At 39.6% G+C, this 121,896-nt stretch overlaps 1 protein-coding gene across 1 annotated transcript; it reads left to right on the top strand.

Moving 5' to 3' along the window:
- The first annotated feature begins 2,523 nt into the window (after nt 1-2,523).
- On the top strand, nt 2,524-98,137 carry LOC136857343 (transferrin). Its single transcript, XM_067135951.2, has 15 exons — nt 2,524-2,647; nt 23,179-23,272; nt 25,955-26,094; nt 53,526-53,659; nt 56,311-56,455; nt 61,890-62,047; nt 63,871-64,040; nt 66,456-66,616; nt 68,819-69,062; nt 74,830-74,984; nt 78,993-79,184; nt 86,192-86,332; nt 87,062-87,192; nt 94,335-94,478; nt 96,908-98,137. Exons 1-15 carry the CDS (start codon nt 2,563-2,565, stop codon nt 97,004-97,006), a joined length of 2,193 nt encoding a protein of 730 aa, XP_066992052.2. The 5' UTR covers nt 2,524-2,562; the 3' UTR covers nt 97,007-98,137.
- The last annotated feature ends 23,759 nt before the right edge of the window (nt 98,138-121,896 follow it).

Raw genomic sequence — 121,896 nt, 5'->3', positions numbered from 1 at the left:
GGGTATGGTGAAACGACGGGTGCTGCGCTCTGACCCAATACCAACCACCAAATGAACTGTGGAACCAGGTGAATAATAATAATAATAATTTCGTATGGCTATTTCTAGCCGAGTGCAGCCCTTGTAAGGCAGACCCTCCGATGAGGGTGGGCGGCATCTGCCATGTGTAGGTAACTGCGTGTTATTGTGGTAGAGGATAGTGTTATATGTGGTGTGTGAGTTGCAGGGATGTTGGGGACAGCACAAACACCCAGACCCCGGGCCACTGGAATTAACCAATGAAGGTTAAAATCCCCGACCCGGCCGGGAATCGAACCCGGGAACCTCTGAACCGAAGGCCAGTACGCTGACCATTCAGCCAACGAGTCGGACCAGGTGAATGCAGCATGGATAACTATATCCCAGGACGCCATTCGTGCTTTATACGCGTCGATACCATCACGCATGGAACAAGTTATAAGTGCCCATGGAGGACCCAGTGCCTACTAGGCAACAGGACACATGCTGAAGCTAGGTGACTGAGATGCTAATCGTTTCTGCAGAACATACTAATGAACATGTCCTGTGAATATGATCTTTCTATCTCTAGTCTTTCAAGGTGTTCTGTTTTATATAAACATCAGGGTAATGAAATGAAATGGCGTATGGCTTTTAGTTCCAGGTGTGTCCGAGGACATGTTCGGCTCGCCAGGTGAAGCTCTTTTGATTTGACCCCCATAGGCGACCTGCGCGTCATGATGAGGATGAAATGATGATGAAGACGACACATATAGGCTACCCAGCCTCTGTGCCAGCGAAATTAACCAATGATGGTTAAAATTTCCGACCCTGCCGGGAATCGAACCCGGGAACCCTGTGACCAAAGGCCAGCACGCTAACCATTTAGCAATGGAGCCGGACACGAGGGTAATAATAATAATAATAATAATAATAATAATAATAATAATAATAATAATAATAATAATAATAATAATAATAATAATAATAATAATAATAATAATAATGGTTTTTCTCTTGACAACTACTTTTCAGGTTCTCAGAGACGTCGAACTGCAGGAATTGTGCCCCACAAGAGTTCATTTACGTGCCGGTAGAGGCCTATCTAATGACACGAGGCTCTCATATTTGAGCACCTTCAGTACCAGCTAATTAAGTCAGGATCGAACCCGCCAGCTCGAAATAAGAAATACAACGCTTTTACCGTCTGAGTCATTCTGTCTAGCGGAAAGTCTAGACTTGTGTAACTCTTTCCTGAGTGGTGAATGTTCGTTGATGTCCTCTAGGGTAATATGGAATTTTTCATCTACATAATAATAATAATAATAATAATAATAATAATAATAATAATAATAATATTGACTGAAATTCTATGGTCGCATCAAGAGAATGCGGGACAGCCGACTGAATAAACAGATCTTGGAATACACCGAAATCATAAAGAACATGAAATGGATCGCGGAAGTTAGAGAAGACTTGAAAGATGCTGGTATCACAGACTCGGATATACACGACAGACGGATATTCAGACAAAAAGTACATAAGTGGAAAGTGAGCCGGAGGTCAAAAAATTGAAGACTGGAACAACTTGATCTGAAGAAAGGAAGAAAGCCACAGTGAGAAGATGAAAGAAGTGTGGCGCCTTAGGAAATCTCACATCAAGTAACCGCTTTACGTGGTCCATTAGTGGCCTATACGAATAAATGAATAATAATAATAATAATAATAATAATAATAATAATAATAATCGTATGACCTCAACTGCCGCGTGAAGACATTTTAATTTGACGCTGTCTCTGGCTGCTTGGTCGTCAAGTTCAACATTCCGTTTTACTCTAGGTCTAGTAAATGACAGAGTAAACCGAATCTCTCTTGGGCGTCTATGGTGGAATATTAATTACTTTTGTCGGATAAACACCAGAGATATTTTGCCAGCCAACATCTTATGACATAGAGCGTCGAATAAACTTTATTCCGCCCTTCAAAAATCCGACTACCTCTGTCGGGTCTGAACCAGCTATCTTGGGATCCAGAGGCCGACACGAGCTACTATTATTATTATTATTATTATTATTATTATTATTATGGTTATCGTAGACGCCGGGATGCCGGGATTTTGTCCCGCAGGTGTTCTTTTACGTGCCAGTAAATGTATCGTCACGAAGTTGACCTATTTGAGTGCCTTCAAATGCCACCGGACTGAGCCGGGATCGAACCTGTCAAGTTATGCTCAGAAGGCCAGCGGTCTACTGTCCGAGCTACTCGGCTATTATTATTATTATTATTATTATTATTATTATTATTATTATTATTATTATTATTATTATTATTATTATTAAGACACAGCTGCGGTCCGATCGTTATCAAAGTAGTTAGTACTCTCGAATACGCGCTCCCTGCATCTTGTTGTTATTTTGATTCTCCTTCCTGGTGTGAACGTCACCTCATCATCGTCTTGTTCATGGAAGTGGTTGAGCTTCGGGGCGCCCCCGGTTGATAATAAGGTGCAGCAGGCTGCCTATATAAGACGGCGTGAGCGCGGCTCAAGCTCAGTTGAGGTGAGCCATGAACATGCTTCTTAGTATATCGACTGCAGCACTGCTGCTGCTGGGAGTTGTCCACAGCGGGCCTACTGCCCCTACCAACAAATGTAAGTACTTTATCTCGCTCTTATCTCACAGGTCTATATAGGGTCTAATATTTTCACACTCTGCATGGCCCTTTCTTTTCTCCATGTCTTCATTTGATATTTGTATTAGTTGTTTAACGTCGCACTAACATATCCTTGAAGATTTTCGGGGGAAGCAAGGATGGCAAGGTAGCGTCCGTAGCCTTAATTCAAGTACAGCCCCAGCATTTTCTTGATGTGAAAATAGGAAACCACGGAAAACCATGTTACAATCCTCTTTACGTCGCACCGACACATGTATGTCTTATGGCGACGATGGGATAGGAAAATGCTAAAAGTGCGAAGGAAGCGACCGTGGCCTTAATTCAAGTACAACCCAGCATTTTTCTTGTGTGAATATGGGAAACCACGGAAAGCCACCTTCAAGGTTGCCGACAGTAGGGTTCGAACTCACTATCTCCCGATTTCAAGCTTACAGCTGCGCCACCCTAACCGCATAGACAAACTGCTCGGTAAGATTAATTTAAGCAAATTTGTGATTAAAACCATGTGTGGAAACTACGACATGACGGGGAATGAACGACAATCATGAGGGAGTGTAGACGTAGCAGGGGGACGTTTAAAAATGCCTTTGCTGGTGAGACCTAGTATTTACAGTGCACTATGTCTTCTGATATGGGCTAGAATAAATTTATTAATTTCATTGATCTGTCTCAGTCTTATTCTTAGCTTTGACCATATGAAAGTGACTGAGGTATGAGTGATGATATTAATGCCATTCCTTATGTAGCCTGTCCCTGGTATGAATGGCGTGAAAATCATGGAAACTATCTCCAGGGTTGCCGACAGTAGGGTTTCGAACCGACTATCTCCCGAATGCAAGCCCACACCTACGCACACGGCCAACTCCTCAGCTTTTCATTCTTCAAGTGGGTCGGAAACTTTTCTTTTCCTCTAAGGATTAGGGTAAACAGGGAGTGATTGTCTCGTTATTTTTCTCCTTAAAACAGATATCATCACTTTCTTGTACTGGATTAATTATTGAAGACGTATTGTAGATTATGTAAATCAGACTGCAGAACTAAACGCTTGCATCTTCATGGGATTTCGAGCAGAAATGTGCACTATTATTAGTCAACAAATGGCATGTTCTAGTATCAATCAAAAGTTCCGAATTACAGTAAACCAAATTTTACAGGAGAGACCCATAAAAATGCTCATGTTTTGAAATGGTCTATAATTTCATCAATTGATGAATTCATAGTGTGTAAAGGTACTTTATTTATCAATACCACAAACCAAACTAAAAATATCGGCTTTATGTATTGCTCCATACTGAATTAAGTCTTTGGACTTCCAGGATGTACACAAAATAACAACAGTAAATATATTTGGGATAGGCTCTATAAAGAATTAAAACAGTAAAATTGCCTGATTTCATGCGAAATAAACTATATTAAAGTGTGCGAGTTATTTTGCATTTTTCTGTTCTGTCTTGAATGGCAAAGGAGAGTTGTGCTTCTGTTCACTGCAGAATGGTGGAGATGTATTAGATTTCCGGATGTCAGATTAGTTCCATACTGTGCTCTTCGTAGCTTTGCTTATGTGAATTTCGATTTTGTGGTATAATAATAATAATAATAATAATAATAATAATAATAATAATAATAATAATAATACTCCTACGCGGGTGGGTAGAACCTGCCTCATATAGGAAACTGCGTGTAACTGTGGTGGAGGATAGTGTTGTATGTGGTGTGTGATTTGTAGGGATGTTGGGGCAACAAAACTTCCCAGTCCCCGAGCCTAGGGAATTAACCGTTTACGGTTGAAATCTCCCACCCAGATGGCAATCGAAGCCGGAGCCTTCTAGTCAGCTGATCATTCAGCCAAGGAGTCCGGCTGTGGTGTACTAAATATCATATCATTTTCCTTTTTGACATGAGGAAGTTTTCCTTACTTCTTGGATTTCTCATGAATATTTTGGAGAAATGCAATGGGATTCTCATTCATCATAGTCGGTTTGACTTCCATAGTTCATACTCTGCCAAATGTTCTACAATGTCAAGCCACTGGCTTGACGTTTCCACATTTTCTTCTTTTTATTATCAATTTAGCCGAAGTCACTGTAATTCGGTACAAAACAGTGTATCTTCTTGGAATAATGTTGCTCTATAAATTCAGTTAAATTGAATTAGCTGTTTGGGAAAAATTGATGCCAATTATGGAAAGCAAAAATTATTTTCTTTCATTGAGTAAGTTGGACTGACTTACAGCTCCATCCAACTCGTAACTACATTTGGTCAAAAATTAGAGTCAGTGGGTTTTTGATCTCCCTATCTTATTTTTTTCTTTATAGAATATATTTTCCTTTTCAGTGTGGTGAACAGAAATCGTTAATCATCGCTACTACTTCAAAATGTGTGCATGTAGAGTATTCCGCCCGAAGGCTCCGCAAGCAGCTGTCATAGATAGCCTAGGCATCACTGAAGAGGCATACTAGGGAAATGAGTGAGGTCATTTCCCATTGCTTTCCTCATCGAGCCAGAAGTTGCTATTACATATCAGTCTGCCAAGCATACTGGAATGCCTGCACCAGCCGACCCTATGAGCGATATTTTCACGCCAATCATTGCAGGGACTGGCTGCATAAGGAATGCCATTACTAGTATCGCTCATACCTCAGTCACTTTCATATTGTCAAAGCTGAGGATAATACTGAGACAGATCAATAAAACTAACACATTTGTTCTAACCTATACCAGAAGACATAGTGCACTTTAAATACTAGGACTCGCCAGTAAAGGCATTGCTTCAAAATATGTTTGTAAACGTCTTCACTCCGTCATGATTGTCGTTCGTTCCACGTCACTTCATAATTTTCAAACATGGTTTTCATCACAGTCCAAAAGCTACTGAAGACCTTTGCATAGTAGTGTATTTTAATTACATAGATAACGTTCTATAGGCTCTAAGATTTTACGATGATTCGTCCCAAGCAAATGTTACTGGTAACTTCCGCCCCAGTTTGTTTGACTGGGATCATCCAAAAATTTGTATAACGAAATTATTATTAGCGTATGATGCATACAAGACAGTACAAATAAAAGATTATATACAGTATATACCATTTACAGCATTAGGACCAAAAGGAAAGTAGCTTTAAATATGGATTGGTAGATATTTAATCCATTCGATTGTTTCTGGACTGGCTGCATGAAGATCTTCCAAGGACCCAGGATACATATGTTGAGGGCACTCCTGTACGATATGCTTGATGGTTTGCACCACATATCCACAGTCACAACGAGGCGAGTCTCTCCAGCCCCACTGACCACATAGCCCGAGGTCGATGGAATACAGTTAGTTTTATGGTGGTGTCATGGATTTCGATCAGACCACGAGGTGGAGATTTAGACCACTCATCCTTCCGTATATTTAGCGGGTCAAACCGAGTTGAAGTTACTTGTATAGCCGTCCTGTAGGTTGCTTTTCGTGATTTCAACCTGGGTGTAGTGATTTGGTTGACGTCCTGGTGGATTGGGAGAACTCCGTTGTTCATTATTCTACACCACAGACGGACAAGAGCTGATTTGAGGGGGAACAATATTACTGACTAGAGGTAGCCACTGAGATGGAGTGCAGTGAAGAGTGCCAGAGATTGGCAATCAGTTGGCAATGGTAGCTGTTCGACCATATTCCTGCACAGTATTCAGCTGGAGAGTATACGACAGCCAAAGCAGTAGTCCTGAGAGTGTTGGCATCAGCACGCCATGATGTATCGGTAACCTACTGAGTAGGTTATTGCGGCTTTTTTTGTTTTGCAGCCGTATTTTTTTTTCATTATGATGGCTCCTAAGTACTTAGGACAGCTGTTGTATTTCAAATATTGGTTCCCGAACATCACCCTAGGTGATCTGCAAGTTGCTAAGGTGAAATGTGGTTACCTCAGATTTGGAAGGATTTGGTCAAAGAGGTCACTTCCTGAAATAAACATCCAGCTTCTGAAGGTCTTAATTCAAAACATTATCTGCTTCTTCAAAGGAGGTACTCTGGACTGTAAGATTCATATCGTCTGCATAGATGAGCTTATGGGATACCGTTTCTGGCGAAATGATGTAATAAAATGTGTGAGGTGATGTTACCTAGCAACAGTACCTTGAGAGTTGCACAGGCTGTGGATCTGTATAGAGAGAACTTTTTGTCATGGCCATCCATCAATACTTCACATCACAGCCGCACGGTTGCTAGCTATCATCGTGTCACATATTTTATTGAAATAAAAGCTTGTGATAAGTTGATTTTTCCAAAGGAAAATTTAATAATTTGTCGTGTTTATTTGTCCCACATATGCTTTGTCTCTTCTTCTTTGGGTCTCATTTGTAGTCCTAAACGCCTGTGCGTCCCGAAATTATTTTTTAATTATTCCTTTTACAATTTGTTTTACGTCGCACGCACGCAGATAGTTCTTACAGTGACGATGGGATAGGAAAGAGCTAGAAGTGGTAAGGAAGCGACCGTGGCCTCAATTAGTGTACAGACCACCATTTCCCCGCTGTGAATATGGGAAACCACGGAAAACCACCTTCATGGTTCGCCAGTAGGGTTTGAACCCACTATCTCCCGAATTCAAGCTCACAGCTACGCGACCCTAACCCCATGGCCAAATTGCTAGGTAAGATAAAATACGAACACATTGGATGTATGATTACCTCAGTGGCTTGGCTGCTTGTCTTCACACCCGGAGGGCTGAGGTTCGAATCTCAGTTGATCCTGGCTTGGGATTTTCATCTCAAAAATCACGTGGTGTCAGGAAGGGCATCCGGCCTTAAACCTTCGGCCAAAAAGCAAAAATACCGAGCGAGTTGGCCTTGCGGTTAGGGGCGCGCAGCTGTGAGCTCGCATCCGGGAGATAATGAGTTCGAACCCCACTGTCGGCAGCCCTGAAGATGGTTTTCCGTGGTTTCCAATTTTCATACCAGGCAAATACTGGGGATGTGCCTTAATTAAGGCCACGGCCGCTTCCTTCCCATTCCTAGGCCTTTCCTGTCCCATCGTCGCCCTAAAACCTATCTGTGTCGGTGCGACGTAAAGCAAATAGCAAAAAGAAACCAATATGAGCCAGCGTAGCTCCAGTGGCCTCAAAAATAGCTGTGATAAGCTGAACAAAAAAGACAAACAAATTAGAAATGATTTACAGGTGTAGGTCACTTATCCTCCTCCACTCCCCGTACAGGGGGCATTTGCCATTCTTAACTCACTACTCTGTGATTAACATTATAACCAGCGGAATCTATTCTTGTTCTATATTTAAATAATCACTTTCTTGTATGCTCATTCTATTTTCATTGCGTTGACAAAAATAATTATTTTAGTTAACGACTAGTGTATAATAACCGAAATAAATGTATTTTCTCAAAGGAATTAAAACAGGAAAAACACCATACCGTATGAAAATGTTGTTCTTAGTGTTGGTCGTACGTTGTTACGGCAAAGAAAGGAAAGGACATAAACAGACCGAACAAAAACAGATTCGGTAGTAGTATGCAACGCTGCATAACAGAAATGTTTGGTGGTTTGCCGATATAGCCGGGCGTCGATCATGCAGGGCTTCAGTAGTCTGGAACTGTTCCCCTTGAAATATGACCCCGGTGCCCACTATTATTAAGCTAGCCTAGTCTCCTCCATGTTCCCTCACTGTCTCAGTAGGTGTGTTACAGTCACACTGAAGCGATTCGATCTCCCTCCATTTAAATCACGGGTGCCGAACCCCGTTCGCTGTACGCGCGGTGCCCATGCACGCCGACGTAAGTCTCTTTTCCTCACTCGGCTTGTACTTCCCCACGTTGCTGACTCACGACTGTGCAAGCCTATCGATGACAGGCTCCAGTAACCTATTTTGATCTACAAGTAGTGGTTGAAACATACAGCTGCGTAGACTATGGCATAAGGATTGACATAATAATTTGTTAGTGTGTGTTTGTGTACTTTTGTATCAACAAGGTAGCTTGAGGAGATGCTGTTTTAATCGAAGCCTATTTTTCTTTGTATACATTATTAAAAATATGACGTTTTCTTACAGAAGCGATATAGAAGCGGCATTGTATTCGGCATGATACTGATTCATAATTGTTCACAAGAGAGTTGAGTATGTTAAGGCCCTTTTGTATTTTGTACTTCATAGGTCCACCTATTCAACACGTTTTATATAATAAATTTAGTAAATGCATTATTTGTACAAAATACATATTTCGTCTCCTATTGGAGACATCTTCACTTCCTTGAAGTACTTTTATCTTAATTTTAATAGTACATGGTGATTACAAAGCATGCTGTTCCGCACATTTTATGCAAACGCCGTGCTGAACACACTTAAGTATATCATTATATGAAAAAGAATGTATGCGGTGAGTACCGTATTGTAATATACACCTCTCCAGACTTGCACTATCTGAATAACGTCCTGGCCTTAGCGCTCGTAACAGCTGTTTCTCGAGCACAGAGAGCTGACAGTCAGCTCATGACCTTGACAATCCTGATTTAAATCAAGAGAGAACACAACTCCAAAGCCACATCGGATCTTGTTGAGCGTAGTACACGTTCTTCTCTAGATCGAATCTGTAGTTTGAAGGAGCAATGGTCAAATTTACGTCCAGCCACCTTTTCAATGGGTAAACAGGATGTGAAGAATGTCTGTTCATTCTTGTCCAAGTGTCAAGTGAAAACTCAACACGGTTTATAGAATAAATTTAATAAATGCATTATTTGTATAGAATACATGTTTCGTCTCCTATTGGAGACATCTTCACTTCCTCGAAAAGGTGAACTTAAAATCCCGCGTTGGAATTCGCCGATTGTTCCAGAGTGTAGAGTATAGAAATACGAGGAAAAATAGTTATGCATTTTGTGTAAATAAAGGTGAGTTATCTTACGGATACGACGTGAACCGAGTATATGAGCGTTAGAGCGTTGGTCATACTGATGAGCAATTTGAAAAATTTACGTCGATACCCCACACCGTTGTCATTTTATAAGCCGTTGAAGTTAGCCAGTCAGATCGCTTCCCGGGCGACTTCAGAGGGGCTTTGCGAGGCGATGTTGCTAAACCTACACGTGGCTTACGTCCTGCCTGAGAGTGCCAATAGAAGAAATAAACTTCTCCAGGGGAGGAACTTGAACAAGGTGATAGGCTCGGCCCACAGCAAGCACGCTACAGTGGCAATGACTGATACCCACGGTGTGTTAGTGTGTGATGCTCATTTCTCGCCATGGCTCTCAAGCCCGACCAAGCCATGTGCAGATTTAGCAACACCGCCTCGTAAAGCTCATTTGAATCAGCCCACAAAGCGATATGACTGGCTACCTTCAACAGCTGATTAAAATGACAACGGCGCGAGATATCGACGAAACTTTTTCAAATTACATATCAGTAATATGTAGCGCTCATATACTCGGTTTACGTTATTTCCGACCACCAGATATGCCACTCACTTCCCTGCTGTTTGCTAAATCTAATAAATTTTCAAATACCGAGCTCGATAGCTGCAGTCGCTTAAGTGCGGCCAGTATCCAGTATTCGGGAGATAGTAGGTTCGAACCCCACTGTCGGCAGCCCTGAAAATGGTTTTCCGTGGTTTCCCATTTTCACACCAGGCAAATGCTGGGGCTGTACCTTAATTAAGGCCACGGCCGATTCCTTCCCACTCCTAGGCCTTTCCTGTCCCATCGTCGCCGTAAGACCTATCTGTGTCGGTGCGACGTAAAGCAACTAGCAAAAAAAAAAAAAAAACTTTTCAAATATGAATATTTTACATTATTAGGCCGATAGCGAGACGGCACCGAGGGCGCTTTGAGAGCAGGTGTTGGCGCCCTACGGCTCTGGAACCAAGTTCTGCATTCGAAAGACGAGTGGTTTCGAACCCTACCGTCCGCTATCTTGACTGTGGGTTTCTGTGGTTTCGCATTTTCACTTCCAGGCAAATGCTGGGACAGTTCCTATTCCTAAACCACAGCCAATTCCTTCCACTTCCTAACCGAGTTTCATTCGCCCTCATTCATATCATCCTCATTAGTTCCTGAACTGAGGTTGGCGTCAAGAAGGGCATCAGGCCGTAAAAACATCTCATGTAATCTCATCTCACCTCATCCCCGACCCCGTATCAGGAAACGGGACTAAGGGGTAGCCATACTATAATAATAATATTGTTTTACCTTTCACCAACTAGTCCGACTCCTTTGTTGAATGGTCAGCGTTGAGGCCTTCGGTTCAGAAGGTCCCGGGTTGGATTCCCGGCCAGGTAGGCGATTTTAATCGCCTTTGATTAACTCTTCTAGCTTGGGGACTGGGTGTTTGTGTTTGTCCCAACACTCTCCTCTTCACATTCACACAACACAACACACCAAACCACTAACCACCACAGAAACACGCTATAGTGATTACAGCCCTCCGCATAGGGTTAGTGTCAGGAAGGGCATCCTGCTGTAAAACTGGGCCAAGTCCACATGTGTGACACAGTTCGCACCCGCGACCGCACAAATGTAGGAAGAGCGGTAGAAAAAGGAGAATAAGACCTCCCACCGACTACTTTTACAGTTTTTGGAATCGCCAACGTCCCGGAATTTTGTCCCTCAAGAGTTCTTTTACGTGCTGATAAGCATACAGTCATGAGGCTGGCATATTCGTACTCCATCACATACCACCAGAGTGAGGTAGGATCAAGCCTCCTAACTTGGAATCAGAAGGCAAGCCCTCTACCGCACGAGTTACTCAGCCCGGAATATATACTTGTATTAATTATGTATTTAAAAAAATTCGGAGTGATGTTGCAGAGATCTTGAATAGTGAATGAAAATCCACAGCCTGTTTCCAGTTACTCGACCGGGTCAGGAATGGAATTAATGCAGCCCCCGTCTAGCGGCAAGGATAGGAATTGTGCCGGCTGCCGAAGCCTGTCGCACTCCTCTGGGGCAATGATTAATGAATGACAGATGAAATGAAATTATATTGGAGAATATTGCTGGAATGAATTATGACAGGGAAAACCGGAGTACCCGGAGAAAAACCTGTCCCGCCTCCGCTTTGTCCAGCACAAATCTCACATGGAGTGACCGGAATTTCAACCACGGAACCCAGTGGTGAGAGGCCGCCGTGCTGCCGCCTGAGCCACGGAGGCCCTTCAGAGATCTTTAATAGTATTCTTTGTTATTTTCAGTAACCTCAACAGTTTGAGGAAGAACTATTTCTTTAAGTTCGCGATGTTAGTTCCTTGAGGGTCGTATTTATGAGCGAGACTTTGACTTAGAAGGCGGTAAGTCGCCATTTCCATTTCATAATCGCTACTTGGAGGTAAGTAAACTTAGATGGCGACTTTACATCCAAGTCGCCGATGTTCCGTACTTAAGTAGATTCTAAGATCAGAAAAATAATAAAATGGCAGATATTGTTGGGGTAGTTAATTTTGTAGACGAAATTGAAGAGATCCAGGATATTATTCAGTACGTTGCGCCTAATCCTCGGCGTGTTATAAAGAGATGCACGGAACCCAGTTGAATATAATACAGATAATGAGTTCAGCAAACGAAATAGATTCGACAAACGTACAGTATTAGATGTACTAACGATGTTTGAAAACGAATTACAGAAATATAATAATCGAGAATCACCCATACCTCCAATAATACAGTTGATAATTACGTTAAGATGTTTTTTTTAAACTTTACGTCACACCGACACAGATAGGTCTTATGGCGACGATGGGATAGGAAAGACCAGTGAATGGGAAGGAAGCGGCCGTGGCCTTAATTAAGGTACAGCCCCCCCCCCCGCCCAGCATTTGCCTGGTGTGAAAATGGGAAACCACGGGAAACCCTCTTCAGAGCTACCGACAATGGGGTTCGAACCCACTATCTCCCGGATGCAAGCTCACAGCCGCGCGCCCCTAACCACACTGACAAATCGCCCGGTCGTTAAGATATTATGCTACAAGTAAGAGTAAAATTATTGTTACTATAGCGCAAAGTTTTTGCACTTTCTACTCGTCGTGTTATCTATTTAGGTTAAGGGATGATCAGTATAGATTAATGCATTCTTATGGTAAATACAATAGTCTTTCACACTTCCATGGTATTCAGGTAACTTCCAAATTGATTCCCCTGATTTACGAGGAGTAAGTCATCCCTGAGTATGTAGAATAATCAAAAGAATATCGAATATCGATCCTGACTGCCCGAAAGAGACCACAGTTAGTTTCGTTCCGAAATGAAGCTGAATGTCGAAATAATGCGCGACATGTGTATGAAAGATCCCGATTCCCTGGAGTGGTTGGAGCTATTGATTGCACCCATGTACCAATAATAAGTCCAGGTGGCAACCATGCTGAGGTTTTCCGTAATAGGAAAGGGATTTTTAGTTTCAATTATCAGGGCATAGTCAACCACGAAGCCTCCGTGGCTCAGACGGCAGCGCGTCGGCCCCTCACCGCTGGATACCGTGGTTCAAATCCCGATCACTTCATTTGAAATTTGTGCTGGACAAAGCGGAGGCGGGACAGGTTTTTCTCCGGGTAATCCGGTTTTCCCTGTCATCTTTCATTCCAGCAACACTCTCCATACTCATTTCATAGCATCTATCACTCATTAATATAAATCACTTTGGAAGTGGCGACCCCATCGTAATAACAGCCTATATCTGATTCATTTATTACATACATCCCTGGCCCAGTCAAAGACTGGAAAACAGGTTGTAGGTTTTCATTTCATTTCATTTCATTTCAGTCAACCACGAGACGAAGTTTATTGATTTCGTTTTCAGCTATATCTTTCTTCTCTTTCACTAGTTCTAGTAACACCTCCCTTTCATAGTTGTTGAAGGCAATTTTTTATCTCTATCCATCGTCGAGAAATAAAAATTAACTGTATTAACTGGATTGGATTGAGTTAAGAGTCCAATGCGATCTATAATGCAGGAAACAGCTGAATTTCTTCTTCTTCTACTGCTTTATTAAGAAAAAATAGTGAGTGACGGGAGATGCTACACTGCTCTTCCATTGTTTTCATTGCCAACTTCATATCTAATTCTTGACATAGACTACTTACGCCAGAGTCTGCTTTGTAAAAGTTGCGTCAATGAAACAGACTTCCACGAAACTCAACTAAGCGAACGTACGTAGGTCGAAGTCAAAGTCACGTTCCTTTAAAAGCCAAGAGTACAATAATCGCCACTACAACAATGAAAAATATGCAAACACTGCAAAGAGTATTAATGTCAACCGAGTAACGTCATAAAAGTCTGACATACCTTCGATGTTAGGCCCCTTAAAACAGCAAGCAACAAAAGCCTGACATCAGCAGGAACAATGGAATAGGGTCACAAGGTAAGGTCAACTCAAGGAAGTTATCATTACAAATGACTGTCATAAAGGCTATTCATGTACGCCTGAATGCGATACCTGACAAACTTGCCAACAAGTCAGCCGCAGTACTCCACTAAAGTACAGTTACAATCCCCTAAAGAGAGGGAAACAGTAGAAAGGGATAGAAAATGAAGATGAATAGTACAGCGTACAAATCGAAAATAACCGGGCGAGTTGACCGTGTGGTTAGTAGCACGCAGCTGTGAGCTTCTATCCGGGAGATAGTGGGTTCGATCCCCACTATCGGCAGCCCTGAAGATGTTCTTCCGTGGTTTCCCATTTTCACACCAGGCAAATGCTGGGGCTGTACCTTAATTAAGACCACGGTCGCTTCCTTCCCATTCCTAGGCCTTTCCTATCCCATCGTCGCCATAAGACCTATCTGTGTCGGTGCGACGTAAAGCCACTAGCAAAAAAAATATCGAAAATAAGACAGATTGATCGTTTAATTTTAATTTTTCCTTTGTTTCTAACTTGACAATAAATTTCCGTAACATCTAACAAAGCTTCTGGATCAAAATCAATTTTATGGTGATACAGTTGAATTTTCCCAACATGACTTTTGTAGGTTTGAAATGAATTTGGCAGTTAATGATACATGGAATTTAGCTCCTCGTTACGAATAGTGAAAACCTTTACCTTCTACCCCTCCAAGGACCTATATGTACTGTGTGAAGAGAGATGGATTTGATTTGGTAGGCTGGCGTAGCCTATATGAGTATCTTCAAATACGACCGAGCTGAGGCGCGATCGAATCCGCTAATTTGGGCTCAGAAGACCAAGATTTCAACCTTCTGAGTCACTCAACCAGCCCAAAGTATTACGAGGAAACAGACCGGGATAAATGTTTCAATTCTTTATCAATATTTTTCACATTCCGGATAACCCTTGTCAACTTCAGACTTCTAAACTTTGAAGGTCATATCGTACAACGCAAGCTGATGCCTCGAAGAGTAAGAGGAAATAGATTCTCGCCTTTGTTGTTCTTATATTGTACTGCACGTACAACCTTGGGAAACCTTACGACTTGTCTACAAGGTAGACAGGTGTCAGCTTCCAGAGCACCGTATTTCCTCTCATCACAATACAGCTCACACAAGGTTATGTCGTAGTGACGGTAGCAACAGAGTTCCTCTTCGAACTAATGGTGAAAAACTGTCTTAAGGCAGATCAGTACAAGAGGGTTTTCCCCGTTTTCGGCCCAAGGCTCAAAGGTATGAAATATGTATGCATTTATTACTGCGGCGTGCACTGAAGGACAGCAACCCCAGTGCTGAGGGATAAATAATTTTGCATTTACATTTTCGTATTATTCCTTAGAACGTTTCTTTATCAAGTATTAAAAAATGCAAGCATATAAGTCAAGGCTAGTACAGCTGTCTCGATAACCCGTTCGCTCTACCGCAGTCCAGCCCTAGGACCACGTAAAGAAATCACAACATGTCATCTAGAACCTATAATTGTGCCACGAGACCTCTATAATTTTCTTTTTGAGCTCTCACATCTAATAGGATATATGTCGCTTGATTTCATTCAGTTAGTCGAAATACTGTAGAAGTTACGAATTTTTAACTCTTGGAAGGACACGCCAAAAGATCAAAAATTTTGATAATATAATGTACTGTACACTCTAATTTGTTGCAAGTATCACCACCAAGATTTTTTTGTAGACTTAGCAATAGGTGGGCACCATTTTAGAATAAATATAAACATTCCGAAAATATGCGGCACCGGTTTTTTTTGCATGTTTTATTTTTTTTCGAACCAGGGCCAAATTGTTGATTTTTCTTTGCCTTTGTCATGTATAGCCCAAGGTCTCAGGACGAGCTATCGGCGTCATAGGTTCATTTGCACTCTGCGGAAGGCATCCTAGAACACATTCCTCACGACGATAGCTCACGCTGAGACCTTTGACAAGAACAAGGAAAAAATTAACCATTTTAGAGCTGATTTGAAACAAAAAAATAAACGCACAAAAGTTGGTGACGCATTTTTTCGGAATTTTTATATTTATACAAAAATAACCCCCAACTATCGCTAAGTCCATAGAAGAATCTTGGTGGTGATACTTGAAACCAATTAGAGTATATAGTTTATAATATTTCCAAAAATGTTGTCTTTCTGATGCAGTGGCGTCTCGTGCTGAATAATGTTGGTGGTTCTGCTCTGTGACGCCCAGTCCATTGCAGTAAATGTAATAGACAAATCTAAATACGTATTGTATACAGGAAGTGTCAGCTGAGCTCGTGTGAATACGTCCTCCAATCCCGCGGAAACGCTTTTCTGCATGTCCTATCAGTGTGAAGTTCTCGAAAATGTGCCGAATATAAATATAAATAACTGACTTGTACAAGAAACAACAATTAAAATTTACAAAAAAATAAAGCCCCCTTTCCGCTTACCGAAAAATAATTTGACTTATCGACACATTCATATTTACAAAGGTTCCGAGAGCTGCATACATCTTTGGCAGCCGGCTTTCTTAATGGAGGGGGAACATCATCTGATGGTACTAGCGTTTCTGTTTTCATTTTCATGACTACCTAACTCGGAAGAATTCACTACCATTACGGAGAAACATAGTCATGATTACTTGTAAACCTAAGAACTCGCTCATTCGCTTCGTACGAGAGAGAATGTTTTCGGTCGTTGGATAGAATTTTGCTGAAGTCCTGGTCATTTACACAAAAGATAGAAAAATATGCATACCCCAATCATAAGGTACGTTGTTTGAAGACTTAACATGGACAGTAAATTGATTTTGTGTTACTTAATCACAACCATCCTCTTTTATCACGCATTTATCCTGTATTTAAACATTTTGGGCTTTCTTTCTACTGAACAGAAGCATCACAACTCTGCTGTAGTATGTGAGAATGTTGACATGTAAGAATTTTAAACCATATCAATATCCACACAGTTTTAAAAGTTCAAAAGTTCACTATTTACACTGGTGAGTACAATGGAGGGAGCTTTTCCCAAACAGCTGAGATTTCAACAGGCTCACTCGCTGCAGCGATTCTCTTACGGATGGTGGCGCTGTCAAGTGTATTATTTACTAACTCTATGGTCACGGGAATAGGCCAGACGTACTGCAAGGCGTGCAGTTCATACAGAACCTTATGGGCGACTCTTAGCCACCTAACGGAAGAAAGCTGTAGTTAAGTGTGCTCTCCTAATACTCTGTCGTTCACAGATCTAAGCAGGGTTGCCAGATCACCAGCAGCTGTGTGGCTATCGATCTTTGGCTCGATATACACACTCAATATGAAGGATGGGATCGCTAATCGCTATATATTACATTACTGCATATCTTTCATTGTGGTGGTTCTGCAGCTCTGCAGATCGTATTATGGAGCCGCGCCTGTTCTGATGTGACCTTCCAACAGTTAAAAATATATAACTTATACAATACTTGGCGTAAATCACTGAAATCAGATGACGTACATCATATTAGATGCGAGAGCTCAGGAAAAAAACAACAGAGGTCCAGTAGCACAATTTTAGGTTCTAGACGGAACTTCGATTTTTTTAATGTGGTCCTAAACTTTTGACCGGTACTGTACCCCAGCGAAATTCAAGTCGCTTGGGTGACGCAGGAACTTCTAGCCCCCTCCTGTTGGGGTTGCGAGGTGATTGGCGATGACTTCGCCCGAGATTCCCAGCGTCTTAAGCCACTTGCAGATAGTTTTGCTAATAGAAATAGCCTGTAATCAAAGTATTTATTTTATTTTTGGATTTCAGCGTGTATGAAGTTTTTGTCAGCGATTCATTGATGGCACGCGTGGAGTATGTTTTTCGATGCACGCGGAAAATATTCAGGTTGGCCAGCATAAACACGGAGCCAAGCGCGAGGTAAAATAATTTTGTAATTGGTTGGTCTGTACGAGTGGGTTTGCCTGTAATGGTGGTATATTGTGAGTTTCTGTAGCGTTCCTCTTGGATTATAGGTGAAGTTTTCGTGAGTTCTGTGGCATTTTTCGCGAATATAACAGTGGTATACGTCGTGAGGAATATTTCCCCTCGTTTGTCGTTGCTGTACCTACGATCAGTAAGCGAGTGAAACTGTAAAACTTCGGGGACAGTAAAATACCTGCTAATTTCTTCTCATTCAGTTTAGGTTAGGCTTTTTAAATTAAAAACAAAATGTTAGTCCCCGTATATTTCTGTGAAAACCATGACTGTACTATTACAAAGTGTCAGTGGGTGAAACTGAAAAGTAAATTTTTAAAAATAATTTCTGTAGCTTAAATTATAATGGTGCCGTCACTGCCGTGAATACCAATTAGGAAATGTGTGCGACTATGTGGTTGAAAATATTCTTATTCAAGTGAGTTATAATAAATAAGTTCGTTAATATCTAAATTGTCTTATTTATTTATTTATTTATTTATTTATTTATTTATTTATTTATTTATTTATTTATTTATTTATTTATTTATTTATTTATTTATTTATTTATTTATTTATTTATTTATTTATTTATTGTCTGATCTGTTTGCCTGTTATATTTCCTCTTAGTTATCGACTGGATTTATAAAATATTAACGTTGGCTTTAGAGAGAGTGGTGGAGTTGCGATTGCTTTTCTTTTAACATTTTTGCAGGTGAGGCAACGAATGTGTTCACCGTACACCACTGTATTTATGACCTAAAAATATAAAAATATGACCTATAAAATTCAAAATATGACTTAATGAGTATAATATACATTAGATACAGGAACACTTTTATTACAATTACTAGAGGCTGCAATTAATGTAGAGTTAAAATAGTTTTAATTCTTCGAAATCTTTAACCTAAAAATCAACTGTAATGCTGAATTGTTCATGAACTCATTAAGGACACGGGGTAGAGTCGGGAATAGAACAACCACAACAATACATGTTTATATGATGCCACCTTATTTCTATCCTATTACACATAGAACACTCAGATTGTACACATGAACTACATAGTTCTTCTTTGATCCAAACCAAAACATACGGCATTTATGCATTCATTTTCAGAATTTTTTAAAAATAAGTGTAAAATATTAATTTTTAGTGTATTTTTCTCTAAAGGTACACTTTTCACAGAATTTGGAATAGAGAGAGCAATGCCGGGCTGAGTGGCTCAGACGGTTGAGCCGCTGGCTTTCTGACCCCAACTTAGCAGGTTCGATCCTGGCTCAGTCCGGTGATATTTGGAGGTGCTCAAACACGTCAGCCTCGCATCGGTAGATTTACTGGCACGTAATATAACTTCTCCGGGACTAAATTCCGGCACCTCGGCGTCTCCGAAAATCGTAAAAGTAGTTATTGGAACGTAAAGCAAATAAAATTATTATTATTATTATTATTATTATTATTATTATTATTATTATTATTATTATTATTATTATTATTATAGATACATTCGTTTACCCCGTAAGGAGCACGTGGAACCATTAAATAGCACTGGTATTCTTCATCTTCTTGTTCTTCTTATCTTCCCAAAACTTCCTCATCCTTTCACTATGGGCCTGCCGTCTTTCTTGTGTCCATGAGTTTTTGAGTTTCAAGGTTTTCTCAGGTGGATTCTTGGGTGCAAATTTATGGGTGTTATTATTATTATTATTATTATTATTATTATTATTATTATTATTATTATTATTATTATTATTATTATTATTATTATTATTATTATTAGCGAGAGAGCGTCTGTCTGGCTCCATGGCCAAATGGTTAGCGTGCTGGCCTTTGGTCACAGGGGTTCCGGGTTCGATTCCCGACTGGGTGTATGTGCCGTCATCATCATCATTTCATCCTCATCACGACGCGCAGGTCGCCTACGGGAATGTAATCAAAAGACCTGCGCCAGGCCTCTTTGGAGGTAACAGGCATTTCATTTAATTAGAGAGAGCAACTAAACTTCATACATATTATTTATAGACGTAGATTTACTAACTAGGTGAGATATTATATTAAATTTCCAAACAACTTGGTCATAGAACATATTAAACTTCAACCACCACAATTCGATTTTTTTACAGTATTTCATATTTTTTATGATCAAAATTTTACCTATTTTAATATATCTTTAACCTGTTACTATCCTTGTGGATACCCTCAACAAATATTACTTCAATTGCTTGAATGGTTTCAAAGAAACGTATACCTTTAGAGAATACCATCTGTCCTTAAGGTTACACTGCATACTCCTAGGCAAGGACGGGCTCTGTGGAAGACATAAACACTACAGTTAATTTCACTGTTCAATATTCAATCAATTTTTCGTTATACACAAAATAAGTGTTAACTTATGTTTCGTACCTGATCTAGTCTCCATTATCAGGATTGTTGTTGTTGTCGCTGAGTATCGTCTTGTAGCGAGAAAAACTTATTTCGACATGACATGATGTAAAGGGAACGTGCTTGAATAGAGTTAAGTCACTTGGAGGAAATTCCTGGAAATCTGCAGATGAAGAGTTTCCACAAAGAATGTCTCTTATTCCACGCAGATACAAAAGTACGCTATTGTATTTCAGTACATGTTCTACACACCCTACATGCTACTGTTCCTTTCGCATGCTCACGCAATTTACAGAATAATATCACTCAATCCGTACCGAATATGTTTTCACCGAACTCACGAACAAAACTTCGCAACTTCTCACTAAATGACACTTTCGTTTTAGGCATACTGAAAGCAACTGAATGACTGAGGGAATATTCTTCAATAACCAAGGTCATTCAGTGTGTTGAAGGAAGAAGAGGAAGAGGGAAGGGTGAATGAGAAAGATATGAACAATGCCAAATAACTGCAAAATTGCCTCTGCTTCCTTGTAAACAATAGCCCGGTGTCCAGGAATTGACCCAACCAGCCAAACACAGCTCTTACCTGCTAGAAACATTCCATTCACTACTTTTGAACGGTTCTTCAGTAAAAGTATATTCCGGTCTTTCCTGAAAAATAATTTCTACAGCTTACTCTGATGTTTATAGAACGAAATTCAAATGAAAATTACCAAAATATGACGTTATAATGAGATTTACTTCGAAATATGCAACAAAACTTTTTTTAAAGGCCTCAATATGCATTTATATGTCCAATAAAACCTGTTCTTTTATTATTATGCTTGTAAACGTGTTGAAAATCCAAGACTACATGATATAATGTTGTCATAGAAAGCCGTCCCGTAGTAATAAGTATATATTTACTAACTCTGTGCTGAACAGCAAAAAGAATCGTCTGCTATAAGCGTTATGTTTACGAGGAAATGGTTTGACTTCGCCTTCAAAAACAAAATCATTGGATACAAGAAAGCAAAGAACGATTACAAATGATTCTTTTACCGCTTTTCCCACACCTTCGTGCGTTCCCGAGTCAGGCGAATCAAAAACGACTCAACGCTGATCATTCAGCAACGGAGTCGGACGAAAAACCATTACAGATTACGTAAATTCAGTTGCATGTGTTGAGTTCATTTTATTGGTGTTATCGTCTTTAATAGTTTAGTGATAGAATCTATTTGTTTCCAAACTTTACTTTAGTGAGTAAATGTTTGAATTGATTGTGTTGTAAAGTAAAAACCATGAAATGTTGGACCTGAAATTAATGATTAATATTTCATATCATGGCGAACGTCCACCTCTGTGGCTTAGTGATTAGTAGGGCCCGGATGTTTATGCAGTAATAGGTTAGAATGCAAACTTCCTGAAGCGAGTAACAAGTACAGTCTACCTTCACAACGACTATGCTACGGGATTTGCATAAACAATAGGGGTACGGCCCATCAAAACCCCTATAATTTATGTTACTCTTGCTACATTATGGAAGAGCGGGTGGCCGACACTTCCTACTTACCAAATTAGTTTGCAATCTAAGCGGTTACTGCATAAAAATCCGGGCCCTAGTGATTAGTAAAGCCCGGATTTTCATGCGGTAATAGGTTAGATTGCAAACTAATTTGGTTAGTAGGCAATGTCGGCCACCCGTTCTTCCGTAATGTAGAAGGAGTAACATAAATTATAGGGGTTCTGATGGGCCGTACCCGTAATGTTTATGCAAACCCCATAGTATAATGGTTGTGAAGGTAGACTATACTTGCTTCTCGCTTCAGTAAGTTTGCATTCTAACCTATTAATGCATAAAATTCCGGGCTCTGCCGATTAGTGTGATTAGCTGCCAGCCCCGAAGGTCCGGGTTCAATTCCCGGCTGTGCCACGAAATTTAAAAAGTGGTGCGAAGGCTAGAAAGGGATCCACCAAGCCTCTGGAGCTCAAATAAGTAGAGGGTGTTCAATTTCCATCTCGGCCATCCTCGAAGTGGTTTTATGTGGTTTCCCACTTCTTCTCCAGGCAAACGCCGGGATGGTACTTGAGTTAAGGCCACAGCCGCTCCCTTCCCTATTCCTTGTCTAGCCCTTCCAATCTTCCCATTCCACATAAGGCCCCTGTTTAGTATACGGTAGCGGCTGAGGCCACCTGGACGAGGTACTGTTCAACCCCAATTGTATCCCCCGACCAAATGTCTCACGCACCTGGAGAAAAATCAACCATGGAGGTAAACGGAATAATAAATAAATAAATAAATAAATAAATAAATAAATAAATAAAATAATGGGGGAAAATCGCGTTCCTATATATGTACTCTACTTACAGTAGGCCTAATTACTTTTCTATACGTAGATACTGTAGATTACTGTAATTAAACGAATATAGTAGTTGCACCTTTTCAAAGTGTCTCACGCTCCGGGAGAAAAATCAACGATGGAAAATCACTCTTTGAAAATATTTCTGCTTAGAAATTTGGTCGGTAAGGTTCTGTCATATAAGGTTCAATATTGTGGGACGATACTCAAAGAATTCTCGCTGGGGGGTCAGTATTTCTCCAATACATAGCAGTCACATAGTGGCATTTTCAGGCGCAAAGACAATATATTTATTGTTTAAAACGTGATAAAATATCTTAAGATAAACTATAGCAAGACACCATTAATTGATAGACAGACTGCTTATTTTACGACTGTCAGTTTAGCCGGCCATTTAGTTATCTCACCAAGGGTCTGGTCGCGATCAGGCCCGCTAAGAGGGTGTCCACTGTACTTCGCCCTCAAAACAAATATCACCATCGCCAATATGAGATAAAAATACTGTAATGTCTTCTTCTTTTGTTACAGACAAGATCTGCGTTGCGGAAGTCAATCTCCCAGCATGCCAAGAACTAGCTAAACAACATGGCGTCCGTCTCACTTGCATCGCTGCCAGGGACAGGTGAGTTGACTTGCGTTTTTGTGTAATTAATTGGGTTTTTGACCAAATTACTGTACAGTCAGCTATATTCAAAATCAAACCAGACAAATTTTCTGTGACAATGAAAATCCACAGCCTGTTTCCAGTCATTTGACCGGGTAAGAAATGGAATGATGATGGTGCTGGTGATTATTGTCTTAAGAGGAAGTACAACTAGGCAACCATCCTCTATATAACACTAATGAGAGAGATGAAAGGGAAGGGATCCGACACTTTGAAAAGTAAAGATATCGGCCAAAGAAAGGCAAGGGCCACGAAGGGCGTTAAAATGAAAGACTCCCTAGCCCTCGCAAACCTAATAGCGTTGGGGTCGGAAAAGAACAAGAGTTGACCAAGTAAGGTCACAAGTAAGTGGAAGCAATGCCAGGACTGAACTAAGGGCCCCGAGGTCGCCAACCCACGCTCCGAAGTTCAGATCCCCTTGAGGCCCATTTTAGTCGCCCCTTACGACAGGCAGGGGATACCGTGGGTGTTATTCTAACGACCCCACCCACAGGGGAAATATGGAAAGAATGAAGCCCCCATCTAGCGGTCAGGATAGGAATTGTGCCGGCTACCGAAGCCTGTCACCCTCCTATGGGGCAATGATTAATGACTGACAGATGAAATTTACTGGAGAGTGTTGCTGGAATGAAAGATGAAAGGGAGAACGAGAGTACGCGGAGAAGAACCTGTCCCGCCTCCGCTTTCTCCAGCACAAATCTCACATGGAGTGACCGGGATTTGAACCACAGAAAACAGCGATAAGAGGCCGGCACGCTGCCGCCTAACCACGGAGGCTACACATTTGCTATACGGAATCAAAAAATATCAGTTCTGGAAGAAAATATGGCTCTGTTGCTTACTTTGCGTTTTTTCTATAAACTATGCAGTCGATGTGTATTACAGAAATAGATTCATACCACTGTCTTGCAAGAATTAAGTTAAAATGGTTGCGAAAAGCAATACAGATAGGCCTACACTTGTTAATAGTTGTGTTCCTTAGTCGATGATTATCATGTACATCACTTTCTCCCTGCACGATAAGTAACGCTGCAAATCGTACTATGTCCTCGAATGGATAAAATTGAGCTCGATGCGGTTTCATATATCTTTCCATGTGTTATACCATGCTGAAAAATTAAATTGTGTCGAACCTTGTGTTTTATTAGGGTGAATGAAGCCAGAAAAGTGACTGTCGTAAGAAAATCAAAATTTGTCCTGAAAAATGACGAGAGAAAACCGTGTTATATCCACGGACATATTGTGTTACATCTGTAAGTTACAGTGGAAGTTTATTGCATTGTTTTGCGGGTTATTCTGAAAATTAGGTGCCTTTCAGTTATTACAACAGTAGACAGACTGCCTCAGCCACAGAATGATGATGGGGCAATATTTCAGTGAAGGGAGCTCACAACATGAAAGACGCTTTTATCTATAATTATGTATTGTAAAATGTTGGTTTCCTTCAGTAACAATAAAGGTTTACACTTTAAGAAATCAATGTAAATGTGAAATATTAAGTTGGTGGACTGGCGCCTACAATGCAGGTAACACGGCGTACAATTGTGTACTACAGTCAATCACTTCTTGGAATACAATCGTGTACTACAGTCAATCACTTCTTGGAATGCGCCTACAGTGCAGGCAATACATTGTACACCTATGTATGTAGTACAGTCAATATGTTCGTGGACTGGCGATAACAGGATCACATAGTCTTTTAACTTGTCTTTTCGCGACTTTATTCAATTCTGAAACACATTCCTACAGTGCGATACGGCAAGGTTCATTTTCCTTTACACACCGGCACAGGAACGAGAATGTTATAGGAAACTGTATACACTAAACTAGGGTTAAGAATTCCCGGATCAGTAAAATCGCGATTATCCCGCAAAAAATTAAAAATAGAATAGGCGTACTGAAAGTATAGTTAAAATGATAATAAACGATACTACTGTAATGTGTTTTATTAACTTACCCAATACGTTGCAGTAAAAGTAGCACTTAGCACAATTAATAAATGGAAAAGTAAACAACACTTTTCATTGAAACTAATAAGGCAAAGAAAAATATTCAGACTACCTAACTTTACTGTTTCTGAACATAATCAGTCATGGTTTTCTGCTTTTGTACCGAGAAACACTTTTTTCTTTAATCTGCTTCTCAAGTTTCTTAAAGCAAGTTTTTCGGTGACGAGAGCATCATCCTAGGTCTCGATGTACTCCCGCAATGACACGACATTTGCCAAGGCAGCCCCATGCGTAACTGTTCGTTGTGCTTCTGCCGCGAACCACTGACGAATATTGTCTTCGTCAAATTCCTCTCCACCTGGAACAGTTTTTACAGCTTCAGTCACTGTACTAACTGTATCGGCTTCATCAAATCCGAGAAATCCAACGTCTTCAGAAATACCTGTATTTCTGTAACTCCTAAAACTCGTGAATGTTTAGTGTTTTGATATTACGGTTAAGCCGCAACGCGGTTGATCCGATTACGGTAAATCGAGAGTTGAGTGTATCCATATTTTGCGGCTGGGAGACGTGATCTGTCTTAAGGAACATAGTGGATAAGAAGAACGTTGTGACATACGAGGTTTTGTTTCTTTAACGACGATACTCGAAATACCAAATACTCAGACACGGAATGTTTACATGTCTACAGGGTGGACTGTATCGACAAGGTACAGCAACATCAGGCAGACTTTGTTCCTGCAGATCCCGAGGACATGTACATAGCGGCACACATCCCACAGCAACACTTCACTGTCTTCAAGGAAATCCGTACCAAGGAAGAGCCAACAGGTAAGATAAAAGCCGCATATTTTTTACATTTTCAGTATAGTCCGCGAAACTTTTAGTGATATTTCATTTTACGGGGTTGAGGAGTAAGGAGGGAGCTACCCTGCTTCCGGTAATACTGCCAACTGAATGAGAATTAAATATGAATTGAATCGATAGTATGATCCATCGTTATGAATTTTCTAAACCTTATTATATTAAGCCAACAACTGTGTCACATACACATTATATAACATTTCTCGATGCGAATCTTGTTCCTAGCATGCATTCTCAGAAATATTACCTTGGCTTTGCTGTGTAAACAACAACAGTACTAGTACGTAAAGTGTACACCAGATGTCTCACGGTGATGCATAATCCATTCATAGTTTGTGTGCCAAAGGTCACCAATACGAATCTCGAACATAAACGAGGTCTACCGATTCAGCACTAGGGAGCCGAAATATCACGAAAAGTTTCGCGTACTGTACTCTCCTAAAAACTCTATACTCTTAAAATGGATGCAGTCGCTTTATGTCTGAATCATGTGTATGTCTGTTCGTTGAATCATGGGATGGTTGAGTATCTCGTCCTAAATGTATATTCTCTTGGTAGCCTTAGTTTTAGAAAAGTCTTAGGTTATTTATAAGCAGTATTTAGTAATGTAGTACAATACTAATATGCCCATAAGCACCTATTTTGTCCTCACTGCCTTATTAATGACTAGGGATCGGAAGTTGACTAAAAGTCCTGTTTTTCTCGAGTGCCCGAGAACGAGGCACAACATAATATACGTTCATTCTGGGTCAATGTAGGCCAAAAAATGGTGGGTTTTATTTGCCCTTTTTTACCGTTTTCGGCTTATAGGTCCTTCCTTAGTCTTTTTAATGTCTTAACGGCTTTACTTTACAACTTCACCTTCTTTCGACTACATTTATACCGCTCATTCTTAATTGGAATCATCTCATCACCTCTTAAACATTTCTTTTTCTCTAGAAAGAGAGAAAATGCAATGAAAAAATGAAACTAATGCTTGAAAAAGCCAGGGGTATACTTGGTGACAAAACATGACGACCTCGCCTCACACCAATCTCTCCAGCGGCAGCCCGGCGTCTATTAGCGGCTTATACGATTTACTACGTCTCCTGTAGCCGGAGTTGCCAAATCGTCTACTGCACTCGACATGAAGACATGGCGTGGAATGACATTAGTAGACGAATAAGTTTGAGTGGCGTCTTTAAAAGTAGGAAAGATCACGATATGAAGGTAATGTTGGAATTCAAGAGGACAAATTGGGGCAAATATTCATTTATAGGAAGGGGAGTTAGGGGTTGGAATAACTTACCAATGGAGATGTTCAATACATTTCCCATTTCTTTGAAATCATTTAAGAAAAGGCTAGGAAAACAACAGACAGGGAATCTGCCACCTGGGCGACTGCCCTAAATGCAGATCAGTAGTGATTTGATTGATTTGATGAAGAAAGGGTAAAGATTGAAGAAAGTGGTTTGGCAACCTCTCCACAGCAAACAGCGATCACTTAGAACTCGTTCACTCAGCAGGGTGCAGGGTGTGATTCACTGCTGACTTCCAGCTCACTTCCAGGAACCGAGGCCATCATGTTTTGTTCCAAACTATATCAACTTATGTACAAGGTAAGTGAAATATTGAAAAAAGAACATTCTGATGTGATTGTTGTTTTGAAGAGGAAGGTCTCACTTGCTCTACATCTGAACCCTTAACATCCGTTGATAATGTGGAGAGAACGTTTCCCGAAGTTTTTCAACGTGCTGTCTGAAAACTGACGATTCTTTACACCTAAAAAGGTCGAGATGACTATTATGATAAACTGCAAAGCCAACAGAGATAAGGTTTTCGAATACCAGTTCTGTAACCCTATATGGTTTAGCTAAATATGATTCCAGTTATACTAATTTTAATTTCTTTCTCCAGGATGTCCATTGCAGGGTTCGCTGAATTAATTCTAAGCGGAAAAATACATATCATGCTAAATTTTGCAAGTATTTTTAACAAACATAGAATTGCTTTTTCAAAATTATGTTAATCTAGACATATAATGCCTGGAAGAAGAAGTATTTCACTCATATTTTTGCATTTTAGAACATTATATTCCTTCATTAAATATGCAATTATGGACGCATGTGGATCGCATTTTTGCGTCCTTTTTGCCAGTTTTAGGACTTTTTTTTGGATATTTTAGGTCTCTTTACAGATCTTTTTAAGGCAATTTATACGTCTTCAACTTCCGAGCCCTATTAGTGACCTACACTGAAAGTCCAAACATTTTCAGAAACCTGTTAAACACCGATCATCTTGTTTCACTTTTCATTGTTACAATAGTCTGGATACGTCGCAATAACGGTTCTACGAGTCCTTGACGGTGTACCTGAGGCACACTGTATCATACCGATAAGGTGGCACATTTCAATTTCCGCAGATTGGTGACTGGTGATTACTAACAAAGGAATAGTGTTACGAAAATGTTCGAAACTTGGGCTGGGAAGACTTGGGAGTAAGGAGACGAGATGATCGACTAAGTGGTATGTTCCGAGATGTCAGTGGATAGTTGGCGTGGAAAGATATTAGTAGAGGAATAAGCTTGAGCGGAGCTTTTAAAAGTTGGAAAGATCATAATTCATTTATAGGACGAGGAGTAAGGAATTGGAAAAATTTATTGAATGAAATGTTTGATATATGTTCAAGTTCTTTGATAATATTTAATAAAAAGTTAGCTAAACAATTGATAAGAAATATGCCACCTAGAAAACAGACCTGAATGCAGATCAGTAATTTATTGATGGAGGAAGTCGTTTCCAAACCGTTCATTCTATCTCATCCCATACTGTACTCAATTGGAATAAGATCAGGGGAACATAGAGGCCAATAAAGCAATGTCACTGGTAGTAAGTCTTTGGTGGTTTTGAACCCACATGTTGGCTTGGATGTATTCCTTAAATAAGAAGAACTCTTTACATTTCTGACAAACTAATCTTTCTGCCAACATATTGATAGTGATTTATTTCCAGAAGTCTATACAGAGTTTCCACCAATTAATAGACCCTATGATATGTGGAATATAAGCCTGTTTATAATATTCTATTGTGCAAGTGCCTGAATGGGTGCATATGATAAGTATACCCCCCCCCCCGCCCCAGACACCGATAACCACCAACCAGGGTGCAAGCCTCCTATCTCTCCCCGCCACGGATTTCCGGCAGCTGAGGAGAACACGTTAACACCTCATAACTACTATATAAGCTAAGAGCGCCCATTTCTACCAACATATTGATACTTGTCAGAGAAACAGACCTGTCGCCACGGTGCTGTTGGTGTTCGCCAGGGGTGCTTGGAATGGATATTGGCCTTGAGGAAACTGTTTCTGACCGTCGGAATCAACCTGGTTATCCCAGAGCTTGGTAAACGAGGAGGATAATACTGAGGGCTTAAGAATGAACACACCCTAGACGTCGTTAATCTAATTCCATCAGAGTCAGGAAGTAAGAAGAGTTAACCGAGAGAAACCTGACAGGAGAGTTAAAAGTGGAATACCGTAATTAGACGCCATGCCAGATTCAGATAGGAGCCTCGAAGTTAAGAGTCCCAAGAAGGGAGGAATATTCCTTACTCAGACAGCTATTACGGACGAAAATCCACGTATGATTAGACGGTCAAATGGCACAATGACGAATGTTAACTAACTGAGGATACACGGAACAGTATTATGTTGAATTGGAGAACACGGACACTGCACACCTCTGGAGTGTATTGAAACTGTGCGACGTAATACGATGTACCGAACGCCTGTTAGCGTTGTGGACAGATCTATTTCGATGGAATTAGGGACATACTGACACATATTGCAATTTTCTATCATAGGCCTACTTGTCAATAGCCGGACTGACTAGCTCAGACGGTAGAGCACTGGCCTTGAGAGCTCATGTTGGCGGATTCGATCCCGGCTCAGTCCGGTGGTATTTGAAGGTGCTCAAATACATCAGCCTCTGGTTAGAAGATGTACTGGCACGTAAGAGAACTCATGAGGGACAAAATTACGAGGATTGGGGGTCTCCGAAATCCATGAAAAATACAGTAGTTCATGCGACGTAAAACTAATAACATTTATTATTATTATTATTATTATTATTATTATTATTATTATTATTATTATTATTATTATTATTATTGTGAGGGAAAGGAATTTTACGCACTAACAAGGCGCAAGTATCATTTAGCCGCTCTACAGTTATATAGGCGGGTTGCATAAATTTTAGGGCTTCTGATAGTTCAGATCGCTAATTTGTATGCAAATCTCATTGCAGAACCGTTGTACGGGCAGAAGACACTTGCGCCTTGGTTAGATACGTTTGCAATCTAACCTATTTCTGCCTAAAAATCCTCTCTCTAATTATTATTATTAACAATAATATTATAGTTGTAATGTACACTGACTGACAGAGCAAATGCAACACCAAGGAGGAGTGGTTCGAAAGGGATGAAAGTTGGGGAAAAAACAGAGACGGCACGGACGAATAATTGATGTTTATTTCAAACCGATATGCAGGTTACACAATGCGCACGGCATCGACTCAGTAGGATGTAGGACCACCGCGAGCGGCGATGCACGCAGAAACACGTCGAGGTACAGAGTCAATAAGAGTGCAGATGGTGTCCTGAGGGATGGTTCTCCATTCTCTGTCAACCATTTGCCACAGTTGGTCGTCCGTACGAGGCTGGGGCAGAGTTTGCAAACGGCGTCCAATGAGATCCCACACGTGTTCGATTGGTGAGAGATCCGGAGAGTACGCTGGCCACGGAAGCATCTGTACACCTCGTAGAGCCTGTTGGGAGATGCGAGCAGTGTGTGGGCGGGCATTATCCTGCTGAAACAGAGCATTGGGCAGCCCCTGAAGGTACGGGAGTGCCACCGGCCGCAGCACATGCTGCACGTAGCGGTGGGCATTTAACGTGCCTTGAATACGCACTAGAGGTGACGTGGAATCATACGCAATAGCGCCCCAAACCATGATGCCGCGTTGTCTAGCGGTAGGGAGCTCCACAGTTACTGCCGGATTTGACCTTTCTCCACGCCGACGCCACACTCGTCTGCGGTGACTATCACTGACAGAACAGAAGCGTGACTCATCGGAGAACACGACGTTCCGCCATTCCCTCATCCAAGTCGCTCTAGCCCGGCACCATGCCAGGCGTGCACGTCTATGCTGTGGAGTCAATGGTAGTCTTCTGAGCGGACGCCGGGAGTGCAGGCCTCCTTCAACCAATCGACGGGAAATTGTTCTGGTCGATATTGGAACAGCCAGGGTGTCTTGCACATGCTGAAGAATGGCGGTTGACGTGGCGTGTGGGGCTGCCACCGCTTGGCGGCGGATGCGCCGATCCTCGCGTGCTGACGTCACTCGGGCTGCGCCTGGACCCCTCGCACGTGCCACATGTCCCTGCGCCAACCATCTTCGCCACAGGCGCTGCACCGTGGACACATCCCTATGGGTATCGGCTGCGATTTGACGAAGCGACCAACCTGCCCTTCTCAGCCCGATCACCATACCCCTCGTAAAGTCGTCTGTCTGCTGGAAATGCCTCCGTTGACGGCGGCCTGGCATTCTTAGCTATACACGTGTCCTGTGGCACACGATAACACGTTCTACAATGACTGTCGGCTGAGAAATCACGGTACGAAGTGGGCCATTCGCCAATGCCGTGTCCCATTTATCGTTCGCTACGTGCGCAGCACAGCGGCGCATTTCACATCATGAGCATACCTCAGTGACGTCAGTCTACCCTGCAATTGGCATAAAGTTCTGACCACTCCTTCTTGGTGTTGCATTTGCTCTGTCAGTCAGTGTATATTGTTTATAGTTATTCTCGCCCATTGGTAACTTCCTGTGGATGGCGTTTAAGGCGAGAGAGCAAGAAAAATCCCGAAAGAATGACCCGACCGAATTTATGTACTTAGTTAGTTAGTTAGTTAGTTAGTTAGCTAGCTAGTTATCAGGAATTTGAATGTAGGATCGTCAGGAGCGGCAACTTTCCAACCTAATAACGCTACCACAGCAGACTCTTGATTATCCGGGCTAATCACGGAAAAGTGAAATGAAATGGCGTATGGCTTTTAGTGCCGGGAGTGTCCGAAGACATGTTCGGCTCGCCAGGTGCAGGTCTTTCGAGTTGACTCCCGTAGGCGACCTGCGCGTCGTGATGAGGATGAAATGATGATGAAGACAACACATACACCCAGCCCCCGTGCCATTGGAATTAACCAATTAAGGTTAAAATCCCCGACCCGGCCGGGAATCGAACCCGGGACCCTCTGAACCCAAGGCCAGTACGCTGACCGTTCAGCCAACGAGTCGGACATCACGGAAATAATTCGCACGGATAACTGAAAACTCGGATAATACGATTCTGTGCATTTTAATGCACAGCGAAACTTTTAATAACACAGAACATACAATAGTGTATGAAAATGCAAAAAAGTCAGGCAATTAACACATTTCATAGCCACTTGTATCAATAAAGTAGGCTAGTATAAAAAAAGGCTTGCAACGTCTATTGTTTATAAAACACTTGAGGTACAGAAAGTATATACCAATTCCATAATCATTCGCTAATTTGTTTACTGCTTCTTCTTTCTAGAACTTTTCAATTAATTGAAGCTCTTCTTTAAAAGTTAAAAGCACTTTGTTTCGCTTCGTAGCGATGATTGCCATCACAGAACACCAACAAAGAACTGCTATACAGTATCTTGTTTAGTGTTTAGTTCTCGAACAAAGCACGCCACCAGAACACTTGCAGTCGAGAGTGCGCTCGAATTTCAAGCGCACACTTCACACGTATTCAAAATGCCGTGAAAAAAAATAAAATAAAATAAAAATACAATAAAACTTGGATTTCCACGGATAACCCGCAAATCGGATAAACCGCACCCGGATAATCGGGAATTTGCTCTATATCCTGAAAAGTGCATGAATCATCTAAAATCTCTTGAAACATGTACTTATGCTCTAAATGTAAAACAAATATGACAAGAACTTGGACTATTGTCTTAAATTTACTTAGAAGACCAGCACCTAGCATTCATATGGCCAGTAAAAACCGTGTCACCATATTCACGAAAGCTAGAAATGTGTGTAATATAACTTGAGCTTGTATATGTTTGGTGTCCTCATTATGCAATTGTCGATAATAGGATCGTTAAATTATGTCGTATAGGAACAAACGCTGTCAGAATTTTCCTCGATTATATATATCCTCCTGGCCGTCAAAGTGCAGAACCTTGTGCATAATAACTCTTAAAGGAGATAAGACTCCCGTAAATATATTATCAAGAAAATAAACTACACATAGAAATAAAGATATTACTATTTTTATGTCTTTAAGCAATAAACATTTCTTAGCTCAGCATGCGAAGGTAATTTAAATTATCTACAGTAATTTACTAAACTCGCTACAAATGCTCGTGTGAATTATCTACCCTAATATCCTAAGCTACTTTCCTCAAGACCTAATTAGGTATGCACTAGCACCAGAACAAGCGCCATACTGCTACAAAACATGTGACTTACCAATACGACAGTACTCGGCACGTAAGGTTACAGATTAAAAAGCAAATATCGCCGCCCAATTCTCTTTTCTTAATGGCTCGTCACTGCTGCCATCTTGACTAGTTACATATTGAAATCACGAGACATAACTACCAACACACTAACCTCAATGTAAGTATCAGTAATGGAGGTTCCGTTACCCAAGTAAATGATCAATCAAGCTATTCATAATTAAGTCGACTTTCGAGATCAGTGAGGAATTAAGAAAATAAACACTCTCTTGCCCTCACTCAGTTTAGTGTTATATACTTCTGCCTTTATTTTGATATACGCATTACTATAACCATATTCTTCGGTGTTTGCCTGGTGTAAATAATTCAGCTTCCTTCTTGAAATTTGCCTTTACTTGTCGGAATGAAGTGAAACCACGCTACATACAAACAAATATATTACACGTACTGTACGTATGACGTAAGTCAATAAGAATAACAAAGGCTAGGTCTGCAAACCGTACCGTAACTAAGTCGTGACAAGACAAGGTTAGGTTACGTTAGGTTGATAACGAAATTTCCTTCCATTTCAACTGAACTGATCTTTATAGAGGAGGTAACGTTGCTTCCTTTTCCGGAGGAGTTCTTGCAGATTTTTCTTGCTTCTCATACATCCTAGTTGAATTTTATACATACGAAATGGACAAAATAAGACCGAATTAATAAAAAGTTACGTTCGTCATTTAACACCAACTACGTTACTAAATGCATTATTCGAATATGCCACAATTTTACTTACCTAGTATTACACAAACAGAATTACAGTCCTAAAGAAAAAGAAAATATGCTTTACTTACTCCCGCAAATGTAACACTAGTAATTTTCACAATACGGCGTTGGCAGTACGTATCATCTCGCAAGTCACGAAAAAATAATGACTACATACAGTAGTGCCAACCTGCAAGATTAATAATGACTATAACACGTCGTGTCGGCAAGTAGGGTCCCTAAACTGTATGGTTAGCGACACTGAAACGAACGCAACAGTTAGAAAATAACTATAAATCACTACCTTCAGTATTAACAGGGGAGAAAGAGTCAGGTTGTATCCTTAGTGTGCCGGTCCCGTGGTGTAGGGGTAGCGTGCCTGCCTCTTACCCGGAGGCCCCGGGTTTGATTCCCGCCCAGGTCACGGATTTTTGCCTGGACTTGAGGGCTGGTTCGAGGTCCACTCAGCCTATGTGATTAGAATTGAGGAGCTATCTGACGGTGAGATAGCGGCCCCGGTCTAGAAAGCCAAGAATAACGGCCGAGAGGATTCGTCGTGCTGACCACACGACACCTCGTAATCTGCAGGCCTTCGGGCTGAGCAGCGGTCGGTTGGTAGGCCAAGGCCCTTCAAAGGCTGTAGTGCCATGAGGTTTGTATCCTTAGTGTATGCGCTTAGATGGCAGGAACTATAGGCCTAGATGAATCGAAAGATTACGTGCCTACGCGTCTTTCCCCGAAGCGTTTTCTTTCTCTATCGTGTGTACATTTTTCTGCGAGACTGTCGTCATTAACGAAAATCCGGAAAACCACTTCGAGGATGGCTGAGCCGGGAATCGAACCCGAGCATTCGTGGGGTGGCAGCTAATCACATTAACCACTCCAGCACAGAGGTGGATAATGTATTCTAACAAGGGAATGTTGACAGTTTCAAATGATGGACAAGACTAGACTTTTTTCATTACAATACACAGTTCTAGTTTATTTTAAGAACTCATATTGCACAGTTGTTAAAAGCAACAAATTTGACAGCCATTGGTAAAATTCGATATTTGACATATATGCACTTCTACTTGCGTATGCATAAAAATACGGTAGATTTGAAAAAAAAAAAAAAAAAAAGAATGAAGAATTAAAATGAAACCGTTCGGAAAATATTAAATGCCACTATGACTTTAAAAGTAAAGTGATCACGTGACTTTGACTTTCGTTTGTATTCAGTGGAAGGAACTCCACGAAGAACTCCCCAAATGTAATGTCCCATCATACTGTTAGATCGTTTGTTTTTCTCTCAAAAGTTACGATATAAAAATCTCCTTTTTGCTTCGCGATGGTTCTACCATGTATTTTCTATGGGTAGTCTAGGAGAACTCCTTCGGACAAACTAGACTGGAGGAAATCTTTATTGGTCATCCGGAGAAAATTTTGGATTTAAAAAATTGGAAAAATGCCTAAGAGCATAAAAATCAATGCCCTGACCGCCAAATCCGTTGCTAGGATTCTTTCGGAGGGGGGTAGGAAAAAAACTATAGTAAAAAGTATTAATACAGTCGGATCTCGATACGTCGAAGCTCCATTACTCGAATTTCCAGTATCTAAAAGTAATTTCAGTTCCGGGACGTTTGTCCTGTTCTTCACGTGTATTTGTTTCTCTATTACAAGAAATTCGGTTATACGAATTTCTCCATTTCTCGAAGCAAACATTTCCTCCCTTGAAGCAAAAAATAGTCTGTAACTCGAATTCTGGCATTCGTGGTTTGTGAGGAACAGTTAAGAACTAAAGAAAGGGATACAGTGATGCTGTGAGCTAATAAGACGGGAACCAAAAAACTAAAACTTCTAGCGATCGTAAAATCAGCTAAGCCTCGCTGTTTCTCGGGCGTGAATTCATTACCGGTCACGTACGAAAGCAGTCCCCGACGTCGCGGATGACAAGCTCCATTTACGAATCTCGGCTGCGTGGTATTGACGAGAAGTTTCAACGTGAAGGGAGGAAAAGTTAACAGTAACAAACGGAAGAGACTGACGGATTTTTTCCAAATGTGTTAACGGAAGTATGTTTCTTGTTTCACTACTGTATGTACTGTATCCTGTCTTCTAAAATTTTGCTATAATAAGGGTTATAATTAAAGTGGTGCCATAAAGTAGAGTTTGTTTGTGTATTTTTAAATACTGTTAAAAATAATGTATTCGGTATAAGCCCATAGATACATATGATTCGATTATGTGCTATACATGCTCAAAAAAGATATTCTCTATATCTCGAAATTTTAATAACTCGAAATAAAATTTAGCTCCCGAGGTGTTTCGAGATATCGAGGTTCCACTGTACGTTCAAATAGATTTTACGGAAAGAAATGTTTGAAGTAGTTTTAGAGCAGTGACTTTTACAACTCATGGGGTGAAGTAGAAAGGTACATTCATAGCGGTCTGGAGGGCACAGCACGCTTTAACACGTGCGTTCAATGCGACACAAAGATTTCTGTCATTTGTTTAAAAATGGAGGTAACAATATGTTTCACTGTAAGTATTAAAATATTTAGAAGTTTGATTCATTTTTAAATCTTCTAGCGGCTCGGTAACTTGAAAATATTTCTATATGTTTGATTTTTGGTGTTCGAATCCCACTGTCCGCAGCCCTGCGGATGGTTTTCAGTGGTTTCCCACTTTAACACCAGGCAAATGGTGAGACTCTACCTTGATTAAGGCCATAACCGCTTCCTTCCTACTCCTAGGCCTTTCCTATACCATCCTCGCCATAAGACCTATCTGTGTCGGTGTGACGTAAAACAAATTGTAAATGAAATAGATTTTTGTGGTGCAAAATGTATTAAGAACATAAAACACAAACAATCGGTGTATCTCACCAAAATTAACCTTTCCATTTATGTTTTCAGTCCTCTGTTGCATAGTGGTTAGCATGATTAGCTGCCAACCCCGGAGGCCCGGGTTCGATTCCCGGCTCTGCCACGCAATTTGAAAAGTGGCACGAGGGCTGGAATGGGGTCCACTCAGCCTCGGGAGGTCAACTGAGTAGAAAGGGTGGGTTGGATTCCCACCTCAGACATCCTCGAAGTGATTTTCCGTGGTTTCCCACTTCTCCTCCAGGCAAATGCCGGGATGGTACCTAACTTAAGGTCACGGCCACTTCCTTCCCTCTTCCTTGTCTATACGTCCCAATATTCCCATCCCCCCACAAGGCTCCTGTTCTGCATAGCAGGTGAAGCTGCTTGGGAGAAATTCTGGTCATCCTCCCCAGTTGTATCCCCAACCCAAAGTCTCATGCTCTAGGACACTGCCCTTGAGGCAGTAGAGCTGATATACCTCGCTGAGTTCGAGAGAAAAACCAACCCTGGACGGTATACAGATTAAGAAAGAAGAAGAAAGAAAAGATTTATGTTTTCAGTCAATTTGTTAACTGTATTCATAGAGAAACATTTAAAGGTGGCACAGATTTTATAGGTTAAATTCACTTGTTTACTTTACAAATGGTTGATTTTATAATATTTCTAATTTATTGTCGGCTGTTTCAAAACCCGTATATACTTTTTAAATTTGTAAAGTTCACTTATATTTTGGAGGGGGTTTGAATCCCCCTAACCTCCTCGCTGGGTACGGTCTTGCGTCATATCATCAATTTTCCTTCATTGTAGGATGAAAGGAACCAATCACACATAGGGAGAACCGAGACACAATCGTGTTGAACAGTATAATTTTATTCTTTTCTGAGTAGCCACTATCCCACAGATCACAATAATATTGACGGGTAGGTGTGTAAAGTGCGTTATGTCACAATTTACTAGTTTTAAGAAAAACAATTTTTAAACTTCAATTCGAAATCCAAAATCGAGTTGTGGAATATAAGTAATTTGAATTATATCTTCAGGAACCTAACACTGTTCCTGACAATGAGGTAAATCGTCATAATAAATTCCATGGAAATTCGCGTAATTAGGGAGCAAAACAACACAAATTGTCGAATAAATTTGCACACCTACATTTAGTAACATAATGCGATATGGATATGAATTACCTTTATTATTAACGAACAATACCACATCCGCCAATAATACAGGTATTATTTACATAATCTACTCATAATGTGTTCGTGAGTGACAGTTCACCTCACAATATGTGACATTTCGTTGACAAAAATATTATGTTCACACGATATTGTGTTGTTCATCGTCGCCATTATTGAGGGTGTTGGGGTGCAAGTCTCTTACTGTGCTTGCCGAGGGAGTCTCCTTGTAGAAGTTGTGGAAGGGGAACTGAACCACTGTAAGCTGCAGGTGCGTTTAGGACCTGTACAAATTCACTGGCATCAAGTTTTGTTTCATAATGGTTGGTACCCATGTCACTCTTGTCAAAATGCAACCATTTTACTTCCCTCCAGTTGAGACGACCTCCGTTTTTGTTTACTTTCCTGTGTTGCAGAAGACCTCGCAAAAGCCCAGAGAAATCCAAAAGTTCTTCCCGGTTCACTTCCTTTACGATAAAAGGCTTATTCTTGGTGGAGTACCTGATCAGTTGGACCCAGTCGTTAGGTTGATCAGTGTTTCCATTGAACCTCGTCTTTGCTTTTTCTATCATACTGTGATCACAATCATATTCCGTATGGGTATGGCCAGGGACTAGGAATTAATGGTCGATGGTCTGCGGCGTTTCAGGATCTTACAAAGTCATCATACACATCGCTGAGACGTAACTGCTTTTGTTTTGCCCACTGGCACTTTTCCACTTATGTTAACGGACAGATCCAGTTTCTTTCAAAATTACGGGAAGGTGCATGCACTGACATTTTAAATGTGTGGAATTTTTCAATTAATGCAATATCACTGACATTTCTCTCAGTACTAGCTTCACTCTCTGAAGGATTTAAAAAGGAACTACTCGCACCTTCCTTGTGTGACATCCTCTTCTTATTTTATTCTGGGATGTACCTTCAATAACATCAGAACATGGGCGCCCATATGACACTTTGTAGAGGGTGGGGGGGGGACTAGACCTGGGGGTAGAATTTTTAATATTTTGGAAGATGAATAGCGACTTTTATTACGCGGTAGAATAACACCCACGGTATCCTCTGCCTGTTGGTGGGGTCGGTACTACCTCTTCTACGTAATACCGCCCCCCCCCCCCTTGCCTCCGAGTATGGGCGCCCTTGCACCAGAACAGGATGAATCAGACGAAGTCAATGATACTGAAGTCTGGCTCCTCCTGGGAATCGTCGAAGTTCAAAATGTACTGAAGTTCTTCAGGAATAGAAGGTGCAGAACTTGAATCTATACATTAGAGAGAACTACATTATCATCAGTTTTACAGCACTCTGTAAAAATCACTGCATCTATTCCCCAATTATAATTTCGACAGTTTAAAATGTTAAAATATTGAAGTAAGCACATTCTTTGTGCTTGTCTTCAGTTCCAAAACAGAATTGATTCATTAGAACTATCATGAATCAGTAACCTAACTCACTGATAACAACACAACGTATAATAATTCTGGCTTAAGTAATGAGAATGACAATTGAAGCACTTTTACTTACCGGATTCTCCTCCATTGATTTTGGTAGATTGATCCTTGCCTTGCTTTAATGCTAGTAAATATTTTCCGTTCTGGTTGCCTACTTGTATTTCCTCTTAAAACAATAATCACCACCACCACCTCTGGAAGACATAATGCTTTTTAATTAAGCTCTCATAACATACATACACTGTGAAAATTGAGCTTCTGTGGGCAAAGCAATAGATACCGCAACAAGGCCTGTGACTAGCCAACAAGCAGAACAGCTGGGAAATGATGATTGACAGTGGACTACTCGGCCATCCAGTTAGCGGGAATTCAGTTCAGTACTCACTCAGGGGTGGTGCTCAGTGTAAGAAGTCATTCTATATTGTTGGCCAACTTCACGAACAGCGCGAATAAAATGCGCTTGGTCACTACCAAACTGACATAACGCACTTTGCACACCCACTCTCACTGTTAGTTCACTCCACCGAACAATGCTAGCACGCTCACGATTTCAAGCGGATATTATAATCAAGAGCCACGCCTGTCCTCTGATTCGGTCCCAGGGTCATGTTTACAACCGAGCAAGTCGCCTTCCATGAATAACACTGCGGCTGAAAAACTTCACAAACGTTATCAACAATAAAACGCACTTAACCTCAGTATACATGCAGGTAGTATCAGTGGCGTAACGTCAGGGCCTATACAAGGCCTGCAATGCTTTAAGGGCTTAAGGGGCCCGCAGACTTTCCCAGAAAAAAATGAACACATAATTTTACCCGAATACCATTCTGCACGTGAAAGAGTAATTGCCAGTAATTGCAGTAATCTGACTGCAATTATTGTTATTACTTTGATTACCTGCGCTAAATTGTTATAAGAAAACCCAGTAAAAATTGGTACCAATATATCATATTTTAGACCTAATTATTCCTGTTACTGTTTCTTCCGCAAAATGATAATTTTCAAAACTTTGGCATAAAGGTATGACCTAAGACAGATTCAACGAAATCGTAAATCTCAGAAAGCACACCACATTGTCCAGTTCCTTTAGACTCAAATGTGAGTACAGTAGGGTTTTAAAAAGTGTAAAATATAAAATAGAAACATATTTATTTGTGGTGTATTTCAATACCTTCAACAAATTTTATTTTAAAATTAAAACCTATTAATAACTTATTTAGTTTGTAATAATAAGTCCGTTGTACATATTAAACGGATATAGATCGCATTACAGTTATGCTCGTATCGACTCCTCCCTCCCCCCCCCCCTCGCCATGGCACTTCAGCCCTGAAGGGCCCTGGCCAACCAAGCGACTGCTGCTCAGCCCGGCGGCCTACAGATTACGAGATGTCTTGTGGTCAGCACGACGAATCATCTCGGCCGTTATTCTTGGCTTTCTAGACCGCCAACTCACCGTCCTCAATTCTATTCACTTAGGCTGAGTGGACTCTGGTGGATCTCGAACCAGCTCTCAGATCCAGGTAAAAATCCCTGACCTGGCCGGGAACCGAACCCGGGACCTCTAGGTAAGAGGCAGGCACGCTACCCCTACACCACGGGGCTATGCTCGTCTCTGCTGTAGGTTTTTTTTTTTTTTGTATGTTATCGATAGGTTTTATACAATTTATTTGAGGGGGCCCAACTTCGTTTCCTGCAGGCGGACCCGCGCCGTGTTCCTTACGCCTCTGGCTAGTGTCTATTTGGAAATGGTTCTCAAAGACAGCTTCTCATAAACTTAGAACACCTGTTCTTCTAACTCGAAAAGTGCCCGGCTCTATGGCGAAGTGGTCAGCGTTTTGGACTTCAGGTCCTGGATTCGATACCCGGTTGGGTCAAGGGATTTTGATCATAAAAGGTCAGTTCACTTCACTCGGGAAACAGGTGTTAGTGCTGTCCCTAACATTCCTGTAACTCACACAAACCACTATCCTTCACCATACTAACACGCATCATCTGCTGCTAAATACGTATGTGACATACAGAATGTAACAATAAAGCAAATACAGTAGAGACAATACGCGACACTTACGGGTTTAGCCTTGCTAAAATGGGAGACAATTCGACGGTGGCGCTCCCAGTGACTTGGCCTGAAAAAAATCACGCTAAATTTAAATATCAATGGAAATGTATATACGGAAATGGAAAAATAAATTACGTCTAGAAAGAAAGTGTTATTGAGATATATTAACTTCGAAGTTGCCAAAGCAATTCTGGATAAATGAATGAAGAATTATTTAAAAGGTTATTATTCAAAGACTGAAATTAGACATATAAACAAGGTGTGAAATGGATTGATCTTTCATTTATGCATTACTTTTTTAGCTTCAGCATTCCTGCCTGAACTCTTACGGTTGGATTTGTCTTTTTTCTCATTTAAAAACATTGTGTCATCACATTAAGACACTTGTCAATAAAAATATCGGCACATTCCTTACATGTATGGTGCAATGAATTAATATTTAATAGCTGGACAATTTTCCTCTTAACATGAAGCCTACTAACAGAAAGAAAACCTATAAAATTCCGGCTTTAATCTGAGAAGAGGGATGAAAGAAAGAAAAGTATGAAAATGTTGTCGATAGTGATGCTTTGAGGAATATTTACGTACAATTAGAGTAAAAATGTAACATACCCTTGGCTGTATAGTCGAGGATTTTTAAAGTCGCTGGCCTGGAAATGATCTGAACAGATCTTATAATTCTTATATAAGCGTAACGTCCCTTCTTTCTTGTACACCTTATCCAAATCACTTCTGTGACATTTCAAACCCCACAGATCACACCTACAACAACACATCGGTATTGAAGGTTAACTGCTGCACTATACAATAAAATATACGTATTACATTTTAAGCCAGTTAAAATATGGGTCGAGCAGGTCAGAAGATTATGAAGTAGTATAACAATCTCTGTCACTGGAAGAATATATATGCAAACACAATATTACTTACATTTTCTTGTCACGAGGGAACCTGAAGAACGACCGCGCATTCTTCTCTACTTCGTAATTACTGCAGCCAAACACAGCACACACCTTTCCCCTCATGTTGAGAGGAGATATCAAGGAATGACACACGCTACTATTTAATTATGTCAACTCTCTGAAAACGCATAAATAACACCAAAAACTTCACACACAAATACACGTGCTCTTATGACAAAATCAGTATTTTTCAGGTCTACTTGCTAGAGAGAGCTCCAATAGCTGTCCCTCGATACCTCGCTCATTGTCGCGTATTATCTCTACTGTATTTGAATAAAGTACAGTGGAACCTCGATATCTCGAATTACCTCGGGAGCTAAATTTTATTTCGAGTTATCGAAATTTCGAGATATAGAGAATATCGTTTCTGAGCATGTATAGCATATAATTGAATCATATGTATCTACTGGCTTATATTGAATACATTATTTTTAACAGTATTTAAACATATAACAACAAACTGTATTTTACAGCATCACTTTATAACCCTAATTATAGTAACTTTTTAGAAGACAGGATAAAGTAGTGAAACAAGAAACATACCTCCGTTAACCCGGGAACGCCGGAGTTTTCAATTTTCGTTTTTTTTAAATTTTTGTTTAATATTCCCAGCATTCACATATCAGAGAACATTTAAAAGTCATTTTTCTAAAAATTGAATCGTTGGTTTTTAAATGAGGGCCTGGTACCATACGGTACCGCACGGCGCTTGACATAGCTTTTGGTTGGAACATAAAAATTGTTACCTCTTTAGAATACCATGAAACTGAATGCTTAATATTGTTACAGAATACCACTTACAAATTACTGAGCAATAAACAAAAGAAGAAACGGTGTTTATAGGTTTATTTGTGATATCCCTTTGGAATTCCGAAATATAACATTAGCTCAGACGTGACATATCTTTAGGAAATACGAGTAATATTACTTCAGCTTTTCTTATTTAGTCACCTATTTCCACTCTTCACTAGTTTAGAATGGCAAAATGCTGTTTACACAAACGCCCACACTACACGTGACGCATTCTGTGCGGCCGCGGAATTCGCATTCGTTCGCCGCACAGCTCCTGCTTTGGTTTGTCGGAGCGATATAGTGATGTACGCCATTGAATCTCAAGGTGTAAACAACTGCATTTATTTACCTTAAAATACCACCCAAATATATATGTCGTATTAAATATTTTGCACCTACCCTTTTCTGATTGTGGTACTTACACATAGCCACTTAGAAGGAAAATGCCGATGAAATTTTCATTTCTTCGGGGTTATTTTTCGTTTGTAAAAAGCATATACTTCAGAGCACAAGAAATTCATAATTTCATCGTAAAGAAAAACCTCATATTTCGGTCGGCATCATATATCGAAAAGTGGAAAATTTCGCACTAGGGAATTGGAGTGAAATATGGCCATACGCCATCCAGGTACCTGGTGGATGAGGTGATGATTTCGCTCTCTTCCCGGGCCATGAATCATTATCGGACATGGATTATCTACTCCTGTGCGGAATTTGTTGCTTTAGCACTATTTCTGCTGGTACCCGTGATTGACCTCCTGTAAGATTATCTGCGAGACCCCCTTCATCTTCCTTGGATAATACCTTAGATTCCAGTGGTTCAGTATGTCATGCCGTTTAATTTTTAAAAGTAAAATATACAATTATAGAGTTTTATGACACACATACATCATTATTTGCAACTACAGTATGAATTGTTACCCTTAGAAATAAGGAGGAGAAAGTAAACAGAGAGGCATGGTAAGCGCCGTGCGGTACCATACGGTACCAACGGAATAATTTGTGTCATAACAGCTGACACAGGAATGCTGACCATTTGCTTGTTATTTCAATTCATGGACTTATATTTCAAGAAAATAAATCACATGATACAAAATCGTATTGTCAATATTTATAAACAAAGTAAAGCAACTTACTTTAGACAGGTAGTCATTTTTATTCCTCTCGACACGATCTCAAATTACAAGCAGTTGTTGCCGCAAACAAATACTCAAATAAAACCTTTTGTTGATTTTAGGCATTGTAGAGAGTATCTCCTTGACAATGTAAAGCGAAGTTGCCAGATTTATGGCGCAAGTAAGGATCAGTATGAGAAAATCAGAAGTAAGGCGCACTGGTACTATACGGTACCGCACGGCGTTGCCGGGTTTTAAGGGTATACGGAAAGCAATTTTGGGGGCAAATATCAAAAAAAGTTTTTAATTGTTATTAAACTTTGGAATTTCCTCTTTAAAATGACATACAAATCTTGAACAAATAATGTCTAGAAACATTTTAATTATTTTTTAATTTATTGTCTTACGCACGGCGAGTATTCTGCCATGGCGTGGCGGAGGCCTTGTTGTCAACATTTTGACGTTTCATTATTTTTGTGCATATCGCGCTGATCTAGGAATTAATTTTTTGTTTGAAAGAAATGTTGTCTTATATTATTGTCCGTTGGTCATATTGTAACAGCTTACATTATTGATAGTCCTTTGTTTGCTGTTTATCAATAAGTTGGCCCGCGTTTTTTCGCAACTTCTTTCTGTGAGTTTATGTGAAGTTTGTGGAAGTTATGCCTCGATTTTCGAACAAAGTGTGCAGAAAACCTGTGGTAAAATAAGAAATGTACTTCTTAAACTCTGCCAAAAAACCCTTGTTTAGAACCTTCACGGTGTGAAGCAGGGCCGAGTACACCTACCCTAAAAAACGTGAGTGAAAATATTCGTGAAGCCCCGTCTGATAAGAGAGCTGATGGGACTGAGAGCTCATCTAATAGAAAACTGAATGGTATCGAACAGAAATACGATAAATTTCGTACTGGACGTGAAGTGATAGATATATCAATTTTATCTGATATATTAAAACATAATGTATGTTGGAAAGAGTGTGGTACGTGTGGAATTTCCTTGAAAACAAACAGACATATTGGCCTTGCTGCTGAATTAGAACTTTTCTGTACATGTTGTTAATACAGTGTCAAGTTTTTCAGTTCCTCAGTTGTAAATAGTTCACAGCAAGACAAGAGCCTGTAAACTGTAAATATTAGATTAATATATGGCCTTCGGTCATTAGAGAAGAGCAGAGCAGCAGGTGGGCTCCCGAACAGTAAATGCTATGTATTCTATAGACATGGAGAGACTAAGATTATCTGAAAATGCTACCAAGTACATCATGAACTGTGGAAAAAACAGGAGAGCCACCAAGAAGAATCTTCTTGATGAATTGCAAGAGGATGCTGATAATCCCAGCTATGCAACAGGCATGCATTGATGTTGAAACTTTGGAGGTGATTTCCCACAAATTTACTTTTTTCCTGCAAAAGGAACATTATCTCAAAAACTATTACAGATATCACTATGACGTTTTCAGTACTCCTTTGTAAGAGTATGCCATACATTCTGAAGCAATAAAAACAAACATATTGCAAAATTTCTGAGGTGGGTTGGAAAAAATTCATGAGAATTTTAGCAAACAATTTTGCATTAATAATAAAAATATACTTTTTTCCAAAGAGTGACCTTTATTTTAAAGTAGCATCAGTACAAAGCTAATATACCTGTTTATAATATATAAAAAATTCAAGTGTCTGTGTCAAACAGTTACTGAGAAAATGTTCCTTAAAAGTGATGTATTTTAACATTGTGAAGATAGGGCTTTCCGTATACCCTCCGTTAACATCTTTGGAAATCCGGTAGTCTCTTCTGTTTGTTTCTATTAACCTTTCCTCCCTTCACGTTGAAACTTCTTATCAATACCACGCAGCTGAGATTCGTAAATGGAGCTTGTCGTCCGCGACTTGGGGCGTTCATTTCGTACGTGACCGGTAATGAATTGACACCCGAGGACCAGGGAGGCTTCGCCGATTTTCCGATCATTAGTTTTAGTTTTTCGGTTCCCGTCATATTAGCTCCCAGCATCACTGTAAACCTTTCTTTACTTGTTAACTGTTCCTCACAAACTACAAATGCCGTATTGCACGGTCAATGTTGCACAAAATTCGAGTTTCAGAGTATTTTTTGCTTCGAGGGAGGAAATGTTTGTTTCAAGAAATGGAGAAATTCGTGTAACCGAATTTCGAGTAATAGAGAAATAAATAGGGTAAAGGGGGCTAAGAGTACGCACTATACACAAAATCACTTATAAATTTTTAATGTTTGGAATAATAATCATGTACATTTGACTTAATATACATTGTCTATCAGCCTACATATATACAGTATCAAAGTGTTATTAACATGGCACAAAAATCGTAAAATCACAAAAATAATGAAATATGTATTTGCGTACTCTTGGCAGAACTGTCGGGTAAGAGTACGCGATGAATCCGTCTAAGAGTTCGCACTTAAGAAATCATCTAAGCGCAACGATCACACACGAAAGCATCGATCCCTTCATAACCAGAGCATTCCTCATGCCACCACTGATCACAAATACAACACTTGATCCATTCCTCGGCGAAATTTTCACCACAGCCAGCGCAATAAGTTTCTTCTTCCTCTCTCGATGTAATTCGCTTTTCATTACCCTCTGCCGTTCCTGATGTTGACTGTTGGGAACTTGCTTGTTTATCGGTGCTACTTTGCTTTGAATATTTCACAGTTCTTTTTGTTTTTATCCGACTCTTTTCCGTTGCTGCTGTTAATTTTGTCTCGAGCTGTTTCTTGTAGCGGGAATCAGAAAGAATTTCAGACCTTAGATCTAAATCTCTTCTTTTCTTTGTCGACTCGTCTGCTCGTTTGGGCAGGGGGTATAAAGGCCGCACACTGACCCGCTCTGTGAATTCTTCAGAGTTTTGGCGAGCAGGAACTGTAGGTGGTGTTGTCTGAGTTTGAACAGAAATCCTATCTAGTGAGCAACGTGGTGGAGAATTCGACTGATGAGGTGCAGTCCCGGGCTGTTTTGGCGTAACATTTTGTGACGAAGTCTTACTTTCTCCCGAGGTCACACACTGTGCTGGAATCACTGTCACTGTGGCTGGATGGTAATCAATGTCTGTAAAAATATCTGGGTTGTAGGGGAAAATTCCAGTGCAAGCAAAAGATTTCTCAGCCAGAGGAACTGTTGCAACTTTACTGTAGGCTCTTCTGAAGGGACTGGTTATGACAGTCTTGCGTATAGGTGTCCCAGGTTAGGCTACCATCGTCTACTTCATCTGCATAAGCAGATTTTAAGGGCCCAAAGAAACACCTGTCCAAAGGTTGAAGCTTATGAGTGGTGTGTGGAGGAATCGAAAGCTGTGTTATATTGTTCTTTCTACAGAATTCCACTGCTTGTAGTGAGCAATGAGAACTGTGGTTGTCGAGGATCAAAAGCATCGGGTCGTCATTTGACGCCTTAACATGTTGGAAATGTGGAAGCCAGTTATTAGCAAAGAGATCAGCAACCATATAGCCTGTATCTGACATTAGGGTGAGTGAAAGAGGTAGTGCTTCAATCGTTTCCTTCCCTAAACAAGGCGAGCGTCAAAGAGTACGCACGTCGAGCGTGTAAGAGTTCGCGCGTACTCTTGGGCTTCCAACCAGTGCGCACTCTTGGCCACTTTGCAACAGTTGTAAATAATCATCGCTAGATCACACCACTTGTCAGACAAGCAGACAGCATGCATACGATCAGCGAGGCTATAGAGTGCACTACTTCATGATGGACTGAAATTACCCCTGGTATATGTTAGAAATTAATGCTAGTTAAGTAAGGAACTAAGAAAAAAGTTTATTAGAATGCACTAATATGATATTTACCTGTAGAAATCAAACCACTCGAGCTAAAACCACAAACTTTTGGGATACAGTCACGATCGCTAATAACTTCACTGCACGACCGCCAAAACAGAACTGCAGTGTTCCCAACTACACGAAAACAACTATGCGTACTCTTAAACGCTGCGAACTCTTAGCCCCCTTTACCCTACACATGAAGGAGAAGACAAATGGCCGGGAAATTCAAGTTACTTCGAGGTACTGAAAATTCGAGTAATAGAGGTTCGAGATATCCAGGTTCGACTGTACGACGTCCGAAAACACTTTATTTCCTTGTTAGAACTCATTTTCTACAACTCTGCATAGTATATTAATTATGGGAAACACAGGGGTACAGAACGTACCAGCATATCTCAAGAAATTCTGTCTTACATGAAATGTTCAAACGCCCTCCATTAGCATTGATAAAAGCATCAAACCGCCGTCGCACTGAATTGACAAATTTCTCTTTCTTTCTTAATCTGTTTACCCTCCAGGGTTGGTTTTTCTCTCGGACTCAGCGACGGATCCCACCTCTACCGCCTCAAGGGCAGTGTCCTGGAGCGTGACACACTGGGTCGGGGGATACAACTGGAGAGAATGACCAGTACGCCGCTCAGGCGGCCTCACCTGCTATGCTGAACAGGAGCCTTTTGGGGGGATGGGGAGATTGGAAGGAAGAGGCCGTGGCTTTAAGTTAGGTACCATCTCGGCATTTGCCTGGAGGAGAAGTGGGAAACCACGGAAAACCACTTCCAGGATGGCTGAGTTGAGAATCGAATCCACCTCCACTCATTTCACCTCCCGAGGCTGAATGGACCCCGTTCCAGACCTCGTACCACTTTTCAAATTTCGTGGCAGAGCCGGGGGTGGCAGCTAATCGCACTAACCACTACACCACAGATGCGGACGCATGACATTTTAAATAGGCATATTCAAGGGATGCATTAAGGGTTCTTTTCTTATTTCCAGACGTCATGCCATGTGGCAGCCTGGGCCATAAAATTGGGTAACTTTATAATCATAACCTAAGAAAAATAGCCCTTGTTACTTCGTAACATAAAAGTAAATATTGTAAACAAAATTTGTACAATTAATTGAATTATAAGGGAGATATTTTTGGTAAAGAAATACCTTAAAGGACGTTATTCTGACGCCAGATTTTAAAGATTTCTCCGAATTCCACGCTCTCCACTTCTCCCAGACCGTCCGGAACTGAACATCCCTGCAAGTATGTAATTCTGCCGGCGTCCGTACGCTCCGGAGTACACAACGTTTTCCATTAGGTGTACAAGCGAACTAGACATTGTTTTGGGGATTTCAACAAACTTTCAACATTCTTTTCCCGGCCTTAAAGTGGGATAGGTTATTTTTTGTTCGTTATACTACTCAGCGTTGCCAACCCTATGCGAAAAAACTTCCCGCACCAACGAAGTTTTCTACCAATCGTATTCCTCCTTGCATTGTTTTAAAAAATTTGAAATAATTTGTATTGGTCAACACAGATTTCTTGTAAATCGTACTGAAGGCATTTAAGAACAAGTTTGTCATACAGATTCTCAATAAGACATTGATTTCGCCAAATTAGTCCTAATTTTGTAAAGTACAATGAATGCGTCAGTAAATTATATGTCGTATGGCTTTTAGTGCCGGGATATCCCAGGACGGGTTCGGCTCGCCAGGTGCAGGTCTTTCTATTTGACTCCCGTAGGCGACCTGCGCGTCGTGATGAGGATGAAATGATGATGAAGACAACACATACACCCAGCCCCCGTGCCATTGGAATTAACCAATTAAGGTTAAAATCCCCGACCCGGCCGGGAATCGAACCTGGGACCCTCTGAACCGAAGGCCAGTACGCTGACCGTTCAGCCAATGAGTCGGACAATGCGTCAGTGAAAACCTTGAACAAGCCAAAAACGATAGTGCATAAGCGATTCTACTACTTCGTCTTCTACTACCATTTTCCCCACACCTGTGGGGTCGTAAATGCGAATTGTGTCGAACTTTTAGTGCCGGGAGTGTTCGAGGACAAGTTCGGCTCACCAGATGCAGGTCTTTCGATTTGACTCCCGTAGGCAACCTGCGCGTCGTGATGAGGATGAAATGATGATGAGGACGACACATACACGCAGCCCCCATGCCAGAGGAATTAACCAATGATGGTTGAAATTTCCGACCCTGCCGGGAATCGAACCCGGAACCCCTGTGACCATAGGCCAGCACGCTAACCATTTAGCCATGGAGCTGGACGCCAACCCTATGTGGCGGGATCAATATTGCGTGTTTCTGTAGTGGTTAGTGGTAGTGTGTTTGAATATGAAGAGGAGAGTGTTGAGACAGACATAAATACCCGGTCCCCAAGCCAGAAGAATTAAAACAGATGCCATTAAAATCCCCGACCCGGTCGGGAATCGAACCCGGAACCATTTGAACCGTAGGCCTCAACATCAACAATTAGCCAAGGAGTTGGACGCATACGCGATTCACAAATCATATTAAATTATACACCTACGCAACACAAACAATACTTATACACATCTGGATTTCTAATGCCATTGTATTTAGAACACTTACAGAAATTAACATACGTATTGCTTGGAAATATTTGCAAGTGGCTATGGAGATAGTTTACGTTTAGGCCTATGATTACATTAGCACCCAGATTTTTTAATTTTGGGAGCACATTTTGTAAAAGTTCTTACTAATTTAGTGCTTGATGGTTCCAAAGAAAGGGAAGGGTCACGAACCGGGTGAAAATGAAAGACAACCTAAGCCTCGCAATTTTAATACCGTTGGGGTCGCAAAAGAACAAGAGTTGAGCAAGGGAGGTCAGAAAGGAAAAAAATGAAAGTGAGTTGCCTCGTACAATGAAGAGGATGCAATGTCACGACTCCCAATTAGAGATCTCCGGGCCCCCTTTTCTCTTACGACAGGCAGGGGATACCGTGGATGTATTCTACTACCCCCACCCACCAGTGGACTGAAAAGGCACGAGGACACAAATTTACTTATTGCAATCCACGTCTTCGACGCACCATGCTCCATTTAAAACTACACCAACAAATGACTATTTCAAGTATGTAAAAAACAATTTTACGGCAGAATGACTACCACCATTAAATTAAATTGATCATCCTACAAAGTTCCCAACCCAGACAATTCTCTTGTAATTAACATGGATATGATTTTGAGCTAGAGGTATATCTGAAATTTGCGTCATCAATTTTGTGCGGACAGAAAATCGACACCGTGGTAACCAGGCAACCAGTTTTCGTCATCTATTTGGGCTAAGGCTTTGTCATCGTCTTCCTCACGTTATTACCACGTGCCAGAACTCTACCTTCTATACCAATAGCGCCACGTCTTTGGCGTTTCGTCCAGGTCGCAGCAAAGCCCCTTATACACGATAATGTCACCGAAGACAGGAGAATTTTTCTCATAATACGTATCTTGCAAATATTTATAGCCATAAAATCGTGTGTTAAATCAGCAACCATTTTGTTGAATGTAGATCTGATAAGTGGAGCTATCTTGTGGCATGGCATGGGAATGTTGTGTGCTGCATCAGCTGCCATTTGGTTGGATGTAGATCTGATAGGTGAAGCTATCTTGTGGCATGGCATGGGAATGTTGTGTGCTGGATCAGCTGCCATTGGAGTGAAAGGATGCAGTATCTGTACCCCTTACATGTTGTAAGAGGCTACTAAGAGGGGAACAACCAAATAATCTGTACTCGTTCTCTCGTATTCTAAGCCCAAAAACATATCCGTGATTCTATTGTCGGAGTAATATAATTATTTCCCTAAGACTGGTCATGCCTCCCAGCCAAATATTGATATGCAGTCCTTCAGAACAATTTTCATTGAGTTCATTTTCCTATGCATATATGTAAAGGAAAATGAAACTTACTGTACCGTACTGTAGGAATGTATGTTTGTATGACATATTTACTCATTCCTAGAGTATGTCGTATTTAAGGGAAATAATGGATATGAAGAGCATTGTCACATTCGCAATTTTGGCACAGCAGCGACGATATATATATATATATATATTTCCTCTCTCTTGATTCCTGATTCTTTCGTAGTTCCCGATAAAGATGTTGTGAACTTTTACGATTGGTTCCCAGGGTTTTCCAGTGATTTCGGTTCCCACTGGTGTCCACTTGGTCAATTCTATTTAGTACTTAACTTCTCTTCAGCGTGTACCATATGCATTCAACATGACTCAAATAACCTGCAAGTTTATTCCAAGTAGACCTACAATGTTGTGAAGAAAATCAAATATTCATCTGGTCTATTGCTGAACAATTTGGACAAAATCCTTTCTATAAGTCACGGACATTCATGAAAATCATTAGAACTACTACTTGAAAAATTAATGGCCCCTTAATGTAAGTATTTGGTCGTTGGGGCCTATGTAGAAATGTATGTCCCGTTTCCTGATATGGGGTCGATGATAAGGTGAGATGAGATAAAATGGCATTTCTCTGCAGCCGGATGCCTTTCCATACGCTAACCTCAGTTGAGAATCTCAAGAGGATGAAACGAATGGTGAATGGAATTTTGTAAGCAAGTGGAAGGAATCGGCTGTGGCTTATGATTAGGAACTTCCCCGGCATTTGCCTGGAAGTGATGATGGGAAACCGTAGGAAACCATTCTCAGGACAGCCGATGGTGAGGTTCGAACCCACTTACCTCCCGAGTGCAGAGCTTGACGCCATAGCGCGTTAACATGCGCGGCCATTCCCCTCGGTCTTTGGGACCTATCAAATAAACAGTATTATAGAAATATTTGTTTAACATGCACTCTACGCGACGACAACATATTATTAATTTTTCTCTTTTCATTTCTATTTTATTTATATATTTTTCTTTTCTTTCAGAGGAGTTCCGTTATGAAGCAGTGGCCGTGATCCACAAGGACTTGGATATCAGCAGTGTCCAAGGACTGCGAGGTCTCAAGTCCTGTCACACAGGAGTGGGACGCAATGTAGGCTACAAGATCCCCATCACCAAGGTACGTTGACTTAAGGAATATGAAAATCCACTGCCTGCTTCCAGTCATTCAACCGGGACAGGAATAGAATAAATGAAACCCCCATCTAGCGGCGAGGATAGGAATTGTGCTGGCTGCCGAAGCTCCTCTGTGGCAATGATTATTGAATGACAGATGAAATGAAATGATATTGGAGATTGTTGCTGGAATGAAGTAGACTATGACAGGGAAAACCGGAGTACCCGGAGAAAAACCTGTCCCGCCTCCGCTTTGTCTAGCACAAATCTTACATGGAGTGACCGGGATTTGAACCACGGAACCCAGCGATGAGAGGCCGACGCACTACCGTCTGAGCCACGGACGCTCCACTTAAGGAATATCTTAATCATAAATGATCATATTGTAACTTGGGCTCAAATTCTTTAGAATTAAAATTTGCTCAGATATACCAGCAAATTTTTCCTAAAATAAACGACAAATTATGACTCAAAGAATAACCAAATTCGACACAAAACTAAGCATAGTTTTTACAAAATCAACATTGCAAGAATACTTAACATAATGTATGTTATGGTTCTAATTTACATTTTATGATTATACATTATCGGTGCATATTTTAATAGTCATTTAAAGTCCCTTTCCTTTGGTTCGGTCATGAAAGAGAGGTGCACCCTGTGCACGGTAGGCCTGCTTTAAAGTCACTCAGAGAAACAAATTGACAAAATGCCAAAGTAGAGAGAAGAATAGCTAGAACATGCATAAATTTAAAAAAATTAAAAAGTGGACAATGGTGGATAGTGCCAATGAAGTGGTGTACGGAGAACTGGAGCCTATCACAGATACTATACGGAAGAAGGGGATCCCCTTTTTGGTCACTTTATGAGGACACCAGAAACCAGATTACCAAGAAAAATTACAGAGAAACTCTGGATTCTGAAGGATTAAGGAAATTAGAGAGGATATGGAAGAACTGCAAATAAATCTGGACGATCTGCAAAACAAAACAGAACATTTAAAGGAACTGAAGAACATAAAATAAGATTTAAACCAAAAATAGACAAATGATATACAATGAAAAGGATATTTACAGATGAGGAACGACAGAGGATGTCAGAATGAATGAAAATCTACTGGGCAGTTCGGAAAGGAAACTTAGCAAAGAAGGTGACCAGAAAATGATTGACTGAAGTGGTCCGATGAGGCCATGAAAACATAATAATAATAATAATAATAATAATAATAATTATAATAATAATAATAATAATAATAATAATAATAATAATAATACGCAACTGAAACATCAGCACTTACCTTTAACATCAAGGACATTGAGAAAATTTACGACAGGTACTGAGGAAGATATTCGGGCCCAAGTTTCAAGAGGGTAAATGGATGCAAAAAAGCTTGGAAGAACTCTACTCATTAACTGAGTGATTCACTTCAGTCGCACGCAAACGGCGTATGAAATTTTATGGACATTTAGCACGAATTGATGACTCACGACTGACTAAGAAAATATTTCTTATTATCAATGGAAACCGACAATCCAAAGCTCGCTGGCTAGTGGATGCACAAAAGGACCTCGCAGAAGTCGACGTTGATCCAATGGCAACCACAAGGAATACATACAGACAAAAGATCAACAGCCATAAATTTGCACTCAAGAATCCATCTAAGAAAAGCTTGAAACTCAAAAACTCATGGACACAAGAAAGACGGCAGACCCATAGTGAAAGGATGAGGAAGTTTTGGGAAGATAAGAAGAACAAGAAGATGAGGAATACCAGTGCTATTTAATGGTTCCACGTGCTGCTTAAGGGGCTAAACGAATATATATATATATATATAAAATAATAATAATGTATGTTCCATTTCCTCATACGGGGCCAGGGGTGAGGTGAGATGAAATTATATAGCATATTTTTACGGCTGGATGCCCTTCCTGGCGCCAACCCCTGTTAGGGGGCTAATAAAGATAAAATGAGTGATGGTGAATGTTAATCCCAGTAATAATATTATTGGTTTTTATGTCCCACTAACTTTCGGAGACACCGAGGTGCCAGACTTTTGTCCTGCGGGAGTTCTTTCATATGCCAGCAAATATTCTGACATGGGGCTGATATATTTTAGCACCTTCAAATACTGCTGGACTGAACCAGGAACGAACCTGCTAAGTTGGGGTCAGAAGGTCAGCGCCTCAACCATATGAGCCACTCAGCCCGTTATGGTCAGACCATTTGGTGGGAAGTGAAAATAGAAAAGCACAGCAAACCATTCTCAGAACAGACGATGGTGAAGTTTGAAACCCCTTGCCTCCTGAGTTCATAGCTTTTTACCATAGCCATAGGACGTTAACATAAGCAGCAATCCCACTCACTAATAATCCCAGTTTTTATTGTTATTATTACCTTCATTATTACATATCTCATAAAGACAAGAAACTATGTTTAAAATACTATGCACTTTTAAGTTCATTTTTATTGTTATTATTACCTTCATTATTACATATCTCATAAAGACAAGAAACTACGTTTAAAATACTATGCACTTTTAAGTTCAAAGTTGCTTGTTGTGTGTAAACAGGATCCAATTTTTCCATTCAAATGTTATTTTCAGTCCCTTTTTAAGAGTATTTTATTTAGTAACTTAGTAACATTTATAATCTTTTACAGCTGACAAAGATGGGAGTCCTGTCACTCACCTCTGATCCAACTTTGAGTGCTCGAGAGAATGAACTGAAAGCCCTTTCTCAGCTCTTCAGCAAGGCCTGTCTTGTCGGTACATGGTCGGAAGACCCTGCCATCAACCAACGTCTGAGTAAGTAGATGTTTAATCCCATATTTAGTACTCAAGTTATCTTGATCTAGTTCCAAAAGTCTAGTGCACTCACAAATTAAATGTGCTGTACAGAAATCTAAAGATAGGCCCTAATAAGAAAATAATTTGCTTCAGTGAGACATGATAAGGTAATCATAGTGGTGTGATTATTAAGAGGAAGTGTAATTGGTCAGCCATCATCTCTTAACACTAATCAGAAGGGAAAACGAGGTCCAGATCTAGTAGTGGCAATTAAGGAGGATGAGGGGGAGAATTGCCCTCTACAGAGGATGAGGGGGAGAACTGCCCTCTACAGAGGATGTGGGGGAGAATTGCCCTCCAATTTTATGGAGAAGAAATTAAACTTTTATTTCATTTTAGCTGCCTGAAGCTAGGAAGTTTTTTTAAAGCAATTTATCCAAACCCTGTTGCCTTATCACATAATTCTTTCCTTTAATTTCTTCAACTATTAAAAATAGTGGAAACATGCATAAAATGTCATTTGCTGCTGCTAACTGATTCATATGGCGCCACTGCAATTAGTGGAGACCCGTGCAGCAATGAGTAACATGTCCTGTGGGGAAGGGTAGCAAGGGTATATATTTTTGCCAAAGTCATGGACATTGAGACATGATTCACCCACTTGCCATGCACATTCATCAGTCTGGTAGTCTCACTCAGACAGTTTACTCAGAGAACATAAACATTTTACTATTTTGTAGCTATTTCTCTCAATTTGATGCACACCCCCCACCACAATATCCACCAGACCTGGGTACATTTTGCTGCCTATACAATTTTATGCCACCCACTCTTAGTTCCCAATTGCTGCCCCTGTCTGAACTTTCAAAGAATGAGAATATCAAGATGAGCATACGAATCATCCAAAATCTACAGACAACTTCTAGCATTGAATATTGAATTTTCACAATCACATTGTAATCGAAATCGACTGATAGGTTGAAAGTCGATTTTGATAACTCCTAGCACTCTTACACATGAAGATATTAATATGTTAATTTCCTAGTGAAATATTATTAAGCTTTCTTTTTTGTTTTCCTGCAAGCACTTAAAATATATGAACAACCCACAAGTTTTCATCCTGCTGAAGAACATCCTGTCAAAGCCTCTCAGATTATTCATAATACACTGACTGACAGAGCAAATGCAACACCAAGAAGGAGTGGTTCGAAAGGGATGAAAGTTGGGGAAAAAACAGAGATGGCACGGACGAATAATTGATGTTTATTTCAAACCGATATGCAGGTTACACAATGAGCACGGCATCGACTCAGTAGGATGTAGGACCACCGCGAGCGGCGATGCACGCAGAAACACATCGAGGTACAGAGTCAATAAGAGTGCGGATGGTGTCCTGAGGGATGGTTCTCCATTCTCTGTCAACCATTTGCCACAGTTGGTCGTCCGTACGAGGCTGGGGCAGAGTTTGCAAACGGCGTCCAATGAGATCCCACACGTGTTCGATTGGTGAGAGATCCAGAGAGTACACTGGCCACGAAAGCATCTGTACACCTCGTAGAGCCTGTTGGGAGATGCGAGCAGTGTGTGGGCGGGCATTATCCTGCTGAAACAGAGCATTGGGCAGCCCCTGAAAGTACGGGAGTGCCACCGGCCGCAGCACATGCTGCACGTAGCGGTGGGCATTTAACGTGCCTTGAATACGCACTAGAGGTGACGTGGAATCATACGCAATAGCGCCCCAAACCATGATGCCGCGTTGTCTAGCGGTAGGGCGCTCCACAGTTACTGCCGGATTTGACCTTTCTCCACGCCAACGCCACACTCGTCTGCGGTGACTATCACTGATAGAACAGAAGCGTGACTCATCGGAGAACACGACGTTCCGCCATTCCCTCATCCAAGTCGCTCTAGTCCGGCACCATGCCAGGCATGCACGTCTATGCTGTGGAGTCAATGGTATTCTTCTGAGCGGATGCCGGGAGTGCAGGCCTCCTTCAACCAATCGACGGGAAATTGTTCTGGTCGATATTGGAACAGCCAGGGTGTCTTGCACATGCTGAAGAATGGCGGTTGACGTGGCGTGCGGGGCTGCCACCGCTTGGCGGCGGATGCGCCGATCCTCGCGTGCTGACGTCACTTGGGCTGCGCCTGGACCCCTCGCACGTGCCACATGTCCCTGCGCCAACCATCTTCGCCACAGGCGCTGCACCGTGGACACATCCCTATGGGTATCGGCTGCAATTTGACGAAGCGACCAACCTGCCCTTCTCAGCCCGATCACCATACCCCTCGTAAAGTCGTCTGTCTGCTGGAAATGCCTCCGTTGATGGCGGCCTGGCATTCTTAGCTATACACGTGTCCTGTGGCACACGACAACACGTTCTACAATGACTGTCGGCTGAGAAATCACGGTACGAAGTGGGCCATTCGCCAACGCCATGTCCCATTTATCGTTCGCTACGTGCGCAGCACAGCGGCGCATTTCACATCATGAGCATACCTCAGTGACGTCAGTCTACCCTGCAATTGGCATAAAGTTCTGACCACTCCTTCTTGGTGTTGCATTTGCTCTGTCAGTCAGTGTATTATTGGGTTGAATGCATTGAGATTAACACATTTTCTTTATTTCTTCTTTGGCTTACAGGCGTGCTTAGTAGAGTTAATTTCTATCAAAACTTTCTGGTTTATAAATAATGAATAGGAGTAAAAATAAAATGTGGTGATTAAATTAATTAATTTAGGTCTGTTAGTATAAATTATTTATGTAATCAAGATCCAACTGACTACAAAGTACTAGATTGGGAAAGCTTATCTACTATGAATGGCTAAACTTGAAATTAAGACTGTTTTATTTAGATTTTAAATGCTAAACCACAAATTTTTAATGTCACCTAATCATTTATGACACTTTGATGAGCAATAAGAAGTCTATCATATCGTTGTTGCACCTCAAAATACCATTATGTGACAAGGTAGAGGGAAGAAATACTGACCCACTCCACATGTATCACTTAGAATGAAAATTTGTTGATGTAGTTCAAGTAATACTGAGTCTTAGATGACAGAACCTTTCTGGTCATAGTTCTAAGCTGAAACATTATCACACTGCAGTTTTCCAAGATGCAGCAATGAGAAAATATGTATGAACAAATCTGCAATATATATATATTCCTTGTTGAAGCAAAGTCACGATCCCAGTAACGTACTGTGGATTTTTATCACAGACTTGACTGAAACAGTAAAGATGTCATACTGTAAACAGTTTGTTAGAAAAGGACTCAATGATACTATATTGTAGGTTGTTGAAGAAATCAGTGGCTGAACCTTCAGTGATATGGTACCACATTGTATGCTGTTAGAGAAGGCTATGATGAAACCTCTAATGATACCACATTGTAGACTCCATAGGATGCAATGACTGATTTGGTTTAAACTGTCAAGGATACTGGATATGGTAAGCCACTACATTGTAGGCACCATACAGGAGGTAGTGACTGAACCTTGAGTGATACTACATTGTATGCTCCATATAGGAGGCAGTAACTGAACCTTGAGTGATACTACATTATATGCTCCATATAGGAGGCAGTAACTGAACCTTGAGTGATACTACATTATATGCTCCATATAGGAGGAGGCAGTGACTGAACCTTGAGTGATACTACATTATATGCTCCATATAGGAGGCAGTGACTGAACCTTGAGTGATACTACATTGTATGCTCCATATAGGAGGTAGTGACTGAACCTTGAGTGATACTACATTATATGCTCCATATAGGAGGCAGTAACTGAACCTTGAGTGATACATTATATGCTCCATATAGGAGGCAGTGACTGAACCTTGAGTGATACTACATTATATGCTCCATATAGGAGGAGGCAGTGACTGAACCTTGAGTGATACTACATTGTATGCTCCATATAGGAGGTAGTGACTGAACCTTGAGTGATACTACATTGTATGCTCCATATAGGAGGTAGTGACTGAACCTTGAGTGATACTACATTGTATGCTCCATATAGGAGGTAGTAACTGAACCTTGAGTGATACTACATCGTATGCTCCATATAGGAGGCAGTAACTGAACCTTGAGTGATACTACATTATATGCTCCATATAGGAGGCAGTGACTGAACCTTGAGTGATACTACATTGTATGCTCCATATAGGAGGTAGTGACTGAACCTTGAGTGATACTACATTCTATGCTCCATATAGGAGGCAGTAACTGAACCTTGAGTGATACTACATTATATGCTCCATATAGGAGGTAGTGACTGAATCGTGAATGATGCTACATTGTATGCTCCATATAGGAGGCAGTGACTGAACCTTGAATGATGCTACATTGTATGCTTCATATAGGAGGCAGTGACTGAATCGTGAATGATGCTACATTGTATGCTCCATATAGGAGGTAGTGACTGAACCTTGAATGATGCTACATTGTATGCTCCATATAGGAGGTAGTGACTGAACCTTGAATGATGCTATATTGTATGCTCCATATAGGAGGCAGTGACTGAATCATAAAAGATGCTACATTGTATGCTCCATATAGGAGGCAGTGACTGAATCGTGAATGATGCTACATTGTATGTTCCATATAGGAAGCAGTGACTGAACCTTGAATGATGCTACATTGTATGCTCCATATAGGAGGCAGTGACTGAACCTTGAATGATGCTACATTGTATGCTCCATATAGGAAGCAGTGACTGAACCTTGAATGATGCTACAATGTATGCTCCATATAGGAGGCAGTGACTGAACCTTGAATGATGCTACATTATATGCTCCATATAGAAGGCAGTGACCAAACCTTGAATGATGCTACATTGTATGCTCCATATAGAAGGCAGTGACCAAACCTTGAATGATGCTACATTGTATGCTCCATATAGGAGGCAGTGACAGAACCTTGAATGATATTACATTGTATGCTCCATATAGGAGGCAGTGAGAGTGATACCAAATTATAGGCTCGATATAGGAGACAGTGACTGAATTTTGAATGATACCACCTTATAGACTGTTGGTTGTAGGAGTCTATGGCTGCACCTTCAATGAAACTACATTATAGACTATAACAGGCTGTGGCTCAGCAGGGGCCAGTCCAAATGGAGCTGGGAGGGGTGGAAGCAGATTTTTACAATGCTACTGAAAGCATGTGGGCTATAGGCCTTCTCTTACCAATGTATATTATCACAAAACCTCAGCCATTGTGTGTAGGTTCAATACTACCTGTTGTCTTTTAGACAAACTTGTAGCCTTACCAGTCTGATGGCTGACAGCCACAGTTATTGTGACTGCACCTTGAGTGATACCACATTGTAAATTCTAGGGGGGGAAGTTAAGAGATCATATCTAATTATATCTCGTCTACCACCCTCAGTTTTAAATTTACTACTTTCTTAGTGACTATGTACCATAATTGCTTTGTTACAGAGCATGACTACTCTAACCTGTGTCAGCTGTGTGAAGATCCTGCCAAATGTGACTACCCAGACAAATACTCTGGTTACGATGGTGCTCTTCGCTGTCTGTCTGACAATGGAGGTCAAATAGCATGGACAAAGACCTACTTTGTAAAGAAACACTTTGGAGTAAGTATTTGGCAGTTCCTACCTGTAGCATTTAATTTCCTCAAATCTCCATCAGCTTTAAAGAAAAGAAACATTATATTCTTTTCATCATATTGTATTATACATGCTCATTTTTAAATGTTCTGTTTGAGTGGTGTTAGTGAATTGGAGTAAATAAATTACCTTTGTTATCTCCTGAATTTAAAAATGACATTGGTCCAATATAGTTCAGGTCATAACATTTCCACAGAAGAAAACATGGTTCAGATAGACAGTATTTATTCCTAACTTGTAACCTATATAGACTTAGAGAAGGAGTTCTATAGAGTGAGGTGGGATAAACTCATGAAAATATTTAAAAAGCTCAGATCTGAATGGGAGAGATAAGACTGATTAAGGAATTGTATTACAAGTAAACAGCAAAACTGAAAATAGGAGAAGAATTAACAGAAGAAATAGGAATAGGGAGAAGAGTTAGATTAGGCTGCTGTTTATCAACTCTGTTTAACTTTTACTTGGAGGAAATCATTTGCAAAAGTCTGTATGGAAAGAGAGGAGTCAACACTACTACTAAAACATTTTCATTCCTCCCCTGAAGGGGGAGGCGAGCCTCTTAGAAGGTGATGCTATCTCTCAGGCCAGAAGATTTGTTACAGTGAAGGAGATGCTCAGAGAAGGTGAGGGGGTTGGTGACCGTGGCCTATACTAGAAACTGTCCCAGCATTCGCCTTAGTGCAGGAGAATGGAAAACCATGGAAAACCACTCTCAGGATAGCCGACGGTTGGGGCCAGCCATGAGGTCCAGCCCTGTCCAGTCTCCCAAATGCAGAGGTGCAGAGCCACAGTACAGCTGTGACCATCTCGCCTCTGCTCGATTGGCCGGTCGGAGTGCAGAGCTGTTGGAGCACGGACCAGCTGTGGCCACTTGTGGACTGAGACACACTCTGCATCCACTGACGGGAGTCAACATTTGAGGCAAGACAATTCAATGCATCTTGTTTGCAGATGATATGGTGGTAATAACTGAAAACGCTAAGGCCCTCCACAAAATGCTTTGAGAAATAAAGAAGTGCAAAGAGTATGGAATGAGTACCATATAAATAAAAAAAATAACCAAATTCACGATACTTGGAAGTGAAGGCATAAAAGCTATAATCAAGAAACTGTAAAGGGAAAAACTATTGAGCAGGTGGATAATTTTAAATACCTTAGAAGTATTATAACTGAAGACCTCCACTCTGTCATAGATATAAAACCCAAATTGCCATAGCTAAAAAGGAAAAGAAGAAAAGCTGTTTTGTGGCTGGCAATTATGACTGTCGATCTGATTGTCACTGACAAGATCACTACACAAACTTTTTTGGAGTGTTTTAAAGTGTTTTTATGTGTTTTTATGTGTGTTTATGTGTGGATTCAGGTGTTTAATTTTTTTATGTACCAATGATTGTGATGGCTGATGATGACCAAAAAGGTGGAAACTAGTACCAAAATTAATTTTAAAATGAGGATATAACTGATACTAAGATATAGTTGTATTCAGATGTGTTTGTATTGAATAGGTGGACCATTTAAACCAAACCATATGCAATTCTTGTCAATATGGATCAAAAATGAAACTTATATGATTCTCGCCATACTTGTGTCTTTGCTGCCGGGTTTTGTTTTCATGAATCTGTTCTTTAAGTCTTTTTTTTTTTCAAAATTTGGGCCTGGGCCCACCTCCTGAAACCACCAATGGTTTTCCTTTTTACAAGCTGTTATATTTTTGTTTATGTCTGATCCTATATCATATTAAAATATTTTTACTTTTATGCAATTTAAGAAAGACTATTTTTCATCCATAGATTCCTATTGGTTCTGAGCCACCTTACACTGTTACCAACAACACTGGTTATAATCTTTTCGACTATGCCTATCTGTGTCCTGATGGCAGCAAGAAACCTATCACAGAGAGGCCATGTCGCTGGGCTGCACGACCCTGGCAGGGATTCCTTGCCAATGCTGATCTATCCAGGTAAACGGTGCTGCATCTAAACTTGAATGTGGTTGTTTTTATTATAATAATTATTGTTATTATTTTATGAGGGAATATGGAAAATCTTCAATAAGATGCTTGTGAGGGTCTTCATTTTACAAGTATGTAGGACTCTTACCCACTAAAAATCAAACACCCTTCTCCCACAATGTGTGTCTCCAACCCAGAACCCCTCTTGCATTACTTCAGGATGGTGTTGTGCATGAAGCTTCTTCTTCTTTATCCTCCCTCTCCTCCCCCTCCTCCTCCTTCATTTCTCCTCTATTGTAGCTCATAGGCATCTAGATCTCTCTTCTTTTGATGAAATATACTTTCCACATACACTGCTACTTGATCCCAAGATTCCTGATTTTTCAGCATAACATGTACAATGTTATCTGGTGTCAGATCTCCCTGCTTAGCGTCCAACATCTTTGTTGTGATAACGAATTGTTACATACCAAAATGTATGGAATACATCATCAATGTCACCACAGTAAATACACATTTGGCTACTCACTTGCCCTATTCTTTGAAGGAAACTTCAAAAGTATCCATGTCTTGTCAAGAATTGTGTAAAGTAATAATTTACTTAGCCATGTTTTCTGTCGACCCATTCAAGCAAGGATGGTACCAGCTGTTTGATCCATTTCTCTTGTAAATCATCTTCCTATCTCTGTTACCACTGCTCCATTCTGTGACTAAGAGCTAGCTTATTTGCCCGTTTCTTTCCCGGCTCTCCTTGAGTACACCAAATCTGTTGTTCTAAAGCTAATAAATCAATAGGAGCTACTGCAGGTTTGGACACCATACGATATGCACATGCAGTTCATAAAGACATTCTCTGCTGCACTGCCACCATTCTTTTACAATACTTTTCAAACTTCAAAGATTCAGTCCAAATTTCAGAGCCATATAAAAGAACAGATTGGACACAGTCAACATAAGATTTTGGACATTTAATATTACATTTAATATTACATTTAATATTACTCATCCATCTACTCAGCGTAGTCATTAATTTCGCTGCCTTATCTGTTACCTAGTCCCAGAAAGTGAGCTTGGTATCAAGCGTTATACCTAAGTACTTTATAGTCCTAGATGTTTCAATTACTATCTGCCCAATTTGCATAGGCACTTCCTTGTTAGAAGAACTACTTTTGTTTTATGATCTCCTAATTCTAATTTGTGATTGTTTTATCCACTGCATCACCTGGTTCAGTTTAAGGTGAGTTATCTCCAAATTACGGGCTACTGTCAGAGCAACCACATCAGCATAGCCCACAAGTCTCGCATCATTTGGCATCTTCAGCCATAATAATCCATCGTACATAATGTTCCAAAGATTTGGACCAAGAATAGACCCTTGCGCTACACCAGCTATGAGTCGTTTTATTCTCTGACCATCATCCGTATCATATACTAAAGTGCGATCTTTGAAATAGTCTCTCAATATGTAGGTAAGATACTCTGGCAAGTTAAAAGTTTCTTGGAGTGCTTCCACCATATCACTCCATCTTGCCGATCTTTTACATCTAAGGTCACAAGAAGCGTTACTTTTCTAGAATAATGATTGCCTGATTGTGCTCTTTCTGCTATATTATTATGTTTTCTTTCAGTTCCTCCAATGTGTGAGGATTTGTTCAATACACTTTTTCTTGCAGTTTACCCCATAAATAAAAATCACACACTGTTAGATCTGGAGAACGAGGAGGAAATAGATCACCACTGATTACTTTGTCTGCAAACACTTCCGAGATTGTAAGATGATCGGCAGGGGCTGAATCTTGTTGAAACCACCCACGTCATTTTCCTTCTTCCGTTAACTGATGGAAGAACAGTGTCAAAATATCATCTTGGTACCTCTCTACATTTACTGTCGTCTTGAAAAAAAAAATCATTCGTCTTGCACTAACATAACACCAAACACCAATCTTCCTGTCATAATGAGGGACTTCATAAACACCATTCGAATTTTCTCCACACCAATAGGAAAAGTTATACTGTTCACATGACCATCAAGATGAAACCAGAACTTTTACATACGAAAATACGGTGTTGCAATGATAACTGTCTCACCATGTTAACAGCTGAGATTCAGACTGGCAACTGATGATTGTGTGGTTGAACACATGCAGGCTGCTTGCAAGGTCAAGAACTATGCGTGTGCCTCCCATACTGCAGCGCACATCTCGGAGAGTAAAAACACTGCTTCGTTTATATGCAACACTCTGTATTTATGACTTCGATTGACACGTGTTTGTTCCTTTCCAATACTTTGTCCTTGTCTCCTTTCCCATTGCCCTCTGGTTCAGCGTTAACATGTCATCGTGTTTATCTTAATCCTGTTCCTTTTTATGGCTCAGTTTTATATATGAGTACGTGTTTTCCTGAGTATTGCCATTTTTGTTGCAGTGACATTAATGAGTTGAATGATCTGCGCTCACAGATCACAGAAGTCTCTAAGCAAGGCGAAGACAAGTGGCTTGAGGATGTGCTTATGCAGCTGAAACAAAAGGAAACTCTAGTCGACTATCCTAATCCTCCCCTTGCACCACTTGATTATCTCAATAAGGGTGAGTACTGTACTTTAATCTTAGAAATGCGAGACAGTGATATATTGTTGTTTGGTGCTTTTACCTGCCAGCAATGACTTACCATAGTTTGAACAGTGCACCTTACTATCTGAATTTAGGATGATTATGAATGGCAGATGTCAATATCTTATGTTCTGTTTCCATAAAGTAAAGAACACAGTCTGTAATATTTCACTACACGGCTCATTTATTAATTTATTTAAGCACATTAGATTTCTGAATTTCATGTGTTTCTCTGGTCATGCAATGATTGGCAGTTATGTAACGGTAGTTACGTACTGAAGTACCAAACAGATACTTTTCAAATTTTCTGTCTTTATTTACTTGGATGGTTGCATTTCAGAGGGATTAGCACATTTTTATTTTTATTTCTTCTTCTTTATGATGACGTCTGCTAGGGATCATGTGTCAATTTCAATACATTCTTCCTTGTTTCCTCTCCCGTTCTTTCCAGTATTCCTTCAACATTCTACTATGCTTTATTCTTCTCTTCTCAGACCACTTTGGACTAGGTTTCCCTCTTCATTCTGCCTTGGAATCCTTCCATTCTTAAAACTTTCTTTTTAAAAATTTCTCTTCCTATAGTTTACTCTTCTCTTATTTTACTTCTTTCTAAATCTTTCTTGACTTCTTGTATCTAGCTTGTTGTTGACTTTTCTACCCAAAGGTACTTAAGAATATTTGTTTTGCCAATCTGTTATCATCCATTCTATAGATATGTCTAAAAAATAGTAATATCTTTTTTTAATTTTTCTGTTATATTTTCTTTCTTCTGGTATATTTCCTTTTTACTTCTTATTTTTCATTGTTCTGTTGTTTTCATTGGTCCCAATATTTTTTTCATGATTCTTCTTTCTAGTACTTTCAGTGTATCTAAACTATAGTTCAAAACAAGACATTTACTTGCGAAAAGAAAATCTGATTTTACCGCAGTATTGTAGTGCTTTATTTGAAGACTTTTAGATAAGCATTTCTTGATGTGAAAATTCTTACTGATGCCATGTGCTCTTTCCATCTTGTGTTATCTTTCTTCTTCAGCATATTTTTCTAAACCATTTTCTTGAATTATTTCTCTCAGGTAATTAAATTTCTTTACTTTTTCTACTCAACCAATAGTATTGTCAAAAATTTTGGAGCATTTCTTATGTTTGTAATAAGTTAGGTTTTTCTACGGAGATTCACAAACCTCTTTTGTTCAATGTTCAGAAAATACTTTTTAAATATATATTTTGAAACTTAAAGGTATTGTAATCATTGTTTGCAGTAAATACGTACTATCCTCAACATTCTCTGCAAGTTTAAAGTCAAAATATTCAGAACTGTGAATTATGTGGCGCTTTAAATAGGGACTTGCAAAATGCTACTTATAAGCCTGGTGTTCTTGGCACATTCACAGCATGAGAGTATGGCACTAAGAGGGTTAAGTATGTTTCCCTTAGAAACTTTAACTTCAAATACATCTTCCCGTTCAAATAACCAAAGGTATTAATTATATAGCCGGCCCCGCAGTATAGGGGTAGCCTCTTACCCACAGGCCCCAGGTTTGATTCCCGGCCAGGTCAGGGATTTTTCCCTGAATCTGAGGGCTGGTTTGAGGTCCGCTCAGCCTACATGATTACAATTGAGGAGGTATCTGACGGTGAGATGGCGGCCCCAGTCTCAAACGCCAAGAATAACAGCCGAGAGGATCCGTCGTGCTCAACACACAACAACTTGTAATCTCTAGGCCTTCGGGATGAGCAGCGGTCAGTTGGTAGGCCATGGCCATTCGGGGCTGTTGTGCCATGGGATTTGGTTTTTATTAATTACATAATCAGATCAATCTGAATCTAATATCCAAGAAGAAATGAACTAAGAAGCAAGCTTTAGGCCTTCGGGCCGAGCAGCGGTCGCTTGGTAGACCATGGCCCTTCAGGGCTGTTGCACCATGGGGTTTGTTTTTGTTAATTACATAATCAGATTAATGTGAATTTAATATCCAAGAAGAAATGAACTAAGAAGCAAGCTTTGAGGTGCAGGAGTAGTTTCACTATCTCTTAATGGAGATTTCAGTTTCAATTCTCACTCATCTGAATATTTTAATTATGGCCTCGGTTTACATCAAGGGCACCTAGGGCAAAGTAAATTTTGATATGCCCCAGTGCAGTGCTGTAAATAAGATATGTATTTTCTGTGCCTCAGCCAACTACACAGACGTGATTGAGCGTGGATCTGGACCTGGATACAAGAAGGTACGCATTTGTACAACGTCTAAGGAAGAGATGGATAAGTGTCGTAACTTACACCGTGCTGCCTTCTCAAGAGATATCAGGCCGGAGTTCGACTGTGTCCAGCAGTCAGACCTCCATGCTTGCTTGCGTGCTATAAAGGAGGATGGTGCAGACATCATCAGCCTAGATGCTGGAGAACTACACATTGCTCAAACGTGAGTAATGATAATTATTTATCAATTAGTTGTAAGCCTGTCTATGATAGGAAATGAATAAAGTTAAGTAATTTTATACCTTAGTTTGAAATGAAAACTTAAAAGTAGTATAAACATCTAGAACAGAGATGCTCATGCTAGGGATTTCGTCCTGTGGGCACACAGTATTGTAGGTGGGTGGGCGGATGATGAGCATATGTTATTCAGCACCAGTGATGTGGTTATATCACAGGCTGTGATGATCAGTGCCAGGCAAAGGCCAGCTAGTGAGACTCGATCTCTGTGGCAATACCCAAGTTCGAAATGGTGTCAGAAACGAACAAAAAAAGAAACAGGGACCTAACGTTAGGGCCTACATTGCAGGCGGGCCCGGGACTTTAAGGGGCCCCACAGACTCCGCGCAAAAAGTAAAGAAAATTAAAATATCCTAGTCTAACGAATGATAGAATAGAGAAAAGCCGATTAAGATGGTTTGGGCACATAAAGCTAATGAGTGATGAAAGAATGCCAAAAAAAGGTGATGGAAATGCAAATGCAAGGAAGGAGAGGCCGCTGATGATGATGATTGAGATGGAAGGACATAATCCAACACAGTATTAGAGAAAGAAATCTGGAATGGGGCACAGTGTTGGAGGAGGAGTGGTGGAAAGACCGAAGAAAGTAGAGAGGAACCATATTAGCCCCTATCCGGCTACAGCTGGACAATGATTATGATGATGATGATGATGATGATGATGATGATGATGATGATGATGATGAGTTAGACCTACTGTGATTATATTTATATTAAGTTACTGGAGGGTAGATTATTAAAATCAATCAAAGGCATTTATGTTGACAATTGGGCTGCAGTGAGAATTGATGGTAGAATGAGTTCTTGGTTCAGGGTACTTACAGGGGTTAGACAAGGCTATAATCTTTCACCTTTGTTGTTCGTAGTTTACATGGATCATCTGCTGAAAGGTATAAAGTGGCAGGGAGGGATTCAGTTAGGTGGAAATATAGTAAGCAGTCTGGTGTATGCTGATAACTTGGTCTTAATGGTAGATTGTGCCGAAAGCCTGCAGTCTAATATCTTGCAACTTGAAAATAAGTGCAATGAGGATGGTATGAAAATTAGCCTTTCGAAGACTAAATTGATGTCAGTACGTAAGAAACTCAACAGAATTGAATGTCAGATTAGTGATACAAAGCTGGAACAGGTGAATAATTTAAAGTACTGTATTTAGGATGTGTGTTCTCCTGAGATGGTAATATAGTAAGTGAGATTGAATCAAGTTGCAGTAAAGCTAATGCAGTGAGCTTGCAGTTGCGATCAACAGTATTCTGCAAGAAGGAAGTCAGCTCCCAAACAAAACTATCTTTACATCAGTCAGTTTCCAGACCAACTTTGCTTTACGGCAGCGACAGCTGGGTGGACTCAGGATATCTTATTCATAAGTTAGAAGTAACAGACATGAAAGTAGTGAGAATGATTGTTGGTACAAACACGTGGGAACAATGGCAGGAGGGTACTGAGAATGAGGAGATAAAGGCCAAGTTAGGAATTAACTCGATGGATGAAGCTGTACGCATAAACCGGCTTGGTTGGTCAGGTCATGTGATGCGAATGGAGGAGGATAGGTTACCTAGGAGAATAATGGACTCTGTTATGGAGGGTAAGAGAAGTAGAGGGAGACCAAGATGACAGTGGTTAGACTCGGTATCTAACAATTTAAAGATAAGATGTATGGAACTAAACGAGGCCACAGAACTAGAGAAATAGAGTATTGTAGCAGCGATTAGTAAATTCACAGAGGCTTGCAGACTGAACACTGAAAGGCATAACAGTCTATAATGAAGATGTATGTTATAATTTTTACGTCCCACTAACTACATTTTTAATGATTTTTGGAGATGCAGAGGTGCTGGAATTTTGTCCTGCAGGAGTTCTTTTATGTGCCAATAAATCTACCGACACGAGGCTGACGTGTTTGAGCACTGGACTGAGCCAGGATCGAACCGGCCAAGTTGGGGTATTGTATTGTCTGAGCCTGAAAATATATATATATTTTCTTTTTTTTGCTTTACGTCGCACTGACAGAGATAGGTCTTACGGTGATGATGGGACAAGAAAGGCCTAGGAATGGGAAGGAAGTGGCTGTGGCCTTAATTAAGGTACCTGGTGCCTTGTGTGAAAATGGTGTGAAAATGGTGTGAAAATGGGAAACCACGGAAAATCATCTTCAGGGCTGCCAACAGTGGGATTCAAACCCACTATCTCCCAGATGCGATCTCACAGCTCATTTTAATTGCTAAAAGTCATTTAACTAAAATAAAAATAATGGGAAAAAGATCATTTTGAAAATTGCAAGATATCATGTTCATTCTCACCTAGAGATGATTGCCACTTAATGCCTCTATACAAAAAAAAAACACACACAAAATGAAGTAATATATTCCTTTTCCTTGTAAACTTTTGTATTATTCAAAGACCAAGTGAAAAAAGTCAGTGATTTCTTTAAGACTAAAGTACAGCTGAATCTGCCCTAACAGACACCTTTATTCAGTGGACACCTCCTTCTACAGACATTTTTCCATGGAACTGATTGTATTTTACATAACATACATGTTCAAAAAGCCCATTTAAGCAGATCTCTTAATCTATTAACTTCATTTTCCGTATTGATGATTCCACTGATCACAAGTATAAAGAATGGAACTGTCCACCTTATCAATACTATTATTTATTATAAGGTACTTAAAATAGTTTTACATTGCAGTACTGGTTTTGACCCTATGTGTAGGTCATCTTCAGCTGCTGAAGAACCTTACTCATTGAAAATAACATATAATATTAAAACATTACTTATTCAAATTGTAAATGACTTATTCTAAATTACATTGATGCATTGTAGTATTAAAATATGCTTGGAAGAGAAGTTTTAAAAGTCTAAAATGTTCACCAGTTCGTCGTAATGTTGCTGATCTTGATGCTCATTCACTTATTCATTCATTTGATTAGAGTGTTATAATGTTGATACTCTTATTTTAAGTTTAAAACTTCTTAATACACAGTTAAAAGGTACTGTGTTTTGTAAAACTTGTATCAGTAGGAAGTTTAGTAATAAATTGGACTGTGTCAAATTATTTACTTGCTGTCTTGGCCTGTCATTTGTGTGACTGTTGGGAGTGCACCATGCATGGTCCAACAGATCGCAGTTATGAAGAAGGGAACATTCTCACTTTAGTTAATGGGACATCAAACCGAGACAACTTGACCCTGAGCAAACCACAAGAAGAATTTAAATTTATTTGCTCAAACCATGCGACTCACACCTGTCTCATTGTAGAAGCACATCAAGACATATGAAACTGGTACTGCAATGTAAAAATATTTTAAGTACCTTATAATAAATAATAGTATTGATTAGGTGGAATGTTCTATTCTTTTTACTTGTGATTATCGTCATTAATCTCGTCCACTTGTCTTAAGCAGACACTTTACGTGTCCCAGGACACTTTCTTTATACAAGGCTGTGTCATTCTTACTCTTAATATCATTTTGCAAACTTACAGGAATTCCTTTTGAATGTTTGTATTACTTTGAGTCCAAGGAAAAGAGAGATGAAACATACATAGGAATGCTGAAGTAGCCATGAAGTTAATTGTTCTCTACAGGGTTCTTTCCAAACCTTTCGTTAGGGTCACCTTGTGTTCTAATTACATAGTGTATATTTGGAGAATTCTAGTTGGCTGGGAATACTGCCACTGACTCTTTACTCCCAAGTTACCAAGAAATTTTCCAACCTGGAGATTCTCATGTGCTGACTGTTGAGGCAGAAATACCTTAGCATTTCAGTCATATAGTAAACATGTAAAAAAAAAAAGTGCTAACTTTGTACGCTCAGCTGAATGATTACTTCCCGAAGCCGTAATGAATGTAAAGGTTGTGAAATCACTTGCAATATCTCCCAGGCAAATATTCAGTTAGAAATTATTTAGAATAATAAAAATAAAGATGTATGCTTAAATTTAGTGTGGATGTTCTTTGCCGTTAAAATGTTTGATTAATTTTAACAACCTTATTTTAGCGGACACCTCGCGTAACGGACGTTTTTTTAAGGAACTGATGGTGTCCGCAGAAGAGAGGTTCAACTGTAACTGTAATTTTACTGATTTCTTTTTGTAAAAGTAATCTGTAATCGTAATTGAGTAAAATATTTATCAAGTAACTGCAGTCGAGCCCAATTATGTTTTCCTTGTACCCTTCTTATCACTGCAGAATTACACCTAAAAATGAAACAACTTAATTAAAAGCAGAATGCTATCTTTTGCTTCTGAACGAACATTATCAGATTCTATCAAATCACACTCAAAAATATTTAGAAATGTATAATTATACATTTGTTTGAATTCTGTCTATGCTAGACAGGAGAGAAGTGAGGACATCTTGAACCCTTAAGTGCTCGCATCACAGAGAAATACATAAACACGTGCATCGGGTCTTTTTGACCCGCAGTTGCAAATGGAAAAGTATTGGTGTAATATGAGGGAAATTATTAATTCTTATGCATAATATGAAGTCCCAATCCTTGGCTGAATGATTGCCGTGATGGCCTTCAGTTCAAAGGGCTCTGGGTTTGATTCTTGGCCAGACCAAGGACATTAACTTCATATGGTTGATTCTTCTCAGTCGGGGACTGAATATTTGTGTCGTTCTTCATACACACACTACACACCACTCTATGGACTAGTACAGAATGATATATATTATCATCTCGTATAGTCTCGGAGGAGCCTGCACAGGTATTTTGAGTTGACACCTATAGACGACCTGCCACTTGTGAGAGTGGGGCAATACAAGCAATAAAATCTAATGTTGAAGGGGGCACAAACGCCCAGTCTTGAGTTGGAGAAACTAACCAATGAAGGTCAAAATTTCCGACCCAAACAAGAATCGAACACAGGAACTCTTCTTGGACTAAAGATGAGCATGATAACCAGTTACTGTAAACCATGGAGCATCACCATAACATAACATTTACATATAAAATAAGAAATTTGTTTAGCCGCTTACTAATTTTCTAGTCATTTCTACATGTATCTTCTTCCAAAACGCACACACTCGCGTTGTGTCAAATCTCATAACCATAGCAGATGCACAAGAAATTATTGTCAGCAATGACCTATACTGTACTATGACAAATAACTAAACAGCAGATGAAAGTAGATAGTGCTAGCAATAATTTATATTACTATTGCATCCATCTCTTGGCACAGGCCAGAGTAAAGTGTAGCTTCCACCGAAGTCCCAGTCAAAATCCATGGCTGTGACAATATGGAAGCTGCTGGGGTATGAGTAATGACATTCAGAGCATGACTAGTGCATCTGAGTGTTATGAAAGGTGCTGCTTATAGGGTCAGTTGTGCTGCAATAGTACTTTCTGACCCAGTGAGGAAAGCAATGGCAAACTACCTCACTCCTCATCTTGCCTAGTATACCTCATTTTGGTGCTGCCATTGGTGTTTGGGGTTTCCTCATAACCGCATAACCTTTGGTGGTGCTATTTGAGGATCTAACCAGCCTCTGGGCTGATGACCTAACAGACACATATCAAAGAAAATTGATTAAAAAAAATTCACTCAGGTCTCTGTGACCTTACACGAGTAATTAAGTTCAAAATTTCAAGTATTTAAGGATCTAAACAGAATTTGAGGAACTAATGGCCCTCATCATCCACTGATATTGACTAGGCTTCTATGCACTCCTGTTTCTCTTCAACAGTGAATACAACTTGAAGCCAATTGTTACTGAGGTGTATGGCGATCACGATGCACTCTACTACTCTGTCGCTGTGGTAAAGAAGTCGTCTAGCTACAAGAGTCTGGCCGATCTCCGGGGAGCTAAGTCCTGCCATACTGGATATGGCCGCACTGCAGGTAGGTCTCAAGTACCCATGATAAAGCATCTATGACAACAAAGTAGAATTTGATTAATTAAAATATTTTTAATTCAAATATTTCTCAGTTTCTTGACATTCCTATACAGCAAAACGTTAAAAAGTCATATTTAATAGGTTTAATTGTTTCAAAGTAAAAATACCATGTTAGAACTTCCACATTTTCGAAAATAAAAGACATGGATAAGGACAATTGAATGCTGTCTTGGTGGAAGAGATTGGTAGTGTATAATTGTGCTGGTGCTGGAAATGGAACTGTAGTTGTTGGAAAGCTAAGAATAGGTACAAGCTCCTGGCCAACTGAGGATATGTTCCTTGAATAATCTTCTAGGTAGAGAACTTTGTGTTTCAGCAAACAGGCAAATCCCCCTCATTAGGATTAAACCCAGAATTCCATATACAGTGTATATCAGAACTATTCTGACAAAAAAATCAGGAATGTTCTTTGTGATAAAGATGTGGATTCCCATAGGGAACCTGAAATATTTGTTCCGAATGAGAAATTTATAATACCATTATAGTTGGTCCATTATTGGACATTATAAATTTTCCAGCTAACTCATTCCTGATTGCCAGTGTTTCGCCCCAGTGTGCCAAGTTGGGCTCATCAGTTGGTAAATAGCACACCTACCAAGGTGCATGGTCAGTGCATAGGCTACTTGGAGCCACTGGCAGTGCCAATGCACTATGAGAGACTTTGCCTTATTTTCAAAAATTGATGCCTGCCTGACCATCAGATGATATAGATGTCGATTCCCATAGGGAACCTGAAATATTGTTCTAAATTAGTAAATTTATAATACCAATATAGTTGGTCCATTATTGGACATTATAAATTTGATGGTTATGAATTTCATGTTTTTGGTCCGTATTGAACAATATATAAGTAATAATAATAATAACTTCAATGTTTCCACCTTTTCAATACAATATATTCACAAAATTACAAAATTATACGGTACTAGTTTCGACCCATCTAGGGGTCATCATCAGCCGTATTGGAGCAAAGATCATTTGTGGCGAAATCCTAAGACAATATTATTTTAAAGAATAACAAGTGAAATGAGATGTTATGGTAATAGTTAATAATACAAGGAATATACATAATAAGAGGTTTTTAACAAAGAATAAAGTATAAATGGGGTGTTGTAAAAATTATAATCATGGAAATCAGTAAGTTCTTGTATTGAAATGAAATATGGCTTAGGAAGAGGGCTTAAGGTGGGGCTGAAGGGTGCGGGAGAAAGTGTAATTGTCTTGGAAAAGTACCTTTGATTAAATTTAGGATTGAGTTTAGGTTGGCTGCATTATTGTTTCTGAGGAAAGTGATAAATAGATCGAAGAGTATGTTGGGTTTCTCTGAGATTTCATTGAGATTGTGACTGGTATTAAAGTATTGGTCTAGGTGTATGTAGTAATTTTCCATTATGTTCAGTAAAGGGCCCTTGTTTGCTAATACGAGGATGTCCATGTCTTGTTCAATATTGGTGAAATTATGGTTATAATCTTGCATGTGTTGGCCGATGGCTGAAAACTTGTTGTATTTTATTGCGTTAGTGTGCTCGTGGTATCTGATAATGAAGTTTCTCCCGGTTTGCCCGATGTAGGTTTTTTTACAGGTGGTACATTTGATCCTATAAACTCCTGATATTAAAAAACTGCTGGTCTTGTTGATGTGTGAAGTATTGTATAAAACATTCATGTTCTTATTGTTGGTTTTGAAGGCTATTTTAACGCCTTGTTTCTTAAAGATGTTGGTTAACTTGTAGATATCATTGTTGAACGTGAAGGTGGAAAATGTTAGAGGTTTGGTTATTTCTTTTTTGAGGGTAGTTTTTGGGCGATGTTTGTGTTTATTGATTATCCTTTCTATAACACAATCCGCGGAATCGCAAAATTCAACGGCTTCAGCAATCATTTTATAGAAAGGATAATCAATAAACACAAACATCGCCCAAAAACTACCCTCAAAAAAGAAATAACCAAACCTCTAACATTTTCCACCTTCACGTTCAACAATGATATCTACAAGTTAACCAACATCTTTAAGAAACAAGGCGTTAAAATAGCCTTCAAAACCAACAATAAGAACATGAATGTTTTATACAATACTTCACACATCAACAAGACCAGCAGTTTTTTAAAATCAGGAGTTTATAGGATCAAATGTACCACCTGTAAAAAACCTACATCGGGCAAACCGGGAGAAACTTCATTATCAGATACCACGAGCACACTAACGCAATAAAATACAACAAGTTTTCAGCCATCGGCCAACACATGCAAGATTATAACCATAATTTCACCAATATTGAACAAGACATGGACATCCTCGTATTAGCAAACAAGGGCCCTTTACTGAACATAATGGAAAATTACTACATACACCTAGACCAATACTTTAATGCCAGTCACAATCTCAATGAAATCTCAGAGAAACCCAACATACTCTTCGATCTATTTATCACTTTCCTCAGAAACAATAATGCAGCCAACCTAAACTCAATCCTAAATTTAATCAAAGGTACTTTTCCAAGACAATTACACTTTCTCCCGCACCCTTCAGCCCCACCTTAAGCCCTCTTCCTAAGCCATATTTCATTTCAATACAAGAACTTACTGATTTCCATGATTATAATTTTTACAACACCCCATTTATACTTTATTCTTTGTTAAAAACCTCTTATTATGTATATTCCTTGTATTATTAACTATTACCATAACATCTCATTTCACTTGTTATTCTTTAAAATAATATTGTCTTAGGATTTCGCCACAAATGATCTTTGCTCCAATACGGCTGATGATGACCCCTAGATGGGTCGAAACTAGTACCGTATAATTTTGTAATTTTGTGAATATATTGTATTGAAAAGGTGGAAACATTGAAGTTATTATTATTATTACTCATTATAAATTTTCCAGCTAACTCTTTCCCGGTTGCCAGCATTTCATCCCAGTGAGCCATGTTGGGCTCATCAGCTGGTAAATAGCACACCTACCAAGACGCATGGCTACTGCATACCGCGGAGGCCATGGCGTAGGCTACTTGGAGCCCAACTTGGCACACTGGGGCGAAACGCTGGCAATCAGGAATGAGTTAGCTGGAAAATTTATAATGCCCAATAACGGACCAAATATATTGGTATTATGTTCTTTGTGTTAAGAACAATGGTACAATTGGACTGGCCAAGAAAATGTTCCTTTTCTTTTTTTGAGTGTACTTTTTATTTTTCATAACATATCGTCCATTTATGTATCCTTTTTTTGTAATTTTTTAGAATATCTTTTGTCAATTTAACTATTAGACAGCTGATGATGATTCAAAACAACTGAAACATGTTCTAGTCATCTCCATCATCGATTTTCCACTCCAGCATGCCGGGTGTGGGTGTTTATGAGCCTCTTTCAGTTTGTCCTATCCATCCACAGCTAATGTCCTACCTTTTCCTGCCAATTTACATCATGTTTCACAAGGTCTTTGAAAATTGTTTTTCCCAACTAACACGAGGCCTCCCTCTGGGCCTCTTGCCAACATTCCTTTCATAGTATGCGGTCCTAATTGGAGCCATCCTTCTTATATGTCCATACCATTGTAATCTGCTTAATTCTAAGGTTTCCAACAGGCTCCTGTCCAATCCAGTTTGCTGCGGAATACTTTCATTCCTTATTTTGTCTCTCCTTGTCTTTTGGAGACATGACCGAAGGAACTTCATTTCAGTGGCCTGTAGGTGACTTTGTGCAGATCTAGTCAATGTTGCTGCTTCCAGTCCGATTGGTAGAATTGGTAGAAGATATGTTTTGTACAGCGTCTTTCCATTATGTATAAACAATGTAAAGTTGTTTACAAAAGTGTATTGAAAGGTGGAACAATATAATTTTTCTCTTATGAATATTTGTAATTCACTATGGTAAAATCATCACAAGTTTATTGTGTATAATAATTTAATAGGTCAGGGAGTCATATGATACATTTGAATGATTCCAGGATGGAACATACCTCTCTACACACTGCTGACCCAGAAACTTGTGCCCGATACTACTTGCCCTCATGCCAAGGCCATGTCTGAGTTCTTCTCTGGTGGTAGCTGTGTTCCTGGAATCCTTCAAACAGAGAACAATCCTAAAGGAGAGAACCCATCTAAACTGTGTGACCTCTGTGTTGGTGATGTTGATAGTGGTGAGTAGTTCTTTACTGAGTCTGAATCAGCATGTAGAGGAGTGCCATACTTAAAAAAAACTGTTTTCATGAAAGTAACATCCATAAAAAACCTTTTTAAAATAAAAATAGCCTAACAACTTGGATTAACAAACTAGAGTTAGCATATCAACAGACCAAGAACATTTATAACACGAAATGTGTTAAAAATTAAATAATTGAAAAAGAGGTTCAACCTATTCAATACATAAGAGAAAGAAATGTAGTGATTACATTCTTATTTAATAGTAATTAGAAATGGGACCGGTTTCGACCCTAGTCCAGGTCATCGTCAGCCGTTCAAAACATAAAAAACAATGCATATGAAAAAGATTAAATGAACTCTGGATCAGTATAAGATGAAATATAAATTGATGATGGGGGTAGAAAATTGTGAGTCACTTAAAAGAAAACAGTACGTAATATTATGAACTTTTACACTCTGTCAAGTACAAAGTCACAACACTATCGAACAACATATGAAGATCCATAAATATGTTGAAGTCGCAGACGAATAGATTTATAGAAGCAAACTGCCAGCTCCCGGTGATCAGTGCGGCATGTTCAAGGTCATGCGCTGTGGTCTCGAACGCCAAAGTAGAATGGAGAATATCCTGAAGATCCAGTATTTGCCTCGGTTGCGGGAAGTTAAGTACGTATATATAGAAATATACAACGCAATTCAGTATAATTGAATGAGTAATTGTGCTCCTGCTGAGTTCTTGGAAAACAGTTGACTTGAAAAAACAATTGTAAAGAGGAAAAAATATAGTAAAAAGCGCAATATCGGAAAACAAATGAAAGCATATATGCAGAGTCGTTATTTTTAAAATTGAAGAAATTTAGGTCATGATTGAAGTAGTCTAAGTTGGTGCAAGACAAGAGTTATAATTTGAACGAGGAGAACCGAAGTGAAGGTAGGTTTGTTTTTTTGTTTTTTTAATAGAAAAAGTAAAATAAATTAAAAGAGGAAGAGTGATAGTGAAATAAGAGAAGAATAAAATAAATTGAAGTTAAATGGTGCTGAGGAAGGATAAGATGGGGAACAATGAAATTTTTATCTTGAAATGTGTCTCTCGTAACACCAAATTGAGGCATTACCAGACAGTTATCCATCCAGATGCCCTATTCACCACAAAATACTTGATACTGAACAGCAAAGGACTGTTGAAGAAACTGGAGGTCCAGGAGAGGAAGATAAGACTGATCAAAGTAGATGGTGAGTATAAATGCTGACCAAACCAGGAGCTATACAGTTTACTGAAAAAAATTCGCAGGCGTAGTCAGGAAGAGGTGTCTGACTTTCTACGGACATGTCACTAGGATGGCGTACCGGCTTTTCAACTACTGGAAGAACAGGAAGATGGGACACCATGGCTACCAGAAGTGAAGAAAGATACCGTATTTACGCGAATAATCCCCGCATTTTTAAAAATATTTGAGGCACTAAATTGGGGTGCGGGTTTTATTTGAGTCAATGTTAGCATTTTATTCAAAATGAACCTTCCTAAAGTTAGGGTGCGGGGATCAGGTATTCGGTGGCGGAGATTATTCGCGTAAATACGGCGTATTTATGCGAATAATCCCCGCATCTTCTTTTAAATATTTGAGGCACTAAATTGGGGTGGCATTTTTTTTTCAAAATGAGCCTTCCTAAGATTACGGTGCGAGGATTATTTGCGTAAATACGGTGTACTTACGCGAATAATCCCCGCATCTATTTTTAAATATTTGAGGTACTAAATTGGGGTGGGTTTTTTATCTGAGTCAATGTTGGCATTTGTTTCAAAATGAGCCTTCCTAAAGTTAGGGTACGGGGATTATTCAGTGGCGGGAATTATGCGTGTAAATACGGCGTTCTTACGCGAATAATCCCCGCATCTTTTTCTTAAATATTTGAGGCACTAAATTGGGATGTGGGTTTTATTTGAGTCAATGTTGGCATTTTTTTTCAAAATGAGCCTTCCTAAAGTTAGGGTGCGGGGAATATTCGGTGGCAGGGATTATTCGCGTAAATACAGTATACAGGAAATGGGAGTAACTGAAAATGACACCTGAGCACCTCTCAGAAGTGTAATCAAACAAAAGAGGTTTCAGGACCTTCAAAGAAAACAGGCACCCATTGGACAAATGAAAGAAGGGAGATACACAGGTCATTATACCCAAAAATAAGTATGAATGATGGGTCACTGACCCCATTTAAAGCAATTTCATGCTGCATATAAATGCGTATTTCAGCCATTTTTATTGCTTTGGTCATATTTTATTCATTTTAGTGTTATAAGGTCATACTTGTCCACCTGGAGGTCATGATCATTAAGGCGTTGAAGTTTAACTGGTCTGACACTGTGGTTAGCTGGTTTGAGTCCCATTGATTGAAAAAGATTTCACCATCAGAATGTTGGCCAGCAGTAAAAAACCGCCTTTCAGTTGTATACCCCCAATAGAAGAAAAGATGGGATAACAAACAGCCAACACATATCTCAGCTTACAAAGACTAGCCCAAATGACCTGGGCCAAAAAACCAGTTAATAGCCCCAATCTTAAAACCCAAAAAGATCATTTGAGTCTTGCCAACGAATATATTAATAAGAGCAATCTGCAAATAAAACTAGACCCACTCTGTATGCCAGTCAACCCCATTGAATATATGCAAGTGACTGCAGACCTAACTTTGCTAGAAGAGGCCTGCAAAACGACTGTTCACTATACTATATTATCAAAAACAGCTGGCCCTCTGTGCAATAGAAAAAAAATTATCCATCTAATCAATGGCTAAAAATACAGATAACTCACAGGACAAGGAAAACAGAACTGGGGCAGGAATACATTCATCTCTCTTCTCACTCCACTTCCCAGTATGCCAAAACAAAACAAATTTTGATGCAGAGATAAAAGCAATTTCCCATGCACTACAACAGTTATTAGGCAGAAACAATGATTACCAAAAGTTTGTTATCCTTACAGATTCAAAAGCAGTCATCCAAGTCGTCTCATCAAATAATAAGTCTCAAAATAAAGAACTGAAAGAAATTCTATGTTATAAAAACCCTCCAAAGACTCCATAAACAGATCTCATTTCAGTGGATTCCTTCTCATGTTGGAATAACAGGTAATGAAGAGGCAAACAGATTAACCAAAAAAGGTACTATACTACAACAATCTGCCAGTCTGATTTTATGTCAGAAAAAAGGATTCTGAAAAATAGTATGAAGCATGAAGCATGAAGAAATGGCAAAGAAAACAGCAGAAACCAAATTATGGAAGGATGTTGATGCTAAATGGGATCAGTATAAAATAAAAGCAAGAAGAGAAGCTGTAGCCTTCTTCAGACTTAACGCTGGCCACGACTGTCTTTCTGCTCGTCTGAAATGAATCAACATCCTGAGATCCGAAAAATGCACATTTTGCCATGACTCTGGAAGCAAAATGGATAAGGAATACCTGCTACACTGTAACAAACTTGACGTGACAGCCAGAACTTCAGGTGATCTCACTCAAATATACTGGAACACAAGAAAGCACATTAATTGGAATCCGGGCTAGCCATAAGAAACAACAACAACAACATGTCGGCTGGCAGAGTAAGAGAGATGGTACTATACAATTTATAATCCCTAGATTGTGTGCCAAAAGCCTGGATTAAATTCCTTTTTTTTTTTCCTAGTAGCTTTACGTCACACCGACACAGATAGGTCTTATGGTGACGATGGGATAGGAAAAGCATAGGAGTTGGAAGAAAGCGGCCGTGGCCTTAATTAAGGTACAGCCCCAGCATTTTCCTGGTATGAAAATGGGAAACCATGGAAAACCATCTTCAGGGCTGCCAACAGTGGGATTCGAACCCACTATCTTCTGGATGTAAGCTCACAATCACGTGCCCCTAACTGCATGGATTAAATTCCAAACCTCTCTGGAGTGCTCGTATGGGGTAATGAAATGAAATGGCGTATGGCTTTTTTTTTTAGTGCTGGGAGTGTCTGAGGACATGTTCGGCTCGCCAGTTGCAGGTCTTTTTTATTTGACACCCGTAGGCGACCTGCGCATCGTGATGAGGATGAAATGAAGATGAAGACGACACATACACCCAGCCCCCGTACCAGCGAAATTAACCAATGATGGTTAAAATTCCCGACCCTGCCGGGAATCGAACCTGGGACCCCTGTGACCAAAGGCCAGCACGCTAACCACTAAGCCATGTAGCTGGAGTATGGAGTGAAGTCATATGATGCTGTTGATGGTGATTCGTCCATCGGATGGAGACGCTAAGTCTTCAACAGACCTCTTGGTGCTATTCAACAGGAGTAGGCTATGTGGTGACATTGGGTTTCACCCTCTCCCTTCCTCCTATCATATATCATGTCCGTCATTTCATCTCATTAACTCCTCTGATGAGGTTGACGTCAGGAAGGGCATCCGGTCATAAAAATCCGCCATGACAGATTCATCTCACCTCATACCCGACCCTGTAGAGAAACAGGGCAAGGGTTGGACAAACAAACAAGGTCATATTTGGTTATATTTTGAGCATTTTGTTTGAGTTGAAGTGTCATTTTTTTAACAAGACACACTTTATCTGCATCAAGTTTCAAACACAGGATTTTGAAGTAATGTAGGCCCTAGTAGATTTTTTTCTGAAAAAGACAGGTAGCAGGTTTAGAAGACATGATTCCTAGAAAGAGATGCTGTACGACAGATACCAAAAAGCATGCTAATACTTATGGTTCCCTTTCAGGAAGAGAGAGTGAGAACTAAATCTCAGGGTTATGATACTATCAGTGAATGAAATATAAAGTTTTAATTTACCTCCTGCAGGTCTGTCAGTCTGCATGATTAAATGTGTCTGCTGTATTATCACTTGTTAATTTTTGGCACGTTTCTTCTCTTTCTACCCCTTTTCCCACACCTGTGAGTCGTGGGTGAGAACTGTGTCGCACATGGGGATTTGGCCCTGTTTTACGGCCGGATGCCCTTCCTGACACCAATCCTGTATGGAGGGATGTTATTACTATTGCGTGTTTCTGTGGTGGTTAGTAGTGTAGTGTGTTGTCTGATTATGAAGAGGAAAGTGTTGGGACAAACACAAACACCCAGTCCCCAGGCCAGAAGAGTTAATCAGAGGCGATTAAAATCCCCAAGCCGGCTGGGAATCGAACCCGGGACCCGGTGAACCAAAGGCCTCAACGCTGACCATTCAGCCAATGAGTCGGAATTTCTGGCACATTTAATGTTAGTAATACTCTAATACTTGCAACCTATCCCTAAAATGTTTAAGTCATATTTTACCTTTTTTAGATCATATTTAGATATATTTTAGGGCATACTTGCTTGCATATTTTGTACTTCTTTAGGTCACAAACTTCCGAACCTTAGTTATTATATTATTACTCAAACTACAATACAAGAGAGCAATAAATGAAAGAAACACACACACACTACAGTCATCATCATCTTCTACAGAATTTTGAGTAAAGAATAATAATGTTATTGGCTTTAAGTCCCACTAACTACTTTTTTGAATTTTGGAGACGCCGAGGTGCCGGAATTTAGTCCCACAGGAGTCCTTTTACATGCCAGTAAATCTACTGACATGAGTTTGATGTATTTGAGCCCCTTCAAATACCACCAAACTGAGCCAGAATCCAACCTGCCAAGTTGGAGTCAAAAGGCCAGTGTCTCAACCATCTGAGTCACTCAGCCAAGCTATATTTTGAGTGCAGTACTGTAATAACTGCACTTGGATACAGGCAGAGTACTGGTGCTTTACACTGGTTTAAAAAATCATCAATTTTTCTTTGCTTCTTTGACTTTTCTACACAATTGTACACTAGTCGGTTATGTACACGTGCGCAGAGATAATGCATTCCATAAATACACGGAGCATCAGTGGGTACTGTCACCTCACCTTACACAATGTCGGTTGCAACACTTTTATCTGCAGGTGATGTCAAAAAGGTTATCTCAAAAGAGTCCGCTTATTGAATTCGATGGGATTAGATGTCAGTTTCTCCCACTGTCGGCAACCCTGAAAATGGTTTTCCGTGGTTTCCCATTTTCACACCAGGCAAATGCTGGGGCTGTACCTTAATTAAGGCCACGGTCGCTTCCTTCCCACTCCTAGCCCTTTCCTGTCCCATCGTCGCCGTAAGTCCTATCTGTGTCGGTGCGACGTAAAACAACTAGCAAAAAAGATGTCAGTTTTCTCCCTGCAACTCATATCCTCAGTACTACATAACGTATGAATGAGTAAGTAAATAAACATGTTTCATTCATGGGGACCAGGCAAAAGTGATGTATTAATGAGAAAATGTATATTTGGACTAAGTATTAATGGACAAAGTTTGGTGCCTAAAACAATTAACTTATAACTGCAAAACATGTACTGTAGAAGCAGATAATGTGTAAATAATGTTGAACTGTATACTATTATTACTATACTGAGAAGGAAGAATTAACTACAATCTGTATAAAAATCAGTCTGCAGTCCTTTAAAAAAGGAGCAGGAACCAGAAGGGAGTGAGGCAAAGCTGCAGTTTGTCTCCTATCCTTTTCAATGTGTATATAGAACAGGTGGTAAAGGAAATGAAAGAGGGATTCAGAAAAGAAATTGCAATTCAAGGAGAGGAAATAGAAACTCAGAAATTTGCCAATGATATTGTCATTTTATCTGGGTCTGCAGAAGATTTGGAGAAATTGCTGAATAGTATGGATAGAATCTTGCAGAAGGAGTACAAGATGAAAATGAATAAATCCAAACAAAATCAACAGAGTGCAGTCAAACAGTATCAGGTGATGCAGGAAATATTAGATTAGGAAATGAAGTCTTAAAGAAACTAGATTAATACTGTTACTATGTCTAGGAGGTTCACTGAACATAGAGAACGTGCTGCTCCTGGACTAGTTTTACCTCTGTTGAAAAAAAGAAAAGACCAAAGACATCATCAAAAGATTAATTATTTGCTTACATACCTAATGTTACTCATTTTCAGGTTCAAGTGACGCTCAGAAAACCAAATGTGAAGCGGGTGCAAAGGAAGCTTACTTTGGCTACACAGGTGCATTCCGCTGCCTGGCATCAGGGTCAGGAGATGTGGCCTTCGTGCAGCACACCACAGTCTTGGAGAACACAGGTGAGTAGCTTAGTTTCTATGCTAGATTGAGATGTTGTGATCACATGCAAAACACATTCACACTCTCCCAGAAAACATGAAGTGACAGGTAATAGAATATATATATGATATAAAGGTGGGTGCAAAGTAGATATGAATGAGTCAGTGCTCATACGCGATGTTTTCGTCTGGCAGGGAAACCCCTAGCAAGCAGATACACCTGCATTATACATATGAAATGAGGCTCCTGCATAGGCTACATCTAACAATGTCCACAGATTTTTGTGCAGTATCCGCCTTATCTCTAAACTTATTGGGTTGTATTTTTTTAAAATAGAAGATTCTGCATAAATGCTGAAAAACAGGAAAAAATAGACAGTTTCAAAGTGATTTGTCACTGAGTGATATGATAGTTAACTTTAATGCAAGTTGGTATCATAAATATGTTGCGGGCTGCTATAATAGTTCTTTATTTTTTTATGCTGCTTGATGGCAACTGAAGGAAATGAAAACTCGAAAATATGAGAAAATCATGGGCTCTCACTATGCTGTTCCTCAGGATATACTAAAAACCAAGGAAGATTTATTTTATTGTCATTTCTTATTTGCAAAAAGAAAACATAATCTTATAAACAAAAAAACTGTTGTCCAAAGAATAGGTAGTTTTGCTAGTGTTAATGTTATTTGAGGTGGCACAGGTTATACGCTGTATAACTCATCAGATCATTTGTCACTGTTGTTGTGTTTCAGATGGCAAGAATCCTGCTTCTTGGGCTGCTAACCTGAAGTCCAGTGACTATGAGTTACTATGCCTTGATGGAACCCGTAAACCTGTTGATCAGTATGTCTCCTGTCACTGGGCTCAAGTTCCTGCACATAAGGTATGACTACAGTTAGTATTATTAGGCCTCAGATCATCCAGAGAAGGAATATCAAATATTTCTGACTTTTTCTTAAAATAGCTCAAGCTCAAATCATCGTCAAAAGATCTGTCTGAGTTGGCGAGACATTCAACAACAACAACAACAACAACAACAACAACAAATAGCCTGACAGTAGATGAAGTGACATTAAACTAATTATTGTTGTTGATGATGATGATGATGATGATGATGATGATGCTATTGACTTGCTAATTATTATCTGCAATATGTCTTTTTAGGGAATTGAGAGCAATATTGGTTTTTAGTCTGGATTTTTTAAAAGCTAGAAATCATCAGCTTAATCTGAGTTTGTATCATCATCAGTGGCGGTGGGCTCTCAGGAGCACATGACCAAGTGAACTCCCAATTCTAAAGCATATTAACGCATTCATGGATAATTCAAAATTGTTTCCTTTGTTTCGACCTGATTTCATCATTGCATTTCATCATCAATCGATCACAAGCATTCGACTTATATCGAAGCTGCATTAGTTGTTCATTTCGACTGACAATGCAGGAAGCACACTGGAGGTTGTACTACAAGCCCGAAGACTATACACATGCGCATGCAGATGACGTCATGGTTTATGCACAGGATATCCCCATGAGCGAGGAGCACGGTAAGGTATGTGCCTTTCGTCTACAACCACCCTCAAACCAGAGATAGTATTACAGTTGATCACAAGGGTCTGCTACCTCCTCTGATGTTGCTGGCCACAGCTCCCAGAAGTTACTATTGCATTACATCACCGGAAAATTTCGCCAGTAGGTAATTCTGAACAGGTGTTTGTAATCAGGGGAAGAAGTTTGCTTTACATTGTCCATGGAGAATCGTTTCCAATGACATTAATATGAACCGGTAAATGTGATACCGGTACCTATTATTTTTATGGTTGTTTTCATACCTAGGTGAACTTCGTGTTATGTTTTTTTTTTTTTTTTTTTTGCTAGGGGCTTTACGTCGCGCCGACACAGATAGGTTTTATGGCGACGATGGGATAGGAAAGGCCTAGGAGTTGGAAGGAAGTGGCCGTGGCCTTATTTAAGGTACAGCCCCAGCATTTGCCTGGTGTGAAAATGGGAAACCACGGAAAACCATTTTCAGGGCTGCCGATAGTGGGATTCGAACCTACTATCTCCCGGATGCAAGCTCACAGCTGTGCGCCTCTACGCGCACGGCCAACTCGCCCGGTTTCGTGTTATGTAAAACGAAGAATAGTGCTCGCATCTTGTAATATTCGCTACAGTACAGTATTGTAGCAAAGTTCCTATGAATTTTACTTTTACCGAGATGAGTAGCTTTGGCTAATAATGGTCACAGCTTTACTGTGGCTTTTCAGATCTGCATTTGGGAGGTGGTGGGGTTGGTCTCCTGTCCGCTGTCCTGAGAATGGTTTTCCATGGTTTTCCATTCACCTCATTAAAGCAAATGATGAAATACAACAACAGTTCCTTTTATAGGCCACGGTCGCTCCTCTCTCCCGTTCTTTTCACCTCAAATCACCGCAGCACATCTCGTAGGAGACATCTCCTTCTAGGAGGCCCACTATCAGGGTACGGAATAAAAATACTTTAGTAGAAGTCGTAATTTTAATAATAATAATATTGATTTAAGTTCCACGAACAACTTTTACGGTTTTCAGAGACACCGAGGTGTTGGAATTTAGTCCCGCAGGAGTTCTCTTACTTGCCACTCAATCTTCCAAATGAGGCTGAAGTGTTTGAGGACCTTCAAATACCACCGAACTGAGCTAGTATCAAACCTATCAAATTGGGGTCAGAAGGCCAGCACTTCAACCATCTGAGCCTCTCAGCCTGTCAGTTGTAATTTTAGTTTTGTGGTACATTCACAGATTAATATTACATACTATCCACTTCATTTCGTATCGATATTGTAATCAAGATAACAATTAAGTAAAAGGTTCCACCTGATCGATACTTTTTTATTATTTAGGCTTCAGCTAAATTTATGTCATTAAAAACTTACAGAACATGTTTCAATTGCTTAGCAATCATCATCAACTGTTTCGCTTAAAGCTTAGGTGAAAAAGCATAAAACATTTCATAATTAAAATGTGTTAGTAAGGGACATTTAAGTGGTGAGGGAGGATGGATAGGATGGGGGGTTGTGTTTGTTAGTTAAGATTAAAATTATACAAATTAAAAACTATTCTAAACTAAAAACATCTTTGATTTCATTCGTTGTCACTTGCACTGGTTCATTATTAAGTTCAACAGTTTTCCGTTACTCTGCAGAGACAAATAAAAACACGTAAACATCAGAACAAGACCGAAGAGGACAGGGGTAGTACACCAAACTTCCCAACTTAATGATTCCAAATAAAATTCGTACAACGAATAATTGGATAGGGATCATACTCCTTACTATCCAACTAAAGGAAAACTGAACAATTCGACCAACAATCTACATAATCTTCTCCACCGGACAGTAAGAAAGGTCTAGAAAAAGAAGGAACACTATACCATCAAGACAAGTGTGCAAGAACATTAACGGAAAACTGTCGAACTTAATAATGAACCAGTGCAAGTGACAACGAATGAAATCAAAGATGTTTTTAATTTAGAATAGTTTTTAATTTGTATAATTTTAATCTTAACTAACAAACACACACACCCCCCCCCCATCCATCCATCCTCCCTCACCACTTAAACGTCCCTCACTAACACATTTTAATTTTAATTATGAAATGTTTTATGCTTTTTCACCTAAGCTTTAAGCGAAACAGCTGATGATGATTGCTAGGCAATTGAAACATGTTCTGTAAGTTTTTAATGACATAAATTTAGCCAAAGGCTAAATAATAAAAAAAAGTATCGATCAGGTGGAACCTTTTACTTAATTGTTATCTTGTTCACATATTAATCTTGGAAAATGCATCCTCGATTGTAGGGGTTCCACCATATTATGAGTGGAGATGGAATCAAACAAGGGAAGGAACTAAACAAGGGACTTTTAGTGAAATGATTTAAATTAGATTACTAATTTGCATTATACTTTGGTACATTTGAGACATAAAAAAAATGTTGCTGTGAACCCCCTGAATATTTTGTCACGAGACGCCACTGATCACCATCTTGAACAGTTTCCAGTCTTCAGCCGGGTCTGTTTGGGATATAAGCCTCCCCACCATCTTCTCTCTGACCATATCCTGTTCTATTCTTTCTTCATTCATGTTTTTTGGCCTCTACATGTCCTTAACTCCTTACAGCCATCTGTCTGTTGGCCTTGCTATAGGTCGCTATCCTTCCGTTCCCACATCAAACATCCTTTTCGGCAATTTTTCGTCATTCATTCTCTGCACGTTGCCATACTGCTGTAATCTTGATATTTCTTTTCTAGCTGTTATGGGTTCCATTTCATCCCCTCTCCCACCATTTCATTCCTCAGTCTGTCCAAATTTGTCACTCCACTGCTACTCTTAGGGCACTTCATTTCACAGGCCTGTATCTACTTTTATCTCTTCTTTCATTACCCATGCCTCGGATGCAAAAGTCATTATAGGAAGATAGTATGTGCATTATGTAAAATGTTTCCTCCTCTGTCACACTTTCCTGCTCCATATAAAACCTCTTACACATTTAAAGAATTGGTCTGTGCATCCTGTTCATTTATCTCACTGTTATTCTTTCCACTTTCCTCAATGATACTTCCCAAATATTTTAAACTGTCTACTTTTTTGTAGTTTCTCTCTGCCGTATATTATTTCTATATCAGGTATATTCTTAATGCACATTGTGATGACTTCTTTGCTCTTCTTTGCCGAGAACTTCATTACATATGCAGAGACTACTTCTTTCAATGGAGTAACATTAGGGCCTGCCTGGGGCTTAAGGGAGCCTTCACAGACTTCCATCACAAGAAAGAAAGAAAGAAAGAAAGAAAGAAAGAAAGAAAGAAAGAAAGAAACAAAGTACTTATTCACCCGAATGTTATACTCCACAGGAAAGGTGATATTATGATGTTTTTATTGCATCATCGTCATCATAGGTTCTTTTGCCATATGGCAGGTCCAATTATGATATCTTGTGGAAAATCAACTCAGATGGTTTCCCATTGCCTTCCTCTGTGCCATTTTAGGCTATTCATCAGCTGCCCTTAACATAGGGAACATTCGCTGTTGTAGCCGCTTGTCTGAGGTGCAAATACTTTGCCTGATATCTGCTTCCAACCTTTTACTCAATTAACCCGAGCACTAGGTTGCCTCTTCTGACACCAACACCATACTGAAGATCTTCTTCTCCGTGGTAGGTACCATTGAGGTCTTCACTCATAACCCTGAGCTGGAACCCTTATCATATGGTACACACCAGGTCAGTTTGCTCTGGGACTTACACGGGCAGTGTCACCACTCTCCGAGTAGAGCCACCTGAAAAGAGTTCATAAGTAGAGGAATTGTCAGGTGGTTGCATCTGTCTGCAGTTATTAACATTGTATTGAGTCTATCACAGACATTTCTCACAATACAAGTAGCACACTCCCTCACAAAACACTGTAAAAAAAAATATATATATTGCCTGTACTACATCTGTAGCTGATTACAAAGCTATTAGCAGTTGATAACTCAGTCATTGCTGCCTGGGAGGCTGATTACCTCAGATCAAGTAGGGGTATTTCAGTCTCCTTGACAAAGAAACATTGGGAAACTGTATGGAATGTACAGAAAACAACATGGTTCAACCCAGAAGAAGAACTAAATAACTCTACACACCTTGGAAGCTTCACTTCTAATATAATTTCAAGATTTACGCATGGCCTTTTATCTGTATCTAACTCTTCCTGTTATTGTTTCTTCCACAGTATGATCCTTTTCAAAAATAGAATGTATAAAGAACTATGTAAGAAATGGTATGACCCAATACAGATGAAATAGTGAATATGTCAGTGAAATTGTTAATACTGTACCTTTGCATCCTAGAAAGCATGTCATATGGCCTAATTTCATTAGACTCTGATGTGAGTACAGCGAAGTTTAAAAAATATAAAAACCAAAAATAGAAGCATAGGGTACATGTCTTTATGCTGTATTCAGTGTTTTGAAAAAAAAATCCATTAATTAGTTTTGTAATCTTGCAATACATTTTTAACATATTAAAGGGATATAGATTGCATTAAAGTTTTGCTTGTACCTGCTGCAGTATCTGCTCTTTTATCTGGACATGCTCTCCTTTTTAGACCACTGACCGAGGTTTGGGTGGATTATTAAAAAGAAGATATATCCTTTTTTTTTTAGTGAATCTGCTTATTTTGAGATAATCTGTTTTACTACTTCAGTTTTACAAGTATTCTTCATTACATGATGGCATCATTGATATTGTATCGACATAGTGATTATGGATATACAGCACATGCAATTATTCTATGCATACCTTGTATTGTGATAAAGAATGTTATTTACCATTCTGTATATTGCATGGTTCTCTCTCAGCAATACCTGTCAGAACACTGCTATGTTAAGGCAACACTCCAGAGATAAAAATATATTTTTACCTAATGCATGGATTTTTACAAAACTTTGTGGAAATGTCACCTACATAAAAGTAGGGGTATCACACACATTTCCTTCATATACAATTAATAGATTTTCCAAAATAAATTTTTGTTTCTGTAATTTTTAATTCAATTTTTTTTCATGAAATTGAATTAACATGTTAATGTTAATTCATAATTAGGTCTAAAATGTTGGACTTAAAAATCCCTACTACTTGAAAAAATTCTGCAATCAAAAATTCCATATCCAGGTTTCTTAATTTAGCTGTGATACATATACCATACAAATTTTGTTACATTTGGTAGAGTATTATGGGAGAAAAATGGGATTTAAATGTAAAATTACAATTAGCAAACAAAGCATTATTACACTGATAAATTGCTTGAATTCAGCGGAATAATTTTGTGACAAGGAAAAGGAAACTCAATCCTTTCAATTTCAGTCATTAAAAAAATTCACCAAAATGACCAAAATATTGATTTTAATGTGTGACAACTGACAATGTGACAAACGAAAGGAGATCATCTGGATTTGAAGGAAGCCTGTTTTAAATGGATGGCTCTGAAAGTAATACTATTATGATGTTGAAGAATGTATTAAAGCTAAGTCCTTTCAAACTGAAGTGAAATCTTTTGATCAGTTCAATTTCAAACAGTTTTTGAATGAGAGCAATAATGACCCAGAATTTAACAAGTTACCCTGTAGTCAGAGATTAGCAAAGTATTTCAATTCACGTAAGCCATTTGATTATACTTCAGAATTACTAAAACTTGCAGAATACACTTTTTTTAATACTAGAGCACAATGCAAATGTAAAAAGACTCTATTCATTGATGTCAGCACAATGCACTGATAATGGGAAACCTTTCAAAATGGAATCTATCAAAATCCTCTTAATAGTTCAATAATTTAAAGGAATTTAAATGTGTATCTTTTTTATATATTAAACATGCCAAAACCCTTGAAAGCACCTGAATCTTCAGAAAAGTACCACCAAGGCATGCAAATTTGTTTCGTTGCTTAAATTTTATAAGAATTTACTGTATAATATGTAGATGGATACATTCCATTTATGTATGTGAAAATTGGAATATATGTCTAAATTCAGACTCTCAATGGAGGATTTTTGTGTCCTCTTTTTTTCTGGCATTGTCCTCTTTTCTAAATACTTTTGTCCTACTTTTTTATCTATTTGCATCTGGTCATTCTCGTTATAGACAGGTTTTACACACTTTCTTTGAGGAGACCCAATTTTCTTTCCTGCAGAGAGGCCCGTATTACATTCATTACACATCTTACTTCTTCCCATGCATCCAGCTGTTCTTCTACTTCTTTCTGATTGCCATTCCATATCATCGGATGGTCTGCAAAGAATACTGCTTGCAATTTTTCTTCTGCAATCCTACCAGCCATACTACCTCGAACTATGTGCATCACTGTTATAAACAATAGAGGTGAAGGAGAATTGTCTGTAACTTGAATCATGTTGTCTTCTCTCCCCTACCCTTACACAGTTTTCACTTCTCTCATACATGCACTTAACCTTTTGTTTACTTCCTCTTTATAATGTATCTAAATTTGATCCTACAGATTGTGACAAGCAAGACCAAGTCATCCAACGAGATTGATGCTATACGTCATGCTCTACTGGCTGCAGGCAATATGTACAGCAGAAGACCAGAGCTGTTCCACCTGTTTGGGTCATATGAAGGCAAACAGGATCTGCTCTTCAAGGTGAGTTCGCATTTTGTGTGGAACATACATTAAGACAGGAAGCCGGAAAGGAAGGCAGGGACATGCATGAAGTACAAACGTAATGAGAGGTCAGGTTGAGTACAGAAAGCAACAGAAAGAAGAGAGACAATTAGGACAAACTCTTTAATCTCTCACTACCATCTTCAGTTTTAACGTATAGTCCCAGACAAGTTAATCGGAAGGTTTCTTTTTTCTTTTTTTAATAATTTTTCCCACTCGTTGGCAACAGTGTGCTATAAATTGCTATTCTTAAATCCTGTGCTTTCTATGCATTATTTGTTCATTGACTGAATAATAATTGCTCTGTGTGACAACAGTTTTATCTTAAAAGTGCATTTATTTGCACGTCTTGCAGTTCGGAGGAATTTTGAAGTTACCTGGTGTGATTCGTAATATGTGTCTTGACTCACAGCAAGTGTAATGTGATTGGGCAAAACTATAGTGACCGGTACTCAAGGTTTAGTAACACGAGCCACCCAAGGTGGCGCACGCACGTTGACTGTCGCACTAGTAGCGCTGAGAGGGACGACAATGCTGCCAACTGCTGGTTGTTGGTTTGATATGGGTATACATTTTTTCCTTGCCATGCGGACAGTACATGCCGCAGCGATAGAAAAGAGCATCTCGAAGGGAGTGTGGCCCTGTTCTCATGACAGAGATTGGCCTGGATGTGCAAAGATAGATTACAACTACTCAACTACCTTTCTTCTTGCCGTGCGGACAGTATGCGCCGTGGCCTTTTAAACATCCCTGGCCGCTTCATAATTTCTTTTTCTTCTGCAATTGTTGGTAACAAAATCTCGGTTTCATCCTAGGTGTCAATGACGTCATCCTCTTCCATACGTGAACCAATCACCATTATAAGCAATGGAGTATGGCGTCTAAAACAGTAATTTTGGTTATAAAAGTAAATGTACTTCTAGGGGCGGGCGGGTTGGTCCCTGGCAAGAGTATTGAACACATCTCTATTCCACGATTATTTTAAGGTGAGAATGGCAGTAATTAAAGTAACATTTTATGTAATAATCCTTGAGTACCGGTTAATATATTTCTACCATGTGACTAAAGTTTTATCACAGAATACTTCTGAGACTTTCTTCTCACAAGAAGGAAATCATCAGATAGGATAGATGAAAGTGAGGAGCCTGGCACAAGTAAGTGAAAGCAATAATGTACTGACTTGTGTAATTTTTTCCACTTTTTAGCCTTTTTTTAACCTCAAAAATGGGGAGGAGGGGGAGGGAAAACGATGAGAATTTAACTGTGAACCTTAACTACCAATAGAATTCCACCACTTTCTTAGTATGATTCTTTGGTAATTGCTGGCATAGACATTTCCTCATTCAGAGAGAATCTACTCAGCCATCCCCTGCTTGCTATAAACTGTGAGATTCCTATATTTCATTTTTTTGCCATCTCCAGTGTTTTTAGCTGTAACAATGTGACACTGTCAATTTAAACTGCACATTGTAACTCCCATTTTTCTTACCCATCCCTAATGACTATTCACTTAAGTATGTAAAAATAATTTGCTCAGAGACTGGTATATGTTAAGAGGAAGTACTACTAGGCAGCCATCTTCTAATCAGAGGGTAAACAGAAGTGGTTCGAGACTTCAAAGCATGAAAGTATAGGCAAAAGGGCCCTAGGCCTCCAATGCTCTGATACCATTGGAGTCTCGCATGTGGTTACTAAAAGCATAGTACCGATGCATGCTTAGAACAGCACTGTGTGCAACATGCCAAGCTTAAGCTCCTGTCACCACCTACAACCTGATGGCCTGCTGTTGAAACAATAGATATGTTCATGAGTGCACATTTTGCAAAAAAAAATATTGACGACAGAAACTCTTACATAAACATGGCAGAAAAATTATGCAAATTTCCATTTCAAAATTAAGGGTGGGAAAAATTACATGGGAAAATATGGTAATTATAAAGATCCCTGATTTGGTTTTCTTATTCGTCATGACTCCTTTCATTCGTAGTGAACGTCTTTACTATGCAAGTGTACGACTTCTGGATGGCAGGGCTTCTTATTAGATAGTGTCTTTTAAGTTATTTTGCTGGAACAGATTTAATCTGATTTCAATAGCTGTAATGTATACTGTATTGGTTCATTCCACAGACTTTTTATTTAATAGCACCCCACTGTTCAGAACTACATAGTCCTTTGAATCTAATCGAATGAAATATGTTATTGCATTCCTGTCCTTCAATTGAAGCTATACTAAGTAGCTTTTAGACCTATATGAATTGTAATTGGACAGTCCTTTAGTTGGGTCAAGCTACTTATTAACCAATAAGACATTCTTCATAAAAAGATATGAATTGCTTCTTGTAGATCTCTTTGCTTCTCCCCATTAAATAACCATTTTATTACTAAGCAAAATATTTTTGTTTTTTCAGAATTCAGCAACTGGATTCCAGTCTGTTAACGGCACTACTCCAGTGGAAGAGCATTATATCGAAATCCTAGACCGCATCAAGAAATGTGGAGGCCAGTAAGAAAACAACATATACAGTATTTCCTAGCTCCCCATCTTTCTAAGGAGCAAAAAGAAGTACATAATTATCAGGCCTGAAGTCTACTTCAATAGTTTCTGTGATCTGATATAAGATTATCCTGTAATTGCAACAGAGTTTAAAGATTTCATAATACTGAAAATAAAGAGGAAATCATTATGACTGAATAAAAAAAGGCTGATGTCAAGGGTATGGCTGTTTGTATTATTTTCAAAGTTCATGAAGCAGCCATATCTATTAACTTCACTCTTGAAACCTGTTAGCTTTATTCATATAATTTGACAGTGCAGAAGAAATTTTAAAAAATCTACTGAGGATTAATGCATGGACAAAATTATGATTAAACTTGTGAAATGCAGACTACTTAGCAGCTAAGATTGTGAAACAAAAAGCTTTGCAGCTATTTTGTCTTCCTCAAATCCTGCAACTTCTCCTTTTTAAATACTGTAGTTAAGCATACTTATCAACCATGGTTAGGATAATAGAGAACTCACAACAATGAATAATTGTTTACCCTATCAAACACTTGCTGAACAGATCAGAAATGATTTCAAAATGTATTTTAATAAATTTAATGACAAGACTGTCAAATAGCAATCATTGTTTGTTGATATAACATCATTTTCATCTTACAACCAAAATCAATTGTTTCAGTGTAAATCTCCCACCATGACAAACTGAGAATGCTCGACAGATTTTCATTTAACAGTGAGCATAAGCCATAATTCCAAAAGAAATCACTCCAAATCATTGTTGGAACAGGCCATCATATAGAAAGATAGGAAAAATAACACTTACTCTACTTATAAACTAATAGTAGACATAACATTCATTGTTACCTGAATATTTCCTGAACTGTTGCACTTTTAGTCTTGTACTAATCTTTTGAAACTCAACTCAGTTTCACAACGTCATATGCCAAATGAATTGTGTTACAAATTGCAAACAATAGAATATTAAAATAAGTGATTTTCTTTCTGCACTGTCTCTCTGTTACTGTGATGTACCTATTTGTGCAAACCCTTGGTCTACTTTGTTTGTTGTGCACTTCTCTGATCAAAGTGTTTGTATGTTAATGTTGAGTAAATAAATTAGTTCTGTCTTAGACTATAATATTGAGTTATTGTTCCTTTTACCCCATTTTCATATCCTGTCCTCCTTTATGGCGCACATATTAACCAAATTGATGAGGTAAAAAACACTCCAAAACAACATCAAAATAACCGATAGGCTGGACATCCAAAAAACAAAACAAAAACCAGTCACATGTAATCAATGATGCAGAATACAAACAATTTTTTGAATTAAGACAAGTTCATATTTTTAATTTTGCTAGTGGTCAAGTATTGCATTACTCAGGTAGATTTTGACAATGATAGAATAGGAAAAAGCTGTAGATCATCCTGTTTAAAAAAACAGTGCTATAGACCCAAAAAAAGGCGAACATAGTGATGGGTCACGTGATGCAAAGCTCTCGATTAATTCCGAGCAAGCGATGCAGTACGTTATCGCGATGTTATCTTGATGTTGTATAGTGACGTCAGGCGCATGAGCTCTTTGTCCCGAGGCAGTGCTGGGAAACGTATCGAGAGCTCTCGATGCATTTCGAGCAGCTGATGCAGTCCATGACTCGTAATCCTATCTTGAAGTTTGAATCGGGACATCATGCGCATGCAGTGTGTAATCCCTTGACTATATCTTGCCTGCTGACCAACTAATGATGATACGCCCACTTCTTTATAATCTACTCGCAATCAACTTACATACCAGTATTTCCTGCATTTTACTTACGCATTGTCCGCTTCCATGGCTAAATGGTTAGCATGCTGGCGTTTGGTCCAAGGGCCTCCGGGTTCGATTCTCTGCTAGGTGGGATATTTTACCCTTCATGCATTAGTTCCTATGGTTTGGGGACTGGGTGTGTGAAATAAATAGTAATGAAGAATGTGAGGTATTTTTAAGACTTTATTGAAATCATTTCTTTTACATTGCATCAAGTAGTGTAATTGAACAGAAAGCAAAATATACCAGTAATGGCATAAAGATACTGGTATATCTGTGCATGTATCTGGAAAGGGACTCGTTCTCGGGTTAAATCTCCTTCTGGACTATTGATACTTTTACATAAGTATGGTAAGAAATAGATCGTTTCCATGAAAAGGATCATTCAAGACCAGCTACAATATTATCAGACCTGAAGGCATATATACAGGATAAAGCCGCACTCCATCGACAAACTTTCGGAAACTGTTCAGGGAAACCTTCTGTGTATATTGTTAGAAGATACCCGTGGTCTCCGGTGGCTCATTAGAGTAGAACTGGTAATTAAATTATGATTTATTTGGTTTTATTACTGCAAACTACCTTATTTCTGTGAAAATACCTTCACAACAGAGAAAAATCCTGCAATATTGAAAAACCAAAACGTACAACACAAAACCCAAAGTAGCAAAGCCTGTAATATGTAATAACCAAAATGTACAGCATGAAACACAGAGTAAATCAATTGAATCGTGCAGTCGAGTAACGAACTAAGTCAGATTTTGCTACTTTTCAGGAGAGCAAAAAAACTGATTTTCTTTGACACGCTTCAATGAATAGTTTCCATTATTTTATATAATATTTAGATCAGTGATAGATATATAACGGAGGTAACAGGAAAATGTTCAAGAAAAATTTATAAATTTTATGACCGTTTGAACTTTTTTGACTTAGTTCCTTTCTCCAATAACACCGAAAAAAAATTGGGGGTTGGGAATAAATCTCTCATACGAACTATACCAACCTCTGTTATATATTAAACATAGCATAATGCAATCCATAACACTGTTTACAGTTTATCCAACAGAAAAAACAGGGAAAACAAATACAAATGACCTTGAAGCGCCAAATAACTGCAGTATTACAACCGAGAATACTAACCTAAGGGGAATTCATTAGCTGCGAAATAATGTCCAAATAAAATGCCAAAGCATCCTCATTCGCAACATATTTCAACAGTTTACACAAGTCCTTATTCTCGGCTTTTATTGGAACCCCACCCTCTGGATATGGTGCCATTGGTTGCAAGGAAAATGTGCAAAAGTTACCTTTCCCAAGATGAAACGTATGTTTCACAATGCTGTTTATGAAGGGAAATGCTACAAGAACTCCTGGTTTCTCTGCCCTATATCTGTATTCTTTAAATGAAGAAGGAGAAAATGCAATCTTTCCAGCACAAGGAGTATTCTTTATCAATGTTTCGGCTGATATAGTCACTTTTTTTTTAAACTCAGGCCAACACTTGTCAAAATTAAATACTGCACTTGAGTCTACTAACTTAACTGTAACATTTGCTTTGCTGTTTACAATAATTGCCATATATTCTTCGATAGTATAAACTCTTATCTACTTTTTAAATATTTTTCTTAAGTACCCCAAAGTCCCTGTCGCATGGTAGGAATGAATGACCCCTCTCGGGAAAGTACTGTCTAATCTCCTTAAATCGATTTGAAGCTGCCAGGCCTAGCATTAGACTTATGACCGTATGGTTCTTATTTTGGCCTGGAGAACCATCAGAGAAAACGTGTAACTGATCAACATTTTCTGACACAAATTTGTCTATAGAATCTTTCAGGAAAGAAGTAACTTCATTCGCACCCTTCTTTCCTTGGCCTTCATGATACATATACACAACACACTTGTCCGTTGCAAGATCATGAATACAAAACACATTCACCCACAGCTGTCTCGTGAAAACACTTCTTGCACTGGTATGTGTGGGAGGGGCAGATTTTGCATAAAGTCTAAGGCAAGGCCTGTCACTTTGTCATTTGTTCTACATAGTGTTGCAACTTCTTTCAAAGACCTGTAGAATTTCCTGCTTCTTTTATGAACATCATATTCAGCCTGAGCTGCACGCTTTGCTGATTCACAAATATGTGGACTCCTAAGTTTAGCTGTGAACTCCTCACACTTGCTGCAGACATCGATCTGTGCTCGTCCGAATCGGTAGTTATAATTCTCAACAAAATAAGTTCTGTAGAAGCTGTACTTGACTCCACACTCCGGGTATTTTGTGACAAACATGTTGTGTCTTTTCTTAATAGTTAAGCGGGCATCTAGGTAATGCACTTCTTTCCCTCCGTAATGAGTTCATTTCAGAGGGAATGATTGAATATGATCGGATATCAGTCTAGTGACATCTTCTGGTATCTTTCTGGTATTTGGATTGGTTCCTCTCTTGTCCCGGGGAATTTCTCCATGAAGAAGAAGCATTGTGGTAAGGAATACTCTTTTCTGAGTGACGGCATGCATGCTCATAAAAGCTGAACGACATACCTTCTTTCTATTGTTGCCATCCACAACAAAGTAAGTAATGAAGCTTGCTGCTCGCTGCTTTGAATTTTCATTCCTCGGTCTTCTGGTCTTAATTTCATTTCTCTCGATGAGGCGCCGCAAGTGTAAATCTTGTGTATCCTTACTGGGAAGTTGAAGAAACTTGGAAAGAATGGACATGCAAGCCTCTTCATTGATAATCTCAAAGCACTTTTTTCTGCATCTAGAAGAATAACAGATTATTAATACCAAGTATAAATCTGTACCATACGTACTGTTATCTAAAACAAGAGTAGAAAGTTTGGTTGTATGTTAGAACATTATTTACTAAACAATCCCTAGTAATACTTCTCAAGCTTCTTACTTACCTGCAGTCAGAACCGGTTCCTTTGCCTTCCACAAATCTCCCACGTTTATTCACATATGCCAGTCCTCTGAGTCTTGCATGTTTCAGAACACTATGTTTATGGCCCTCAGGCTGTGCCTTCCTTTTAGGAGTCATATTCTCAAATGTAATACAAAGATCACTTTGTCATCCACTGAGATACAAACTGAAATACTGTACATGTACCGTACGATTTCTGTTTCCCTCCAGTATGTTGTCTTTTGTGTTGTACCAACGCCGTAAATTGAAATATCCCCTGTTATATCTACATCGCATCCAACGTGCGGCCAAGAATGGAACTAAGTCATGAATTGCAAGTGGTGAAGTCGATGACTTAGTGCGTTTCTTCAGAATATGCCTGATGTCCATCCACTGTTTCTCCCACAAGGAGAAGGCTGACTTCTTTCCTTTACCAAAAGATAGGGCTTGGTTATGTGAGGTAAATGAGGCAATAAAATGAAAATGGCCAATTTTGACTTAGTTCCTTACTCGACTGCACGATTCAATTGAAATGGCGTATGACATTTAGTGCCGCGAGTGTCCGAGGACATGATTGGCTCACCAGGTGCAGGTCTTTTTTATTTGACGCTCATAGGCGACCTGCGCATCGTAATGAGGATGAAATGATGATGAAGACGACACATACACCCAGCCCTCGAGCAGGTAAAATTAACTAATGATGGTTAAAATTCCCGACCCTGGCGGGAATCAAACCCGGGACCCCCGTGACCAAAGGCCAGCACGCTAACCATTTAGCCATGGAGCCGGACAGTAATGCGATAACCCTCTGTCGAAACACATACACTTTTATCACAGTGTGTTCAATATGTTCTGTCAGTGTAGTGTTTTAAAGGTAACAATTCCATGTCGTTGGCTTCCAGCACATTAAAGAACTCCTGCAGGACGTAATTCCTAGACCTAGTTAGGAAACGAACTCAGAGGCAGAGCATGCACCCTATACGACGGGAGAGGCAAGCAACCTCTACATGTAGAGGAAAAGGAATAAATCATATGTAGTCTGCTTTGCGAGTTTTTGCTGTCAAGGACTAGCATTTAGGATGGACGTAAAACAAATAACATTATTATGATTATTATTTTCAGTGCAGTCCGCCTCTGTGGTGTAATGGTTAGTGCGATTAGCTGCCATCCCCGGAGGCCCAGGTTCAATTCCCGGCTCTGCCACGATATTTGGAAAGTGGTTCGAGGGCTGGAACGGGGTCCACTCAGCCTCGGGAGGTACGTGGCCATGAGGTAATCAGGTTTGTTTAAATTATGATTGGTTTATATTGCATGTGTTCAAGTGGAAGAGATTTTATTATCTACTGGATATTTTGTAGATTATTTTCAGTAATGTTACAATCACATCTATCAGCGATATGGTTGTTTCTGCACGAACAGGCATGTGTTTGGTAGCCAAAACTCCAATTGCAAAACAAAAACGAACAAAAATATTTGAAGAGAAGATTCAAACCACCACAAAACGTAGCGGAGGATAATACCCAACTGAGCCACATTGACAGCTCATTTCTGTTTATACCATTTTCGTCCTGGCTGAAGTCCAATTGAAGCGTGCCTCGAGACGCATCGAGATAGTGACATCAGGCCAGGCTCGAGTATCTGAAACGAGAGTTATGCCCATCCCTACATGGACCTTGAAGATGCATCGAGAGTAGTGATGTCAGTCTCGTATCTCGAGTATCTCAAGTATCACTAGGTGAACACACCCATAACTTTGTTTTTATTAATCTGTTTACCCTCCAGGGTTGGTTTTCCCCTCGGACTCAGCGAGGAATCCCATCTCTACCGCCTCAAGGGCAGTGTCCTGGAGCGAGAGACATTGGGTCGGGGGATACAACTGGGGAGGATACCTCACCCAGGTGGCCTCACCTGCTATGTTGAACAGGGGCCTTGGCGGGGGATGGGAAGATTGGAAGGGGGAAGAGGGAAGGAAGCGGCCATGGCCTTAAGTTAGGTACCATCCCGGCATTTGTCTGGAGGAGAAGTGGGAAAAGGGAAACCACAGAAAAGGATATTGACAGGGTGGATTAAACCATAGAGTTAGTAAATAATACACTAGAGGTAGCATTGGCGCTGCAGTCGCGTGCGAAGTTGAGTGAGCGCGCTGTTTGGCAAAAGCTGGATTGTTTGGCACTGTCACTACTGGAGTTTCCCGATAAATTGAAGTATATACGTCTCTGAAGGAAAATGCCAGTCTTCTGTGCAGTTTATGGCTGCATATAGAGGTTCGTAAAGGGCAATGGCTATCATTTCACAGGTATTTTCCTTGAAATTCATTTCCCTGCGTATAAAATAATACTTCGCGTGACACTTATTGTCATGCAAATTGGCCTACTTGGGTTGACTTGGTGACTGATTCCCTTATCTTGAAGGCTGAAATTAATGTTTTACGAAATATAAGGGATAACATTTTCCTTTCTCTGAATGGCCATGCCTCTGAAAGCGAATATCCAGAAAAATCATGTGCATGATACCGAGCGAGTGGCTGCAGGCTTTCGGTCGCGTAGCTGTCAGCTTGCATTCAAGAGATAGTGGGTTTGAACCCCACTGTCGGCAACGCTGAAGATGGTTTCCGATTTTACACCAGGCAAATGCTGGGGCTGTACCTTAATCAAGGCCACAGTCGTTTCCTTCCCGCTCGTAACCCTTTCATGTCCCATAGTCATCGTAAGACCTATGTGTGTCGGTGCGACGTAAAGCAAATTGGTACAAAAAGGAAAATAAGAAAATATGTTCACGATAGCCTGGAATTGTCCTCCGTTTTTCACTTTTTGTGTGTATTTATAGTAGTCCTATTAGAAGCTATTGAATTTTTTTTCTTTCAATTTTTTGCTTCCTCTTTGTACAATACGTGTAGCAGTCCCCATTCATACCTTACCACATTTTACAATTTAGACGCTAGATGACCGGGCTAGTTGGCCGTGCGGTTAGGGGTGCGCGGCTGTAAGATTGCTTTCGAGAAATAGAGGGTTCAAATCCCACTGTCGGCAGCCCCGAAGATGGTTTTCCGTGGTTTCCCATTTTTACACCAGGCTGTACCTTAATTAAGCCCACGGGCGCTTCCTTCTCAGTCCTAGTCCTTTCCTATCCCATCGTTGCCATAAGGCCTATCTGTGTCAGTGCAATGTAAAGCAAATTGTAAAAAAATATTGTAAGTATTTTTTTCAGTTCTCTTCAATCATATAATTTACCAGTCTCCCTGTCCATGAAACGGAAACCATTTTACAAATTAAAATCTTAAAGCAAATCATACATTTCAGGAAAAGTTAAATAAGAACTCCATTATAGGCTGAAACCACAACCGAGTGTCATATTTCCACTTGCAATCACGTTTAGAAAACACCGACAACAACAACAACAACAACAACAACAATAATAATAATAATAATAATAATAATAATAATAATAATAATAATAATAATAATAATACTGGCTTTACGTCCCACTAAGTACTTGAACGGTTTTCGGAGACGCTGAGATGTAGGCAATTTTTCCCATAGAAGTTCGTTCATGTGCTGGTGAATTCATCTACAAGAGACAGACATATTTGAGCACCTTCAAGTATCACCGGACTGAGCCAGGCTCGAACCTGCCACATTGTGCTCAGAAAGCTAGGTCTAAACCGGCGATGGTAATATTTTGTCTACTTTACCCCAAAATCTCGCCAACATTTTTACGGTAGGCCTAAAAACTCGCTCATCCGCTTCGTTCGAGAGAGGACATCTTCGGTCGTTAGGCAGAATTATACCAAAGTCCTGGTCATTTACACAAAAAATGGCGAAATATACGTACCCCCCTTCTAAACGTACGTTGTTACAAGACTTAACATGAACAGTAAATTGATTTTGAGTTACTTAAATGCACCTGAACACCGCCCTCTTTTATCTCGCATTTCTCCTGTATTTATGCTTTTTGGGCTTTCTTTTTTACTGGAGAGGAGCATCACAAGTATACTGTAGTATCTGAGAATGTTTACATGTAAGAATTTTAAACGTTATCTATAACCACACAGTTTTAAAAGTCCCCTCTTTACATTGATGAGTACAGCGGAGTGAGCTGTTTGCCAAACAGCTGAGATTTCAACATGCTCCTCCGCTAGCTACAGTGATTCTCTCGTAGACTGTGGCGCCAATGCTACCTCTAGTGTATCATTTACTAACACTTTGGATTAAACAATAACCCATTGTACATTATTGTTATAACGAGTCAATACGGACCACTTAAGCAAGACCAACTACAATATCTCAGACCTTAACCGACCTATCGAAACTATCCATAATGGCGGCAGCTGGAGTGCTAGCATGCGTTTGTTTTTATTTGGGTAAGCCATGTTGTTGCGAAATATTTACGGAAATTTGAATATTATTAATCGTACATTATACTAATTCATGGTCTTAAGAAGGTTATAGATCCTCTTTCAGTGCAGTAAGAAGCTGTTTATTCTCAAAGAGCTTATTTATTCCAACAATATCGGTGGCGATTGGCATAATATTGATTCTCGTGTTCTTCTCTGAAAGTATTTTCTTTATTTTTAGTTACCTATGTAATACGTTTATAGTTTAGTGTGCTATGTGCCTGCTTGTAAGTAAGAGCTTCAGTGTTCCCGTTTCCATAAGACCCAGTATTAAGGCAATATTGGGTTAAGAGCATTCGTAAGGAAAACTTCGAACCGAATCATAGGACCAATAATGTGTGCATTAATCATTTTATCATTTTTGAAATCAAATGTATTGTTAGGGAAGACATTATATACCCATAGAAGGTGGTGATCTAATTCGCGTGCCACGCAAACTTCCGAAGTTAAAACTAATGATGTCTATCCTAGCATTTGCCCTATCAGCCAACGTACCTTACTACAAAGAAAATTAAATCAGTCCCAGAAATATCCGGAATATCACGACCAAGATTTATGATTTAGAGACTAAATTAATCTTAAACGGTGGTGCAAGAATGATGTACCGGTAATTAATTTTCAACGTTTTACAATGAACATGCGTAAACTAAACCTAACCCCATTTCCCGTGAGTGAACATGAGGATTATGTTCTTTTTTATATAAAGTGCAAATATGCCATCAATTCTGGTGAGTTTTAAGGTGACGAGTGCTTTAGATGGTCAAGTGCATCATACAAACATCGCTTGTACATACTCAACAATACAGGTGGATTTTGGAGGGTTGAAATTTTGTTGGAGAAATTTGTTTGCGTGTTTTACATAATGGGCTGTGGTTAATGGCGGTGTTGCACAGTATTTCATGCAAGGTTAATAATTTTCTTTGTTGACATCTATATATCGTATTTGCTGACCGGAGATTTATATGTGAAATATTTTTATACTCTGTGTCTGTTTCAACCTGACATTGATACAATAATTCTCCCTTCGTTATTTTCTCCTCTGAAATTTCATTTAGACTTACAATACCTGATAACGCTAGTTTTGGTGTTTAATTATTCATATTTTGAGTTAGCGAGTTGCATTTCATGACGTTCGACTTGTGATATTTCTTTAGGTGACTCGGAATAAACAAGCATAACCTTTCCCTCGACCTCTCATATCACACACCGATGTCAGCCATGTTCTTTTTTATGGATTACGGTCTGATGTAATTGTAGTTGGTCTTGAATTAAGGACCGATATGGTCAAGTTTGTCGATGTTCATTTGTTTCCAGTATGAATCATTGAAAAAGTTGAAAGAGTAAAAGCAAAGAAGTAGAATAGTGCTGAGCTGTAGATTGGAGGTATAGTCAAATACAGTAGAGACAAAACGCGACACTCAGCGAGATATCGAGGGACAGCTATTAGAGCTCTCTCTCTAGCGGATTGACCTGAGAACTACTAATTCTGTCATAAGAGCAGTGTATTTGTGTATGAAGTTTTTGGTGTTATTTATGCGTTTTCAGTGAGTTGACATAATTAAATAGTAGCGTGTGTCATTCCTTGATATCTCCTCTCAACATGAGGGGAAAGGTATGTGCTGTGTTTGGCTGCAGTAATTACGAAGTAGAGAAAAATGCGCGCTCGTTCTTCAGGTTCCCTCGTGACAAGAACATGTAAGTAATATTGTGTTTGCATATATATTCTTCCAGTGACAGAGATTTTTATAGTACTTCATAATCTTCTGACCTGCTCGACCCATATTTTAACTGGCTTAAAATATAATACGCATATTTTTTTGTATAGTGCAGCAGTTAACCTTCAATACCGATGTGTTGTTGTAGGTGTGATCTGTTGGTTTGATTTAATTAAGGAAAATACATATGTATATGAGTATGGCTGGTTGTGTTCCAAGTTACCCCATTTGGAATGCCGTAATGCGTTGTCAAGCACTGAAGAAAATATGGGTGATTTAAGAAATGTACATATTTTGTTGAAGCAATATGATGATGTAAATTTACTTTGCCCTAATGTAATGGCCTTGTGGCAAGTATTGCTTATAGGGAAAGTTTGAATGTTTTTTAGGCTTCTGTTAGTAGTCTTCAAGTTAAAAGGAAAATTGTCCAGCTCTTAAATGTAAATTCATTGAACCATGTGTGTAAGGAATGTGCCGATTTTTTTTACAAGTGTTTTAATATGATGATACAAGGCTTTTAAATGAGAAAAAAGAAAAATCTAGCCGTGAACGTTCAGGCAGGAATTCTAAAGCTAAAACAGTAATGCATAAATGAAAGATCAAGCCCTTTCACAGCAGTCCATTTCACATCTTGATTATATGTCTGATTTCAGTCTTTAAATAATAACCTTTTAAATAATTCTTCATTCATTTATGCAGAATTGCTTTAGCAACGTTGAAGTTAATATCTTAGTAACACTTTCTTTCTAGACGTAGTTTATCAATTTCCGTATATACATTTCCATTGATATTTAAATTTAGCGCGAATTTTCAGGTCAAGCCACTAGGAGCGCCACTTGCGAATTGTTACCCATTTTAACATGGCTAAATCCGGAAGTGTCGCGTATTGTCTCTACTGTATTTGGTATAGTGTAGCCTAAGGTGGGGATGAGGGATGTGGAATGGTGGGCGGTTGCTGGAAGGAATTTGGAGAAAAATAAAGAAGGTGGTACAGAGTACTTACTTTCTTTTTATTAAAAGGAATTAATTAAGGATGAAATAATTGATCCAGATGGATGAAACAATTTTCAGAAATATTGTAGGCCTATGTGTCGTCTTCGTCATCATTTCATCCTCATCACGACACGCAGGTCGCCTACGAGCATCAATTCAAAAGACACTATCGGCACTAAAAACCATACGCCATTTAATTTCATTTATTTAATTTTTTTATTTTTTGTTTAATAAACCCAACATATCGTATATTTTAAAATACGTTAAAATCAACCATCTTTGGTCGTTCGATGTACTAATGCTTCGTATTGGACCAATAAACGCTGCCGGCTCCGAATTCAACTCAGGGGTTTGCTTTCCTACGACAACTCCCAGGCGGACAGCGTGGCGCATTGTAGTTTCAGCAAGGACGAGGCTAAGCCTACACGTAGCATAAAGTAGCATGCTCACCACTGTCGGCCCTTGGGCGTTGCACGAGACCAGCAAACCCCCTATCGAGAAACAATTCTAAACGTCCGCGTGAGATTGCACCACTCTGCGGATGTGATTTCATTCATGCTTTCTCTCCTCTCGCAACGGTAATTTCTTTCCCACGCCACCAGAGTACGCCATACACGACCAAACACAATATTTCTTTTTCTTTGTCTACCGCTTTTTCCACGTCTGTGGGGTCGCGGGTATACGACCACCCACGATATTACTAACCTTTTACATCAATGAAAAACAGGAGGACAAATGTTCAATTCAAGTGAGGTAAGCATCACTGAAGTTATACTGTATAATTAGCCTCTTATTTCCTGTGTTTTAATTGCCGAATATATTTCAGTTTTAATAGAAATGTAGTTCATGCTGTAATTTGAGACATGCTCAAGCTTCTATGTTTTACATTAAAATTAAAATTAAATACTTAACGATAATAGGGCTTTTTGTTATTTCTATAAGCTTCTCATATAAAATGTGGCATTGAAAATTTTGGTGCAACATCCAGCAATTAGTAATATTGCAACTGAGAAAATTTTTGTCACATAACTGTAACTAAGCCGAATTACTGTGGGTGGGGGCGGTAGAATAACACCCACGGTATCCCCTGTCTGTCGTAAGATGCGACTAAAAGGGGCCCAAGGGGCTCTGAACTTTGGAGCGTGGGTTAACGACCACGGGGCCCTTAGCTGAGTCCTGGAATTGCTTCCACTTACTTGTGCCTGGCTCCTCACTTCCATCTATCCTATCCGACCTTCCTTTGTAGACTCGTGTTCTTTTCCGACACCGGGGCTATTACGTATGGAGGCCTAGGGAGTCTTTCATTTTAACGCCCTTCGTGGCCGTTGTCTTCCTTTGACCGATACCTTCATTTTTCGAAGTGTCGGACCCCTTCCATTTTTTCTCTCTAATTAGTGTTATATAGAGGATGCTTGCCCAGTTGTACTTCTTCTTAAAACAATAATCACCACCACCTCAATCCCATGTCATTCCTATTGTAAATATTTTCCGGGTCAGTTTTATTTTTCCCACCCGGTAGTTCAGCTATAAACAACGGACGACCCTACAGAATATCCTATTTCTTAATTTTAGCCTGATTTACACCAAGTTTCGTAAGACAGTTAATAAACCGCAGTCTGTCTATATTAAGAATATTCCAAATTTGGTTTATATTGAACGATTACCGTAGTTCCTATATTCGAAAATATGTCAGTTTGTTGTCGCCTTTCTTAAATATTCGAGGCGCATCAATGTTTTATGTTCTGATCTGAAACTTGTTTTTAAGATTAGGAAGGTCAAGGATTTCGTCTACATTTTTTATTAACTAAAAGCTTAAATTTTAACGACATTATTTTAATAAGTGGCATTGTATCTTAAAAACTGTGCATGTCTCCGTACGTTCACTCAAGGTATTTCTTAAAATTTCAACCGTTTTAAGAATGGATACCTGTAATATAAATTATGAACAACATATAGGTGCACGTTGTGCATAGTTTGATGCTGATCAGGTTCAGATTGGTTTGCCTGGAGTAATTTGATTTCAAGATAAAGTTACGTTTGAGAAAATAAAATGCTAGAGAGGGCGTGCCTGTTTAAACAGACATGTAGCCATAGTATGCAAAAAAGAAAGTGTACCATCGTGTACCTCAACGTTTTGAATGTCTACAAGTACCAATATCTCATTATCGTTTTTTGTTGTCGCCATTTCTGGTCCAAAATCTTATTAGAATCTTTGAATTTCAGGTTTTCGCGAGGGGTGGGGCTTTCCTGTTCTATCATGGAGTGGAAGTAGCCGCTGTTTTAGGAAGGTGGATACGTATGGTTTTTACGGTTAATGTTCAACAGGGAAATCCTGCGCTTTGTAGTTCATGATAGCATGTCAAAGAGCAAGGCTCCACAGATAGTGTGGGGCTTTCCTCTGAACGGTTGCCAGTCAGCAGAATATTATGCAACGTGCATATGGACGACGACTTTGTTTACAAAAAAGAGCTAAAAATGACTAATGAGCAAAATAATTTGTAATCTTTCAACCAGAATCGAATAGAACACTTAGAGAAGCCCATAAATTTGTAACTGATCCCATCATCCAGTTGGTCTCGAATATTTATCGTATAATGATATTCTGACACCATGAAACTTCTAACCATTGTTCCGTTTCAAAACCTGGACATTCTATTTATTCCTCATCATCATCATCATAGAACCCCTCCAGTGTGCCGGGTAGGGTGGTGTTGAACGAGTCCCCCGCCATCGTCGTCTATCCAGGGCCTCCCAGTTCCTTCCGCTTCTTTCCACGTCGTCTCTCAGTTGTTCTAGTTGTTCTTTCTAGGTCTTCCCACTGACTTTCTAACTTCAACCCTTCTCTCTAGACAAGCACGTGGTGATCTTATGCCAGTCATTCGCTTTACATGTCCATCCAAGTTAGTCTCGAAGTCCTTAGCTTCTCTTCTATCTAGTGTACTTCCAGTTCCTTTCTGATGTCATCGTTCCTTACGTGGTTCTTGCGTGTTTTTATTACTTATTCCTATTACAAAGTGATGAAAGAAAACTAATGTGGACTGCGAACTTGGTATGAAGAATGGATGCTAAGGCCCCCGACGAATGGAGATCAATCTTTGACCCTACGCAGCCCCCACCTGGATTTCATCTCCCGCGGAGTGCTTGGGTGCCACTAACAGTGTGCACTTGGCACTGATGAAGTGGCTCTGCGATGCATTCTTGGGGCCTTCGACCTTCTCCAAGCCCTGTGACTGGCGAAGAATTCGAGACAATGCGACACATCAGCTTCAGATGCCCACACAGAGCATCCCGTGGAATTATCGAGCATCTTCTGAAAGCTTCAACAACGGCTATTCAGAGGCTGCAACAACTGGACATCCTAGTTTAGTTTTCATTTTTTATGTGTTAATTTATATATTTACTTATATTTTACATAATTTCTGTGTTTTTTGTATTTTTGTAACTTTTTCTTTCCATTTATCTGTACTGTACATCTCTCTCTCTCTCGATTTCTACTTTGTGGTTTACCTTGACTTTTATATTTATTCTGTTTTGTTAATTATTTGTTGCTTTCATAATGTTACTCAATTTTTGCGCGGCTTAACTTGCACTATAAGCTAAATAAAATAATTACAAGGAATTATGCTGACTTCGCTACTCTTCTCCCAGTAGGTGGAGGCGCTAGATTACATCCACGATATCCACTGCCTGTCGTAACAGATACCTTCATTCTTCGAAGTGCCAGACCTCTTCCACTTGCCTCTGATTAGTAACTTATTAAAAACCGCTGGTTGCTCGACTGTACTTTCTCTTAAAACAGGAATCAGTAAGAGGCGACTAAAACGGAGACCAGGTTCTCCCAACTTGGGAACGACCGTTTTTCTCTGGTTGAGTCTTGCATTTTTTTCCATTGATTTGTATCAAACAGAACAAATTATTTGTCGGTACCGCTAATCAACGGACGTTACAGCCGATAGTCACCCAAACCGGTTTTATTTTGTGTTGCTAAAAATGTACACAGTAATATCTCTAAGTCTTAGGCTGCACACTTGCATGGTTAACATGCAGTAATATTAAGTTAAAACTACGAAAAACGTAACAGAAAGAAGTACTGTATTCACAATACAGTATTTGTGGAGTGGTGCTGAGAGGAATTTCATAGCCTTTCACTTGAAAAGGTGTTTTGGTCGACACATTTGTTCTTTGTTGCTTAAATGATCTAGATCTAAGAAAAAAACTTTCACTATCCTCGTGCTGAGTTGATTTGGCCAGCTTGATGTTTTTAAATATTATAAAAGAGACTATTTTTTCTGCTTTTCCAAATTGTAGAAATGTGATACACCCAATTCCTTCACAATGTTGACGTTTGTTTCCCCATTTTCCAATCGCCAAATTGTGTGACTTTTCCCCAATATTAAACACTTTCTTTTTCTTTTGCGACATCACAGCGATGCTTGCCTTGACTATTTAACAGACTGATTTGAAGTCTACAACAATAAGCGTTACATTGTTGTCAGCAATTTCCAAATACATTTAAAAAAATCACTGGACGTTATAGCCGATACATTTCTCCGAAAATGTGATGAATATATGCCGTTTTATACGATATGTCGTAATAAGCGACTTCCGATTTTTTAAATACAGTATTTATACAGGATTCAGACTGGAACATTAGATTTCGCCGTTATATCTAATATGTCGTTAAAAAGGATGTCGCAATAAACGGTTTTGACTATACAAGATTGTCGTATTTAACACCATTCAGAAACAAAAGCTATAAACTACCCAACAAGCATTGACGGTCTGGTTATCTTCTTCTTCTTCTATCGCTTTTCCCACACCTGTGGGATCGCGGATGCGAACTGTGTGGCACATGTGGATTTGGCTCTGTCCTTGTTTTCTTTCATTCTTAATGTTTTTGGGCTCTCTTACTGTTACCAAGTCACAATACTTGTTTATAAACATACTCATTCGAGGATGACCAATTCGTAACGCACATAAAGAATAACTCTTGCACATATGCAAAAGTAGATAATTATATAGAGTTGATGTAAACTGTCGGTATTGCCAATATATTCATAGATCACACACTGAATGATGTGCCTCACAGTTCGAATGGAAGCAGGAGCGTACTGTCTGATGTTAAACAAATGAAGAATGAAGGGTTACAAAATCAATTGTGCATCGTCAAGGAATTGATTAATAATATGTATTTTAGTGGGGGAGACCTCTGATAACAAACAGGAAACGCTGGTGGGGAAAGGAATTTTCAACCGTTTGAGACTAGTTAAGAATGTACGTCATGGGAGAAAATATGCAGGACATTGGAAAAGGTTTCCGTCTGGATTGCCGCACACACAATAAGGCATACTAGCCAAACGAAAACGATATTTATATCGTGACATAAGAGCGTGTTTGTATCATAATCGTATAATGTTAGTGATGTGGCGGTGTGAATACGAACCTTGCAAATACCATGGTTTAAATGGAATGTGTAGTTGGAGGTGATAATAGTAGTTTCCTTTAAAACGTGCAGAGTGGCTCCACTCTCCTTGCCAAGTACGGTAGGCGTTCTCCTTAATACGAGGATAGAAATCAAGGGGTCGTATGGCTACTGTAAGGAGAGGGGTGTGAAGACGGCTGGTCTCTTTGGCAGCAAAATCCGCTTGTTCGTTACCTATGATGTTGGAATATCCAGGAATCCATACAAGCGTTAAATATATTCCAGCTTGGTCGAGTTGGGAAAGTAGAGATTTGACATTATATAAGTACCAGTTTGAGGAGGGGGCAGATTACGATAAAGATTGTAGAACGCTTTGAGCACCGGTGTAAATGGTGATTTTTTAAAAAGAATACTGTTAGGTGTAAAGTAAAGCCTGTTGAATTGCAAACAATTCAGCAGAGAAGATTGAAAAGTTAGTTGGGAGATGATAGCGTTCAATTATATGGGAATGTGAAATAAATAACGCGGCACTAACACCCTGGGAATTTTTGAACCGTGATTTAAGCCCTCCTTATGAGTCATCTTAAGGGTGCTTGCGCAAGATGGCGGTAGCAAGATGGCTGCTATACATTGGCTCTTATGAGACACCCTAGAGATGTTTGAGCAAGATGGCTGCTGCTCTTATCAAGAAAGCTAGCTTAGAGGCTAATGTGCTGTGCTAGAAACAACGGTTCGATTCATTAAATTTGGGGCTGCAATGCAAAATGTTAAATATCTCGAAAACGGTGCAGCGTAGAGCAAAACGGACAAAATTTTTCTGCCTAATACGTAGGTTCGCAGTATCAAGAACATGATAGCATAAGAAAAAATAGTCTAATGATGAGATCAACGGTCCTGTTCCCACTTAGGCCCTTTGGCATTGCAGCTATCTTATTCTACAAGATGGCGGCTATACATAGCTTCTTATGAGTCCGCTTAAGGGTGCTTGCACAAGATGGCTGCTGCTCTTATGGGACCCCTAGGGATGGTTGCGCAAGATGACGGACACAAAATGGCGGCTATACATAGCTCCTTATGAGACTGCTTAAGGGCGCTTGCTCAAGATGGCTGCTATACATAGGCTCTTATGTGACTCCCTAGGGATGCTTGCGCAAGATGGCAGACAAGATGGCGGATGTATACAGCTCCTTATGAAGGACTAGAGGTGCTTGCACAAGATGGCTGCTTTATATAGGCTCTTATGAAGAAAGCTAGCTTAGAGGCTACTGGTGGAAGATGGCAGCTGCTGTTATGCATGCGGCAGAGGGCAATTTGAAATTTTACGTGCTCTTATTTGTGAAATTCCGCGTGCTTTTTTGACAGCTCTCATCTTTAATCACAGAGCATCGTGCTGCTATCTTTAAAGGGCTAAAACTCATACCTTTGAAATGTGGTGGCGGGTAATTTGAAAAATTCTACGTGCTTCCTTTGACTGCTGTCAGCGATCATCTTTAAACATTAGCGGCTATACATAAGCTGTTAAGGCCTCTTCCTATGTCAAGGCATAGCTTTATATCTCTATCGAACAGGTTTAAACCTGCACCGCGAAGACAAGAGTGTGCAGCGAAAAATTTATTATGCATGCTTAGACTTGCAGATGACAAAAGAAGTGATTTAAAAAACATAACAAGGCTAAAATCGAATACTGTACTCGATACAACATGTGATTTGAACATTGATTGATGTGTTGAGAACACTAAATAAGTGATCAAGACTAGAATAGAACACTGTACTCGATACAACATGTGTTTAGAACATGTTAAGGAATACCTTTGTTCTAAGAAGACCAGATTACAAAAGAAGTGATTAAGCCTAGAATGGAACACTGCACTCAATGTCGTTAACTTCAACATGTGATCAGAACATTCATTGATGTGTTCAGATCACTAAATAAGTGATCAAGATTAGAATCGAACTCGATACAACATGTGTTTAGAACATGTTAGAGGATACCTTTGTTCTAAGAAGATCAGATTACAAAAGAAGTGATTGAAACATAACAAGACTAGAATCAAACGCTGTACTCGATGTCGTTAATTTCAACATGTGATTAGAACATTGATTGATGTGTTCAGATCACTAAATAAGTGATCAAAACTAGAATCGAACACTGTACTCCATACAACATGTGTTCAGAACATGTCAGCGGATACCTTTGTTCTAAGAAAATGGATTCGAACAGAGGAAAAATAATAAGACTAGAATTTTGAACAGCTTGTGCAAGATAGTGGTTGTTATATCGTCCTCCCCCTGCTCCCGCTCGGTTAAGGCATATCTCTATCGAACATACAACGCGATCGTATGCATAAGGCAGTGCACATACTGCGTAGCCAACTCGCTCGGTAAACGATAATATGAAAACAACAAAAGTACAACTTATTTGTCTTGTGCGAAAAGCAGTCGAACAAGTTAACGCATAAACTTGCAACAAGAAATATCGGTTCGGAAACATATTGTTTCAACCTGTTGGCATGTGTTACAAGCATGTAGCTCATGCGGAAAGTAAAATTAAACAGAACGCTTAGTGCTATAAGAAATAAACTGCTTACACTTAAATCCCTAGCAGTTGAACAAGTTATCGCATAAAACATCGGTTCAGGGACATATTATTTCAATCTGTTGGCATGGATTACAAGCATGTAGCTTGTGCAGGCGAGGGCTGCAATGCAAAATGCTGAACCGAAAAAATAATCATGCTACACACGTGATAGGGAATGGAATCCAGGGGTTACGTCTTATCAGAAGGGCAAAAGGATGAAAGGACGCTTCCTCCTCCTTACCGCACATTCCTTGTGGGGCTAACGGGCTAATAGGCTGATAGGCTAACGGGCAAAAGGGCTAAAGGGCTAATGGGCTAAAGCGCTAATGGGCTAAACGGCTAAAGGGCAAGAGGGCTCCTCCACCGCCTCACCACGCCCTCCTCCTCCACCTCCTAGAAGGAGTTAGCTGAAGTGGGTACATTTTTAACAGCAGCAACACCCTCGTCGATTGTTATTAGCAAGAACGCATCTACTTTGTTAAGTGTAGCAAATTAATCTTTATTGGCAAATGGTTTCGTGTTCAGAACCGAAGAAATTCATGCCACACACAGCAGAGAATGGAATCCAGGGGTCACGTCTTATCAGAATTACCTAATAAAATCCCCGACATATTATTAGTGCAATGAGTCGCGTTTTTCTAACAGAAATCAGTATCTGCTTGATAGTTTTTAGTGTTTGGAAAACTGAACCTTTCAAGAAGGCAGCAGTGAGGTTAGCGATATTTTTTTCAGTTGTTGGATTTTAAATTCCGCGCTATGACATGCATAAGGTGGCAGCCTTGAGGTTTAGCACCGTAAAGATGGTAACAGTGAGGTTAGCGACTCTATTCTCTTTAAAAGTGAGGTTATGGTCCGTCAAGACGACAGCTGCCAAGAAATCACGTGGCATTGTTTACAAACAAGAGCACGTGGTCGTGACGTCACGGTCAAGTGGTATACTACGTCAGCATGCGACGTTCATAATCCACGCCCAGGTATTTAGAATTCGTTAAAAGCATGAAGACTTTAAATATAATGCTCTACGTCGTTAAGAGCAGCATTAGGAATAGCTATGTTTTGAAATCTTGTGAACATAGCAGTAGCAAGAATAATCATATTTAAAGGCGTGTACGCATCACCTATTGATTTTGCATGCATCGACTCTCATACTAAACTTCTTCCGCTAGAGTGTACAACGATGCAATTGTGTGCTGCTACCTTAGCATAACCTATGTGCATGAACTTAAAGCACAAAGAATAGCTATGTTTAAAAGCGTGTACACATCACGTATCGATGATGCATGCATCGACTATCATACTAAACAACTTCCGCTAGAGCATGTAGCAATCGCATATGTGTATTGCTAACTTATGTGCACGAACTTAAAGCATAAAGAATAGCCATGTTTAAAGCGTGTGCACATCACCTATCGATGATGCATGCATCGACCTTCATACTAAACTTCTTCCGCTAGAGCATGTAGCAATCGCACATGTGTATTGCTATCTTAGCATAACCTTAGTGCATGAACTTAAAGCACAAAGACTAGCGATGTTTAAAAATCTTTTGAACATAGTAGTAGTAAGAATAGCAATGTTTAAAAGCGTGTGCGCATCTCCTATCGATTATTCACGCATCGACTATGATACTAAACTTCTTCCGCTAGAGTGTACAACGGTCGCATGTGTGTACTGCTATCTTAGCATGACCTATGTGCGCGAACTTAAAACACAAAAAATAGCTACATTTAAAAATCTTGTGAACATAGCAGCAGTAAGAATAGCAATGTTTAAAAGCGTGTACACATCACCTATCGATGATGCATGCATCGATTATCGTACTAAACGTCTTCCACTAGAGCGTGCGACAATCACATGTGTGTACTGCTATCTTTACATAACCTATGTGCGCGAACATAAAGCACAAAGAATAGATATGTTTAAAATTCTTGTGAACATAGCGGGAGTAAGAATAGCCATGTTTAAACATCTTGCGAACATAGCAGCAGTAGGAATAGCAAGGTTTAAAGCGTGTACACATCACCTATCAATGATACATGCATCAACTATCGTACTAAACCTCTTCCACTATAGCGTGCGACCATCGCTTGTGTGTGCTGCTATCTTAACATAAAGTATGTGCACGAACTTAAAGCATAAAAATTAGTTTGTGTAAAAATCTTGTAAACATTGCGCAGTTTTAACCATGTAGGCGTGGATTTTGAACATAGCATGCTGACGTAGCATACTACTTGACCGTGACGTCACGACCACGAGCTCTTGCTTGTAAACAAAGCCACGTGCGTTTTTGGCAGCTGTCACCTTGACGGACCATAACCTCACTTTTAAAGACAATAGAGCATCAGTAACCTCACTGTTACCATCTTCACGGCACTAAACCTCAAGGCTGCCACCTTATGCATGTCATAGCGCGGAATTTAAAATCCAACAACTGAAAAAAAATATCGCTAACCTCACTGCTGCCTTCTTGAAAGGTTCAGTTTTCCAAACACTACAAACTACCAAGCAGATACTGATTTCCGTTAGAAAAACGCGACTCATTGCACTACTAATATGTCTTGGATTTTATTAGGTAATTCTGATAAGACGTGACCCCTGGGTTCCATTCTCTGCTGTGTGTGGCATGAATTTCTTCGGTTCTGAACACGAAACCATTTGCCAATAAAGATTAATTTGCTACACTTAACAAAGTAGATGGGTTCTTGCTAATAACAATCGACGAGGGTGTTACTGCTGTTAAAAATGTACCCACTTCAGCTAACTCCTTCTAGGAGGAGGAGGGCGTGGTGAGGCGGTGGAGGAGCCCTCTTGCCCTTTAGCCCATTAGCCCTTTAGTCCTTTTGCCCTTTAGCCTATCTGCCTATTAGCCCTTTAACCCTACAAGGAATGTGCGGTAAGGAGGAGGAAGCGTCCTTTCATCCTTTTGCCCTTCTGATAAGACGTAACCCCTGGATTCCATTCCCTATCATGTGTGTAGCGTGATTATTTTTTCGGTTCAGCATTTTGCATTGCAGCCCTCGCCTGCACAAGCTACATGCTTGTAATCCATGCCAACAGGTTGAAATAATATGTCCCTGAACCGATGTTTTATGCGATAACTTGTTCAACTGCTAGGGATTTAAATGTAAGCAGTTTATTTCTTATAGCACTAAGCGTTCTGTTTAATTTTACTTTCCGCATGAGCTACATGCTTGTAACACATGCCAACAGGTTGAAACAATATGTTTCCGAACCGATATTCCTTGTTGCAAGTTTATGCGTTAACTTGTTCGACTGCTTTTCGCACAAGACAAATAAGTTGTACTTTTGTTGTTTTCATATTATCGTTTACCGAGCGAGTTGGCTACGCAGTATGTGCACTGCCTTATGCATACGATCGCGTTGTATGTTCGATAGAGATATGCCTTAACCGAGCGGGAGCAGGGGGAGGACGATATAACAACCGCTATCTTGCACAAGCTGTTCAAAATTCTAGTCTTATTATTTTTCCTCTGTTCGAATCCATTTTCTTAGAACAAAGGTATCCGCTGACATGTTCTGAACACATGTTGTATGGAGTACAGTGTTCGATTCTAGTTTTGATCACTTATTTAGTGACCTGAACACATCAATCAATGTTCTAATCACATGTTGAAGTTAACGACATTGAGTACAGCGTTTGATTCTAGTCTTGTTATGTTTCAATCACTTCTTTTGTAATCTGATCTTCTTAGAACAAAGGTATCCCCTAACATGTTCTAAACACATGTTGTATCGAGTTCGATTCCAGTCTTGATCACTTATTTAGTGATCTGAACACATCAATGAATGTTCTGATCACATGTTGAAGTTAACGACATTGAGTGCAGTGTTCCATTCTAGGCTTAATCACTTCTTTTGTAATCTGAGGTTGTTAGAACAAAGGTATTCCTTAACATGTTCTAAACACATGTTGTATCGAGTACAGTATTCGATCTTAGTCTTGTTATGGTTTAAATTACTTCTTTTGTCATCTGCAAGTCTAAACATGCATAATGATTTTATCGCTGCACTTTCTTGCCTTCGCGATGCAGGTTTAAGCTTGTTCTATAGACATATAAAGCTATGCCTTGACATAGGAGGAGGCCTTAACAGCTTATGTATAGGCGCTATTGTTTAAAGATGGCCGCTGACAGCAGTCAAAGGATGCACGTAGAATTTTTTAAATTACCCGCCAACACATTTCAAGGGTATGAGTTTTAGCGCTGTAAAGATAGCAGCACGATGCTCTGTTGATTAAAGATGAGAGCTGTCAAAAAAGCACGTGGAATTTTACAAACAAGAGCACGTACAATTTCAAATTGCCCTCCACCGCATGCAAAACAGCAGCTGCCATGTTGTGCCAGTAGCCTCTAAGCTAGTTTTCTTCATAAGAGTCTGTGTATATGCGCCATCTTGCGCAGGCATCCCTAGGACGTCTCATAAGAGCCTATGTATAGCAGCCATCTTGTGCAAGCACCTCTAGGTCTTCTCATAAGGAGCTGTGCATATCCGCCATCTTGTCGCTGCCATCTTGCGCAAGCATCCCTAGGGAGTCTCATAAGAGCCTGTGTATAGCAGCCATCTTGAGCAAGCGCCCTTAAGCAGTCTCATAAGGAGCTATGTATAGCCGCCATTTTGTGTACACCATCTTGCGCAACCATCCCTAGGGGTCTCATAAGTGCAACAGCCATCTTGTGCGAGCACCCTTAAGCGGTCTCATAAGAAGCTATGTATAGCCGCCATCTTGTAGAATAAGATAGCCGTCAATGCCAAAGGGCCTAAGTAGTACCGGACCGTTGATCTCATCATTGGACTACTTTTTCTTATGTTATCATGTTCCTTATACTGCGAGCCTACGTATTAGGTAGAAAAATTTTGTCCATTTTGCTCTACGACGCACCGTTTCCGAGATATTTAACATTTTGCATTTAAACCCAAATTTAATGAATCGAACCAACACGGTACGTTATACTCTCTACCATAGCAAGACCTAATCAAGTTAAGAAGACTTGCTTCAATACAAGCTAAAACAGACCAAATGCCAAAGGGCCTAAGTAAGAACCGAACCTTTGATCTCATCAATAGACTAC

The sequence above is a fragment of the Anabrus simplex genome, chromosome 1 (assembly GCF_040414725.1).
Source record: "Anabrus simplex isolate iqAnaSimp1 chromosome 1, ASM4041472v1, whole genome shotgun sequence".
Taxonomy (NCBI): domain Eukaryota; kingdom Metazoa; phylum Arthropoda; class Insecta; order Orthoptera; family Tettigoniidae; genus Anabrus; species Anabrus simplex.
The sequence above is the reverse complement of the archived record's forward strand: the minus strand, read 5'-3'. Positions and strand labels throughout refer to the sequence as shown.

Excerpts from the sequence above, each read along its gene's own strand:
- LOC136857343 (XM_067135951.2), top strand. The coding sequence starts at position 2,563 with ATGAACATGCTTCTTAGTATATCGACTGCAGCACTGCTGCTGCTGGGA. Across the intron at positions 62,048-63,870 it reads TTGTAAAGAAACACTTTGGA|ATTCCTATTGGTTCTGAGCC; the intron begins GTAAGTATTTGG and ends TTTCATCCATAG. Across the intron at positions 94,479-96,907 it reads AACAGGATCTGCTCTTCAAG|AATTCAGCAACTGGATTCCA; the intron begins GTGAGTTCGCAT and ends TTGTTTTTTCAG.